Source organism: Eschscholzia californica, unplaced genomic scaffold (genome assembly GCF_041429995.1).
Source record: "Eschscholzia californica isolate CP2 unplaced genomic scaffold, dmEscCali1.0.p SCAF_3, whole genome shotgun sequence".
NCBI lineage: Eukaryota > Viridiplantae > Streptophyta > Magnoliopsida > Ranunculales > Papaveraceae > Eschscholzia > Eschscholzia californica.
This window is the reverse complement of record NW_028238420.1, coordinates 61,501,595-61,607,681: the sequence shown is the minus strand read 5'-3', so window position 1 is coordinate 61,607,681 and position 106,087 is coordinate 61,501,595. Positions and strand designations below refer to the sequence as shown.

Below are 106,087 nucleotides of genomic sequence, written 5' to 3'. Positions count from 1 at the left end.
GACTACATGCACTCTAGAGTCCAACCCTAATAATAATAATAATCTATGAAGTGTAATATAAGGGAACAAGTACTTGCCCACATCACCTGCCAATTCATTTGGGAACAAGTTTGGGGAAATATGTAACCCTAGAATTACAAATTGAGGTGTAAGAAAGGAGGGTGGAGGAGAGTGGGTGGCTTGTGTTATTGTCTTGAGGTGTCTCCAAAGTTAGATACCAATAATTTAGAGAGGTGAAGATAAGCAGGTAAATCAAACAACTGTAAAGTGACCACATTTTAACCTATACATTACACGTGTCATAATTTACTCACAAAAAACACGTGGTTCACTTTCATAAGGTCTTTTCATCAAAAAGTTGATGCTCCCTCCCAGTTGGATACTTCACCTTTCCACCACCACTTCTCCTTACCTTGTTAAATAGCAAGTCAATACTATAGTAGCCAAAAATGGTGTTTGTGCTTATTCTCTTCTCTCCCTTTCTTTTATTAATCTCATTATCTTTTCTACTATCACAACCGCATTGTGCCAAAAATGTCTTTGTTAATCTTAGTTATTCGAGGTAACCTACATCAATCATGAACTGCGTATTACTTGATTTTATCGTAACGGTTGTACGCTACGGATATGTAAAAAGAGTTATATTGTATTATGTTCATAATCGGATGTTTCCTAAATATTTCAAGCAACAACCTAATGTAGACAACATAATTTTATGGGGAAGTATTTAGTTTTGTTAAAATACTTGAATTAGGAGATAAAGATCAGTTAGCTTCTCTTTTAACATTTGGTACGATAATTTTCTTCTTTTTCCTAAACTGTTAAGATAGTGCATTGGTTGGTGTAATGATATCTTTGAGCCAAATGTGAGTTAGTTTTGACCAAGTCAAAAAATCAACAGATTGGTCTAAGTCACATGCGTCACCGCCCACATATTCAACTAACAACCAATCGATAGAGCTACTAAAGGGGGGAGACGAACCCAAGAGAGCTCCACTGCCTTAGCCCGACTCCAACTAGAGAGATTAGTGGAAGGCTGGCACTAGTTTCTTAGGCACTTTAAATCCTGTGTTGGTCCAGAGATAAGCCAAGAGATTGATTTGAGTCAGCTTTGTTCCTGAGTTCTGCTTCAGTCTTGAAACACTGGAGGGAAGTCTGCAAAAGTTAGTTCAGAAACTTGAGTTTTGCTGCCTCGAGACAAATATGAATGTTGAATTTGAGTTAGCTTTGCACCCCAAGTTTTGGTTTGATCGGAGAGATAAAGGCGAGGGTTCGACTAGAGTAAGTTTGACATCTCAAGCTCAACCTGCTTGAAGAGACAACTATGTCGTCGACTCGTCGCGGAAGGCTAGATAGAGCCACAAATCCACTTCTTTTATTAACGAACGGTTGTGGCAGAAAATTTGTTGGTGTCATAAAATACGCATCAAACATGTATTCTTCTAAACGAACATACACACTCAACTGTTATCAGTTCAGGTGCCTAACCACCGCAACATCTTGTCGTGCAACAAAACTTATACAAACATATTAGTTTTGCCCTAGAAGGGATCTTGGGTCATCTTCTTTTCCCTCTCACTCATTAAATTCTTTAACTGCGACAATATCTTACTAACGAGGAAGTTGGAATATCTCCTCCTATTTTTTCAGGTTCTCATTCTACATGAGTTAGGTCGGAAGAGTAAGAAAACAGGTCACCAGTGAAACTAAGATGATCAATTCTAGAATGATATCCAAATGAAAAATATTTTTCAACTTCATTAGAAACAAACGTTGTAGGTTTTTCCTTTTTTTATTTCTTTTAGCATCTAAAATGTTTTCTTCTTTTCACCATTTTTCTCTTTAATTAAGAGGAATAATCACTTTTAGAATTTATGTTGTTGAGAAATCTCTTATAAAAAGTCAACTAAATAGATGTTGTTGCAAAAAATCAATTACTAACTTTTTTAGAGGGAAGAAAACATTTAGAATCAAGGTTTAAATTTGAACTACGAAAAAAAAAACACAAAACTTGTATATGAAAAGATGACAAAAAAATATTCTCTAAGTCGTCTGATTTGAAATTTGGATATAAGCACCATTTCATTTAAAACTTTATAAAATTCTTGAATCATTAAAAGGCGTTGGAAACAGGGTACCAAAATAAGTTGGATCTTGGATGTGAAATTTAGGAGAATATGAAGAACCAAAATACACAAAAAGAGTAAGAAAAAAAGTCATAAGCTTTTTGTCCACATCAATCAAGGTAGAGACGGCTAAGAAAGAGTACCCTGATCTCTTTCACACTTGCTTTGTTTCTTATAATAACTATGTCTATGTACATGCATGTTTACAAAATAAAAAGAATCCAAAAGTGCTCTTGTGGACCTTTCATGTCTCATGCATCATAAGGTAGTTCCAATATAGCTATTACCATATAAAGACAAACAAAAGCACTTTATAATAGAGAGAGAAATCTACTAGTACTAAGGTAGAGAGAGAGAGAGGGAAAGTAAGCACTAGGAGACAATTAGTCAATTACCCAATTCCTCTGTTTAAAAAATGACATCTTCATTCTAGTTTCAACCCCCATAAACCATAATACACCCATGAATCATTATAGAGAGGGATCACTAAAACAAACAAGTCAAAAAGTTTTAAAAGTTCTGCACTTGGAGTGGATCTCATTAATTAAGTAAAATTAATAGCTTAATTTATCTTTTAGAAATTATGTCACAAGCTTTATACAATAAAAATGATACAAAACTTTAGGTTTAAATGTTTTCTATACATTTTAAAAGAAACATTTGTATATATATATTTTATATATAGATATAATATAGAATATTGTGAACATTACATTAATTATGTCAAATTCTTAATGTTGACATGCTGCATTAATTAGACAAATTAATTTAAAATAAATAGGACAATTGACTTTGTGGAGGGAATTTTAGTTGGGTTGAAAAAAATGGTGTTATCTTTTGGACTCTAGAACTGTAGTAGAAATTATGTCAATATCGAAAATAAAAGAATACCCAATATATTTTCATTAGTAACATTTTTAAGAAACCGCTAGGGGTGATCATCTAATTGGTCCTCGGCGATTCTAAGAAGACGTACTCTCTTTTTCTAGTAGAAGAATATGGATGTGATCGGAAAATACCAAATTAATTGAAGAGGTAAAGGGGTCATGTCCGTGACAAAGACCGATAAATTTGATATTTTGGCCTTGGGTGAATTTTGTTTCGGAAAATTATATATATATACACACACCTGTACATACATATGTGTGTCCCGAGCCCAAAACTTAAAAGGTCGGAACTACTTTCTGTGAACTTGAAGGACTGTTGTTTTCACTTAGTTAGCCCATCAATTTGCAAGAGGCCAACATAATAATTTGAGAAACAAAGATGAGAGTTTTCTTAGCTTTTCCACATACCCCAGGCAAGCTTTTTTAATATAAAATTGTTAATAATAAATAACAGGATTTGCAAAAGATTTTTCTCACATAATGAAATGAATATTTATTAATCTTATATAAACGATTTTGTGTTCGGATAGTTTCTTTTTTCTTCACAAGACGTTACTAAGTCCTACCCTTATTTAGTTTTCATGGTTATCAAAGTAAAGTTTTTCTTAAAAAAATTAGTGTATATGAAACAAATAGAGAGTACTTCATGTAAAGAGTACTTCATGTAATTCACGATTCGAATACTCAGATCGCTTGAAACACCGTTATAAATAAATAAAATGAGTACGAGAACCTGCGAACCACGTAAACAAATAAATTGAAATATGATACTTGAGAAAGCTTAAGAGACAACTTGATGGGCTTGTCCATACCTAAATAAGACATTTTTGGTAAAAGCAAAATAGTGAACAATATAGTTAGATGCTTCTCCACTTTGGGCAAGTTGAAATTCTTTAGTATTTACTTTACAACCCACCCCATTTTATTCCAATTGAGTTTTCTTGGTAACTCAAAAGCTAATTGACCTTCAAAATATTAAAATAATGGTAAAAATCTTTCCTTTTTTTTTATCACTAAGTGGATATTACTATTTGGTAACCCTTTTTCCACACTTTGATAGTCTTTCCTTACTTAGTGAAATTGACTTAAATTTGCCTTTATATTTATTATGTACTTATTCTATGCTTTACTTAAGTTTGTCTTTTGAGTTTAAAGAAATGAAATGTGGATCGTATTGTAACCATTTATTTTTCGTTTGAGTGTGCTCTTTATGGGTCCTCTAACCATTTATTTTTATTAGGTATAAAAATGGATCACCAAAACTATTTTTACCGATTTAAAGTGCCATCTTAATCAATATGGCTAACCACATTCAACCAGACTTTGAATTAGTTAGAAGTGTATGAATATAGAATATGGAATCTACCTTTGTCCCTTTTAAGATAATTAAATAATTTCTTTTCTAAAATTTATCCTAAGTTCAATAACTTGGACACACTTATTTGTTGTCCCTTTGTGTGCTCATCAACTCATTTGAAGAAAAATGTAATTTTAGCATAAATTCAGAAAGTTATATTGAGAGTTAATGATAACAAATCTTGATTTTGTGGTTGAAATGGTAAAAAACATGATGTAAATCTTCATTACAAGCACTAACAGAAAGACCATTTCTAATTCTTCTGCGCACTCTGTTGCCACATGAGGGAGTATTACGGCCTTCAAAATGTACCTAACATATAGAAATACAAATAATTTTTGACGATTGGCATATTCGAATCTTCTCTACATATTGTTTGTATATTATATCTCTCTCAAAGACAAGCATTTCTCTAGTTTTTTAAGATCAATGTATTCAAATATTATTCTTTTACTATATTTTTGGGAACCATTATCCCACTTATCTCATACTATTAGTTTCATTCAAGTACTTACAACTCCTTATAAGTATACTCAAATCTCACCCATGGCATCTAGTACTAATCTTAATTATAAATCTCTCTATTTGTAATTGTTCACATTATTTCATGGACCACTCTAAAGAATAGAAAAACACCCCAACAAGTGAGGAATATCCTCTTACCAATAATGTGATGACATTTCTATGTCCTACCATAACTTTGCCTTAATTTGTGTGCCAAAAACACGGTTGAGCCGTACCCCAAGGCACTACAAGGCCGGACCACTGAAGAAGAAAATGCACCAAGTGCTAGTAGACAAAACTTTGTTGTGATTCCTCCACCACTTAATGTTTCTCAACTAATATTGCCACACTTGGCACACTTTCTTCTCCAATACTTGTTAAACAATTGTGAATTTCTCTTGGGAATTTTTATTTATATTTATTTGAATTATTGGGGTTGGAGACGAAAAAGCATCTGAAGCAGAAAATGACCATGATTTCGAGAATAAAATTTTCATATACATTTTACCTTAAATGAGTGAGAGGACGAAAGGAGAGGACAAAAACAAAGTCTTGCAGTAGATAATTGATAGTATTTGTATGTCAAGATATTGACTTAATTGTCATTATGTAACACCTCTGTCAATTTGGAGATTATCATGGAGTTCAATTGATAGTTGTCAAAATAATTAGTTGTTAAAAGCATAAATTTAGAACAACGTTGCGCTGATGAAAAATGATGTGGTGTTCCCTGTCTTCATAATATTCACATACTACACGACCACTATTGATTGTTAGCTTAACTAGGAAAAATATTATGTATTCAAATTTGGATCCTTAGGTGACAAGATTTCGTCTGACGGTTATATTTAAAACAAGAGATAAATAATGATAAAATCTAAAATTATTTAAATGTGAAAATGTTATAGCTTGATTTATAAGATACTATTCGAGAACACATATTATATTAATTTATTACAAAATAATATTATTAGTTATTCACTTTCAAAACAATCTGAAAATCATTTCAAAAACTCAACAATCAAATCACTAACATAAACAATCCCATTGTAATATATTTTGTTTTTATACTTTGAGAATTTCACTTTCAAAGACAATGTCTACATCTATATACATCTATAACCAGACTGTCAAATAAAATAAAACACGTGTCAGATGTATAAATGTCGACTTCGAACTTTCGATGTAAGGATTTTCCACTATAAAATTTTCTAGAGAAAGAGATATTCCACATGACCGACCACACCAGGACAAAAACTAATTACGTTCTCTGTCGTCTCTTATCGTTCACCCTAAGGTACTCAACTTCCTACTTTTATCCGCACCGTCAAAACTCCTCGAGATGTAAACAGAACTCACATTGACGGTAGATAATCCCAACCTAGAAGTGGGACCTAGTCTATTATCAGCTGTAATTTCAATTTAACCCCTAAAGCTGGATGACCAACTCATCGAAATAACCTCCTAAAAATGACAACATTCAGATTGACCCCTTAATTTTATGTACTTAAAATTCTTACCCTTTTTTCTTCCGAAACCACATCCCTGCATATCCTTTTTTGATTTGTTCACAGGAGGCAATCGTTGATAGTCCAACGACGTGATTAGACAAACAAACTCTTAGAGGTGGAGTCGATCTCATGACCTCTCGTATAAAGTGTAGACTCTTGAACCAGTGAGCCATAAATTGATTCATGTAAGATATCCTTATAAAACGTACTGTAATTATTATTCCTAAACTAACATACATAATTCGATATATAAGGCCCTTGACTATGTCGGGGCCCAAAGCGACCGGTTTGGTTGCTTTGAGCCCGGATAGACCTTGATTTTTTGTTCTTGATAACTAAAAATATATTCTCAAAATATTTATGTTTAATTAAGAATATTTAACTAATACAATATTTTGAACTTTTATTGGTACGGATACCAACAAGTATTTTGGAAAATGCCATAATAATAAGAGTTATTTCTCAAATGACCCATAGTTTACGACCAGCTTCTTGCGTAACCCCTTACTTTATTGAAAACATCCAAATGACTCATTTTTTCTCGTTACCTTCTATCGAAAAAGAAGTACGAATTTCTTATACGTGAAAATAGTGAAAAGAAATGGGGAGGGAAGTCATTTTGAAAAGAAAAGTAAGAACAAATGAAATAGATCGAACTCGCTAAAATTATTACTATTTTTTTTTTTTTTGAGAATAACTCGTTAAAGTTGAGTAACAAAAAATATCAAAATGGGTCCAAATAGAAACCGAGTCATCATAGGAGTCCATTTGAGTGAGTTTGTTGAGGCTCCAAAATGTAATTAACCCCTATTATTACCTCATCAATTTGACATTTATATACAAATAAATAAAGCTGATCCTTTTTTTAACTATAAAACGAAAACTAAACCAGGGAAGTAAAGAGGAAGCAGAGGACAAGCAAATTGGAATGTAGAGAGAGAGAGAGAAAGAGATATTCATTTGCTTTTGTCCACTGTACTGAAAACTAAGGTAGAGAGAGAAAGAGAGCTACTTGAAACTTCAAGAAGAGACTGATAAAGAAGAAGAAGAAGAGTTAGAGAGAGAGAAGAAATGTATACAGAGACAGGCCTTCTCTACCCTTATTTTCAAAGTTTCTCTCAAGATGTTCAAAACCTAGAGGATTTTTGTGAAGTGGGAAGAAGTAATTTTCCCATGGTAAAATTTCATCCTTTTAATTTCTCCCCTCCCTCCCACTATTTCTCTCTCTAATTACATTACTTGGTATACAAATTATGGCATGTTTCTGATCTTTTTCATGGAATCTCTAATGTGTTTGACTAGCAATTGTAAGATGCATAAAGCCAGTAACTAGGGTTTTTAGGATTCAATTTTATGCTGGTATTCTCTACTTGGGTTTCTTTCTATAAGTGAAAGTTTTGATTTTTGAGGATTTTTTATGAACATCTAAAATTGGGGAAACAGGAAAAATTGATGTCAAATTTAGTCATTTTTAGGTTATATTTTCATGAGGTTAGAAATTTATGTTCTTTTCTTATCATTTGATTGATCTTGTTTGTTCATAAATGATTGGTCTGAAAGGGATTTAGATCCAAAAGAAAAGAGAAAATTGTTTCTAGATAACAAAAGTTGGTTTCATTCATTTTATTCTTAGTCCTTTTTTTCAATTTGGGTATTCACTGATAAAGGATAAAACTGAAAAAAGAAAGAACCCTAAAAGTTCATCTTTTTATCTTCTCTTTTCATCTCAAATTCTCTAATTTGGTGAGGGTTATTTTGGTCCTTTGGAAATTCCTTCTAGACTTGTGTACTTAACCAAACTTAGATATTTTTTTGTTGGACAAACCAAGCTTAGATATTTGTTCATATCAAAAGTTTAATATGATTTAATACTATAAAGAGTAAGATTTCAAATTGAAGTGATGGTTGCTTAACTTTACTTAAATTATACTCTCCTCGGAATGACTAAATGCTCTTAAGCTTGATATTAGACTGTCTATGTGGTTTTCGGTTTATTTTGTGTAGGTAGTACGGAGTATATCGGCATTTCCGAAGTTATACTATTTTCTTGAATATACGTTGTCTAAGTATGGACCTTGTAAAGAGTGTATCGGTGTTGATATTTTATCGTCTAGAATCACTGCACGTGTGTCCCAGTATCTGACACGACAAAAAAAAGTCTACTATGAAGGAGTGTCCATGTTCGATATGTTTTAGAAGTGGGTTTTTGTATGAGAGTGCAAGGGTTTATTATATTATATATATATATCCTTGAATGTTCTTGGTTTTCTTCATCTCAGGGGAATATGCTATCATCCACTACAACATTGGAATACGACATGGGAGGCGAAGGAGATTTATTCAAAGCCCCAGAACTCATTATCGAAGAACAACTAATGGGACTTGATACCATGTCGGATACGATATCGATGCTTTCTAATGGAAACAATGATATACACTCACAAGCAATAAATATTGTTGACATGGAAGCGATTCAAAATGAAAGCTTATTAAACGAGGTACTCTATGAATGTGAGAAGGACATTCTGGCAAATTCATCCATTGGAAAGCCATTTTCCGAGGACCCCAGTGTCAAAATTACATTTGCGAAGATTGACGAGGATCCGATTGCAGAGCTTGACAGGTTCATCTCTGATCGATCAATCCAGAACTTTGTTGATTCGAGGTCCCTAGAGGATCCTGTTGAAGAGTTAAATAGGTTTGTATGGGAAAAATCTAGCCACAACAGAGTAGGCTATTTGGGTGATCCAAACCGAAAGAAAGATATGTTGCTTGTGGAGGATTTGAAACACAAAAGTGTTATTTCTAGGGGTTTCGAAGATCCAATTGAAGACAAAGATAGGTTAATCATGGAGGATTTGAAGCAGAAAAGTGTTAGTTTCGAGTGTTTGAGTTCAATGGAGTGGGTACACAAGGATGTAATGAGACCGAACTTTTCTGATTTTAATGGTACGGATTTTGAAGCTGCTAATGGAATGAGAAGGGCATTCAGTGAAGGGGACATACAGGTAAGAATTAATATGCGTTCTTTTTCCTTCTGCCGTTCTTATTTTCCTTCAACTTATGCTTAGATGTTCTTAGCTTAAACATTTCGATATTTTTCATACACCCAACTTCACGTTTATATCTCGACGACAATTTAGGTGGTTCGAGTTTTTTTGAGTTAATATTTTTGACATATTGTTGTGTTAGGTTATTGATCTTGTCGATCTTCTTACAGGATCTCAACAATATCAACTATAATGTCATTCATTCTCCCTTTGAGAGGATTGGCAATTATTCTATCGAAGAACGCTTGCAAAGCCTTTCAAGATACAGAATTAAGAAAGCAAAGAGGAACTTCGGCAGAACAATCAAGGTAAAGTAAAATTTCTTTTTTCACAAGTTACCCCTAAGAATTTTATGAGGCTGTGAGATTGAACTTATTCAGTGTTTTTTTTCTTGTGTGTTTTCAGTATGCTTGCAGGAAAGCTTTGGCAGATAATCAACCAAGAGTGAGAGGAAGATTTGCAAAGACAGAAGAATCTGCTATTCCAAAGAAGCCACCGTGTGTTGTGGAAGAAGGTCGAAAATAGAATTACATAAACAAGAACAAGAACGAAAAATTTGTTAAGTTTTCACAACTTAAAATACTAGTTAGTTCAGTATAAGAAGTAATAATAATAATAATAATAATAATAATAATAATATTAATAATAATCACCTCTGTGTAATTGAATTAGCACAGCCTTGTATTTGGTGTAAATAGGCTTTTGTTATCTAAATGAAGACGTTTAATTTGAAATGCTGCTTAACCATTTTTTGCACAATCAATGTTATCCAGAACAAAGATGTTAAAGGTATTGTACAAAACTGGGCCTGGTTATATTAACATATCTGGTTGTATCGACGGAAAATAATATAACAGTAGAAAACAGGAGTAACAACTTAAACTGAACGATCAAGTAACAGTGCAACGCAGTTGGAATAGGGAAAAACTTCTTTACGGGTACTCAAACTGCTGCTTGCTCGTTGATTCAGTAAAACGTATTTACAAATGTTGAACTTAACTTTTAGCTCGTTCGTATTCATAATCACCAGTAAAACAGCAAAGCATTTCTATGACTGGAAAGCATTATATTCCTCCCTCGGCCGATTTCTTCTTTTCAGTATACGCAAGGCAAAATAGAGAGGGAGGCAAAACACCATTCTTCATCCTCGTCTACACCGATATTGAGCTCCTTCTCAGTTACCAAACCAATCTCTTCCTCGACCCCTCTGCTGTTGATGCTGCTGCTGGTGGTGGTTGGGGTGGTGGTGGTGGTGGTGGTGGTGTCCATTCTCGAGTACTACATGTCGTGGGTAGTTCTGCTGGGCCTGCACTCTTGTTCTGTGTTGATTGTTGTTCTGTTGGGACTGCAACATTCTCATCCTCTCTTCTTTCATATTCGCAAATAACGCGTCCATCGTCTGGGGCCTCTGCCTTGGTGTCATCGCCTTTGCTGGCTGCTGCATCTGCATCTGCTGCTGCTGCTGCACCAAATCACCAGAACCATAAGTTGATGACAACTTGACACGAATTTAATCAAATGCACCAATCCCCCTTATTTCCTGCATGAATTCATAAAGATTTATACCTTCCAACGGAAATTTCTTTCAGCAGTTTTCTGAATCGGTGGAGCTCCAATCCTGCACCCAACATGAAAATCATCATTGAAAAATCATCGAAAAACCATCAGTCACTGCCGACATTTCTCCAGGGATTTCAGAAGTAAAGGATACGGGTTACCATGCTCCAAAAATCCAAAGTTATGATAATTAACTACCCGTTCAAGGTTGAACATGCAGCCCATATTATCTATCTATTAATATAATTCTAAGGCTATCAAAACCGAAACTCCAAGTGAAGGCCATCTCCATGTACGGAATTGAACGATGCACACAACTCAGGTAATCTCAAGAGTGGATCAACCACCATCATTCATGAAACGTCGAGTTCAGACATGCTTTCACCACGCAAAACAAGTGACAGAAAGTCGTTTTATACTTCCAACCCTCACTTGATTTGAGAGATCAAATAACCATAGAATCTACCATCTGCACTTGCCTGACTACATCTAGTCTTGCTCCTGACTTCTCCCATCTCGAATTCAAGGTCTCATGTTCCCGAAGTTCGCACATCTTCACTTCTCTCAATAATCATGTCAAACTATATAATCTCAATATTTTTTTTTCTTACGTGACAGGTTTCTGGACCCATGCCAACCAAATCTTAAGGTTACATCATTACCAGGTCAACTACGTCCTCTCGGTAGCAGCCTTAAATTATGACCTCCAATCCAGACACTTCTATATGGCGGTGCACGTGCAACAAATCAAGGACCACAAACGAAGTACTTTATATGTATACAGTAGTATATAGGAACCTGGTAAAGCATAATGAATTGACACAGCACAAACCAAGCAGAACTTGTTTCTGACACTGTCTCTCAAGCCTATATCGAAGAACATGTAAAACCCCCAATTACCAACAACGAGAGTAAGGTGGGGAATATATTGGAGGTCACCATGCAGGAAGTATGGCAATGGCACCAAACAGACGAAGCAATAAGCAAGTTGTTTACCGAAGAAATCTAAGTGTTGAGATAACCAAGAATTATGTGACAGAAAGCTTCAAAAACAAAACAACCAAAGCCGTAGAACTCAATTGAAGATACTCAGTGAAGTTAGCCATGGCACAACAAAAAGTGAATCTAGTGTAACATGCTGATACTAGTTTGCATAATGTTGGCATCCCCTATGCAGGTCACCTATTTATTTGATCAAAAGTGAATTTTGTCAAAGAAAATCAGCGCCCAGAAATTAACACAAATTTTATCTTTCAATCATTGTCAGAGCAACATCGAATTGCTGAACTATCACAATTCACTGCTTCAACAGCCTATTAAAACAATACCCACAATCTTCTGAAAATTGAGAACACCATTCTGTACTCCTGATAAACGTGACCACTTCCCAAGCAACACGAATCAAATCAACAAAAGCAAGCAATATACTCTTTTCGAACACCCATATTCTAGAATCTTATTTTGTCGTTATAACAATTCCATTAAGCTTGCGGTCAAAATCCAACCAATGGGGATCAATTTATAAAGGACCAAGAGTTTCTTACAGCAATTCGCAAATATTAACCAGAAGAACATGATAAGATACAAGACAGTGTTCGTAAACAACCCATGATTACCTGTTAAAATGGAAAGGCAATAAACTTTCACAATAGAACATAACTTTGAAATGCCATAGCAGGACAAATGATGAAACAGGAAGCAATGAATACCTTGGCTTATTCCAATTGGCATTCCTGTTATGATTCAAAGGTCTATTGTGAACAGGAGCAGTCATGGCCTTCCTGGCAACCTCAGTAGCTAACGGGAAATGATTCCCCTCGAAACTTGACCGTCTCTGAGCAAGTGCCCCCTGAGAAAGATAACGGTTTGCAGCACATAAAGAAATGAATCTAAAGCAACTTCACTTTTCTCAATACCAGCTAAAGATACACATAGGAATTAAAGAACAAGTCTTGATTGCAAAAATTAATCAATCAGCATTCAGCAATACCTGTCGAATAGAAGACCTAGAATCCATAAATTTTCGTACATTCAGAGAGTTCCCTCTCATGGCATTGCCTCGGGATCCACCCACAGCCCCGCCATTAGAGAAATTCTGACTTTTATTCTGCAAAATGAGGAACCAACTAAGTAAGTAATCAAACTCATACTATAATCAAATGCTAATCCATACCAACTTTTGGGCGTGGAAAAAACTTACAGGAACTCTGTGATTTTTAATTTTCGGCCCGGGTTCCTTCGACATTTTGATGATATCATCTATAAGACAAAGGTCAATTACTTTTAGCCCACAATTTATAAACATAAACACCTAAATCTCAGATGGGTAATCCTTAAAACATAAAAATTACCATACCTAATGTCATATCCATTTTCTTCTCTGTACGAGCAATCGCTTCAGTATTCAGTGGCTTAGTAACTGTACTTGCCGCCATCTACAACAAAATCATAAACATCATTCCATAAGTACACTCCCAATCATAATTAGAGACCGCCAACTACCAATAAAAGAACCCTAGAAAAAAACTAACCCACACAAATTGCATCAAAAGAAACAAATTAAGGAACAATAAAGAGGGATCAAAGTAGAAACCGCAGAATCATAACATAAACCCCAAAGATTGAATATTTTCAGAAAAATTGTTAGTCTTGATGGATGAATTGAAGAAATAGCTTACCAATTCAACAGGAACTGAAGAAATCGCAATCGAGAAACGAAAATTATGAAAGAAAGTTTAGGGTTACGACAATGAGCTGTTGAATACTCCTTGCTTTAAAAAAAAATCGCGGAGGAAGCGTATAAAGTCGGCGGATTTCAAAATCATTTATGAAAAATGAAATAGACTCTACATAATTGATATAGAATCCGAGGTCAGGAATTCAGTTGGTATTGTGATTTTTAAAATCTGACTCGTCGACACTAGAATCTGACTCAAATATGTTCTGAAATGGGGCACCCCACTTTTTCGCTTGCTATAGGCGCACGGCCAAGACGGAGTCCTTGCTCAAGGTCTCGCAAGTCCTCCTCTTCAACAAAAAAGAAAAAGAAAAAAAGGTCTCGCAAGTCGGACACCCATAGAGGCACCCTTCTGAAATAAGTCTAAATCAACGGTCCCCCATATCAAATAATTAAGACAGAGATAGTATTTTGGAATCAGAGTTGAGTCCATTTAGATTTCAGATCTAACTTATTTTGGAACCTGACTTGAGTCATTCAGATTTCAAGGAAGCTTTCAGATCTAACTTATAGAAAAGCGACACGACCTAGTATATTACCTTCACTCTTTCTAACACGGGAGATGGTATATTTACTGACGATATATAATCCTCTTAACTAAGATGGTTGTAAGCGGGTTACTTATGTGCTTGCCCAACAATCAATCTGCAAATACAACCTCGCAAGGGGTAGGGGTGAAGAACGAGCTAAGCAAAGCAAAGCGTGCATCCGTAAATTGAACTTCCATAGGGCCACTCGGCAAATACAAAATGAGAGCAGGTTGAAAATGTCTTGAATATAGATCATCTAATTCGGTATGCGACCCGCGAAACCGTTTTTCAGGGGCCTCGCCACGAAATTTATGAGTTCCAAGCGGAGTTGATCTAGGAGGGGCATTGACACGTCATGTGTTCTGTGTGATTGTTTATTTGCATCACTGTTTTTCTTGGTACCTTGTTCTTTGTCGCAACAAAACCCACTCAATAAATACAACTCCAAGATCTTAAAGAGTTGATTGTTTGAGGAAACAAACATGAATAGTAGAAGTTAATTGTCTTTGGAAGAACAAAACATGAACCCTAGAAATTTTTCAAAACTATTGTTATTTTTTGGGAGATCTAGAGAAGCATTTCAATTTTAAGGGAACCAGTTATGTGGCTGTACACATAGACATTAGAAAAACCAGATGAATACTAAAACTACACTAAAATTGTCAATAGATAAACAAAAGATTCAGAATTTTGGCACAAGAGGTGTTGTTAATGAAAACCTAACTTTTCAAAAGGTTAAGAAAAATTTACCATTGCTCACTACATCTGTCTAGGAAATATTACAACAATGAAAGAATCTAGCACAACACACTAGAACTCCAAATAATTAATAAAAAAAAAACAATGTAAATTTAACCTATTTACAGACAAATCGAAAACGAGCTATGACTCTGAAGAGTCTTGGAGAACTGATGTATTTTCTGGTACCAATTGACAGTCGTTCCTTAACGCTGTCAACCAAGAATCCACCTGAAAAAAACACCCGCCAATTGAAAATGTTACTCAATCAGAAGAAATATTAACTAAATGACTAGATTTAGACGAACCCATAAAGGAAAGTTGAAACCATAACGATTACTCAAACTTCAAAATAGTCTAAACATAATTATTTCTTAAAATAGTTGGCCGGATTCAAAGAGGAAAAGGAATTATACGAAGTTTGATAGATGAAGGCACCTGTATTTTAGAAAGACTAGAGCATTCGAATCGTAGTCCATGACGAGTTAAGATATAAAATGAGAATCTCATTTGATCATCTTCTCTTTTGAAGTTTGGGAATGGACCCACTTCAACTATTTCAGATAGTAGGGTTGAATCTTGTGGGCTTAAATCTGCAAAACCATTTTTGATTTAGGCTTTTCACTTGTATAATGTGTATATCTCTATACTGGAGAGACCAGGGTTCCCATCTTACTGTTTCGAAACTAAGTATCAAGTAAACAGGCACAAACATAGACGAATTGAGTTCCTCAACTACCAACTTAAAGATAATTCAAGGGTAAACCATCAATATGGTATTTGGGTTTTTTTACTTACCCGTGGACCGTAAATAAAAGAAGATACATGTCCCATGAAGAACAAGGAACCTCGGGAGCCAATCATCAACATCACTATCGTCTATCGGAGGTTCTCCGGGTAATGCAGTCCATCTCTACAAATGCAAAAAGTGAAGAAATATCATCAGGATTCTTTGAGATTTGAACACGATGATTCAAATTTAAACGAGCTAAAGTACAAGGAATGAGAAAAGGTAAATACTTACAGTTCGAATATCCAAATAGCCAGTCAAACGTGCAGATTTCAGAACTTCATCAACTTGTTCTAACCTAAATGTGTAGAAGAATCAATCACGCGCGTTATTGATAAGAAGACCATTAAATAGAATATCGGGTTAATACCAAATATCAGACATAAAAGCGGCCAGAAAGAAAACGTTAGTGTGACCACAAAGTCCTTACTGAGCTTTCAAGTGGGCTTCTCTCTCTTCCAACGCAAGAATTTCAGAACGAAGAGATTCTAATTCGACAGCGCTTACCTCAACCTACACAAATATAAGCAACTACTGGAGTAAAGAAACATTACCACCAAAACCTTCTAGCAGAATAAGATAATTCTATTAACCTTGTCTTGACCATCGGACCAAGGAAGTTTCGGTAGACTAAATAAGTTAAACATTGACGTAGCTTTCATAAGCTTTCTCCGACTCCTAACACGACTGTTAGACCTGTTATATAGAAGTAAAGCTCATCCAATAGTCAACAAAATGCACTTAAATTGATCGTTTCAACTTCTTTTTAAAAGGGATATCTACCTGGTAGAGTAATCTGTCCTAGGTTGTGATACTGGGGATGAAGCTTTCTTGTGAAGAAAATCCGTACTGGGCGAAGCTTCAAAGTGATCTGGAAAAACCTTTATATTCCCGAAACTGTCATCCATTAAGCCAGTTTTCACTTCCTGGAAAAAATGAACTATGTCTATAGGCTTACTTTTACTTAAACTGCATATAAGCGTTTAGTAGTTCATCAATGATTCAGGATGTGAGAGTAGGCCCAGATGGATGAAAGGTACACTATAACCAAGGATATAATAACTAGGTCATCTCCACTAGCTCATCATCAATTGGTTCTGAGTTAGACATTAACAAACTTGACAGGATGAAAGAGCTAGACCCACTAGGTCCAACGACAAGATGTGCTCTACGCAAACATCATGCTATAGTGAGGGGTGTGTGTGGGAATAGTCCCACATGGACAAAGGGTAGGTCCCATAACAAGAAGATAACATCTAGGCGATCTCCACTCATTGCCAATTGGTTAGAAGTTGGATGTTCACAAACTATAAGGAAACGTAGTTCAACTACAAGGAAACACGTTACTTGCTTTCTAGTTGGGGCATGAGGGCATCAGAAAGAAGTTTACACAATGATCATTTGTAGCCAAATCGGGATCTCTTTTTTATAAAGAGCAGCTAGAAAAATATATGAGAAACCAAAATTCTCAATTCTTGTATCAGGCACCTGGAAAACATAGGACTTCTTCATACCTCAAAAGTCAAAATTTAAGCATTAAGCTCAGCTCTAAAGCACCCATATAGCAAATTATAGACCAACTAGAACTCTAAAAACATGTTATCAAATTTATCTATGATCAAACCCCACTTCTCAAACCCCATAAATAGTTACAAAAATAACAGGATTCATATATCACATAAGCTTCAAATACCCATTAGAGATCAGTAATAGGTTAATCTTTTTTCTGGATTAAATAGCTTCTAAACAAGATAATCAACCTCTAAAAAGTAGGCTAAAAATCATAAACCATCTGCATACAAAACCTAACTAACTTAATTATCTCTATACTAAAATTTCACTTTACCAAATACTAGTACAATATTTCAACTAAAACAAAACTAAAATTCAAGCACCCCACAATAGAACCGATTAAGATATAAATATACCAATCGGAGGAAGTAGAGAGAAAGAGAGGTTTTGTTACCTTAGGTTCGTCGGAGGTTTAGTAATCGGAGAAGATGGAAGAGTTCCGGTTGCTTTTTTTTTCCCGGGAAGAATGAATAATGAATGATTGACCCAATTAGCGTTGAGTTGGAGTTGTGACTTTCTTCACGAGTTTATTATTGTTAGTGCGTTGTATTTACTTATTGACAAAATTACCCCCTCTTTGTTCTTTTATTGTCCAAACCATACGATATACTAGTGGGTGAGATTTTGCCCTCGGATTATATACTCGTGGTCGTGGGTGAGATTTTGCCATTCAGACCGACCAGTCTGAAAGCATGTTTACGCTCCAGGGTTCACCAGTTTGAAGCTTTGTACTATATCTGACTGAACCAGTCTGGAACGTTTCAAAAAATTTCATCGGACTCGTTCTATTCTATTACAACTTACAAATCACTTGAAATCTAACTTTAAACATATGCTAAACATCTTTGAAGGATTTAATCACTTTGAAAAAAATTCCAACTCTCCAATTAAAGATAAAATAATTAAAAAAAAAAAGAGGTATTTTGGAGCCCTTGTTTAGTCTCTTTATTGCGAAAATGACATACAATTGGAAGATAGATGAAGATGAGAAAGAGAATAGAGAGGGAAAATCCTTGGGTGGAACTTCATTTGGAAGACAAAGGGAAGAGAAGGGAGAGAAAGGTGAAGGATGAGAAAGAGAGGATAAAGGAAAAAAGGAGAGAAAAAGGGAAAGGATGAGAGACAAAAGTAAAATATGATGGGGATGGCGGGTCACAAGTAGTAGTGGTCGGAGGTGGTGTTCAGTGGCAGTCGTCCGAAGTAGGAGGATAGGAAGAACAAACTCTATCCATGACGGAGGTAAGATGATGACGACCACCATAATCGATCCATGAAAAGAAGAGTTTTTGGGGATTCCCCGTTCCCGCTGAAAATCTTCTATCCATGACGGAGGTAAATGATGACGAAATGGAGTGAACTTACAAACTCTATAAATGTGCGGCAAAAATACAAGAACAAGTTCTATATTTGTTTTACATTTATTCTCTGATTGGAATTCTAAATTCTCCAGTGTTTGTAGAAGTTCGATTGTGCCAACAAATCAAACATCTGCTACATAAAACACACCCACAACTCAATTAAGTATAAAGAGAGAGAAATACTACTTATTGATCAAACCAAACCAAACAATGGCTGAAGAAATCTAATCAAGTAAAAAATTGGTTTAAAATTTCCCTGTTCAAGGATTTCTTTTATAAGGTGAAGTCTATAAAAGCTCATCTCATTTTCTGTTTTCCATATGTGGATTGTGTTACCAAATCTCAAACATTAAACCCCTCCGCACGAAGGCATCGACGATGAGCCTCGATCCACTTTGAGCATGCATCTTCGCCATGTTCAACAATGCATTCGTCCCTCAGCCTCTTTGTGTCTGGGCAAGCACAACATATTTTCTTTTTTGGCTTTGAATCCGTACCCGTTGGTTGTGCTGTTGCTGGGGTCGGTGATGATCCTTCCTTCTGTTGTGATGGCAAAGACATGTTTTGAGTTTCTATATCTGCAAACAGTACAATAATCAATGAGAGAGGTAATTCCGGATACATTGATATGTGAAAGTGAAGACAAAAATGTTTTGATATCATAGGTAGGAAATTACATAACCAGAGCAAGATGAAACAAAACTCGACAGAACAGACCTAAACAACTCAGGAAACCCATTATAACATTAGAGTGGAATATAACATATTTTCTTCTATTTGGCCAATCTTTGTTGGGTTGTTGTGTAATGAGTTGGGCCTGTTGTTGATTTGGGATTGGACCAACTAAAAAGAACAGGAAGTGACACCTCAACCGAGTCAGCTCGAGTAAGAACTTCCCTTAGTCGAGCTAAGTCGCTCGCATAGGCGAGACCCGAGGAAACAAGGGGAGCCGACCTAATGCAAGTGGACTCCCTCGCTTACCAAGCACCTATCTCCCCTAAGCGTGCCTTCGACAAACATAGCTTCAACTCTTTAAGAATTTATAAATTTTGTACAAGGAAAAAAAAAGTTTTAGAAATAAAAATAATTACTACAATATACCCAAAAGAAAACCTACACAACATCCATGTACTATTATATCAATAACTCAAAAAGTTAAATCAAAGAGAACAACTTGTTAATTCAATTACATGGGCTAGGTTTCCTGCGACTAAGTCTCTACTTTATACATAAATCTATTCATAATTAGGATTTAGAAATAAAATAGATCATATGTTTCTTCATATTACTATATTAGAGCTATCCGATAAGAAATCGACAGGATTATGAGGCATTCATCAACTTTTGTTTCAGTTCCGAACTCGAACTTGAACCAAAGAAAATTGTTAAAGCAACTTCAATAAAATAGTTCATCAGACTAGATTGTTTTTATTTCATGCCATCATAAGTTCAATTTTTAGAACATTAAGCAACTAGTTTAGGGTCAAAATTCTCCCATGTATTTCTTTTGACATTTTATCAAACATTTAATGGGTGTTAATTTTCTAAGCACTACTTGATCAAACCATAACTAAAAACATATCAAACAAAACTATAAAAGACATGAATCCAAATATTTACTCGGTTATTATGTTGGAAATAGAATAAGAGATGAGTTCCAATCGAAGTTAATATCAATTTATCAAGACTTATAAGTTTGTAAAAGGGAAAAGCAAAACCTAGAAGTCTAGAAGAGTACTAAGAAATTACAATAATGGAATCTGAAGGAAACCCATGAACAATTAGTATTAAAATGAACAACCCACACAATCAATTCAAAAGAAAACATCAAATTTTTCATAGAGATCGCCTTAATTAGAATAATCAAATTTTGGGTGGTGAGAAATATGAGATTATGAAGAGTTATTGAAGCAAATTTTCATACCTTTACGTCTCTGGTAGGATGAGAAAAATGGGTTGAATTTGTTTGAAATACTTCGTCCTTTTCACTGAGAGAACACACACAAGAAAACCCTAAAATGGTTTGAAGTGTTCAATACTTCAACGCCAAGTCGCCAACCCTCTCTTCGGCTTCCTGGGCCAAAGTCCAAATGACCAGCCCGAAACCAACTAACAAATGATGGACGGTCCAGATGCTTAGTCAACTTCCTCGGAGCCCGACGTGGTGGACGACCAGACTTCTTGATGGCTCCACTAGGGATGTCAACGGGGCGGGTTTGGGACGGGTTACCTCTTTCCCAAGTCCGCCCCGTTAGTAAACGGGTTTTACCATTTCCGTCCCAATAGTTAACCGGGGTGGGTATTTAATTACCATACCCGTTCCGATTAGAAATTACTTAACCATTACCGACCCGCCCCGCCCCGTTTAACATGAAACGGTGCGGGGCGGGTCGGATTTAAATATAAATTTCATATTTTTATTTCAAATAAGTTAGATTAATCAAAATAATATAAATATTATGACCAAAATTTTATAACATTTTGGTTTTATCAACTATAAACACTACAACTTATTACATAATATAAAATATAAAATATAAAATAGTTAAATTGATGATATAAGATAAAAAGTTTTAGAAACCTATTGTATATATAATACATAACATATATAATCGGGGCGGGGCGGGTTTTACTACCTAATCCCAAACCCGCCCCGAACCCGGTAAATGGTTTTATCTTCATACCATTACCGTCCCATTTAATAAACGGGGCGGTAAAACCCGTTCCATTAGGGGCGGGTTCGGGAAAAAACCCACCGGTTCAGACCAAATTGCCACCCCTAGGCTCCACCCCTATTAGGGCATGTTTTCTTGAGGCATCCCATCACCATTTTTTTCTATCCCTAGAAAAAAAATTGAAGTTTCAATTGTTCTTCCAATTTAGGTCATTTTTCGACAAAACTTTCGTATATTTTGGACTTGTTAAACATAATTATTGTTTAAAAGGCACTAAACATAATTACTACGTATACTTTGGACTTGTTAAACATAATTATTGTTTAAAAGGCACTAAACAGTGACGACAAACATTGTTTGAGGTTAACCTTAACTGATCATGATATTCTTTTAACACAAATATTCTTGTTGGGCTATCATCAACATGCTATTTACTATTTTACATTATAGAAGCCAAAACAATGAGGGGATAATAGTCTATCTTTGAGGTTAACATTAATCGAAAATAACATAGTACATACCTAACACACAAGAGTCAAGTTTTTATACAATTCCCTGTTAATTTAATTAAAAAATATCAAAGAAAATCTAGGTTATCACATGTGTTGTTCACATGAAAGCCACTCAACGGACAAGCCCGTTCATTTTAGAAGTCTACACCTAATAAATAGAAAACAAAGGATTGATCTGTAATATAGAAAATCCCAAGGGTCTCCCCACGAATAAACAACTTCAAAACACTTCCCCGGAAAAACACTAGAGTTTCTCTCAGTTACCGCTTCCTTCATCTTCTGTGAGAAAACTTCTCACTCAATTGAAGCAGAAGAGTCTCTCTCTCTCTCTCTAGAGGAAGAAGAAGAAGAAGAAGAAAAAGGGTAGCACCCCAAACAAAAGGTTATCTCTTTCAACATGATCTCTCTCTCTCTCTAGTTTCTCATTGCCAGATCTCTTATGTAGTTTCTCTCTCAGCCGTGCTTATTAGTGATAATAGGTATTCATTTAATTTATTAATCTATGCATATTAATCTTTTCTAAATACAACCCACTTGTTTAAAATTGCTCTTGTTAAATTTTCACTTGTTAAGAAACGAAATTTTCCTTTTCAAATTGAAGATTTGAAGTTAAGTTTGATTTAGTAAGACCTATTTTCCCTCCTTATATGTGTAAAAATCTCTACTTTTTTGGTTCTTAGATTGATTTGGTGGATGTTTTTTTTGGTATAGCAAATCAAAATGGGTTTATATAGTCTTGTGCTATTTAACTTCAATTCAAGTGCTGAAACTGAGATATGAGTGATTTAGTTTTGGATATCTCTGACCGACGGGCAGGTACTATCGGAAACTGCTAGATATATAGATTATGAGTGTGATTCACTACGATATTGGTCTCAATAACCTTTTCTTTCTTAGACCCTTAATAACAGTTTAGGAATTTGATACCCAAATATAGAGAAGACGTAGACATTTTAGAAGAGATTATGGATGGACGCGCTTCACTCTGGATTCGTTCGACCTTTGTTATTGGATTTATACTTATCTTAATCACTCTATTGATCGATTTATTAGGTTGTGACTTTGTTTTTGTTGTCAATAGATATATGGTGTTCCTTAGTTATGTCTTACTTATTGACGGAGAATCTGTTTCCTTATAGATGGCTTATAGGCGTAGCCTTATCACCAGAGTCGGTCTTCTGAAAGAACGGTTTCATCCATCATTCAGCTACATCGCTCACAATGACGATGATAAAAAAACCCAAACTTCTGGTTCGGATATGTTTCGACCTGCATCTAGTAATTTACTGCAACGAGGATATCATAGCAGCAATTTTAACCGTGGTGCTGCAAGACTTAGTTATTTATTTCAAGAAAGAAGTTCTCTACCCCTTTCCCCACCTTTGGCATTTGGGTCCATGTCCCACAGATACTCCTCGAGTGCAATAGGAGAAGCTACAGAGAAGATTGAATACTTGAGCGATGCTGCTGAAATTCTACAGGATAGTAGCATCCAAATTGCGGCATCCGTATCCCAGAGTCCTGTTGTTAGCGAAGTGGCTATTGCCGCTGCCGATTCTTATTTACCTGTTGCAGCTTTGCAGTACTTGATTGACGGTGTTCATCATTTACCACCTGGCATTCCTTGGTAAAGGGCCTTTCTTTGTTATATGGCTTCATCTTTTATACCTTTTTGTTTATATAGAAGCTTAGAAGATCCATGATTTGGTCTTCTTTGAATAAAACAATTAAGAGTCGTGAACTAATTTATACTGGTTATTTGAAAAGAAGATGGAACTCTCTACTTTTTTTATCCGAGGAAGAAAAAAGAACTGTTTTTGGAACCTCAGTGAAATTCAAATAAGAAAAGATTCTTAAGGCTATTCCTTAAAGTTTTCAAAATAAAAAGGATTTTTGGGGTTTTGGTGTAACTTTAGTTTTCATTAAAAACTAAACTAAATTGTCTTATCTTTTAGTATTACGAGTTAGGGTATATATGGTGAAAGAGACCGACCTTAGTTGCCGAAGCTTCTACCACATATCTTTCTCTTGTCACTACGTGTTCCAAAATCTAGCAGCAGCTACTCCTGCTTGTGCTTTCTAACATAACTTAAATGATCCTGGATAGTAACCATTGTTGACCTGCTTTAGCTGAATTGCCTGCCCACCTTTTTTGTTTCTTTTCTCTTACAAGTACTCAGAAAAGTAGAGTTCGCTATTTTTATACCAACACTCTAAGAAGAGGTCTATATTAGAGATAGTGAAAAAAATGAAGAACTCGAAATTCAAACTCTGAAACCCCGTTTAGACGAAATAAAGTTATATAATCTTCTCCAACCTAAATCCAGCAGGATGATTTAATATTATGTGTTCTCAAGTGAATTTAGAATACATATTACAGGAAATCCGAAGGGTCTGTCACTTATAAGATACCTACTCATGCTTGACAATATAGTACCTTCTAATTTTCACTTGTTATTTATTTTCGTTCCAGGTGGCTTGCCATAGCTCTAACCTCTATTATGATTCGTGGAGCCACAGTTCCTCTGCTAGTAAATCAACTCAAAGCAACTACAAAACTTACTGTAAGTGGGTTTTTCATCTTCCCTCATGTTAATTGACTCGCTTCGTTCTTCTTGCTATTTTCATGTACAAAATTTCCAATTGATCATCATTGGAACTTTTATACTATCAAGTATATAGGCCCATGGGCCAGAGCATATTACTATCCGTGATTAGCATCTTCCATAAGTCGGGTTATATATCACATACAACCTACTGATTATTAGACACTATAGTGTATTGTGGACAGCATCTCGTACACTAAAACTGCAATCTCCTGATATTATTGTTGCAACTTTAAATCTTTCAGGGTTGTAATCATCAATGAGTATTTGAGTTCTGTGTCATTTATTGTCTTCAATTTTGTCTTTCTGGTGGGAGGAGTTGTGTTTTCCATGAGTGATCACGGGAAACAAATGACTTCTGTTCTTGTGGCCCGTCTCCTTGCAAGTCATTTTGACAAGCCAAGCTTTGGTTCTCAACAACATGGACCTCAATCAGATTTTTAGAGCACGTGTTCCATTAAAAATGACCTAATTGTGCATTCCTTCTTTAGACTGTCCCACGGAAGTTCAGCATTGAATGGTGGTAAACCAGTTCTAGTAATTTATTGTTACTCAATGCAGTTGATGAGGCCACGCTTGGAGCAGATTAAAGAAGAATTACACAGCACAGTATGTACTCTGTACCTTTCTTTTTATTTTTTTTCCCTGTGCCTATGCCACGGTGAAGATAGACTTTTAAAGTTGTGAATCACATATATGTTAGTTTATGAAGAAGACTTCCTATGCCAATTCAGACCACAACAGCGAAGTCCTTGCTTGCCTGGACTGGAATGTGGTTTTGATACTTGCGTCTGCTCCGAGTCTGGCAGGATTTTATTAGCATACTTTCAGTGGACAACCTTAATCTTGTGCCTAGGTTGCCTCTCCTATAATAACCAAATATAGTAAAAAAAATCTTGTACAGACAATGGATGCTAAGGCTATGGCTGAAGGTCAGAGGCGAATGCAGGCGTTATTCAAAGAGTAAGCAGCTTCTCCGTATTACCAATGAAAATTCATTGTTACAGTAAATTGAGAAGGATATAATCTTTTCCATGTTAAACCAGCAAAACATATTGACAGGGATTGCATAAGTTTTTCTTATCCTTGTTGTCGGTCTTTCTTGATTTAACACACGAGATCTATCATCCGAGAATTCTGTAGTTATTGCTATAACACTTAAAGCCATGGGTCTTTCGTATCCTTAGCTTCCAATTCATTGTTAATTTGTTATGACATATTATTCCAGATATGGTGTCAGCCCATTTACACCGTTGAGGGGAATGCTTATCCAAGGTCCCGTTTTCATCAGTTTTTACTTGGCTGTAAGATATCTTTACATCTCGGCTTCTCTCTCTATCATCTGGTTGTTTCTCTCCATTCCTCTAAACCTTTCATGTTAAAATTTACTTCCTTTTATTTGTAGATTACAAACATGGTAGAGAAAGTTCCATCTTTTAAAGAGGGTGGTGCCTTATGGTTCACCGATCTCACTACTCCAGATAGTTTGTACATCTTGCCCGTTCTAACAGCAATGAGCTTCTTGTTGACAGTCGAGGTATGCAACTCTTGTTTTTACTGTAAGATTTATCATGACATTCTTGAAGAAAACCTCTAGAGTCGTTAGTCGTACATAAATTATGCGAACTGTGTGAGTCGGTACATATTGATTTCATTGACCCATAGCTTCACGTGTCTTTTTGATTCGTTGTAGTCCTGAAACTAGATTATTTCGTCAGTTTCTTATACCTGTTATACTGAAAAATCTTAAACTTTCACATGCCATTTTTTGTACTTAAATTACGTCTATCTGTGTATGTTATGTTACTTCCTGACGTATTTTCATGATTTTGTTTTAGAATACGACCAACTTATTTTTCTTTTGTGTTTCTAGTGCAACATGCAGGAAGGTCTGGAAGGCAATCCTATTGCTAGCAAAATGAAAAACGTATTTAGGGGTGTCGCTGTTCTCACAGTTCCTTTGACAATGGGTTTCCCAAAGGTAGCGATTTGTATAACTTCTGACCTGTGTAAAGGAAAATCTTATTTTGACACCTCGGAAGTCGGAACCCAACAATTTTAATGGAGGATGACAATAGTTTCTCAAGTTTTTGGTTTGGGACATTGTTAGTCATCTCACTTGTCCGTTAATTTAATTTACTGGTGGAAAAAGGGTAGAGTTTTAGTTCCATGTAGTTCTTTTCTTCTATTTCAATGGGTGAAGATTCACACGTTAATCTTTATTTTCTTAGGTAGTGTTGTTTTTTCCAAGTCAGATCTGAAATCTGACTTGAACTCCGAATTAACTTTAGTCAGTTTTCACTTTATTTATTTTTTTATCCGAGTCGTCTAACTGACTATTTTGGGTTGATTTTTGGTTCATTGGAGTAAGACAATACAGATTCAGACAAGTCATAATTTAGAGGGGGAAAAAACACCATCTTAGGTGGTATTTGTGTCTTTCTTTTTTCAAATTCAGTTTTGAAATCTGATTCAAGATCTGAATTGACTCGAGTTAGATTTTAGAATATTTGTTTTTATCTTACTTGTGCGACTTGTTTGAATGGGTAACTTTCCAGTTCAAAATCTTTCTACCGTACCTAACCAAAACTTTATTGTTATGTATTCATGTTTGCAGGGAATATTTTGTTATTGGATTACTTCCAACTTGTTCTCGCTCGTTTATGGCCTAGGTGAGTCATTTTACTCTAAATTTTCATAACAAACTCATAAAGAATATCACCAAAAAATGTACGTGTATTTTAACCTAAGTTACTTGTATGTCTCTTTTATTTCAGTAACTCATCTAACCATAATTTCATTTGTGTACAGTAATTAAACGCCCAGATGTGAAGAAGTTTTTGAACATTCCCGAAATACCCAAGGAACCTAAAGTCGTCGCCGACGCATCATCTTTGTTTTCCTCCTCTGGACCGGCCGACCCACGATCGGAAGAATCTTCTTCTTCATTACTTTCCACACCATCGAAAATTTCTGATCAGAAAATATCATCAGCTTCGGTTCTCAGCCAACAAATACAAACACTAGAAAAACAAGTAAAGGCTAAGAATTCTAGAAAAACAAGTGAAGGGGAGGAAGAGAAATTGTAATTTTTATGTACTTCTTTCATGCATCAAGGGAAAGAGAGAATAAACAATTTTGGAGCTCTGTGAAATTGCAGTGGTTTTTAATAATTTTGACAAAGAGAACTGTATTTTTTGGCTCCTGAGTGAAGGTAGTCGAGACAAAGAAAACAAAAATTACAGTATAGAGTATTAGAGTGGTTTAACTACACTTTTGTGATGTGTTTTTTTTTTTTTGTGTTATTTTGAAGTTTTCCAATGATGGGATGATGTCTGTGTATGGCTGTGAAAGGAGGAGTTCTCTTTGTCAGAACTCTCATCATCCCATACGAAGGAGAAGGGTTTTGGACGAAACCTTCTCTGAGGGGTTTAAGAGTTTCCCGATGACTCTTATGTCTATGAAGAGGCGGTCGTGGGAGGCTTGAGAGAAACCTATATATTTTCACTTAAAATTTTGTACCAGCAAAAATATTTATATTTCTCTAAAGCAGTAACTCATTTAATTCATATTCTACTTCCAAAATTCATGATATATCAATGTCCTTGAATCACTTTCTTTTTCTTTGTTGCAAAATGTGCTTAGAATCTGATTCAATCAAAATGACTTAATTTAAAAATAACACTTAATTCATATTCTACTCAAATAAGTTTGTCCTTCTCTTTTTATCCAATCAAAATGACTTAATTTAAAAATAACACTTCACAATCATAAGGGTATTTGTTTATATATGGGTATCTTAGTATCACTTTTTTTTTTTTATGAAGATATCTTAGTATCACTTAAAAAATGTTATTGTTGATACTAAAATTTGAACCAGTAATAACAAGCCACAATTCCCATCTAAACAATTTAAATTATTAGTTTTGGCTTTCAAATTTTATTTTATGACAGCAACTTTATTTTACAAGGACAAATGTCCTCCTCTTAAGAATTACATTAAAGTCACTTATAATATACCAAAAAAGACTTATCTTTTTGTTGAAACTACCAAAAAAGACTCCGAGCTATTAAAGAAAAATGCAAAAAACCAATGTACATCTAGGTTCTAATCTTTTATTGCTGGGCAGGAGAATGATGTAGTCATTTTATTTAGTTCTCACCTCTAATGCATATTCAAAAAGAAAAAAAAAACAACAACCCTCGTGAAGGTGGGTACCAAAATGATTGTGATTGGGACCTTATTTTTTGTAGATGTTTTTTTTATTAGACTTGACATATATGAAAAGACATGGAATTGTCATTACATACTGATCCAAAATTTTACTGATAAAACCGTGCAAGATTTAAAGTAGTCGGTGCCAAAATGACAATACTTCGCCTTATATAAAGACTACTTCTATATATTGTTTATATATTACAAATACGATTACTCTAGCTGAAAATTAAAGAAAAGACAAATACAATAACTAAGTTCTCACGGTTTTACAGCTGCTTTTTTCTTTTGGAACCATTTCCTAGTGTGAAACAGCAAGCTAGGAAAATCACATATTCCACTATAGTAGCTTGTTGAAATGGGAACAACCATGCCACCAATTATTTTCTTTCATCTCAACAGAAAAAGTTTCTTCATCAAAAAAAGAAAAAGAACAACAAAAGTTTTATCTTTGTACATTTTCCCTGTGGCCCATTAAAAGCTCTTCAATAATCTTTCTTCTTTCTCAACTTATAAGACAATGACATTTTTAGCTCAGCCACACACGTAACCATATAGCCATATGCCATACCTTACCCATCACACATTAATAAAATGTGCCTAAAACCCACCTATCTCTAGCGTGTTCAATGAGAAACGTGTCCAGATATCATAATGTTTCAAAAATATTTTGTCTATAAAAAATGTCTCACAATATCATAAAATGTCCAAATATCCTCCAAATCCCTATCCACCCGGATACTATCTCTGATAGAAACATCTCGAATAAGGGTACGTGAAAGAAAAGAAAACTAGTGAAACCTTTTTTCATAGGAAAATGGCGCCATGTCCGACACGAATCCCAACCGAATCCTGACGGAATGACTTGTCGAGCAATGATCTAGAGAAAGAGTGAAAAAATTTCTCTTTAAATCATGGCCCAACACGTCATCCTGTCGGGATACGTGCCGTGCATAGTATCATTCTCCTTATAGAACGCGAGGTATCGAATTTGAAAAATAATAACGGGAGGTCAATTTAGAACGTGGGTAGATTCAATTGGTTTAGAGGACGAGGCCGGCCATAGTTTGTATATGATAATGGGAAATCAACGGCCCCAATAGTAAACAATTTCGTCTCAGTATCAAAGATCATTCAAGTCCTTCTTGAAAGAAAATAGTATATTTACATATTTACCCTCGCCCGCTTCAAAAGCTCTTCGTTTTCCTTTTTCCCGCTACCCCGAGAAGACTTCCGTAACCATTAAAACCAAGCAATCTCTCTCTCTCTCTCTCTCTCTCTAAAATCTGATCGAACTGGAATCAATTCTGAATTCAAAGAAGATCTTGTTTCTGCCTCTGTGACTGTAATCATCTCTCTTTCTCTCTCTCTCTCTAAGACGAAGATGCCCGAAATTAATAACGATCCTTGTGAATATAGTAAATGAAAGTGAAACTATTCGATCACTGTGATTTTTTCTGATAAATTGCTTTTAACTTTTGATTGGGTTAACAAATTATTAGTACTGAAACGAAATTGTTGTTTCTCTTATTGTTATTGTGATTAGACAGGAAACGTGTTTATCTACTTCCTTCGCTTAGTTAGGTTTAAGTGATAATCGAGGTACTGGTTTGTTAAAAAAAAAAATTGAACCTTTTCTTCTTCTCTGAGGGTTTTTTTGAAACCTCTTCTTTGAGGGTTTTGATGGGATTTAATATGAAAATTTTGTAGTAGTAATTTAGTAAAGTTATGTTTATTAAATTTGGATTTCTTTCCTAGTTAAAATGTGATTTTCTTTCTTTTCCTGACTAAAATCTCTTAAGTCACCAGTTTCTAAAAAAAATTGTTTACAAATTTGAAGATTCTTTCTCTGAAATCTATCTAGAACGATCATAAATCTAATGCTAAAAACCCTAGAGATGAAAATTTGAAGTTTTTTTTCCCTTTAGTTGTATTATTATTATAGATACTACTAGTACTAGTTGATATAAAGTCTTTCTTTTACTTTAGGAAAAGAAAAGAAAGAAAGCGAAGAAGATGGATGTGAATAGAACAAGCAAAAGCTGTACAGAGAAACCAATTCCTTCTTGTTGCATGAAAGCAAGATCTTCAATAGCAGATGCTGATGTAAAGTGCCATGAAACAGTGGTTGCTGGGTGGTTCTCAGAAATTACTGATTCAAGTAATATTCTAAGATTTCTTTCATTTTTTTTAACTTTATTGCTGGTAAAGTTATGTTTGTTTAGGATTTTATATTGTTGGATAATTTCATCTTGTTTACTATTACAGGTGGAGTTCGTAATGTTTATTATAACAACCCTATGTGGCCAGGTAAGCTTCTCTTTGATGAATTTCCACTTCTGTATTTTATTCAGTTATCGTAAGCTGGTACATACACCGAAATCCAAGCGGTGATTGTGTTTTGTTTTTGTATCTTTTGTGAGGATATTGTGTGATTTTAGCTCTATGTCTTAGTCCTTCCTATCCTGTACGGGTTACTATGGGTATGGGAGTGGGTCAAATTACCAAGCCGAACACGCCTTTGTTGTCCTTCGAAGCTTATGAGTTCCGTCTTTAGGAAATTCCCTGACAAATCCCAATTAACGAACATGTGAGCATACCTGTTGTCTTAAAGGCTCTCATTTATGTTTAAGGGAGTTGATATTCACTAACCGACTTACGGATTTACATCGCCAAAAATATAGCTATATATATATATATATATATATGTGGAAGTTTAGCCTTCTTAATAATATGGCGTGGTTCATAGTTCGCTCTTTGGCTCTTGGTGAGAAGAGTATTAACTTGCAGAGTTTGAATGAAACCAGTAAGAAATACCTCCCTTGCTTCTCTTTATGAAACAGGTTAGAGATGTGATAACAATTCTTTTTTTTTTCTCTCTTTTTGGGGCGTTCGATTCATTTTTCATGGTTCCTATTAAATTCAAACTGTTATTTTCGTCTCTGGATAGTTCCATCATTTTAACGTGGATTCCATTTTAAATTACTTGTATTTTCGTGTTTGTAGGGGAAGCCCATTCGATAAAGGTTGAAAAGATCTTATTCAAGGAAAAATCTGAGTACCAAGAGATATTAGTATTTGAGGTCATATTTCTTTCATTCAGTATTTAATATTAATATATAATACCTGCTTTCTTCTCCTACAACTAATATCTCCGGTAATTATTTCAATCTTCTTTAAGTTGTTCTTTGCTTTCTGCCTGCAGTCATTGAAATATGGAAAAGTGCTTGTGCTTGATGGTATTGTTCAGTTGACAGAGAAAGATGAATGTGCCTATCAAGAGATGATAGCTCACCTTCCGCTTTGTTCTATTCCGTCCCCCAAAAACGTAATTTCTTTTCCATTGGTTTTTAGTAATATAACAATTAACGTTAGCTAAATTGTGGTTTCTAAATTTATATCTGAAATGTAGGTTCTGGTGATTGGTGGCGGCGATGGTGGCGTTCTGAGGGAAATCTCTCGCCATAAATCTGTAGAGCTAATTGATATCTGTGAGATAGACAAGATGGTTATAGATGTAATTTTGCTTTATATTCTCTTAATCCACTTTGTAAGTGTTTATGACATTATTTCTTTCTTAGTGATTGTATTTGTTGCTATTGTAGGTGAGCAAGAAGTTCTTTCCAGATTTAGCCATTGGTTTTGAGGATCCTCGTGTCCATCTCCACGTTGGTGATGGTATGATTTAACGCATACAATGTCTATAGTTATTAACATTTTCACGACAGCTTAGATTTACTAGTTGGTTTGTCACTCCTTTAATACTGACTTCACTTGAACAGGTGCAGAGTTTTTACGAATTTCAGCTAAAGGGAAGTACGACGCAGTTATTGTGGATTCATCTGATCCTGTTGGTAGGTTGAAATTCCTCTGTTCTAATTGAATTTCCTTTTATAGCCTATTTGCTCAAGTATAACAACAAAATGACTCATTTTAAACGAGGGGGCTTCCGAAATTTCTTTCTGAGGTAGTTTGGTTATCACGAAAACTACATATATCATAAGTCGAATTTTCATGCTTCGTCAAGTAGCTATTTCATCGAGCTAAAGGTGTGCAGGAAAAAAAACGTGTGTTAAAAGCTTAGCAGCTTTTCTCACCCAGAACCCAAAATCTCTCTCTCTCTCTCTCTTTATATATATATATATATATATATATATAACATTGTATAATTTTGCGTTTTTTAATCCAACCACTATTCATGTAGGACCTGCACAAGAACTAGTAGAGAGACCATTTTTTGAGGCAGCTGCAAGGGCATTAAGACCAGGTGGTGTTCTTTGTAACATGGCCGAAAGTATGTGGCTTCATACTCATCTTATTCAAGATATGATCTCTGTTTGCCGTGAGACATTCAAAGGTTCTGTTCACTATGCTTGGACTAGTGTTCCTACATACCCAAGGTAAATCAACCAATCAACTACTCACACACATTACAAAATGATCATCCATAACTTCTGTTATATCTTCGGTGTTTGTAAATGCACTTTTATGTAAATAGAATTATCAGTAATTGAAAATGTGTTAAATTTTGTTGTTATTTTATGACAACAGTGGCGTGATTGGGTTTCTGGTATGCTCAACTGATGGACCAGCAGTTGATTTCTTACACCCTGTGAATCCAATTGAGAAGGTAGAAGGTGCAGTCAAATTCCAAAGGGAACTCAGGTTCTACAACTCAGAGGTACATCTTTTCTTCTCTATACTAAAACCAAATTAAACGTACTTTCTTTCATATGGGTACAAAACAATAGCCCAAACTGTCCAAACCAAACTAGACTAAACCAAACCAAACCAAACCAAACCTTCCCAGTTCGATTTCTGCTCGAAATCTTGAACAATTTAGAACTGATCAAACCTAACCGACTAACCATATGTGATATTATCACCAAAAAGTATGTATACTGATCGGACTTTCTTTCATCGGGTAGGAAACAATGGGACGAACTGTCCAAGGCAAACCAGACTTAATATACTGGCTCAGTTTGGGTTCGGCTCGAATATTTCAGACCTGTTGGAATGTAGCTGACTAATCCTACGTGATGTTATAATATTATCATCACAAAATAGTGTGAATATACTACAAGCTCGCTATATGGTGGACCCTAAGGGCATCTGTCAAGACCAACCAAACCAAGACACCCAAACCCAACCTAACCCCCAGTTATAGTCTTGCTCGACTTGCTTCTGCTTGAGCCGAAATTGGTCGGCAAGTAAGATGCTCATCCTGACATTTGTCTATTGTCATATCAAGTGGTCGAATATCTTAAACGATGATAATAATAAGAAACTGATAAGTTGTCGCACTATATTTATTGAACAGATGCATACTGCAGCCTTTGCCATCCCATCATTTATGAGAAGGGAGGTGAGCATGCTTGGAAATTTTCAGAAATCATCTCAGAGAATCTGTGTTTCATGATATATTGTAGCTTATTAATCTGCATAATTGAACATCTTATAATAAACTTATAATTTAGCGGAAAATTTAAGACTTGGGTGATGTAAATATTAATACTCTTTACCTTTTTATGCCATATATTGAGGATTTCCTTCCAGTCTTACTCGTTTATATTGAGTTAATCAGAGTAACTAATCTCAAACATAGAAAGAACATCGAAAATGAATAACACAACTAAATTAGGAGAAGAATAGAGAAACATAATTTGGTTTGACAAGTTGTAGAGCTTACAACCTCATCAGTAAAAGCACCAAACCTCTCTTTATGTCACTCTCGACTTCTCAATCTTGTATAGCTGCACAACTTCTAACCTAAACCCGTAGAAAGAGAAAGTTAACGAAATTGGAGTAACTACTTTCTTCTCATATTTGAGGTTGATCTTTTTCGGTTCACGCCAAGTTATAACTAGAGACTGAGACATCAGCTTGAGAACTTGATTGGATGTACACGAACTCGAGGCTTTTACCAGCAGATAAAGAGCTAAGCCATGGTGGAAATGTGTAGGAACTGCCCGATTTTGTGACTCCCCATATAGGACCATAGAGTTTTGTTATGGAAAGTTGAAGATCTTTGAGTGTTTTCCTAGAATTATTAGTCACCATCGTGGAATATCTGTAGTATGTCTTCCCTTTGAAGTCCCATGAATGTGTTGCCTTTTCTGTGACGATTATCGGCGAAGAATTAACTGCACAACAGAAAGTCATTTGTTACTCAATTAACTGATATACAAAATTCAACTAAATAAAGTGTTCTTTGAATTTGGATGTTATTCGTATGTTTTATCGAAGATCCTAAATTCGAAGCTAGAGTAATATGACACTATTTTCTCCTTTATCGTTCGATTAAACTCATCATGAGCCTAGATTATCTTAGTATGATGTATGATAGATTACCTGGGAAAGGAGTCCGTTTTCGTTCTGGGACTGGAGTCGGTTTTTCTGGTGAGGCAGGAGTTTGTTTTCTTGCTGGGGTTGGAGTCGATTTTTCTGGTGAGGGAGTATGTTTCTCATCGATCCTTTGAGGTGCTGAAGCAACTACTTGAACACAAAATCATATTATTAGTACCAAGTAACAAAGAAAACCCCAAAAAAAAGTATAACGAGAAGCCAAGTAAGGTGAGTTTACCTGGTAGAAGTTGTTTATATCCACCATGACCACCATTAAGTCTAGCTAGCACACCAACTAGAGGAGCACTATTGTATGTAGCGGGCTCCGTTTGCTCGTAATTTTCTCGTTCGTCGACAAAATCATCGTAAGCATCAGGTCCACCAACAATTGCCCCAGTAAGAACATTCGGGTCACTTTCCCTACGAGTATACCATGTAGCATAACCTCCTCGACAAGTAACAAATGATTTATCGACTTTATAAGAAACGATTGAAGAACCTCGATGGTGAACTTGTTGTGGGTAATTTACTCCATACCCAACCATATAACTCGTGGCTCTAGGGTTATCTCCAAGTATATAGTCCACCTAAAATGAAAGATTGTCATGAAGGAGATTCACTTGATGGTCTAACAGATCTTTAGTTCAAGTATATTACTAATGAATTACCTGAGACTTGGCGAAATCAAAAAGCTCGGATGGAGAAGCATTGCCCGATGAACACTCGACGCTTTTTTTACCAGTCGCGACAAGATAATCAGAGTATACAGTAAGTAGAAAAGCGGAGCTCGTTACAAATTGTAGATTGTTCCATCGTTGTCTATAGAGAAGGCCTCCTGGCGATCTCTGAACATTTCGACTACCCTTTCCAAGGCAAGCACACATGAAATACTCTGCTTTCTTTTGGAGTTTTTCGAAAACGGGTAAGTTGTTTTTCACTTTACCTTCAAAGAGAAACTGCAGACAAACAAAACAAGTACGTAAGCTAAGTTACAAGTTCAACATTTCGAAAATTCATTTCTGAAACTCAAACAAAATGGAGTCAAATTATCAAAAAAAACCCATTTATGTTTCTTTCTTTTCGCTTGTTTCCTAGCTCTTGGGATGCTTTCTCAGTACTTGCTCGGCATTTTTCCACAATGGGCAATGTCAGCGTAGAAATGGGCTGGCATAGCCCATTTACGTGGCATGGCCCAATCTAAACTAATCCAATTTGAAAGAGACTCAAAAATTTGTACCTTAGTAGCGAGAGTTTGGGTACCAGCATACTTAACATCCCAACCGAACTGAGTCATAGACCAACCGGTTCCACCGAAAGCATCGGCATTATTGCCCAAGTAGTTCAGGTAGTATTCGTCTTCGGTTGCCTGAAACAACCAAGCGGCTGACCATAACAACTCATCCTGCAAAATCGAATCATGATATAAATCAGGTTTACATTTATTCGTTAGTTGAAGAGGGAAAGAAAAAGACTATTTTACTTACTGCATAACCGCTGTAAGACTGATAGTATTTTCTAGCTATCGGAATACTACTGTCATATTTTCCTCTGTATTTGTCAGCAAAGTCGAAGAGCTGAAAAGAAAAGATACCATTATTTAAAATCATCTCTTTGATTGTTATTTTATCCATTCACCTTGCACAAAGTCATAATACTCTAATGGGCCTGCTGATGGGTAAATAACTAAACTGTAACCGGGCCTACTTAAGGCCCAAGCCTCCTTTCATCAGACGCAGTAGGCACAACGATATGGGCCAGGCCCAATAACTAAGCCCACAAAATCGGCACCGTCACGTATCTCCACGTGGGTTACGACAGATATTTCCTACTCTTAACTGAAGTCAAAAGAATAGGTCAGATCTAGAGATAGAATATAAGATCAAGGGTTGAGATTGACCAGTTATGACATATGAGTGAGATCATTAAATGAACCCCCCATTAAAATGTCCCAAGATACCCGCCGTTATAATCTCTCCTCACTGACGTGAAGCCTAATAATTAACGCCGTTACCGCTAGAAGCGCACGTTAGACAACATCTAACATAAACTGTCAGCCTGACACACATTAAAACTAGTAGAAGTGGTAATGTCAAATTTGCTAAATATTATGAAGAGATATTATTTAATAAATATATTCAAATTCAAATATTACTACTATAAGAATTTGATTTGCATTATGATTTTAAAATGTCACTCCAATTTTTTTTTTCTTTTACGATTTTAAAATTATGTAGTTTAAATTCAGATCATCAAATCAATTTTCAGAGCTAAAGTACTACTACTAATTTGCAACATAAATGTATAACTAATAATTAGAACGTAAGTAGTGAAGAGAGTTAAACCTGTTTAGCGTGGGTAACTAGCACGTTAGAGTAAGAAGGATTAGTATGACGAAATACGATAGAAGATGCAGCCATTGCAGCTGCAGTCTCACCAGCAAGGTCTGAACCAGGATTGTTCTTATCTATTTTATAAGCTCTACGATCAGTTGTCATATCTTCTGGTCGTTGCCAACAATAATGATCTGTAGTTCCATCTCCAACCTGCATCAAACAATCAATTACCATCAATATATAACTAATTTTATTGTGTTCAATTTGAATGGATATGTAGACCCCTAATTTTAACTTGTTATTAAAATGATTAGAACAAAATAAACATTATTATTATATTAGAAGTAAACTTTGATGAAGAAGAAGAAGAAGAAGAAAGCAAACCTCTCCATAAAGAACATAGGGTTCAGGGTGAGCTTTAATGAAGTAATCAGTACCCCATTTAACAGCATCTAGGGCATTTTCAAGCTCACCACTTTCAGCCAATTGTTTCCCATACTCAATTATACCCCATGCCTTCATTGTTATTGTGAATGCCATTGGTAGCCCAAATTTCACATTGTCTCCAGCATCATGGTACCCTCCTACTAAATCCACCTAAACAAATTCAATCACCCATTCCATTGGGTTAGAGAGAGAAAATGACATCTATAGAGAAAGAGAAATAATCACATCTAGCTAGAGAGAGAGAGAGAGAAAAAAAAGATTACCCCACTAGCTTTACCATCATTTAAACCAGAATCACCCCTCCATTTAACTCTTTGATTAGAAGGAAGATAACCAGACCTTTGAGCTTCAAAAAATAATAAGCTCTTACTAAGAGCTTCACCATAATTATGACCAGCTGAGGCCAATGGAACCAAAAGAATCAATACATGCATAAACAAAGAGGCCATGAAAATGGGTTTTTGAAGCTTTTCCATTATAACCCAAACAAAAAATCAAAGAACAAATTAGAATTAGTACAAAAAGACCAACTCTTTTTGCAAAATTAATTGATTTTTTTTTTTTTTGTAATGTTGGTGTGGTTTATCAGAGAAACTTCTGAATAAACCCACCAAACAAACAAAAGGATTGCAGTTGTAGAGAGAGAAAGTGTGTGTGTGAGAGATGATGTTAGGAGTTTTAAGGCACTCACTATATATGGACTTATGGGAGTAAGAAGGCAACTCAGAAGAGATCTGATACTTGGCAGCTCTTTCAAACCAAAACAAAATAATAATTAATTAATCATTTGTTTCAATTTCTTTTAGAACCTAAAAACCGTTACAAGTGGAAGCATATGCATGTGGAAGGATGTTTTTTATTTTTGAAAAATAATAGAAGATGCTACAAAAATAGAACTAGATACCTAAATATGAATCAGCTGTTGATCGAGAGTGGAAAAATCAATCACAGTGGAGAGAGTCGATTCGAAAATAAAGTAGACTTTGTTTAAGCCTCTTCTAACATTGATTTCTTTTCTTTACCTAAAGAGACGGATATATAAAGCATACTTAACACGTTTGTTGTTCAGATTTGTACATCTAGTTCTAATTCGTCCCGTTTGCCAAGTGACCTATCCCAAAAGAAAATTTATCCATTTAGATGAAAATTTAGGTGTAAAACCAATAGTTTCACAAAAATGTGAGAATTAACTACGATGTTTCAATTTATGATACAACATGTAACAAACAATTAGCTCTGAATCTACTGCAACCTGATTACCATTGTAGACACATTTGCAACGAAAAAAAAAAACTACAGATACATGGATAATTTGTACCAAGATTATTATTGTTAAGTACAAAACACCACAAACACATATAGACCATCCATTTACCGAAAAAACCTAGGACCTCTAAAAAAAAGTATGAAAGAGATGGAAACCATTCTATACCTTTTGTCACTTTATTATCTTTGTTCTTTGAATTATATTCAGCAATTCGAACAAACACTTACTTAAAATGCAAGATTAGAAACTCATTATCTTATCAAGATATAGTACTGCTTGAGAATATTAGGGGGGGGGGGGGGGGGGGGGGGGGAGGGAAGAATAAAAAGGAGTGGACAAGACATTGACCCATCTGGTATGCATTTGTGCATGATTCCTTCAAGACAATGACATTGAGTGCATCTCCGACCCCACAAAATTGGAAAGCTCTATACTATGATCATCTCTAATTGAATCACAAATTGGAAGGATTATATGATGTATTAACCTTATTTTTTATGGCAAGTGCTTTGGGAAAGCTAAATAGTTTCCGGGATATGAAGACGTGGTAAAAAATTGGTCAATTTTGTTTGACAATTTTATTTAGGGGGAAAGCACAATACTTCTCCACCTCACCTCTCTCTCTCTCCACCTCACCCTTCGCCGGAGTTTCTAGAGAGAGAGAGAGAGTGCAAATTTTTTTTTTTTTGTGTTCTTGGTCGCCGGCCGAAAATTTTTCCGGCCGGCGACCTAATCGGAGAAGAGAAAGAGGTGAGGTGGAGAGAGAGTGAGGTGAGGTGGAGATAGAGTGAGGTGAGGTGGAGTGTTTTTTTTATTTCCCCTTAAAATTTATTTCCCCGGAAAATTTCTAAAATTATACATATTCCCTTTAAAATTTCACACCCCGGAAACTATTTAGCTTTCCCCAGAGCGTTGGCCTTTTTTATTTGGTCCGCAATTTTCATAAAATACCAATTACTTGATGAACCGAACGATAACATTGGTTAACAAGTGCTTTTTATGCAAAAAGTTGAAGGAAACGGACCATATACTCATTTCCCTTTCATCAAATTCCCTTTCATTAAAGAGGCCTAAAGTCCAACAACAAAGAGGCCTACAACCCGATAAATTACTACATTATTTATAGCCTAAATTACATAGGATAAATCTTGATGGAAAACTGCTTCCACCGAGACTCGATCCCACGACTTCATGGACTTAAGAGGAGTGTCCAACCGTTACCCCAAAGAGTGGTGGACCCGAGAACAAAATATTGTAGCTATTACATAAATGTACAATTTGTAGTTTATACTTTCTAACCGTTCGTTCAGGGAAAGCTTCTGAGAAGTGTTAATCACTCTTGACCACCTAAAAGCGTCCATAAACGACACGGCATTTGTATTTGTTTTGCTTTCAAAAATAAAAATAAACTTTAAAAAACAACATAAAGTAATAATAATAATAATAATAATAATAATAATAATAATAATAATAATAATACCAATGTGTCAAGCCTGTTATTTCCTTGTATGCTCATGGGTCTTGATTGTGTTCTTAGATTGTTCTTTTTTATTTGTTTAATTATTGTGGTATGAGTTGTGGGCTTTGATTTGTTAGCTTCAATGCCAATTGAAAGAGAGGGGAAAGAGGGATTAAGTTGACAGCCAAATGTCAGGGAGGAATTTATATCACAAAATATATTTCTTCACATGCATGGATCTATCTATTAATTTTTTGCCCCCAAATATCTACAATTATTTCTTTATTATTCTTCATTTTTCTTTATTATTTTAGAAACTATTTACCATTATTTAAATATTTAATGTGGTGAAAACAATTGAATTAAATCACCACGGTTCAAAATTAATGATCATATTTAGGTCAATTTGATTGATCAACAATGTAAGAATAGCGAATCTTAACCTAAACTCGTTTAATTCTTTTTTTTTTTTACAATTAGTAATAAATTAAAGTTTGTTTTATTGAGCTAAGTTAATAGCAAAATCGTCTTGTAGATCAAAATTATTTTTTGATTAAAAATAGATATATATTATCTAAAGCGTCAAGAAACAATAAATATTAGAATTTCATAAAAATGATATTTCTATTACTCTCATACAACAAGTATCAAGATGGAATATTTTATAGAAAAAATGATTTGACATGACATATATATATTGAGCAGATTTTTAGTATTATGAAATCTAGAGCACAACCAATTTTCGAGGATATATAATAAAATAAATCACTCCCATGTTTTATTTCTGACAGTTATGATTCACATTTTTAGTGAGATCGGGTAACCCGAAAAAACTCACCCGTTAAGCCTAGAAACCCACCGACAAAAACGGGTTTGGAAGTTGGAGTAATAAGTCAAACCGGCAACAGCCCGCCATCACCGTAAACTCTGGTTCCGACTGCGCAGAGATGTTGCAATGCCAGCCATCACGGGTTGCCCGACCCTAGTAAAATTCAAAAATAATTATTTAGAAATTATTTAAGGGATCTTGCACTTTCATCGAATTTATGGGAAGGTCTCAAGTTCTTTGGAATATTCATCGGTTTTTGTGTTAGAGCAAGAGAAGTTTATGACATGATTATTTACTATATAGTATACATTGACATTTGACGATTTTATAATCGTGAAATTTATTAGATCGTTAAGCGTTCAAGGAGAGTTATTTATATTATTAGTAAGTTTGTAGATATCTAACTAAATATCAATTGGTAACGAGGAAAGGTGACCTATATAATGTTTAAACGAGTACGCAACTTTGTTTTGTCAACTTGAGACTACTCTCACTGTCTCACATGTCCAGTCCCCTGTGTCTATTTTTTGAACATAGCATGTGCTTTTTTTTTGTCGGGTTACCTAAACCACGCCTCCGACAATTGAAAATTTGAACCCACTATTGATCAAGCATAGTCGTAGCTCTTATTAAGTTTGTGAGCATCCAAATTGAAAGTAATGATCAGTTGATGTATGGGACTGTCACAATCGGAGTCCTATAAGTACTTCGTTAGAGGTTATAGCTGCCGGGAATTGGGCTGTTCAAACTGGGCCCATTATGGTTTGGGTTATCTGGGCCTCTGGATTCGTCTAGGTTTAGCTAGTGGCTGGGTTTGTAAGCGTTGAGACTGCCATGAACCACACCCAATTTATTACGGGCCTTGGTCTTGGGTTTGCTGGTTGATCTCCCTAGTTTTAATGCTACTGAAACAACAAAGAATGTGCTATGAGCACACACAGAAAGAAGTGAAGTCCACCCAAAATAAGATCAGTATTTACTCGCCCGCAACTAGTGTATCCATTTTGTAAAAAAGAAAAAGAAAAGAGAAGTTTTCAATAGGAAATAAAGGCGAACGGCAAGCGGCATACAAGAACCTGTTGACGTCGCGTTCTTTTCTCCTCTCTTTCTCTCTCTCCCACTCAAATTTTCTTCTTCTCGCTCGATTTGTCTCTCCCCGTCTCCCACCCTCTTTGCATCTGTCTTCCATTTCGGGAGTGTTTGATTTCTTTCCATTTACAAATGATACCACTTAGTGACTGATAATCACTTGCTAATTGAAATATCATATGTTTTTCACCATGTATAAGCAGTATGTAATTTTATAAGCGTTATAAAAAACGGATAATCGTCTATTTTTACGTAGATACAGTAAATTTTATAAAGAGATAGGAGAGAAGACATGGAATATGGGAAAAGAAAGGAAGATGGACTCTCTCTCTCTTTCGATCTACATCTCTTTCTACGTCTTTTATGACTCGTTGGTTTTCTCTTATTCGATCTCACTTTGTCTTTCACTAATGAATAATTGCCGACATATGAAACTGTTTCTCCAGTTCCTTAGACATATTCTTCTTCAATAGTGGGTTTAACAAAGGCTTGGTCGAAATCTTTGGACTAGGGTGTCAACGGGTCGGTTCCGGTTCAGATATTTAACTATCCAGAACCGGAACCTATAAATTGTAGCGGTTTCGGTTCTTGACGGTACCGGTACCTCAATCAAAGGATCCAGAACCGGAACCTTTAAAATTCTCGGGTACCCAACGGGTATCGGGCACCAATTGGGTATTCACAAGAGTATACCAAATATTTCTTAAAGTAGAAGAATTTGCATGAATCTAGTGAAAAGAAATACAATAAACGACATAAATCCTTAAATAAGCAAATCTCCCGGGTATAATAGTTGATGAGTATAGGAGATTAGAGATTAGGGGAATCAAGAAAGAAGAAATTAACCTTTATGTTATATTAACTCACTCACCTTTATATTTTATAAACTAGCTTTCAACCAAGAAAATGGAGATTTGAGAAATTTCACAACTTGGTGAGAAAACCCTGACGTACAAGAATACTATATAATCTAGGGTAGTTTTTCGTATTATCTCGGGTACCCATTATCCGTCGGGTTCCCGACGGATATACCCGATAAAGACCCGTCTCGTAATATGGTCTCATTTAAGACCCGCTTTCTTTAATGGATCTAAATTCTATATCCAAAACCTACCCATTAAGACTCGGGGTCTCGGTTCGATTCTCGAGTAAACGAGTACCCATTGCCACCCCTACTTTGGACCAAGTCAAAGAAGGATGAGGTGTGGATTTGTAAAAACTGCACTGCCCTATATAACTTCCCTAAGCTAGCAATAATAAGTGACAGATTTGCAGCTAAAAACTTTAGTGGAGTAGTCAAACCTGAAATTATAAGTAAATGAAGAGAGGGAGAGTTATGCACCAGAAGACAGGTTGCTTTCCCTAAGCTCTGAGTTCTTTCTTGTGACATCTCTCTCTTCTCTAAGTCCTGTGTGGACTCATTACCCCAATATTTGAAAAACTATAAACTATACACACCAATACAAACACACAATACACCACAATATCCATAGATGCCATAAAACCCCAAAATGATATGAAAACTTATAGAATAAAGTACAAAAGTAGATCTAAGTCTATACTAAATTGATATCAACCGTCGATTGAGAGAGAAAAAAAAAATCGATAGAGAAACTTTGTAAAAAAAACAAGAACTGTTAATTTCGTTTAGATCTATAATAGACTTTCAATTTAACATTTTTAAACCCTATTGATGACACATACACATAAATCTCTAGTACTCCATAATTTTGCATTCTATAAAATTTTATTGTATATTTGAATGTTAGTTTATTACTCCAATTGATGAAGAAACAAAAAGAAAGCCAAAGCATTCCCTATTCCCAAGTATATCAGATAGATAGAGAGAGAAAATCATAAACTATTTGTATTAGTATAAAGCTCAAGTCTTTCCATGGCTAATGACCCTTCTCCTCTTTCAAGACATTGTTTTGCTTTTTTATATACTACTACTTTTTATATAGTAATTCAAATCCTTACAGATCAATACCATGCATTTTAGATTCCCTTTTCCTACAGCTTGTTCTTGGCTGTGTAGAGAGAGAAACAGAGGAGAGAGAAACAGAGGAGAGAGCTAATCTTAATTAGATGGGCCTAAGTGACAATTAGAGTTAACAAGAGGAGTAAGAAAAAGGTTCATAATTGTGGGTCTTTTTTTCTTTCTCTTTCCCCTTTTCAGTTCCCCCCTTTTTACTTGGTCCGATAATAGAACAGATTCTGATTCCTGTTTCCTTTTACCGTTTTCTGTTTGATTTATAATCTCATTTCTATCTCTCTTTAGATAACGAAAAGATTGATCTTTTTTACATTAATGAGAAATGGGTATTTGCTAATAATGAAAATCTAATCAAATTTCATAATGGGTATCTGCTATTTCTTCTTTATGTTTCCTGATCTGATATTACTACTTAAATCCCCAAAATGAAACTAAGATAGATTCTTCTTCTCCAAGCTTTCATTAATGGATTCATCATCAAGTGTATCAGTAGTATCTGAAACTTGTGATGAGAGAGATGGGTATTCTTCAGCAACAACTATTAAGCCTCTAACCATTAAGACATCATCAACTACAACAACTAGTCCAAGTAGTAGTAGTAATAGTAGCAGAAGTGACATTGTTGTTCTTGAAGCTGGTAAGAGATCTGATTCCCCTCTTCTTCCTCCTTCACATTTATTACTTTGCCCAAGTTTCAAGAGCTCTATTGATTCTTCTCCTTATAACTCTCCTTCTCTTGTCTCTCCTCCTTCCTCTGCTTTTGTTTCTGCCCTTCAATCTCCTTACATTTCTCCAAGGTTGGTTCTCCCAAACAACAACAACCACCACCCAAAATCACCACCACCACTACCTCCTCCTTCCTCCACCACCTCTTCCTTCCCACCACCACCACCACAAAAACAGGAACAAAAACAACAATATCTAGTGACCCACAACCTATCTCCTTCCCCACCAGTTTCCTATTGTGGGTCACTTTCAGATGACATACCTAGTACTTCCTATACCCCTCCACCTGAAAGATATGATTTTCTTGAAAACCCAACTACTGATGAAGAAAAACTCAAATTAGTCACTTGTCTTCCTGATTCAAATCTTCCTCCTAGAATCTCATTCTCTTTTCCTAGAATTTCCTTTGCCAAAGGTGGGTCTGTTTCTCCTTCTTCAAATAACACTAAACTTAGAAGTTGTGATGTTTATATTGGATTTCATGGTCAAAACCCTAATCTCCTAAGATTTTGCAAATGGCTTAAATCTGAACTTGAACATTTGGGTATAGCTTGTTTTGTTGCTGATAGAGCTAAGTATTCAGATAATCAAAGTCATGAGATTGCTGATAGAATAATTTGTTCTGCTACTTTTGGTGTTGTAGTTGTTACAAGTTACAGTTTTCTTAATCCATACAGTATTGAAGAGATTAGGTTCTTCTCTCAGAAGAAGAACATTATCCCTATCTTGTTTGACACAGACCAGACTGAGATTACTAGTCTTTTAAATCACAATTCAGATGAAAAGGATTGGAAAGAAGCTATTGATGGGTTAGTGAAGTTCGAGGAATTCAAGTTGGAATGCAATGAAAGTAACTGGAGGAGTTGTGTATCTAGAGCATCTGGGATTTTAAGAGCAAAGTTGGGTAGGAGTAGTGATGCCGAAAGAGAGGTAGAAGGTCTTGATGAATTACCATTTCGGAGGAACCGATTCTTCGTAGGAAGAGATAAGGAGCTAATGGAGATCGAGACTACATTTTTCGGAAGTTGTGGGGATTGTTTTTACCACCAACAACAACAAGATTGTTCGAAGCCAATGGCGGTGGGAAAAGGAGGACTAGATGGTATTTCAGAGGGCTTATTAGCGGACGAAGAGAGTGATAGTGTTGGAAGTAGAGGAGGTGGATATATTAGTATGGAGATGAAGAATCCCAAAGAGCCTACTTTAGAGGCTTGGATTGAACCTGTTATTCGAAGAAGCACATCGAAGAGACCAAAGAACAAGAAGTCAAGGAGTGGGAAGAGTTTTAGTAGTGTGGTGGCTATAAGTGGAGTATCGGGTATGGGGAAGACGGAGTTGGCATTGGAATTTGCGTATAGATATCGTCAAAGATACAAGATGGTTTTGTGGGTAGGTGGAGAAGCTAGGTATTTCAGACAGAACATATTAAACCTATCAATCAATTTGGGATTGGATGTGAGTACTGAGGCGGAGAAGGAAAGAGGAAGAATTAGAAGCTTTGAGGAGCAAGAGTTTGAAGCTTTTCAGAGAGTTAAGAGAGAGATTTTTCGTGATATGCCATACTTGTTAATTATCGATAATCTTGAGACGGAGAAGGAATGGTGGGAAGGTAAAGATTTACATGATTTGATTCCTAGAAACACAGGGGCATCCCATGTGATCATCACCACTAGACTTCCAAACATTATGAATTTAGACTTATTGAATCTCCCACCCTTGTCCTTGTCTGATGCTACTGTTTTGATTAGAGGAAAGATAAAAGATTATCCGACCGAGGAGTTGGAAATTCTCAAAACCATTGAAGAAAGGCTGGGCCGGTCGAGCTTTGGGTTGTGGGTTGTTGGGTCAATGCTCTGTGAGCTTGACATATCCCCCTCTGCGCTATATGAAGCCGTGAACCTAGTCCCCTTTGATGATCAAAATTCCGCGAGTTCTCCACAGGGAGCAGGAGAGGAACAGTTTTTCAAGAACAATCCTTTTCTGGTAAGAGTTCTGAGGTTTTGCTTTACTATCTTGGAACAAAGTAGAGGGAGAAGAAACCTATTAGCTTCTAGGATGCTTCTTGCAGGTGCTTGGTTTGCTCCTGCACCTATTTCAGTGAATGTTTTGTCCGTTACAGCTAAGAAGATACCTGCAAAAAGAAAACAGTTCGGCATATGGACCAAATGCCTGAAACTGGCTCGGTGCTGTTGTTCCACTTGCTGTTCAGCCCAAATCAGAAAGACCCAAGTTGATTCGGCTCTTCTTCTAGTAAAACTAGGCCTAGCGAAAAGAACTACAAAACGACCAGGCTGTTGGATTCAGTTCCACCCCATCACACAATCATTTGCGAAACTAAAAGGAGGTTTCTCGTCCGCCAAGGCCACAGTCGAATGTGTGAGGCAGATGGGCCATCCTGTGGTGAACCTGGACCATCTATGGGCTTCTGCATTTCTAGTATTCGGGTTCAAGTCCGAACCCCCACTAGTCCAATTGAAAGCCAATGATATGGTTATATTTATCAAGAACACGGCTCTCCCTCTCGCTTTACAAGCTTTCATGATGTTTTCAAGGTGTAACTCGGCGTTGGAGCTTCTAAAAGTTTGCACAAACGTACTCGAGGAGGTCGAGAAGTCGTTTGCTTCACAAGTACAAGATTGGTGTCATGGTTCTCTATGTTGGAAGAAGAAGAAGAAATTAGATTGTAATCAGAAGGTGGATGAATATGTATGGCAAGATGTGATGCTATTGAAGGCAATATTGCTTGAAACTAGGTCAAAATTGTTATTGAGAGGAGGTCATTTTGACAGTGGTGAAGAGTTATGTAGAACTTGTATTAGTATTAGGACAGTGATGCTTGGCCATAACCATGCCCAGACATTGGCAGCTCAGGAAACACTAGCTAAGCTTGTGAGGATGAGGAGTAGAATATGAGACTCAAAGCTCCACTCACTCATTTGACTCACTTTGTAGAGAGGAAATCTGATCATTTGAATATCAATGTACTCATATTTGTTTTTGATGACATTTGCCACCATTCTGTTTATTGCTCTTAACTTGGTTGGTGATCTTGAGAAGTCTATCTATTAAGGTTTTGGCTGAAGTGAAATTCTATACTTCTAACTCATTGAGTTCGAGTTACTTACTCAGGTGGTAATCGATACGGCAGGCTACACGATACAAATTACTAACATCCAGTATGAAAAAGTGAACATTGATTTTGTGGTGTAGAAGAGCCAAGAACCCATTCGCTGTTTTCAAGTTCAGAGACGTAACTAGTTAGGGTTTCGAGGCGAGTAATTCAAAACTCAATTTCATTGTTATTCTTCTCAAATGGGAATGAAACTCAATTTAATGGTGCATTTGTTTGCTAAATTTTAGATGCAATATACAATTTTAAGTTCCATTCAAGTAGTGGATTTCTAGATTCAGTACTCACAAAACAAGACAAGAGATAAAAGATCCATATAATTAAACATATTGAAAAAAATAGAAAGGTGAAGTAATCAATGAAAGAACACAGCAAAGTATGACCTCACAAACCCACATACTATACAGATAATTTTAGTACAGATTACAACAAACTCGATCAAACTTAGTTATTTTTTTTTTTTGGATTCTTGAGCTTTCTTGCTTCAATCTTTACATATATTAATGCCAAAACCAGAAATCACTTGGGAGAAGATATGTTGTTATTACTTCACTAATCATCTTCAGCAGTAAAATCAGGTTCAGCTGGCTTCTGAAGCATTAATGGAGGTAATCTATCTGCTACCCTTGCTTTTCGCGCTAACTTGTTTCGACGGAGAGCACGTAAAGCATTAGCGGCGAAACGAGAAGCATAAATGGTTGCACCAAGGCTCGGTGAGCTTCCACTCCCCTTAGCCAATGCATCTTGCAATCTATTCTCTTCTTCTCGAAGATTATCCTCCAGTTTTCTCTTACAGTGCCGACGCCACGCTGCTTGTATAAAACAAGCTGCCCAAGTTCTCCATTGCTGCGAGTAGAACCTAAAAGTGTGTCGGAGTTGCTTACTATGAAGACGCCGAAATTGGGAAGCTACAAACTTTAAGTCGTCTGCTACTAGAGCAAACCCTTCGACTTCTGTCAGAGCTCGAACAGTTCGAGTTGAGATGGGGAGGTTGGAAGAAGTATGAGGATCAAGAGCCCAAGTTAGTAACTCTTCTCCACAGAAATCACCACCTTTAAGATATTCGGAGTTGAAGAAGCCGGTTCTTCCACCATTGGTGGTGACAGTCAATAGATTTCCTCGCATTATGAAGATCATTTCATCGACAGGGTCACCCTCCCGGACGATGTAGCTTTCCTTCGTATATAGAGCTGGCTTTAGACGATCACACATTGCATCCAATAGCTGCTCATCCATTTTCTCAAACATTGGCACCTATGATAGAAAAAAAGAAAATTAAGGGAGTGGAAAAATGGGCAACTTACGGGGTTCCTCTGCTTAGGTTGCATGGGAAGTTCAAAACTTTCATAAGATAAGACCAATTTTAGTTTTGATTTAAACCCAGTAACCTAATTTAAGAAGAATAAAAGACCGGAAAAAGTTTACCACCTGAACCTAAAATGGAAGAAAATCTTTTGAAACAAAAGAACAGTTAATACTCACTCTCATGAGTAGAGCCAAACACAGATGACGCTTAATGTCTCTTCTTAGGTCCTTCGGAAGGTTGCAGAGCAGATTCCCTTCGTCAACCCCTCTCGTCTCTTGCCATTTGTACTGTTCATACCGTCTAATCCGCTCCCTAAGGGTCTCAGGGAGCAAACGATGGGACATCCATTGCTCTGCGTCTCGCCGTTTTACTCTCATTTCTTCTAATCTTACAGTGTTGGACTGGAGATATGTCTGTAAAAGGTCAAACAAACAAAAAAAAACTTTAGCTCAAGAGAAGGAAAAATAGAAACACATGATGGTAATATGATATCATCAATGAACCTAGAAACAAGGACGAGCAACAAGAATTCGTGGAATTCCTTGGGATCTCTTATAGGCATTAAGTTAACAATGGCACAAGGTCGATTCTATTTGGTCAATAAGATTCAAAAAGTTTATTGGGCCCAGAGGATTCAAATTTGCAATATATAAATATATATGTATATACATTTTGGAGTCCGTTGTACATGGAAAGGAATACAGACCCGAGAACTAATAATTGCCCAGATCATTCCAGGCTTAAACTTTTAGGTTTTAGCTATAATAAGGAAGGACCAGTTTGTCGACATTCTGGTGCCATGGATATGGGAGGCAGAATACCTCCAAGTTTAACCTGGTGTCTTAACAGGATCCCAACAACTGACAATCTAAAAAGACTGGGTGGAACTTGGGTGGATCTGTGTAAAAAGGAAAAAGAATCGGTAAAGAAGATACGGAGCTTTTTTGTTAGTGCCACAAATGTAAATTGGGCTCGACCGAGAGATTTTGTCACCTGATATAGTCTCAGGGCCCCTTATAGTCTCAGGGCCCCTACCAACTCCGACACAACGAATAGACTTCGTATATGCTACCTCATACCATTTTGTGAGGCATTCCAAAAGGGAATTGAACCACCTTCAAAGGGGAAAAAAATTAATTTTGACAATTTACGTCTTTATGAGCTAAGAGGAAAAACTGGAATTTCGCTTCTCATTTGAGACTTCACATTTAAGTGAGAGGTACTACATCGACATCTAGTAACTACTCACTCGCAGCTATCCACATATTATATTATCAATACATCGTTCTTGTTCTCGTTGAAAAAAGTAGCTATGACATGAATGTCACTGGAAGACTGTGCAACCCATACAATAAGCATCGAATTATGACACAGAAATCGAGGCTAACCTGCATATTTCCAATAAGGAGGGCAAACAAGACCAAGCCAAAGATGGAAATTGAGACAGCGAAGACAATCTCCCATACGTAAGTACTTGTTTGAAGATTTTGACCAAGGGAGCTGTCAAAAACAATGCAACCACTTCACACATTAGATACAGAAGCAAAATAGTTGATTGTTTTGCAATTAGGTGCAAATTATATGCACAAACCTCAGACTTCGCAGACCCCACCATAAGCAATAAAATAATTTCTCCGGAAAATTTCTTGAATCCACCACACCAGATTGAAGAGCATCAAGGTATATTCCGAAATTAAATAGAGTAGTATTTGGATCTACGATGGGGCAAGAAACATTTAAAAATGAATTTCTGTCTGTTATGGTAGAATCTCCACAATATAGATCCGAGATATCACAACCGCTTGTGTTCTTGCAGGCCTTCCTCCAGCAAGTATCCGCCCTTTCGATCGAGAAGAGGTACCAGAGGGCTCCATATATCTAAACAGTACATTCATGGACCAATTATGAAAACGGGTCAGTAGAAAAAAGGAAAAAATTCCCAATTCTGTTGCTGCTTCTAGATGATGCAAAAGTGAGTTAGCTACATTATTTACAAGTTATGCTACATTATTTACAAGTTATGCAAGAAGATGAAGAGAGAGAGAGAGAGAGAGAGAGAGAGAGAGAGAGAGAGAGAGAGAGAGAGAGAGAGAGAGAGAGAGAGAGAGAGAGAGAGAGAGAGAGAGAGAGAGAGAGAGAGTGAGAGAGAGAGAGAGAGTAGAGAGAGAGAGAGAGAGAGAAGAGAGAGAGAGAGAGAGAGAGAGAGAGAGAGAGAGAGAGAGAGAGAGAGAGAGAGAGAAGAGAGAGAGAGAGAGAGAGAGAGAGAGAGGAGAGAGACGAGAGAGAAAGAGAGAGAGAGAGAGAGAGAGAGAGAGAGAGAGAGAGAGAGATCGATAGAGAGACTACGATCGATCAAGACTACTGACCAGCAGCAGAGAAGAGGTTGAAGCAGCACCAACCCAAGCTGTCTCGGTGATTATACCAGAAGTTCTAGTGACTTCTTTATATAGTGGATATATACGGATACATCTCGGGACATATTGGAGCAGGACAATGAACCGTAACAAGTTTTTCGTATTCAATGGTGCTGAGCCCCTCAGTTCGGGAACGATAACCAAATTGCCAACTGAAAAATTAAAAGTAAATCTTCAACTGCATAGCCAAAATAACCTCATAAAATACATGCTTGTGGTAACCACCAGCCAAATAACATAGTCGAAACTTCAGAGTGAAGGATTATAAACAGAAGAAATTCCATAAACTTCAATATCTAATCTATTGTTGAGAACTATAAAGAACTCGTAAAAGCTTCAAACTTGAAATTCCATAAACTTCAATATCTAATCTCTTGTTGAGAACTACAAAAGAACTCGTAAAAATTTCAAACTTGAGATTTACAGTTAAAAAAAATGTATATACCTGAGGGAGAGGAAGGACTGCAAGAATGTCAATTACGAAGTAGGATGACAAATATCGTTTGGCTATTAAAACAGGGTCTTCGACCAAAACACCCCTTCCAAATACACGAGAAGAAGGAGCAATAAAACCAGTACGAAATTGGAAGATAATATGAAGTAAATAAAAAATGTCAGTGAAAAAACGCAAAACACATGCTGTGGTTTCCAACTTCTTATCCACAGCAAGGCAATGCTTGTTATCGTCAATGACTGGGATATAAAAAAACAATGGATCCAGGGAGACTGCAAGTACACATGACAGTACAAATATCTTATTCCATTTCTGAAGGAATGGTCCTTGAGGATCAAGAACTCTCCTCACACATTTTGACTCTGCCGTTGCCAATTCACTCTGTTGCCCGAAGCTCACTGATTTTCTAAAACTTCTAAACCCTTCAGAGCTCCGTGCAAACGTTTTCCGAATCCTTTCTGAAACAGAATTGGATTTTGACCCAGAATCTCTTGAATAGAGTTCATCACTTTCTCCTAACCGTCTGTCGGTATTTATAGATGCCTCTGAACTCCAATCCTGAAACCTGACCAAAATCAAGACATGCATGAATGGCGTGACGGGTTGAGCATTAAACTATTGGAGTTCAAAGAAACTTCAACCATGAATTCAAGAAAGAAAAAGGATGCAATGAAAGATCAATGTTTACTTCAATCTCACATAGGCGTTAACGGGTTAAAACACCAAGAATAGTAGGGATGCTTAACTAACATAAGACAAATATGCTATTTACACATATAACATGGAAATCCACCTCTCTTAGCAGTTTCCTTCACTACAAATAGGGAGATGGAAACAAAACCCATTTTAGAAAACCTAGGTATATTTACCACTTCCAAGTTCAAAATATGGTTTTCCATATGATTGTTGGAACAGCTTAGCGTCTAATAGATTTCAGAAATTCAATATCCTATATAAATCAGCCATTGGCATAAGCTCGAAAAAAAAAAACTCAAGGATATATATTATCGAAATAGAAACGACTAAACAAGTAAGCATAAAGGTAAATACCTTACAAACTTCTCATCTCTGAAATTCATGATATTAGCTTATCTTTGATATAACACCCTAACTATTCCAAGAATGAACCTTTGGGAACCCTCAAATATGAGTAGGATGATGCCCCTTCATTTTACACTTTTGAACTACTTAACATTAAGAGGCCCTGAAAAAAAACAATTTTAGGTTAAAACTTCATCCTCAAAATAAAAGTAACAAAAACAAAATTGCCTCTATTCAGAATCATCAAATCCTAGAGATAGAAAGAGATTCAATTCTCAAGTTTCAATCTTTTTCGATCAAGTTAAAGAAATTTCCTTAAATCTGAAAAGAAATATCAAACTAAGCATAAAACTCACAAACTAATATCACCAAACTGAAAACTTTTCTTCCCCAAATCTGACCATATTCTAGTTAGTGTTTCTAATGAACTAAAAATCAAGAAATAACTGAAGAAATTCAAGTAGAACTAACAAAAAAGCAAATCAAGTAAGAAGAATCTCATGAAATCAGAAGTCAAATTTTGACAACCTAACTTTACCTGTATAGAGTATTAAAGATCTAACTAAAAAAGAGATCTTTTTTCTTTTCCCTTTTTCCGATTTGAGAGAAGGGTTTCTCGTGAAAGGAAGATGAATTATGTAAAAAAGAGAGTTCTGGGAAAGTTCTTCCGGAGTATCAAATATTTAGAGAGAGAAAGTAGAAAGAGTCACCATGAAAATACTTCACTGTAAACGATTGAGGAGGTTTGAGTTGTCTCGTGGGTGAAAGACTAATTTTAATTCTTGGCCGTAAGATCTAACCCGAGATAAGCATATGAAGATCTCGAAGAGTAAAGAGTCAAACTTGAAACAGTCTCCCTTATTTCCAAGTAAAAAAAAAAACAAGTCTAATTGTTGAAAAAGCTTTGAAAATGAATAGTGGAATTTATTTTATACTTATATATTTTTTGTTTTTGTTGAACTATTTTATACTTATATTATATATATGTTAAATTTGTTTCTTTTGTTGAAATACTCTAAATTTGTTGTATCAATAGAAATGTATGTTTTTTCATCAAAAAAAAAAAAAATAGAAATGTATTGGTATCAGAGCCATGATTGGTATCAGAGCCATGATAGCTTAAATCCGAATTAGAGGAGAATAATTGGTATCAGAGCCATCATAGTTTTTCCTTTTCAAGTTTTTAGTTTCTTCTCTGTCAAGCTCTGTAATAGTAGTTTGTAATTAAAGCTAGAAGATTAATAAAGCCGAAGTATTTTGAAGATTAAGTCTGGTTTCTGCTCTCCCATCTTTGTAAGTTTTCTCTTTATCGGTATTTTGAAGATTAAGTCTGGTTTCTGCTCATCTTTGTAAGTTTTCTCTTTATCTCTTATGTTAAACGATCCTTCTGAATAATTGGTATCAGAGCCATGTTAGCTTAAATCCGAATTAGAGGAGAATATGTAGATATAGACTAAATCCGAATTATGATAGTTAGAAATTTCCTTTTAGAAATTTGTACTTAAAAATAATTTATTATAATCCTTGAATTATGGTACGTCACCCAAGTCGCGTATGGGTTTAGATCCGTTGTTGCCGGGTAGGCGTTGAGGATCGTTTGATACCCTTTAAACCGTTGACAGACGTGTAATTTAATGATTATATATAAATATTTTTAAGAATATAATTTTAAAGGAAATTACTAAAAATCATAATCTGCTATTTATGCTATGTCTATATGATTTCCTCTAATTTAATTCAATGAATCAATTGGATTCTCGAGACTTAACTGAAAGTTCTATAAAGAACTCCGTAATTGAAGAGTTTGACCAAACTAAACAATTAAATCAATGGACCATACCCGCAATAAAATCAAATAAAATCTATAAAAAAGGATTTTTTGATTTCATTAGTCAAAATAATATCAAGACTCTTGAACAGTCAATCGGACTTGACCAAGAAGTCAAAACCCTTAGACTTTTGAGTCTTAAAGATATTGAAAAATATTTAAAATCTAAATACAACTACCTGCACGTTGGATGCATTCAAATAGCATTCAAACCTTTGACTTTGGCCGGATTAAATGCCAGTATCTTATCCTATTTGCGAGATGCTAGGTGTTTGGATTTCTTACCATCTTTAATGGGAATAATCCAAACTAGTTTATGCCATGGACCGGTTTATTTTAATGTTTACCCGAATTTGACCTTATCTTTGACAGATAGAAATCTGTTTGAGGCCGTGTCCCTGCATATTCAAACACAGGGATATAATTATCTCCCTGGATCTGGGACAATATCAGTAATATATAGGATTCATTATAAGGTAATGAATACCTTGACTCCTAACGCAATACTGCGTAGTGAACCAGGCAAGACTATAGTAATAGATAGTAATTGCTTGACTACTAATATTGCAATTCCGAAGTTAATTAAATGGGAAGAAATTGACTTTCCACATGAATGGGTTGTACAGGATGATGTACCACCTGTCAATATTATGAACAGGAATTTAAATCAAATAACCCAAACACCTGAGGGAGATGTTGAAATAACATTTGCCCCTAATAAAATCAGTAACTACCGTCATAAAACAGCACAATCATACCAATCTAAGTCTTCAGACTATTGGTAGTCAATTAATCAGAATTGAAAATACTATTCATAATCAATTGAGTAGTATTGAAGAAAAACTTAAGGATACACCTAAAGTTTTATCTACCAAGGTTGAATCCACTTCAAAAAATAAAGACAAAGAAATTGTTGAAGTAGATGTTAAACCTAGTCCAGAAATCAAAGACTTTAAACTGTCTGATAAACAGGATATAGACTTTGCTAATTTAATCATTGAAAGAATGAAAAATTTAAAGATTAATACTATTAGCCAAGATTCTAGTACTGAAAACTCTGATCTTGAGTCTGGACCAGATATCAGTAAAGTTCAAACCATGTTATATAAACTTGGTAATGAACCTAATACAGGTTTTAAGACCTATTATAAAAGACCTACTCCTCAAGATCTCCTCTTTGAGGAAGACTTTTATCAAAATCAGAATTCTTATAATGGTCGTTCCATTTATGAATGGAATATTGATGGTCTTTCAGAATATCAAATTTATGAAGTTGTTCATAAAATGTTAATGTATGCAAGCATTTGCAAAGCTAGTGGTAATGATGATTCGGCTGTGGCTAAATTCATTGTTACTGGTTTTGTTGGTGCCTTAAAAGGATGGTGGGATAATGTTCTCACTGTTGCCCAGCAGACTGAAATTTTCACAGCTACAAAACCTGAACCAAATACTGCACAAGTTAAACCTGATGCAGTTTATACTTTACTTCAGACTATTCTTTTGCATTTTGTGGGGAGTCATCCTCAAAGGCAAGAGAAAAGTCGAGAACTTTTACAGAACCTTAGATGTCCATCTTTAACCCATTTTAGATGGTATAAAGATGTCTTTATCTGTAAAGTTATGCAACGCAATGATGCTAATTCTGAATATTGGAAGGCTAAGTTCATTGATGGACTTCCTCCTCTTTTTGCTGAAAAAGTTAGACAAAGACTAAGAGATCAAAATAATGAAAACATCATCTCTTATAGTTATCTAACTTATGGACATATAATTACTACTTGTGTTCAAACTGGATTAGAAATTTGTAATGATATGAAATTACAATACCAATTGAAAAAACAGAATTTGCATGGGAAAAAAGAAATTGGTGAATTCTGTAGTCAATTTGCATATGATATGAAAATTGATTATCCAAAATCTCATAAAAGGAATTCTAGAGATTCGAAAGAGTATTCTCGAAAATCTTATTATAAGAAAAGAAGAAAATACAAACAGAATAAAGAAATTTATTATCAGAAGCCTCGACATAAGAAAAGATTTAAAGGAAATTATATTCCTAATAAATCTGAAACAAAATCAGGACAAAAAACAAGTAATAAAACTTGTTTTAAATGCGGAAAAATAGGGCATTATGCTAATAAATGTTCTACAAAAAGAAAACTGAATGAATTAAAAATTGATGACAATCTAAAAGCTGAATTAAGCAAAGTTTTCCTGACCTCTAATACTGAAGAAGAATCTTCATCTTCTAGTGACTCTGAGGATGTCAATGAAATTGACTTTCTATCTTCTAGCCAATCAGAAGATATATCTGAAAAGGAACCTTGTTCAGGACAATGTTCTAAAAACCAAGACTATTGGAAAGCCATTGTAGAAATGAATGGCTTGAGTATTAATGTTTTAACGGATACTCAATCAGAAATAATATCTATGATAGATAAAGTAACAGACCCTCTGCTAAAAAGTAAAATATTACAATTTTGCTTAGAACAGACAAAAAACTCTCCTAGTTCCTTTGAGAAACCGAATATTACTAAACATTACAGTATGAAAGAAGTACTTCAAAGACTTGAAGGAAAACCAGAAACTTCTTTAAAACCTTCTACTTCTCAAGATTTAAGAAGTGAGGTAAATATAGTTAAATCTGAAATAAAACTCATCAGAGAAGAGTTAGATAACCAGAATATCAGACTTATTCAATTAGAAAGTCTAGCTGAAAAACATCAATCAAAAGATAAATCGATTGCTATTCTAAACACAGAACCATCTAGTATTTTAGATAATAATCTTATCTTTTTAAATACTATGCAGAAAATTACCTATCAGAAATGGTATATAAGTATTAATATTGTTATCAACAAAGAATATACCATTACTAATGCAGTAGCATTGGTGGATAGTGGAGCTGACATGAACTGTATTAGAGAAGGTTTAGTTCCGACTAAATACTTCGAAAAAACCGTACAATCTCTACATTCTGCAAGTGGAGATAGAATGCCAATTAAGTATAAGCTACCTGAAGCTTATATTTGTAATAAAGGAATCTGTATTCCACAAACCTTTATTTTAATCCGAAATTTATCTCAAGAAGTTATTCTGGGAACTCCATTTATTAATTTATTTTTCCCTTATGAAAAAATAGATGAAACCGGATTATATGCTAGTTTTCAGAATCATAAAATACATTTTGAATTTATTACTAGCCCTGAAACCAGGACTTTAAATGAGTTAGAATATTTAATTAATTCTAAAACTGCTCATTTAAACTTCTTACAAGAAGAAATACATAATTTGAATATTTCCGAGAAATTGAACTCCCCAGAAATAAAACTAAAAATCAAAGAAATTGAAAATCAATTTCTAACCGAAGTTTGTAGCAATATTCCCAATGCTTTTTGGGAAAGGAAAAAATATATTGTATCTTTACCTTATAAACCTGAATTTGATGAAAAAACTCAGATTCCGACTAAGGCTCGTCCTAGTCAAATGAATGCTGAATATCTTGAACTTTGTAAGAAAGAAATTCAAGATTTATTAGAAAAGAAGCTTATCAGAAAAAGTTATTCACCATGGAGTTGTACCGCTTTCTATGTGAATAAAGCAGCTGAAAAGGAAAGAGGTGTTCCAAGGCTTGTAGCAAATTACAAACCTTTGAATGATGCTCTGAAATGGATTAGATATCCTATTCCAAACAAAAAAGATCTTTTAGATAGATTGCATTCTGCAAAAATATTTTCTAAATTTGATCTTAAATCTGGATACTATCAGATTCAACTAACTGAAGAAGATAGACATAAAACTGCATTTACTGTACCCTTTGGGCATTATGAATGGAATGTTATGCCATTCGGTTTAAAAAATGCCCCTTCAGAATTTCAAAATATTATGAACGATATTTTTATTCCGTATTCAAATTTTACTATTGTCTATATAGATGATATATTAGTATTTTCATCTAATATAGATCAACATTTTAGACATCTTAGAATTACAAAAGATGTTATCAGAAAAAATGGTTTAGTCATATCTGCACCTAAAATGAAACTCTTTCAAACTGAAGTTAGATTTCTAGGACAGAATATTAGTCAAGGGACAATAATCCCTATTGACAGAAGCATTGAATTTGCCTCTAAATTTCCTGATGAAATTAGAGACAAAAATCAATTGCAAAGATTTTTAGGAAGTCTTAATTATATAGCAGACTACTACCAGAATATAGCAATGGATAGTGCTATTTTATATGATAGGCTTAAAAAGAATCCATTACCTTGGGATGATCAGCATACCCAAGCAGTCCGAAAAATCAAACTTAGAGTAAAACAATTACCATGTCTAGGGTTAGCAAACCCTCAATGGTTCAAAATTGTTGAAACGGATGCCTCTGATATTGGTTATGGAGGTATTCTAAAACAGAAAAACCCTTCTACTAATAAAGAAGAATTACTTAGATTCGCATCTGGAATGTGGAAGAATGCTCAGAAAAACTATTCCACCATCAAAAAAGAAATGTTATCAATAGTCAAATGCATTTCTAAATTTCAAGATGATTTATTAAATCAATCTTTTCTACTCCGTATTGACTGTAGTGCTGCAAAAGATATTTTGCAAAAGGATGTTAAAAATTTAGTTTCTAAACAAATTTTTGCAAGATGGCAATCTGAATTATCTGCATTCGATTTTAAAATTGAATATATTAAAGGAAATCAGAACTCTCTTCCTGATTTTTTAACCCGTGAATTTTTGCAGGATAAAGATGGAACCACCTGATAAAGGAGCAGGAGGATCTAGATATCCGAAGAAAGTAAATCAGAAAAAAGGGAAGTTTTCTTCTCTATCAGAATTCCCTGTAGTAGGATCGTCCTCTCAGAATAAACCCAATCCGAAACTAACTGCTAAAGATATCCTAAAAAAGGAAATCATTTATGCTAAAAAGTTAATAACTGAAAAAATTCTATCTGTATCCTTAGAAGATGTCCAGTGGAGACATGATCCATGGCACATCAAAGAACGGTACTTAGGAGTACAAAACTATCCTATCCAAGATGGCAAGCATAGATATATCTATGAAGCCATTCTGAATGAAACAGAATCTGTACAAATGGTACACCACCATTATAATCTGAAAGACAGTAAGTCTCCTATAACACATTCTAAGTGTTATATAGTAAAAGTCTTACATATAACAGAATGGGCTCTTGACCCCTCAAGACCCAGAAGCCTGAAATTGAATGGTCAAAACTATAATTATTGGGATTATGTTTTGGCATGGTCATTCATGTTCTATTATCAGAATCCGATCAGGAAACACTCCTGGTTTATCAGTATTAACCCTGAAATTGTTAAAGGAAAAGGTTTCCCTCTCTGGTTTCTGCATTGGTGGGAGAAATTCGGTCCAGAACTGAGTTTCTTACCAGATACACTGAAAGACCCTTGGCTAAAATGGTATGAGTATCATCCAAAGCTCAAGGGAAAAACTGCAGAAAAAACCCCAAAAGGGTTATCAGCACTCTGTTATATGGCAGAGTTCAAAATACCATGGATATGGAGATGGGATCTAGAATTTCACTTTGATGATCTATTAATTCCATGTATTAGCAGAACTTTTCATTACAAATGGTGGGATGGATTTCCTATTACAGATACCCATAAACTCATTTGTCAAACTGTAATTGAGTATGAAAATGCCTATAAGGCTACTCAAAAATCCGTATCTATTTCACCTTCTGATAATATTTTCCAATTTTTATTGGATGATATTCAGAAAAAATATCCGAACCTTTCATCGGTAGATCAACAGATTAAAACTATGGAAATAATTAAAAATCAATTCCTAGCTCATCATCAGAAGCAAGATATAGAGACTGAAATTCTAGATGACTCGTCATCTCAAGAAAATCAGTATGCTGTATTGGCTGGAGAAAGCCAAGATCCAAATGAGGATTTCGATGACTCAAAATCAGCAAAATCGGATACCTCAATGGCAGATTACTGGGATGCTATCATCGAAGTGCATTCTCAGAAGTTACTAAAATCTGCAAAAGGCAAACAAAAAGATCAGTAGTTTGCTACAGTTACTGTACAATTATACAGTAAATCCGTATTTCAGTATTATTCGACAGTATCAGCATCTAGAAGACACTATTCAAAATATTGATTGTCAGCTTAAATAGTAAAGGTCAAGACTGTTTCGACAGGAAGAGTCAAGAACTATTTTGACAGGAAGAGTCAAGAACTATTTCGACAGGAAGAGTCAAGAACTATTCTCAACAATAGAAGGCGGCTTACTGTGCCAACAGTAGATGGCGGCTTACTGTGACAAATAGTAAAAGGCAAATAGTAAAAAGTCAATTTTACTATTCACTATTCATCAGAAGACGACGAAGTAGACCTGGAAACCGGAACTGTTCCGGTCATCTAAAAATTTTTATAAATTCCGAATGTTGGTTCATTCTGAACCTAAGTCATTTCTTCTAAGTTTTTCCTTTTCAAGTTTTTAGTTTCTTCTCTGTCAAGCTCTGTAATAGTAGTTTGTAATTAAAGCTAGAAGATTAATAAAGCCGAAGTATTTTGAAGATTAAGTCTGGTTTCTGCTCTCCCATCTTTGTAAGTTTTCTCTTTATCGGTATTTTGAAGATTAAGTCTGGTTTCTGCTCATCTTTGTAAGTTTTCTCTTTATCTCTTATGTTAAACGATCCTTCTGAATAATTGGTATCAGAGCCATGATAGCTTAAATCCGAATTAGAGGAGAATATGTAGATATAGAAATGTATGTTTCCTTAACAAAAAAAAAATAGAAATGTATGTTGTTCAACAAAAATAAAAATAAAAATAGAAATGTATGTTATTCTGTCAACTAGTGTGGCTTAAATGGTCGATAATTTTGAAATAAATTCTAAAATTCTGGAAGTCTCAGAATTGATTTTTAAAAGACATAATTTTATGGTTTATTGAATTTGAGTTAACGATATAAATAATATAGTTAGAGTTTTAGGCCATAGTCTAATTGGATTCTTAGACCCGTTCTTGTAAGAGTTTAAATTTGATAGTTATTGTGTTTATGACATCTTTAGTGTATTAACGTCATTGTAATGATTACGGTAGATCATAATCAATTTCTGAAAAAAAAATTAAGAAAATAGAATTGTTATTTTAGAAGGGAGATTAGTACGCTTTATATACGTATATAACTTTATCAGCTTTGTAAGAAAATTATATCTAAAAAAAACATAATATACTTTTGTCATCTATAAATGGATCTCCTCTTAATAGTAGTTGACATGACCTCCCATTAGGAGAAAATGTTTGTGTGCCGAAGTAGTTAAAAGTTTATAAGTGTGTCTTGAACTACTATTCAGCGGGGTCAACAACATTTCTGATTAGGACAAACATCATCAAATGTTGTTTTACTATGTTGATAATGTTTGAAATAGAGTCGTAATTCGGTTTAAAATTATAATTGTATGAGATTAGAAAATAGTTATAAAGATGTAGTCAAATAACACGAAAAAAAATATATTTATTCGATCTTACTCGGTCGACGAGTAACATACATCTGCGTTAAGAGTAAGATTGTCGATGTCACATTTGCAAGTAACAAGCGTGGCCACATTTTTTGTTTTCATATTGTTTTAAAAAGTTTAAGATTTTTTTTTACCAATGCGTATATATATCCCTTTATATAATCATATGTAAGGGCACGTGCATAGGGTTCTGGACAATATCTACTTTAAAATTCATTTCATACTCATATAATCATAAGAAAATTAGGTCTCGTTTAACAAAACAAAAAAAAAAGATTAGGTCAAGTTGATAGATTTATAAAGGACACAAGCATGGTGGAGTAAGGCACAACTTAGTGGGGGGATCGTGTGATCCCTACCCTTTCTCATATCACGTAGTATGATTGCATCATTTTCATATATTACCACATATTGTGGGAAAACAGATAATTTGATCTTGATTATATAATTTAATGAAATTAATGGCCAAGCTGGCTCTCTTATTGGGTTATCATCTTCTTCTTCTAATCTTAAATTAAAACAAAAAATGATCCGATATTTACTTTAGGGGCACCCAATTAATCCATAGAAAATTGAAATTTACTTGTGAGAGTCATAATTTTCTTTTTGGGATGTTTAAGACTAGGAGTTTATCTTTTGTGACGAATCAGTGACATAAAATAATTATCTAACATCGAAAAATAAACTCTCAAGCTCCCAAAAGTAAACAGATAATTATATGTTCAATAATCAACGTAGAAACAATTTAAAAACTAAATTCAGGTTTTGAATTAAAAAAAAAATCATGCCACCTTCAAAATTTCGACTACTTTCAGTTTTTATCTGCAACTTAAACCTACTTCAAAACAGAGATCTTAAAAAAACTTCAGTGAACATATCATCATTACCATGAAACAGAGAGAGGACTAGCAAAACTGAAGTTGCAGAAAACCAGGCAACTAAACTTCTATACTGTTGTTTCTTTTGTTTGCTTCTTTAAGATCTTCCCTTTTGGAATTTGCCTTTCACTGTCTTCTCCCGTTCTCCGCAACTGGTTGAGAGCTCTGCTCGGGGACTACATCAAGAAAGTTTTCCGTACCTGATAGACGAAAGATGAAGCCATTGTTAACGTCATATCGTATGACAAAAAACACAAATAGAAAAACAGAGGAACAATTCAGTTTACCTATATCCTCGAGCGATAAAGAATCCAACATAAACTCTGAAGCGAAAGGGAAACGGGGAGGAGGATAATTGCCCGATGCTCCTGGGAAATCCGAAACCAGCCATAGTTACAATTATAAACAAAAGTACCCCTTAATTTTCCAATCAATGCGAAACGTATGAAGTATAAGCAGTATCCCTTTTTATTCTTAGGTATGCCTTTTTACTGCTAACTTCCTACGGAAACTAGAGTTAATAAGAAGAGAGCCCGTTCTAAGGGTTTGCCAATTTGGTTACTGAAGAACTGAGAACATGATCATTGAAAGAAGTAAACATTCTCGTGAAGTCATTAGCTGAAAGAATGTCGAGGATCAAGAAACTAAACTTCAATTGGTGCCAGTTCAAGACACAAAGTAAGAGAAATTTACCTGGAAAGTTTGATAAATCTGCTGGTAGAACTGGGGTACTGAAATTCAAAGGATTATGGGTAAAATGTTGAAAGGAATCACTACCATTTATGTCCCCATAATCTGATCCCAACTGCATCTCTACTGGATTTGTTACATTGGATGTAAATGCCTTGTCAAATACCGATACACCCATACCCATTTCTGATGTATCTGATCGAGTGATCGGAAGCTGTCCGTTGGGTGCCACTGATGCAGGAGGACCCATGACCATCTCTGACATGAATGGCATGCCACTGCTTGGAGGGATAGTAGGTTCTATGTAAGCTGAAATACTCTCCATTTCCATACTGTGAAGGACACAAAAGAAATTGTAGTTGAGAAATTTCCATTTCCCTAGTGCGAAAAAGGTGAGGGCTTAAGAGATAAGAGCATTCTTACTTGCTCCAAGAATTCATCCTATCTGGATAGAAATTGTCAGGTGTAGGGATTCCATTGACCATATGATAGCTTGAAGGCATGTCATTCATGTAATCAAAATGGCAATTTCTGCTTGTCGGGAATGAAGCCGGCTGCACTACTGGGTACACCATAGGTAAGTTGTTAACTGCATTGAATAAGAGTGGTAGAGCTGATATAGGATAATAAGAACAGAAATAGCTTTACATATATAAAACCTGAACTAAACCAAATGACGAAACAACACTGGCTTTTGATTATAAAAGACAAGAAACTTTGGGTTCAACATAGCTTCTAAGGGACATAGCTCTAATTCAATGAAAACTGCAAGCTAAAGAAAAAAAATTGATTCCCAGATATGGAGCTTTTTGGAAGAATTGAGGGAATTTGGGCGTATTCTAACTATTGTAGCCTAACAATGGCTCGACTATGTGCTTTTTCTCAAATAAAAATTTAAAAACAGTAAAATTTTGGAAGAGAGAGATCACCATGCATAGGTTGAATCCCATTCTGCAATGAAGGTAATGGAAAGTTAGGTAGTTCTGGCTCTGGATACATCATGAGTCGGTGTTGACGCTCAAGCAGACTATTGAACAAGAGGATCTGTTTCTTAAGGTTTAGCCTTGCGTAATACGCCCTGAAAAACTCAGCATTATCCTTTTCCATTCCCTTCCACACTTATGCAAACAAAGACAAAAAGAGGACTGTCAGACAACGATATTGGCACTTTAAACGTTCTTTATGAAGAGTAGAATTGAGCATTATCCTTATCTCCCAATTGGTTAAACTATCAACTATGTGGTCGGAATTTCACTATTACCAATTTCACAATAATAAAGGAACACTACTAACAGATACTATTGTAACAAAATTTATTAGTCATAAATAGATGGAGACTTCCAATTGTTAGTAATCAACAATGGAACTTCATACGCAAGCTACAGACTTAGGTTCTTGAATTCATTCAAAGAGCTCAACGATTACATACATCCTGAGGACCTGAAGTATACAACTGAATAGAGACAGACACATACACTTTCTTTTTTTTGGAGAAAGACAAAAATATTGATTGAAGGAAGTTACAAAAAGATATCATATACAAATAAAGACTACGGGTATCTACACAATGGTAAAAATAGCTTACCGATTACGAGTGAAATCTCTAAAAAGAAAAGTTTCCAATTTTTGCTCTTTGCCCAAAAATAAACTAGCGAAATAATAAAGGCAACGCAAAGGTGTCATAACTCATCAGAAACAGAGTTCGCATACCTTTAAAAGTAATTTTAGGATCTATTTCACTACGATTATATAGTGTCTTTACCGCTTCATCCATGTTCATATATAACTTTAGACAACGTTCTACCAGTGTACGGACCTACAACAACCAAATGAACCGAAACTGGAAGATGAGAACTCGAGAAGGGTCCATTTGAGCTCACATTCAAGAAAAAATTAATAAAAGACTGCCTTACAAGTGTAATATATTTGTCGGAGTCTGCCATGGGTGTGTCGGTTGCAACATTATTGTGTTCCTCACCTTGAGCTGTTTCGGGCATAGTTGATGGTTCTTGCTGAAGCTCTTTTCTCTTTAGATACATGACACAAATGTAAGAAAAATAAGGAAACATTAGGAATAATTACACTATCTCCTAATGATCACAAATTGAAGACTCATTCCAATATAAATTGACTGGGTTTGTGGTCAAATAAACAAGAGAACCAAGACTTCCTTAGACACATTTGCCTAACAATATAACAAGTAAGATAGTTCAGACTTTTTAGTTTAAATGCTCAGATATATCATATTTAAATCTACTATCCTAATACATAAGCGGTGGGCCTTTTGACTCGTTCTAGATCTCTAACAAATGCTACATTTCCAATATGTTCTAATACATACGTCCTCAAAGTTGAGGAGTTCTCTAGCTATTCAATATTTCTAACGCACTCTAATCCATTGGTCCTCGACTTCTGCTAGTTCTCTAGTAAATGAATGTTTCTAGCTTATAGGATATCGACTCATAATAAAATCTATAGAAACGTGAAAACCCTCACCCACTTTTGATGAGAGAGAAAGCAAAAAAAAACAGTACATAAAGATTTGAAAGAAAATCATGATTTTTGAGTAGATAATGATAATGTGCCATAGTTAAGTACCTTTAAGGGTTTCATCTCGATTTAACAATGGTGCACTTATCACTTTCTTTATTTAAACGGCGCACTTATCATCTCTTAGTATAAATGTTTCTTCTCCAATGAAATCACCTGTTAAGACAAAAGCGCTGACACTTTTTTGTCAAAGTCTAGTGAAGTCCAAGTAAAATTCAAGTACTAAAATTAGAATGTTATATTGGGGAAAGAATAGTGAAAGATTCCCTTCCTTATCGCCTTTCCGACTCATATATATCAGAAGGAATTAAAAGAGACAGGCAAAAAAAAAACCCGACATATAATCGACATTGGCGTTGTCTTTGAAGGAGAAACTAGGAAGTGCTAAATATTAATGAAATCTACATTACACTATTACATACAAAATAGTAAACAATAAAAGTAACATGTCAAGTTGCAAATTTAAAATTAAAATAAATAAAACAACATACACCAATCTTCTTTTTGGAAATGGACTACGAGAGTCATTATTACAAGGCATCCTAAGGGGCCTAAAGTCCATTTAAACTAGATCTACTTTATTTATATCCAATTTCAATAAATTGCACTTCGAAGGGATCGAACCTGGGACCTCCGTGTTGTGGAGTGGGTGCCCAACCACTACAGCAAGTGGCTGATGAGGTGGTTGACTAATAACAACAGTCTTAATCACTAACAAGTTTGTAGTTAATTAACCAAACGGACAAGGGAAATAGTTGAGTATTGCATAATTAAATATGCAGATAAACCTAAAGATCAGTAATAAGCTTGAGTATAGCATATAAAGTTAGGGACTAGGGTTTATAATGCCACACATAAACTAACCCTGAATTTATAAAACAATCAAAAGAAAAAGAAGATGTTCTAATTACCTTCATAGAAGACTCTTAACCTCTTTCCAGTCACAACTCAGTGTCAACGAATTCAAAAACCCTAGCTTGTTTCAAGAAAACTCAAATCAGTATAAAATCAAAATTCAAAATCTAATACATAATCAAATAGTACAGTAAAACAAGTAAACTAACGATAAACTAACTGTAAGAACTTCTCTACTTATCCACTTGAAGAACTTGAACTAGTAGCATTATAATTCAAGAACTTTCTCTCACTAAAAATCTAATAAACTTTGGGGTGTCAAGAAATTAAAAGTTGAGGATTTGTTCGGGCTGAATTCTGATTCATGAGTTGAAATCCAGAATATTGCCAAATTGAAGAAGGGAGGGTTTTTAGAAAAACAAAAGGAGAAAGAAAAGGAGGAGAAAAAAGAGAGGGTCCCTTTCTGTTTATAAATTCGTAGCTATTTCTAACCAAAGAGAATTAAGTACTGACCAAAGAGGATTAAGGAGTGACCAAAGAGAATGCTGCTTGGCCCGAGTTGGAGTCCGACCTGGGCCCGAATAGTGACGTGGTCCGCCAACTCGGACCAAGTCCCATTTCCCGCGAGCAGAGAACAGATTTTCCTCTATTCAATTTAGGTCCCTATTTTCGTATACTATTTCTCTTCCCGTCCTTCTCTTCTTTCTCCCATTCTTAGACCAGAGAAACACAAGGAGAAAACTCGATCAAGAGGAGAGAAATCTAGGGTTACTACTGCTCCATCTTCTCCATCTGCTGGTAAAAAGAGAGAGATAACGAAGTGAAGTATCATCTCATTTCCATCTTTCATCAATTTGGAGCAAAAGCTGAAATATTTGGAGAGTTAGGGCCACATTCAACCGACTGACTTCTTGAAAGGGATCGGTTTGTTAGCTTTCGACAAAGCAATACATCTCTGAAGCTAACTTTGAAGGCAAGAACAGTACCAGTTTTAGATTTAAGAAAGCCACGACCTTTATGAACAACTCTTTGTTCAACCCTTTCCCTCTTTAAATTAGGGTTTCCTTTACTATCCCAAGTACTGCCCTAAAGCTCATTATCTTCTTTAGAAGCATCTTCAACAACTTCAGCCAACTTGGATAATTATGAATTCAACCATATTCTCTCTTTCTCTTCTCTTACTTGGAGTAATCGGCTTCCCCTTTTTGTATGTTCCTGACCCTCTTGGCTCTAATTTGTTGTATTTTCCCCACAAATGCCAATTTCTCTTCTTCTTCCTGAATCATCATTATCTTCACTATTCATACTTCTTGCTGCAACAAGAGATGGGTTTTTGTGAGGATTGAAGAGACAGAACGAATTTGGGTTGTGAAGGGATGGGTATTCGGAAAATGAAGGTGAGATTGTTTGATTGGGCGATAGAGTAGAAAAGGAAAACTTATTTCGCACCCATTTGGAATCACTAGAATTGAACCCATTCCATACATCAAAATTGGTTCCAAACCACCTCCCTCTTTGAGTCAAAGACGAATGAAGGGCGTCGATAAAACTTGGTTGGTTGTCATTAGTGATGCGAATTGGGCGAAACCAGGTACAGAACAACGACCATTTAAGGACAGTCAACCAAATCAGACCAGATACAAAACATGAGGCACGAGACGAATATGGGTTGGCTAGGGTGTAGTATCCCAAGGCAACCCTACCCAGGAACAAGCGCATACAACTATACAAGTTTAGTCTGGGCCTCTGTATGCCTAGGATCTTATGACTATCCAACAGAAGATAGGAGTGATCATAGATCAGTTGTGGACTGTTTAGCTCAATGATGACAAACCAATTAGAGCTTTGGTGGATTAAATTTAGTCTAGTTAGGTTTGGCTAAGTTATAATGTTATATCCCGACCAACTGATTCAAAATATTAAATTATTCTTAAAATCGTATAATGCTAGCTTATTTCATGTTCTTATATCCAGAAGATACTATTTTTGCAAAAATAAAATAATAGTCAACTAAACTTTACGATTAAATTTTAAATCTTTCATTAAAAATACCAAAAAGAATAAAATAATAACCTAATAAACATATCATTTTGTACTAATTTATGATGTGGGTTGTTAGGTTCAGTTGGACCGATTTTAACATGCTCAAGCGAAGATCGATGAAGCTCAATTTAGTTATGCTAGAAAGGCTTATAGTTTTAGTCGCTCCAGTTTGGTTCGACCCATTTCTACCTAAAATTTACGCATGAAAACTAAAATTTCAACCTACTTTTTCACTAATTCAGCATCTACCTTTGTTTTCTATTTATCTTTTGATCATAGTATGTTTCAATATGTTCATGAAGAAGAGAAAAGTCAGTAGGACAAGCTAGAAGAAATCTAATGCTTAAACAAAATAAAACCCTAGATAGATGTCAAATCTGACCAAAGATCATAACAAGTTAAACAAGAAGTGCTTCAAATCTAACTATGTATATCAAAAGAGGAAAAGAAACACTGAGCCATGATGGCCCATGTGAGTTATTTTTGTACCCATTGAAATGGGTTTTTAAAAAGAGAGTTTTAAGAGCAATTATATACATGAAGTCAACAATTACTCTATAACACAAAAGAAGTGTTTAACTTGCATAGAAGATATACAAGAAATCACTTAATGAGAAGGTTTTCTGTTTCAGTTGTCACCACCACCACCACCAGTATTGCCATCACCATCACCAGCATTGCCACCACCAACACCACGGCTGCCCCGACCACCAGTGCTGCCACCACCGGCACTGCCACCGCCAACACCACCATTACCTCCTTGGTATGGAAATGAAAGAGGAGGAAAATCCTCATCTTTCAACTGATAATTCATCTGACTTGATGGTCTGATAAACAAACATCCCCAAAAAAAAAAAAATATAACGCGATGGCATGACAAACAAAAAAAGAAGGTTATAATGAAATTACTGTAGTATGTAAAAGATATAGTATCAACTACCAGAGTTAACGAAATCAAACTCTAGAAACTGAAAATTGGAACAAGTATTTTACCTTTGAAGTTGAGGAGAAGAGGGTCGGTGCAAGGAAGAGCGAGTAGGTGAATCTCCTCGGAACCTCTGTGGCTCATAAACATCTCTTGAGTCTACTCCTTCGCCAAGATGTGAAACTTCATTCATCCTTGGGAAATGTGCAGACACAGACCCAAATTCAAGCTGATCAGAAGGTGAACCAGTACCAACATTGTGATCATCATAGGAATACAACATGACATCAGAAGGAACTCCAGATCCTGTTGTGAGGACATTGGAGCTATCCATTGGTAGTTGATTCGTTCCATACAATGTATGGGTAGAACTATTCTGAGCGGGGCTTGAGGAACCAAATGACCCAGCTTGGGCCTGGTATGATTGCACAGATTCATGCGTGTATGAATTCCATGGCTTATCGGATGAATCTGATTTTGAGCTAGGTTTATCCGAGAAGCTGTTGTTGTAGCTTTGACCACCAGGCTGTGGTCTAGGGATGACCTTCCAGTTCCCTTCTTTGTCACCATAGCGGCCACACCAATCATAACCTTGATTCCCTCTACGGTTTCTAGCACCTGAAGATGGACGATCCCGGGACCTCTGAAATATTTAAATTGGTATCAGTCTCTCTCTCTACAATGAGGCCAGCAACATATATGATCGATAAGTGCATCTATCAATAAATATTTGGCAGGTTAAAGAAACTGTGTTCTACTTTTTCCTAATTTCTGAAAAGTCAATTACCATCTAGAGAAGTCGAATTTTCGTGTTTGCATACGTTAGTATACCAAGATGAGCCCTAAATCTTGAAACTAAGAAGTCCCATCAAAATGTCTACTAATTATATTTAAGTGGAAGGCATAAAGCTTCACTGGCGGATGGGGTGTCCGAATCAGTGAAGATCGTCACTGAACAACCCGAAATTATGTCCAACTGCCATGTAGTTGAAAAGTTCTGCTGAAAGATATCCAAACAGGAATACTAGCTATATACCTGTTATACATTCTAGCAACTTAGGGTTTTGGTCTAAACTCTAAATCACAAAACCTATTATGTTCTAATAACTGCAACGGGTAGAACCACAACCAGACAGTTCGTTCAGATATACTTCAATTTCTCAGAAAAATGGATTTCGACGTGCATGACATTAACATAAGCCATGCATTACCATTTGTGAAACTGGGGCACATAAAGTACTAAGACTGCTTCGTGTCCGTCCTAAGATCTAGTTACTAATAGTGACACCAGTAAGGTAAAGGTGTTGTGGTGCTTTCTTCCTAAAGAGCATAACACAGGATTTTTTTTTCATAACGTACATTATATATCCAGACACAATACGTAAAATAAAAAGGAAATGTGGAAACCAGAAAAGAATATTCGAAGTATCAAATTCTAGTGATCTTACAGGACTAGGAAGATAGGTGCCAGTTCCACCATGATGTCTAGGAGCTTCATCGCCATAATGTTGGTACGCAGCAGTAGCCCCACTAATTCCAGGCTGAAGTGGTGGAAGAGGAACCACGGGAGGGGCATAACCCATTAACTGTGTCAATGGATTCACATTTCCTGAAGGAGGTCTACCTGGATCATCCCATGGGAATTGTTCTTGTAAGTACACGGGAGGTACTTCAATAGGTGAAGGATAAGTCAACGACCGCCCACCATGGTATAATTTTTCTTGACAGTATCTCCCATACTGTAGATTCTGCCAATGGCTGACAAAGTCACTGCGGAAGATGTCAGACTTGTTCTCATCTGAAAAATCTAACCAATCAGCAACCTGGATGGCTTGAGAACTACCAAAATTATAAGGTTGATCGAGGATCCCAGCTGAATTAAAGTTCTGATCAGACGGTTTCACACTGTTGCTATCTTGCCTCTCCTCCCCATAGAAAGGGCTTCGGAATCCTTCGGAGTTTCGCCACTCGGTTGGTACATTGTGCACTTGAAGCATCGTTGAGAATGGAACAGGAGGCCCACTGGGATAAAGTGCAGAGGATTCAACTCCGGAGTAACCCACCGTTCTTTGTCGTGAGCCAGAGCCTACATATATAGGATTACTAGATAATATCGAAGCTGAACCACTGATCTGTTCTGTATCATAGCTCGAGACTTTATTAGATGCTGACTGGATGCTTCTTTTATCCGTTTCTATAGTTGAGAGAGTAACCAATTCTTGGCTCTCATCATTTGCCTGGGAAGAACCATGATCAAGCAATGAAACCTCATATTGTGACCCAGTCTTGCCTTTCCCATCGACAGTAGAGTGGACCAAAGACGGAGATGTTTCGTTTCCCTCATTGTTTCCTGATGACTTAGGGAACTTCATAGATGATCCGTCTAATGAACTTTCAGCAAACACTTCGTCTCTTGAAGAAGTCTCATTTTCTGGTTCAATAACTTCGTCTAGGTCCTCCCCCATGCCTCTCAACCCTGCTTCATCATGCAAACTATTTGAAGCATTATTTGAATTGGTAGCATCTTCAAGGATTTGATGAGATGAAGTGAGTCTCCAAGATAATGGATCTTCAGTTGAAGATCTTGTGCTGTCAGAACCTGCAACCTCAGAGCCCGAAATTTCCTCCCTATTCTCATTATGATCTGTCCTTGAAGCAACAATTTCACTTTTTGCCACTTCTGGCATCTTGTCACGGCTTCCTTGAGACAAAATGGCATTAAATGATGTCTCTGAGAGCTCTGGACTAGAACTTGTTCTTGCAAACCGAAACCTTCCCTGACCTTCATTTATCAAATAAGGTCTGGAACTTTGAACCTTCTCAGTAAGTAGAGTTTCATTAGAGAAGCTGCTATGCCCTGCTATTTGATCAGAGATCATTGGGCTGACTTGATTTACATAATTCTTCTCAGTTGGAAGTTCAGATATATTTGAATTCCTAGATATACTTTCCGAAGGGTGTGTACCATTTTCAGAGGAAGTATTAGGATAAGAATGGGTATCCTCAGCTTCAATATCATACTTTGAAGTGTTCCTGTTCATCATTATTCTATCTACATTGCCGAACATATCCTCAGGGTTCATGTGTAATGGTTGCGGGCGCAAAATATCATAACTTGTAGCATCAGGACTACGACCACTTTCATGTCTATCCCATGTATTTATAAAGAACTGATTGAATTCATAAATTAAGTCCTTCCTGGGACACTCAAGTAACCTGACCAGCGTTTTAGCCCCATAGGCGAAGGCACTTTGTATCCTATAGAAGTTACCTGGAAAATATGAAACAACTTCGTAAAGATTCAAGTTATAGAATACCCTAGTAAAAGCACTGGCACATAAAAAAGCTGAGACCAGAAATTGTGAAATATTATAATTTCACTGTAGCATCACACTTCGGAGGCATGTGAGGAATCAGTTATCTTAACAAGAGAAATAATATTATATTGAATATTATGCCTGGTTATTAATGGATAAATACTCAATATGAAGTTTTATCAAATCCTAGCTATATTAAGAGATATTCATTTGAAGACCGAATATGAAAAAGCGTTCATAGAGGAAAATTATATCACAATTGAGTTTAGACTGTCAAACCTTTACAAACACTCCGTCCAAGGTTGTTGTTAGTGCGTAATGGATCAACAATGTTTAAATACTTAGAGAGAAAGGAATGCTTCTGATTATCTTCCCCGTTTTGGTCCACAGCATACACTGAGGTTAAATTACTGAGGAACAGTTTGTCGAGTCGTAATTCTTCAGTGTCGTCTATAGGAGATTCCACTGCAAGTAATTATCTATCAGTGAGAAAATATGACTGGACGGAAAAGCAAATAAAAACTTAATATGTTGAATTGCCTAATATTTCATCAGTAAGTTAAAAGCATTTTATAGTTACAAATACCTGTCATATTCGGAAGTGCATTGATAGGAATTGGACCCCAGAGGCTAATACAAAAGTTATCCCAATCGAACTTACTGAAGAACTCCAGGAAACGATAAAGAACCTACATATATATATATATATATATATATATATATAAGTGAAGCTCTTCACGTGTAAATTACTAAATTTTAAACATATAAGAGACAAAGATGGAAATTTTGGAATTTAAGTTACCTCTAGTGGCCCTGCAAAGGAGTTGTTATGGATATGAAATACGTACAGAACAAGTATCTCAAGAGCATAAGTCGAAATAAGTCCATGATGAGCACCCAGTATACGACTCTCGTAATAACACCATGCTTTTATCAATATAATGCTGCGCTTAAAGAGATGGTTTTGGCTGATTTTATGGTCAATCTACAGATATAAAGATTATTTGATAGTCAGTCTACACAAATCAAAACCAGGCAACGATTTTTCTTTTTTCTTTTTTCGCTTCAAATCAGAGTTTTCTTGACAATGGTCAATATCTTACCTCCTCAAGGAAACAAAGGGTACATAACCCACCTAGCTGGTTAAAAGATATGTCCACCACAATGTTCTCCACGAGACACTTTACTATTTTCACCTAGAAATGGATAAACAAAATTCATACTTCAAATAGAAGTAAATACACAAACAAACAAGATTACTTTTGAATACAAATCCTACAAGATATAAGCATCTGAGTTAAAAATGTAGAAACACTAAGTCAGGTTCATACCTCTGCCTGAATGTACTGAATCTGTTTTACACAGAATTCAGCAGTATCACTTTTTTCTTCATTCTTGAGCATAGAACAAAGTTCTTTGGCCCATTTATCCTTCAAATTATGATCTGTGCTGAAAGTTGTGAGGTCAATGTCCCCATCTGGTAAGTAGGTCTTCAGAGGTACCGATCCAAAAGCGAACACCTAAATCAATCAAATCTGTTAAGCAAAATAATCTGAAGAGGTAAAAAGAGAAGCATATAGACACGACAAACTGTCTACTGGAAAAAAGTCCAACAAATTGAACGAATACCACCTCTTTCCGGCAAAAACCAGGAGTAGAAGGATTAAACCCAAGTTTTGGTTGTTCACTCGCAACTGGAAACACATTAAAAGCTTATCTGGGCCCCTCTGGCAGATTCCAATGACGTGCAAAATTAAATACAATGTTTTTTATGCTTCTTAATGATCCCCTCAAGTGTGCAAAGAAAATCCACAAGCATAAACAGCATTACCATCGTACTGCATAATCTTACAAATAAACTAAACAGCATTACCATCATACTGAATTAAATATAATGTTTTTTATGCTTCTTAGAACCAAGTCACAATCTCAACCATTGTACTCACTTACGTGTGACACAGGTTTACAATGAACATTTTGTTAGAACCCGTCGGGCCTAATCTCCTTGAAAATCGGCTTGCAGGTAAAGGATTGCCCGAGACTTATCTACTAGGCAAATTCTAATGCCTGAGCAATGTGGGATAATATGCTAGCTCTAAACGCCAGGGCTGGAGCCACTAGTCACTCCCTCTCCATGCAGGTCTAAGGTTACTAACTGCAGATCCGTCCCTAAGGCACTAGCCTTCATACTATGTTAGAGCCCATTAGCCTAACTCTCCTTGAAAAGCGGCTTGCAAGGAAAAGATTGCCCAAGGCTAATCTACTTCGCATATTCTAATGCCCAAGCAATGTGAGATCACGATAATACATTTGAGTAGTTCAAACATGCAGGAGTTCTAAACAATCAAAGACCCAATTACATGATAAACAATAATAAAATCTGTAACAACACTTACGGATCAATGATACGCTTCCACTATTTACTAATCTTAAACTGCAGAGTAAAATGGGAACAACTAAAACAGAGCTTGAATATCTGTAGTATGACACTTAAAAGTTGGAAAGAGAAGAAACAACCTCGCAGGGGAAGCACTTCGTGATTAGACGCTGTACATAATCTACCACAGCATTTCTAAGCTTTTCGGATTCCGGGTTGGGCTGGACGCCAGCCATCAACGCTGTAGTTCTTTCCTCAGCTACCATCCATCTCTCTGATTCCGAAAGACTAGTAACCCTAGTCTCTTCACTGGATAAGTACCCATTCTGAAGAACATCACCGGGATGTCCAAAGTCCTCCTGATGACCCATAAAGGATTGATCTTTTCGACAACTGTTTAAATATCTCATCTCCCTCTCCTGAGAAAGGTAGGGAGAGAATCCACAAAGTTAGAACATTTCACTTTCAGATGATAGAAACTTCAAAGATAATCAATAAAGAAACGAAAACACAATGAAAATCCCACACAATGTAAACATTTCATCTTCAAATTACAAACTAAGACCAAATTTTCAAAATCTCCCAAAACCCAATTGATATATCAATCTAAATAAGAACATGCAACATTTCTCTACTCCCTAAGATTACCATGAAAAAAAATACACAAATAAAAGATGACAAAGAACATGAAGAGTAGAACTAGAAAACAATATAGTAAGATCAACTTCCCAACTACAATTACTTCCATATGAAGCAAATAATCAAATCAAACCCTCACCCAAAAAATTCAATGCAAAATAGTGGTGATACTAGAACATTACATGCTTCAACGTCAAAACTACGATTATGTTTAAAACCATGACGAAAACAGAAAAAAAAATCAAAACATCACACGATCAACAATTCAACATAGAAAAACCTAGAAAATACACAAAATTGTAGAATCAAAACAGAATCGGAGTAAAAGGAAGAGCAAACGAAGGGAAAGCGTGAAGAAGAGTTCAAGTTCTTTGTCTTGTCATGATATATCAAGCAATATAGATTCAGATTATTGTCTCACCTTTCAATTGAACCTTGAGCGAAGGGGTTTACGAAGTGAGAAACCAGAGGGCATGAAATTTTCAATTTTTTGAAGGAAAACTAGAGAGAGAGAGAAAGATGGGGGGAGGAAGTGAGGGGGGAAATGGCAGTTCAGTCATGGGCTGAGAGATTTGTGACGGGTGGAATAAAATAACAGAGAAATATTTCTTGAATCACTTGGCACATGTTAAGTGAGAATGGAATAGTGATTGACCAAATTTCCCTTTTATTGTATTTGAGTCAAATAGGAATTTTGCACATAAGTGGTTTCTCAAAACTATGTGCCCAAACTGTGGGCGGGGGTGGGTTTGTGATTTCCTTTTTCTTCTACACGTAAACTCAACGTCCACCAATAATAATTCTGACTAATTTCTAATAATTTCTTGCAACAAAAAGAAAATCTCTAACAATTATCTCTCAACTTTACCAATAGGTAATAATTTTTTCTTTTTCAATCTTGCTTTTATAATTATCTTTTTTTATCTTTTTTTTATTTATTTTTTCTATTATTTGAGTATTGTATTATGTTATATCTTAAAAAATAATCAATTTATATCTTATCATTGAAGAACAAGTATTGATTTTATTGTTATTAATATTAGGTTTTAACAAATAATAATTATTATATGTTTTCTTCATAGGATTTTCTTTACTCTTTTATAAGGTATGTTTTTAAATCTATTCATGTAAATCTTATTTTCTTCGAATCAATAAATAAGCATTCATAGTCATATATCATAATGCAATAGTTAGCTGGTAAATGTTATATTTGATTTTGAACTAAACATTCTTTTGTTACAATTGTAATTTATAGGTTCTAATATTCGATTAGATTATAAGTGTTCGGTTTAAATTTAATTTTCTATTTTATGTCCAAATTCTTGTAATGCACTTCAATTATTCAACTGAAAGTAGTGTGAGAATGAATTATACACATCAATCAAGTTTTTTTTTTTTCTAATTATGTTTTTTCATACAAATTTATTTATTATGGCAAAAAATTGTTTTTTTTTTAAAAGGGTCTCAATTTTTTTTTTCGCTTTAGGCCTCCCAACTACTTGGGCCGGCCCTGATTGCGATTACTAGGAATAACCGAATAATATTATAATGATATTTTGTGCGAGGATGCATCGAATATCTCATTCTCTACGAATAAGGTCTCCCTTGATAGGCTAGAGTGGGCGAATCTTGAAACTCATAGTGGCGGATTTGTAAATTTTTGTCCTTTAGACTTGTCATTCATTTAATCTATTGACAAAATCAATTTTTACTAATCTTATTCGTACCAAACCAAACATAACATATAATATTACGATTATTAAGCACCATATTACGAGATTGCAGTTTTTTATTATAACATTTGTTTCGTAGCACATCATATAGCGAAGTCTTACTATGGGAGAAAGAAACTTGAAAACATCTAATTATTGCCGCTACAATGTCATTTTAACATTTTACCCCGAAAGTTAAGCCATAAATTTTTATATATTTCTAATAGTTAAACCCACCTACTTACATTGATTGTGTTGATCTCAATGTTATTGTAGTTAAAAATAGGAAAAATTATTTCTTAGCCATGTCCTTTAAGACGTATGTTAGGAAAGAGGTGGAGAAATGAGTAATGGTTGAACACCAATAATTGGGTAACATAGTAACATCAAAACTATATTTAACTCGTATGTCTGAAATGAAACTCGTACACAAAGACATTGCTTCATATTAGTAAAAGGTTTTTCAAAATACTTATGAAGAAATGGATGAATAAGAAGAAGACAAGAGATGGAAAGTTGGAGTAGAGAGCCAAGGATCAAATCAGTCGAGAAGGCGAGAGAGAAAAAAGAAAATGATCAGGGTTATTTTTGTCTTTTGTTGCATATGCGAACTACATATGTAAAAAGTGACTGGGGAACTAACGGGCTTTGTGATGTTAGGGGGTTATCCCTAATTAAACATTGAAGAAGGGGATTCTCAATTACACATTTATGAAGGAGGGGGTAACCCTAAAATATTCCCAATGTTCATCTTGAAAAAGAAAGCATAACATAAATTGACTCAGGAAGAAGAGATGGAGAATCGTAGAGAGAGAGAAACTAATTTTCCACGGAAATTCATGTGGAAAATAGTTTCTAAGATTTGGTGAAGTTTATTATTTTTCTAGGGTTTATTTGATGAGTGTGAAGAAAAAGAAACCAAGATGAACGGAAATGGATTTAGTGAGATAGAATCTGAGTATATTTTCAGACATCATAAACACCAGATGAGAGAGAATCAGTGTACTTCTGTTCTTGTTAAACACATCAAAGCTCCTCTTCATCTTGTAAGATCTCAAATCGGTTTCTTCATAGATCTGTCATTTTGTTGATTTTTTTTTTTATTCATTTTTGACCAATTTTAATTAAAATTTCTATAGGTAAGAAATTCATAAGAACCATGATAAGATTGGATTGATTTTTCAGCAAAAAGATTGTTTTTTGAATGAGATAAGCTGAATTAGCTAAAACTAAGAAGGAAATTTCATAATAACTGATGAATTTATTGTTTTTGATGCAATTAGGTTTGGTCTTTGGTGAGGAGATTTGATCAACCACAGAAATACAAGCCCTTTATTAGCAGATGCGTTGTACAAGGTGGTGACCTAGAAATTGGAAGTGTTAGGGAAGTGAATGTTAAGTCTGGACTTCCAGCAACAACCAGTACTGAAAGGTTAGAGCTTCTTGATGACGATGAACACATACTTAGTATCAAGATTGTTGGTGGAGATCACAGATTAAGGGTAAGATTGATTTCCTTGTTCTTTTTTAGTTTAATATTTGTCTTTGTGTGAAATCTATATTTGAATTGAGTTAGATACAGTGATTGTATAGTAATTCCTATTGTGCATTTCTTACCAAAATCGAAATTATTATAGACTTAACATTGTACCAGAGCTAGGGACACGCGTGATAGGCCCAACCATAAGACTTGATCAATGTCACCCAACAAAAAGACGTGTATGTTAGGATAAAAAAACGCCACCCATGAGGCGGAGGCGTGTGAGAATAGTCCCACATGGTACTCTAGTAACCGAGGATATTAATCAAGGTCCTTTCTATTCATTATCAATTAGTTTTGAGATGGATGTCTACAAACTTAACAATCACTTCAATACTTACCCAAAAATTTCAAACGTCTGTTGTTCTTCTGAGTTTATTTGGGGTACCTTTATCTTAGTACATCCATAGAGTTAAGTGGTAAGAGTCACCAAAGATTCCAGGGAGCATTTCATGCTTCTTAGGACCTTAAATTGCTAATTAGCTATCGATCATAATATTTCTATGGAATTAGTGTTTTGATTAAATTTCATGTCTATATGCATTATGTAGACATTCTGCGCGTTGCTCTTTGACATGGGTATGTCCCTAGTCCTAGTTTGAGTGATTGGGTTTATTGCACCAGTATGTGTCTAATAGCAACTATCACAACAAATTGTGGTTCCAACTTCCACCATCCAGGTCATGTTACGTGGGTAATGTAATGACCATGAAAGGCAACCTCTGTTGAGATGCTATTTAGTTGAGTACTAGTACTGGACTTTGTAGTGACCAGAGTTTGCTTTCTATTAGTTTTGGTGGTTGTAGTGAAGAAGGTGATGTCACTCCACGGGTTCGTCTGTTAATCACATTTTCGGCTTAAACTTAGGTTCTAGCTAAGTTGATCCAGTTCTTTTGCATCTTACCATTGCTTCAATGTTTCTTTGATACTGCAATCAACCAAGACTTTTTTTTAACTTAATTTGCAGAACTACTCTTCAATAATCACTCTTCATTCAGAGATCATTGATGGGAGACCAGGGACATTAGTGATCGAGTCCTTTGTGGTAGATGTGCCTGAAGGAAACACCAAGGATGAAACCTGCTACTTTATTGAAGCTTTGATCAAGTGCAACCTCAAATCTCTCTCTGATGTCTCAGAACGGCTTGCAATTCAGGATCGGACTGAACCCATCGACCCAATGTAAGAAGTCATTTCGGGTAATTGGCCAAGCTTTGAACCACCATGGATGAAGCTTCCAAGGCTTTCGAAACTCTGAAGTTTTGGAGACAGACTGGTAGTGGATACTTCATATTGTGGAGCCTCTCTCCCTCAATTTCTCTCATCTTTGCTTTTGTTTGTTTTGTCAAGTTATTTTCCTCATATGGAACCTATCTTATCTTAATCAAAAACCTAAAATTTCTCCCTTAGTCCAGAGTTTTGAATAAAAGTTATATCTCTATTACTTAATGATTGTAAATACTTGTGCTGCAAAAAGTTGGTAAAAATCACATATTCTCCAAATGAAATCTCTCCTACTTTGGATTGGCAATTTCTTGTTTGATCCCCAAAATCCAACTTTAGGGGGAGTGGGGGGTCTGTCTTTTCTCTTTTTGTCTAAGTTTGGATAGTGTGAATCTGAGGTCGTCTAAGATCAAACACAACTAGCTACTCATAAGATAAAACAAAAAAATGTGAAATTTGATAATAGTAGATTTTGAGCTCGAGCATATGCTTAAAGAAAAAAAAAAGGGAAATAATTGTTTCGCTCAAGATCCAATCTGAGAAACTTTTTATTTATGTTTTTAGGGAAGATCAAGTTTTATTAGAGAATTTGAGGATGAGAGCACTTTGCTTTGGCTGCCATGTCCACTGGAAGATCAAGGAAGTATATCTTACAAGAAAAGCTTTACACCGTTCTACTTAAACTACAATAGCCTTAACTTTTTTCTTTGACCCAATGCTAGTTAAGATGACAGATTCATACTCATCATGATAGTTCATTCAGTTGTCCCATCAGTAATTGCGTAACGTAGAAATATCAAAAATCTACAAAAACTGAAAAGCATGACCACTCTTTTCACGTATAGCTCAAACTATTTTTGAATAGTTTAATATATTCAACTTTTATGTGTTTCCCCGTATCCATTAAAATAGTGTAACATAAATGAATACTTCCCCTAAAGAAAATTTCTTGCCTCAAAGCTCTTCATATGCTTTTTTTTTTTTTTTTTTTTGTTGAAAGCTCTTCATATGCTTAGTCTTCAATGAAAGTTTTTTTTTTGTTCACAGTAGTCCTCAATGTGGCCCGACCATTCCCTCTTTGACATTTTTTATTTCTTTGTTCTTTTACAATGTCACTTTTATAGATTTCATTTTCCTTTACTTTTTCCTCTTTCCTTTTTGAAGGATCATCACCTCTTAAAAGATTGGCTTTTGGTTGTTCTCAAAGGCTTATAAAAGTACAAAGAAATTTGATAAACATTTTTGTTTAGTTTTACGACAAATTATATTACGTTCAAATCTCATTTCCAACTTCAACCGGAGCTTCTTCAACAAAAAAAAAAAAAACAAAAAAAAAAAAACTTCAACGAGAGCTTTGACATGGTCAGTAAAGCAAACATAGAACACAAGATAAATATCTTCTCTTTACTTTTCTTCCATTAGTTGCACAAATATAATTGAGGCGACCGTCTGTAACAACAAGAACAATTTGTTTGAGACGTATATGTGAATATCTCCTACTCTAATATGAGCAGAGAACATATATGTAACCCTAATCTGAAGAGACGTGCTTAATAGTCTTGATAGCAGAAGTTTGTCGTCGTCTATGTACCACTACCAATAGAGAAGTCAAAGTTACCTCTGCCAGTGGTAATAGGACTCTTGATTTTGTTTCAAGAATGTCAAGTGGAAGAAACTAGAGGTGTCTTTTTCATTGTCTATTTATAGGCCGGTTGAAAATGCCATCTCTTTTTATCAAATTACCCCCTTTCTTTTTCTTTTGAGGAATAATGTGTTGCCAACTTATATGGTATGAATAATTAAGCATTGGGAAGTTTTATAAGGCCTCCCCAATTTTGTTAAAAGACCTCCCCATGAATTATTTTACTTGTTAAATTATCACTACGGGGAGGCCTTTTAACAAAAATGAGGGGGCCCTATAAAATCTCCCTTAAGCATTTATCAAAAGAAATCTATTTTCAATTCCTTTCCCTTTTCCGTTTTTAAAAAAAATATCACTAATTCAAACTATGATGAAATCAAATGGCTGGGACTTGGTTGATATGATTTTGATTAAGTAAAAGTAGTTGGCAACCAACACATGTCTACCACTACTTTTAACAATGACAGTGTGTCTTTAAAATTTTACATCAGGTATTAGACGTGGTTCGTCTTGGTTCGAAGATTTTATGGGAAGTGTTAGGGACACAACAGATTTTACGATTGACACGCATCACCCCTCGCTGACTGGGTCCAAAGACATCTACCTAGTCCTTAAGGGCACACTGTCAGAAGATGAACACTTGCCGGAAAATGTGGTGCATGATGAAGTCATGCTGAAAGGAAACATATAGTTAGGGAACTTTGGGAAGAATGTTGTGGTGGTGGTCGCCCCACAAAATTGAAGGTTTTTGGTCAAGTTCATAAACTGGTGAAATTTGTGCAAGAAGATGAAGGGTGTATAGCAGTGATATGGGTGTCTTTTTAAAAATTATTTTTGTTTGTTGCGCCCGTGACCGTGTATGCCAACTGTAAAATTAATCGTGCCCTTAACACTTCCTCCATTTCACTGACCAGTCAGTTAAAGAAAAAAATAACTAAAAATAGAAATGAAGTATTAGTAATAAAATATGAATGCAACTTGGGAAACAAAAGGAGATGTGTTCCAAACACATGGTCCAATGATTATTGGGATCATTATATCTTCAGTTTTCGATTGTTGTATTATATTTTTTAAGTACACTATGTATCAATTATAAGAAGACACATGGATTATCCATTATAGATTCATATTGAAATGACCTTGCTACTTATAAAAAATACAAAAAGTATATAAAGGCTTCAATTTTTAATATGCAATTGTTATCCATGATAGATTTGAGTACATACTTAAATATCCCCCAAATTATAGAAGTTTATTTCAACCATTTGTTTACAAGAAATGAAATCAATGAATACTTTTAGAGAGAGAGAGAGAGAGAAACCAAACTTGAAGCAGACCAATGTATGAGAAAAATCTAATAGAGTCATGAAAAGAATCAATAATATATGAGATTCATGCGGGGGGGTTTTTCCTTTAATTGATCTAATTTCAAGGATGTGATTTGAAAATAATCCAAAAGACAAAATTACACCCATTTGTAATTAGCAAAATATTGATCCTCCACAAACAAGTGAAGGAAATAAAACTGAAAAAAAACAATAATACCAAATTGTAAACATTGACCAACCAACACATAGTAAAAAAAAAAAAGAATGAAGTTCAAATCTTTATGATCTTTTGCTGCTGGAAGAACCCTTTTTCCTTCTTCCTGCTCCAAATCCTTCCTGGTGTCTCATTATCCAGAACCTTTCTATTTCTTCTGGTTTTCGACCGGGTACCCGACCCGCTATTAGAGCCCACCTAAAAAAAACCCATCAAAGTTGGTATAAATAAATGTTAAATTTGATAACTTCAACTACTATATAAGATGTATCAGGATAATCTAATTGTAAAATTTCTTATAGAAAAGTGTTATCTAATTATATGTAGTACATACAAAAATATATGTGAAATTATTAGGAGAGTATTGGTATACCTATCACCGACAAGTTTATGCATTCGGTAGATGAGATCTTCTTCTTGCTCACTCATATGTATTTCTTCCCACTCTGTACTACTCACCTCTGAATCACATCCAAGAAACAAAAAAAATATTTCAAATTTAGCCGACAATGTTTGTTGTTTTTGACAACTGCATTTGTTCTTATTCGAAACAAGTTATTTGGTCAGACCTTCAACTAGGTACAATATCCCACAAATTTTACGAAAATAAAACCGAAAGGGTTTAAGTATAAGATCAAGTTATTACCTTCAGATTCATGCTTTTGAGTGATCTTGGATTGTTTTCGACGTCGTCTATCCATGTTAAAAGATGTATATTAGTATTACAGTACTTCTTAAAATATATAATATAGTGAAAAGTGTTAGATAATGAGAGAGAGAGAGAGAGAGAGAAGAGACTGCTAGCAGGCAGGTAATGGTTGGGAGAGAAAGTTGAAGTTGATGGAGATTTTGACAGTTGAGGGGAGGGAAGTAGAAGTAGAAGAAGAAGAAGAAGAGGATGAAAAAAAATTGAAAACTGGAAGGATAGAACGGCAGGTGTGACCAAACAAACAATCACCTAGCTAGTATGAAAAAATGTGAAAATGTTTGACAAGTAGTTGTTGTCTCTCTTCATCTTACTAGTAGTATTTGATTTTAAATCTTAAACTCATTGATTAAAAATCTTTCTTACCCATTTCTTATATTAATTAATATTTTAAACAATCTACCTCGATCAAATCCTTGTTTTCTTGACTTGGAAAAAATTAATGAGTAAGTCAAAAACTTCATGATATTTGTCTGTTCCTTAATCAGTTGTATTTTCTAGCTGTATTCAACTGCATGTCTTTCAAACCCTTTTTTTGTTGGTTTCTTCTCTCTAGCTCTAAAATTGTTCTTTCAGATGGGATTTTCAGCTTCCAATACTTCAACCCACTTTCTTCTTCTTTTTTTAATACGGAGTATTAAAAGAATGGTCTAAAGTGAATCCAAACATATATCCTTTTCAGATACTTTTGGGGCAATTCAAACTGAGCATGTCTGAAGTTGATGGTAAATCTTGTGGGGACCTATGATAGAGTTATCTTTTGACCGTTCATTTATTCATTTTAAATCCTTATTATGTGGAAACCTAAATTTCATGCTAGTGTTGATTTTGTATAAGAAATGTGGGTGGTGTGGGTAATACAGTTGGGGTTGGGCACACATATTTTGGCGGTCAGATCTGACTCTAATTGACTAAGAGAATTTTGAGCCCAACAATTATCACCTTTAGTTTTTTACTTTGTAATCTTCACCTCCAACAACCACCGTTGCCTCCAACCACCACCACCACTTCCACTCCCACGTCAACACAGACCACAACCACCATCACTCTTTGAACTCTCTCCCCTCTCTCTGATCAGACTCTTTTCCTTTCTCTGTTTCGACAAATAGAAGGAGATTACATGAACTTTTGCTCCTACCATTTCTAGGACGGACAAAAAATCAAAAAAAGTTACGGTAGTCAAACGTAGTTATTGTATCTAGAAATCTCATCGAAGATAAAGAGAATTAGATAAAAATAATCATGTTGATTTTTGGAATCTATCGTTAGATTGTTATTTAGTATATGGCCGTCAAACTAAATAGTCCTAAAATCTTTATGCCTCCAACTAAACATGAATTAGATAATGTGACTTTATGATAGATAATGTGGAAAAGGAAAGTGAAAGAGAGGCTCATGGACCATGGAGAAAACAAGTTGTTCATATCTTGTGGTGGAACTGGGCATGCTGGTAGTGTTTCGTTATTCTAGGCAACCTACCTAACCACGTAGTCACCGGCTGCATCTGTACCCTTCTTTTTAAAAAATAATGTAGCATTTGCCCTTGCTAGTGTAAATAATGTAGCATTTGCCCTTGCTAGTGTTTTAATAAAAACTTAGACCAACATTTTTATTTTCGTAGAGTCTAAGTTAAAAAGGATAATGGGAGTTTTAAAGAAAACCCCCGATAGTATTATTAGCGTCCTCTGTATTTTAGAAATTTGTTAAAAGTGTCTTATCTTAAAACAGACATTTCCACTTCTTTCGACTTAAAATCAGTAGACTTGAGCCGATTTGGTTACAAAGTCAGTTCAAGTCCACTGATTCAAAAAGGTCGAGCATTTTTTTTGTTCTCTTTTATTTATTCTTCTTTTTTGGTTCTCTATCTTTCAACAGGAAATCACATGCCTTAATTTTTTTTTTATCTAAGTTCGATTCTTTAAGCAATAAAGCTTCTGAAGTTGAGATAACTTTTGAAGCTTCTCTCTCTCTCTCTCTCTCTCTCTCTCTCTCTCTCTCTCTCAAAACTCGTCGTTAGACGAATCCAAATTGGATAATCTCGATAATTTTGTTTGGGATTTTGATTGAAATCAGTTGAGGATTCTTCAATGAGGTGAAAGAAGATGTTTTCGATGGACCTTTAAGAATTTGATTGATTTTGAGAAAGTGTTCGTAGAATGATCAATTACCTGCTAAATGGTAAGGCCATACTGTTTTTCGATAAAAAAAATTCTGTAAACTCGAACCGATTTTGTAGTTTAACCCTACCACTACTACTGAATACGACTCAAATAGATAGACCTGAGCTGAATTTTATTACAAATTTCGACTTAAGTCTATCGATTTCAACTTCTGAATATTGGAGGCAATTTCAGTAGATCTCGAGACGAATTTTAATACGACATAACCCACTTTTGGAGATCTTCCAACTAAAAGATAATCAAACTAGATTTACCAAGTCAAAAGAGACGGGGACTGTTAGTAACAATGTGAAACACTTTTAAAACTTCCCAAAACAGTTATCAATGAGATAACTAAAGATTTTTTTTTTTGTCGAAAGATAACTAAAGAATTTAGGTGGGAAAAAGATCAGTTTTTTAATTATGAAGGTGAAGGAGCTGTTTAGCAATAATTGGAATTTTGGGAGTGCCTTCAGAACTTTGAAGACAAGTCTTACCATGAAACAAGAATCTGTCAGATGCAAATGATTCTTGTTGGAATATTTGACTACTAGAGCACAAAGGGAAATCCAAACTGCATGAATCAGATCTACAAAATTGAATTTAATCAACAAGTCTACATAACCTACTTCCAGGGACTGCCACTTGAACCGTCTGTGAGAGAAACGAAGATTCTCTCTCCACGTGACTGAACATGTGAGAAGAGATAGAAACCCTTGTTTTTTCACATGGGGTTTAAGTGGGAGTCCCGGGAGGCGATTATCATTTTTATTTAATCATTATGCAGAAAGAAAGATATTCTTGGACTCATTATAAGATTCTCTAATGTGGGGGGGATTTTCTGTCCTCTTTACCATATCTTCAAATATTTTATTAGCAACAAAAAGAGCAAATATCTTAACAAAAAAAAAACAAAAAGAGCAAATAGAAAAGAGCGATCTCATCAAAAAAAAAAAAAAAATAGAAAAGAGGGAAATTTTAAAGGAAGCTCCTAATTGTGTTATAGGTGCTTCCCCAATCTCTCTGACTGACTGTAGTAAATTACTTTATCCAATTTGTCTGATGGTGCCATCCAATCGATGAAGTCGGGCCAAATTTAGTTACAAAAATTGTTTGTGCCCATCAATCTAACTGTATTCAGTAGTGGCAATAAGGATCATTTGTGCACTAAAAATCTATGCAAGTCACCAATTCGTTTTTCTGAATAGCAGTTTGAATCTAATGTTTACTCATGATCAGTTATTCTACAAACACTACCACAACATTAACTTACTTATTAAAGTTCTTCACAGTTAAGATTAATTGCTTTCAACTAAAAACCAAATAAAAATAGTAGAAGAACATCATCTTTGGCCCATTAAAGAATCATTAGCTGATTTCAACCATAAACCTCAAACAAAGACCATTAATACTACCCATTTGGACTCATTTAGTGACGAGTTTAGGAAGACGACTATTTAAGAGATTATCTCAATTTCAACGGCTTCAAAGATCTATTGCATAGAGAATAGTCGTCGAAGAAGAGATTTTTTGAGCAACTGCTCATCACATATCTGTAGAGGGAGAGGGTTAATGTTTGATGATATGGTTCCTTAGTTTCCGCTTTGCGATTAGATAGTGTATTTTGTGAATGTATGGGCTTCAACCCGAAACTGAATTGATCAGTAAGTTTGAATTCGTAAGTTTTCGCTTTGTAAGTAGATAGTGTATTTGTAAATGTATGGTTTGCATAATAGGGTTATACGTAGGACCGACTCGATTTACAAAGAATACTCTGCCTAAATTTTTGTTGTCTCGTTTGTAAGTTGTCGGGACATACTCGTGTCCATTTTGGGACACAAGACGTCAGACTAGCACCACTTCTTCTTTTTTTTACGTCGAGAAGAGTCGCCATCAGACCTCCATCACCGTGACCCTTCAATTTTTTGTCTGTGGATCTTCTTCTTCCTCTCTCTTCCCACAACCACCACCTCCAACCACAACCACTATGTCTCTCATCTCTTTATTCGTCTATGCTCAATCGCTCGCTCACTCACTCACGCGCTCACTCACTCACTCACTAATATTCTCTTTGAAAATTTCACCCTACTCGTTGGTAGAGACTTGTTATCAACTGAGGTTCTATTTCACCCACTCGGTGCTAGAGAGTTGTTATTAATTAGGGTTCTTCCCCTTTGCCAAAAGGAACATCGAGGAAGGGTAAGGATCTGAAACGCTTCGTCAGATTGAAGGGTTTTAGGAAGAAATCTTTCGTAGCCAACGAAGGGTTTTTATCACCAGAAACCCTTTATTAATTTGAAAACAATTTCTCCCCTTCGCCTTTGTTGGGTTCTTATCGGGGAAGGGAAAGAATCCAGTCGACTGTGACGCCCCGTGTTCCGAATCACGGTTTGCCCGACAGTTTATAAAAGAAACTCGGTCTAATACTAACTCAAACCAGTTTCAAATATAAACCCAAGCCAAAACTCTTATCACGGGTTACAAATCAAGAACAAACACAGCGGAAAATCAAATATAGTTTCAACCTTCTGAAAATATGCTCGGAAAATATATGTAACCCAAAAATAGTTTGCATAAAGATAAAAACAATTTGAATTCATTTATATGAACAATTCACAGAAGGGACTGGATTTGGACAAAGTCTCCTCTATAAATTGAACATATCAAATCTGAAAAACCTGTCAAACATTCATACATATCTCACAAACTTCTAACTAACAATAGCATCAAATAAAAAGTGATAATGTGCATACTATTTACATGTGTACAATCGCAAACGAGTGAGAGAACGATCCTAACTATTCTAGATGATACATATATAATATTAACGTTGTGATTATGTTGAAAATATAATAGAAATTATAATCTTACATAATGTGAACCGTCGAAGTAAACTATGTCACTCTGGGTCACCAACACCTGCAACTGAACAACAACAAATAGGAATGAGATAACCCGAAGGTCAGCTCAGTAGGATACCTAGACATCCTACCCGCACCACACACATCAACATTTTAATATATTAATAGCTATAAGTGTTACATATATACAGATATATATACAGAGATATCAATATGCACACGAAGCAAAGCAATATAGCAAGATAATTCTTCTAGCTTACCAAGATCACGACTGAATACGCCCTCAGTCGGGGTCACCTACTATTCGGCTAGGAAGAACCGTTCGGCCTTTGTTAGTGCGTAGGCAGGCGGCGCCTTATCGAACGTTTGACTACTGCAGTGTACACATGGATCCACGTAATACCCCGGTAAGAGCTTCCGTAACTCTCCCTTCGTCATCATCGCCCATCGGGCTGACTTGTGATCTCAATACGCATTGAATAGTAAATCTCACCCAAACAATGATACGCTTAGAATATGTCATGACTTACCCAGACGACTATAAGAGCATCGTCGTGTAGCAGAGCCATATACCCACGGCGATACAATTATCTCATCTTGAGGCGCGTTCTATCTCCGGCCAGATCTGACGCTTCCTCGCAAGGTAACTCATTGACCATTCGAAGAATACCCAAACATATGCATGAACCTATAATAATATTAAATGATCTGATAGGCTCCCAAAGCTACAAGAACAGAGCCCTCCTAAAGGTCCCATCAACCCAAAGGAGAAGAGCGTTCTCATGTCTCAAGGTAGGGTAAACCCTGTTTAAAGCCAAGCTTTTACAAGTGTCCACTTTCAGGGATTAAGTATTTTTTTTATTAAGAAAATTCGGGTAAACACCCTCTTTCATTTCGGTGAAAACATTGTAAGTATCAATCACAACAGAATTCAAACCACACACACCAGTGGTTTAGCAGAATAAATAAACAAGCATGGCATTGGGTCAGTCCCCTAATCACTCCAAGGGTCGGAATACCCCAACTCCCATCCTCTCCGGACCCCATTCCGGGTAAACTAGAATGGTCGTTACCAAACGGCTGGCCACGCACCGAGTGTAACCCTTGATATAATTCATGGCTAATCCATAACATAAAATAAACAAGGGGACCAACCAATGCCCGTGGTAAAACAACCGTTACACGTAACACAGATCAAGCGATTCCGCCTCCATGTTATACACGCAGCTCAAGCGATTCCGCCACCACTTGTTTACAATTCACACAAAACGATCACACAGATCAAGCGGTTTCGCCTCCATGTGATTATTTTTCAGAAAAACCAATTTGTTTTGAAAAGAGAAACATCCATAACATAGAATACACCACATCCATAACACAGAGTACACCACATACATACATATCATACCATATCATATCATAAATTGAACTAGAGAACTATAAAAAGAAGAAAAATGACTATATATATATAATGGTGAAACGGGGAATACCCGTGCTCCACGTAAGATTCGTAGGATCCTACCTCTCCTTGCGCTTCCAATAGTGTCTTTGACTAAGCTCCACCTCTCCTCGAGCTCCCTATTGCAGTTCATTAGTCCTACTGAAATATGAAAGGGCAAAACGGTCATTTGACAGTTACATAACTGTCAATAGTCCTCTTGCAGAGCAAGAATGCATAAAATGAATGAAACTATACTAGAAATGTCCTATCGGCACTAAAGAGATCACTGAGACGTTCCATCGAACAACTGATACACCTTATGAACCAAGCAACAAACCATGAACTCTATTTTATATTTCCGAGTCTTCATGAGCTGACAAACCATATAACAAGCCCAGTAATATGAATCTATAACTCAAACTGTCAATTTATGTGAAATATGACAAAGTTCGGGTAACCATTTCTATTCCAAATTCATTCCCAAAACTAGCTCAAATATGAAATTCGAACCGTAAAATAATTTGGCAGCAACCCGTCTATATATAGACACCCCAAAATAGTCTATAATACCCTAAACATCATCCTGAACATAAATCATTCGACGAAACTAAAGAATAACTGCTCCAAATTATGAACCCAAAAGAAATTAGAACCAACTATACAATTATCGAAATAACTATCATAAATCTACCAAATATGGACGAAATTGAAAATTCGAAACCGCTAAATATGTAGAACGAGTCGAATAGAATTACCTGGAACAAGTTTCATTGAATTCAGACGGTCGAATGCAATTTAATTGACGAATGAAATTTCTATCCCTCGAAGCCCTAATTCCCAATTATTACTACCTTCTCTGAAGTTTGTTAATGGATTTGGGGAAAAGAATGAAAATGAGAAATAGGCAGGTGGGGTTATGGGTGGCAATTGATTGTCACGTGTGAGCATGAAATGGGGATGGCTAGGGGTGTTCATTTAGTATCAAACCGACCTATCCAATCCGATCCAAACAGATTTCAACGGTTTGGATACCGATCCAATAGTATTCCGGATTGGTTCGGATGTTAAGATGGCAAAACCGAGTGGTTTGGATTGGTTTATGGATTTGGTTGACAGATAACCGAACAAACCGAACCAAACCATTTATTGTTATTTTTTATATATATTATATATAAATATAAATGATAGGAATGATGAACGGTTGAGATTTAATAGTTAAGTTAGTTCCATGTTTGTTAATATCGTAGCTTAATGCATGTGTAACAGAAGTAAATGGCGTGGAGAGTTGTAGCTTAATTCAATAGTTAAGTTAGTTCCACGTTTTTAAGTCGAAAGTGCGAAATTTTATATATGGTAAAATATCACAGGTGGTTCGGTTATCCAACCGATTCAAATCGTCCATGCATAGTTCGGATCGGTAACCGAACCAAACCATGAACGGATTGGTTCGGATTTAGATTTGAAAAAACCGAACCCTTCGGTTTGGACTTTGGATTGGCCGAAAAAGTCGGTTATCCAACCGATGTTCACCCCTAGGGATGGCGTTGGAAAGTAAGGAAATTGGGTGGCACATGTCGTTAACTGAAGTGGCCATGATATTTAATCTATTTTAAGTCCTCCATTTATACCTACTTCACAAGAAAGTCCCACTATATTATATCTCTCTAATTCAACCTCCACTAATTACCTTATGAACCTTAATTTAACCTTTTATTTCCTTTTCCTCCCACAACCAACCATGAAGAAATTATATGACCCTACTAACCGGATCACAAAGAAAACTAACGAATACAGAACAATAGCCAAACAACGTCCGATCTTTACATGTGACTAGTCCAAATCTATTATTTCTCGAGATATATCCAATGGGTCGTATGAATCGACTGAAATAAATACTCGAAACCAACTATTGAAAATTGCTAGCTTTGTTCGACGATCCAACTCATCCGATTCTCCGACTCGGAGGTCAGGGCGCTACAGATGACAACTCTCTACCATATACTAGGGTGAAGTTTCAAAAATAGATATAGATGGAGGGAGAGTGAGATAGAATGATGGATGCAGAAAGAGAGATACAAAGAGGAGAGAAAAAAGTCCACTTCATACCGAGAAGGAAAGAGATTTGAATTTTTTAAGTGTCTCAGATCATGACAGCTTGTCAACGACTTTTGCCGGCGTGGAGCAGACGTGGTGGTGGAAGGAGGCTTGGAAGAAACAAAAAAAAAAAAGAAATTCACCCAAAAATTCATTGCTCTAGAAAATTTTGGTGTTTACCTAAAACAACCGCCTCCTGTTACATGCTCTTTTTTTCTTTTGAGAATTCGACTACGATCTACGTTAGTCGTTACAAGGCATAGATGCATCATGAAGATGTAATAAACTCGATAACCGCCTAATTTAAACCACGAATGAAAGAACTCTAAAGCCCGACAACAAAGAGGCCTAAAGCCCTGACATTATATGGTCAACACACAAATGTCTTGACTTTTTTTTTTGTTGAAGCAAATGTCTTGACTTTTTTTTTTTTGATGAAAGCAAATGTCTTGACTTGATCTTCAACAAAAATTACCTTACATGTATGTATTAATGTATATAACCAAAATGGTAAGTGCATTTAAATTTGTTTTCCCAATCAATTTTGGGCATTGGACTGGCTAGGGCCGGCCAATTCTTAATCTTCAAATTAAAACCCTAACCAACTTTCACTTCATATCTCAACGCCCTAGCTAGCTAGTTTCCTTCCGTCGGTTTTCCCCCTTTTCTTAATCCTCACCCATCTATATTTCCAATCCCCCCAACATGAAGGTGACATGTTTTTCTTTTCCTGTTAAATTTAGTATCAATTCCATCACCTTCAACAACAACAACATCAAATTCAAGAAGAGAAAGAAGAAAAACAACAGAGGTATTGTTTTTTCAAACCCTCCTGGTATTGTTATTGATGGAGATTTAGTAGTACATGAGATACTTACCAGATTACCAGTTAAATCACTTTTTCGTTTCAAATCCGTCTGTAAATATTGGAATTCTACGATTGAAAAAGATCGAAACTTTATTGATTTACACTTTACCCGATCAAAATCACGTAACCCTAGTCTATTTATCCTGGTTCGACCACCAAAAGGGCAATCTAAAATATTGACAGGTGATTTGATTGAAAGTTGCACAGGAAAAGAAGTAGAAACGTCAGCAGCTTCCATTCACACTATAAATACCACAATGACATGCCATGCTGATATGATAACAAACTCCATTAATGGTTTGATATGTTTTATTGATGACTTAAATAAATATAGTTCTAAGATTGACCATATTATTCGTTTATACAATATCAGTACTCGAGAAGAATCACCATTGTCTACTCCATCATTATTGATGGAAGAAAGAAAAACACAATGTCTCAATCCCATTTATCGATTTGGACATGATCATGCCACTAATGAATATAAATTAGTATGTACATGGACGAAATGGTTACCCGATGAAGGTGATTTTGAACACTTTTGTGAGGTTTTAACAATAGAAGGCGGCAGAGTCGATGAAAATAAGAATAATATATGGAGAAGGATTGATGACCCGCCACATCAAGTGGATGATCCGTCTGTTTATGTGAATGGTTCTATCTATTGGAGCACTCGTGCACTTAGTCATGGTTGGAGATGGCAAGGTGAAGATCATCGACCTGTGTTTATAGTTGCATTTGACGTCGGAAGTGAGAAATTTAGAACTATTCCAGTCCCTGATTTCATACTTGATGAACCTAAGGAATACAGTCAAAATGGAGTTGCAGATGAACTCGAAGACGCCTCAGACCGGAAAGTTGATTTATTAGAAGTAGGTGGACGTGTAGCTCTACAAATTAAAGTGCATAGTCGCATTGTGAAGCTGTGGATATATGACGATAGAAAGAAAGAGAATACGACAACATCTAGTAACCAAAACTGGTCCGAAATGACTATCAACTTGCCCTTTAATTGGGATATTGATCGGTGTGTCCAGCTTCATGCGATATTTAATCAGATAATCGTAAAAACTTATTTCCCTGAAGATTCCAGAAGAGTATTCAATGTATATAAAGAGATGAAAAAGAAGAAGAAGAAACAGGATGTCTCTCTTTATTCTTTCGATTTGAGGAAAAATACGTTTACCAAGTTTGAAATCAGAGGGATCCCCCCATGCATTCCGACTCAATATCTTTCTTCTGCTTCTTCATTTACAACATTTGTGGAAAGTCTTTTACCTCTTTCAAACATAGAACATGGTTGCTTATTTTAATGACTTGAGTTAAAATTTATTACAAGTTTATTATGTTAAAATCTGAAATTTACGTGGTTGGTTCCAATCTTTTAGTTTAAATTTAGATGTAATGAACGATCCTAAATGATTAGGTTGTAGAAATAGACTGTCATGCTTGTTCACAAGTATAGACATTTTTTATTACTAATAATTATAAGATGGCTCGAGGATCAATCAACAAATGTTGCACTAATATTGCGTTGGTCTGTACTGATAATTTATAGAAGATTAGGCCGAAGATCTAAGTTTATCTATTATCTTGGTTAAAAAGACATCAATATTTTTGTTGGCTTGAGTGTTTTGTGCAAACTTGTGTAAACTTTGCAGATTTGTGCAAATTTAGTTTAGGGAGTTTTCGACAAATCATAGTTAGGTTAATAATGCAATCACTGCTTGTCAAACAATTGGTAGTACATCTACTCTGAAACTTCGAGTTTCATGCTCGATTCATAGAGAAAGTGGAATCCGTAGTTTATAGAACCAGGGTTATTAGGAGTATAAATAATGACTTATAGAGTAGTTTGTATGATTTTAAAAGTGTAACCAAGATAGTTAATGACAACTATTAACATATTATATTCTCAAAAAAAAAACTGTTAACATATTATATTATTTAATGTATCAAAAGCCGATGAAAGCAATCATATTTATTTAAAAAAGAATCCAATTGCTTTAATACTGTCTGGTACTCTGGTTTGGCTGGACCGATGGACCATTTGTCCCTCTATTTTATCCGGAAAGGCGAAATGGTATGAGCCTATATGTTGTTGAGCCACCTGAGTCGGGACCCTTGAATCATATCTCGCTGCATCGAATATGAATTTGTCGACCTTAGATGGTTATTTGAATATCACACTACCATAGTAGAAATCGAAATAGAGACTCCATGAATCATATCTATGAATTCAATTTAATCATCATCATCATGACAGAAACGGTGTAATAATATATGTTTTTTAGACTCGTAATGTTAATGTTATCTTTTATTTCTTTCTTTTTTCCAAAAGAGGGCCATTTTATTGACAAAAGAGAAAAATAAGATAAGCAACCAAGGTGGTTGCAACATGAAAAAACAGAGAAAAGTAAACCGAGGAGAAGAGGAAAAACAAAAACAAAACGATTACATATTGATCTCAACGTCCCGATTTACTTAACAAGTATTCCTCCAAACTTAATTATTATTTCAGTGAAGCTGTGAAGAAGAGTTGTGTTAATTGGGGTCTTCACGGCTAATCTTTTCATATACATCAGATAACTGTTGTCCGTAAGTAGAATCCAAATTGGCTGAATTTGAATTGGGAAAACTGAAATAGCTGAATAATTTTACTTATTGGATGTTTGTTTTCTAAATCTGAATAATTAAGTCTGAAATTAGGATTTTGATATGGTATTCCAAAATTCAAGATGATGAAAGCTTTATCAATTTACACCTTACTCGATCAAAATCATGTGACGGTAGTTTTTTCATGGTCGCTCGACCACCAAACGAAGAAGAGCCTACAGATACTTTTTCGGATGAGAAATTCTTGAAAGTTGATAGTATGTATGATTGAAGTTTGTAGAGAAGAAAAAAAGAATCAGTAGAGATAGCTTCCATTGACATCTTTAAGACCTCATTCAGCCCTTCCATCGTAACAAACACTATTAATGGTTTGATTTGTTTTATCGATTCATCCATGTGTGCCCATAGAGTTCGGGTACATAATATTAGTACCCGAGAAGAATCACCATCGATTGTCTCAAGACTTTTTCAGGAAGAGCGCCCTAAGTATGGTGGCTATTGTTGTATAAGAAAATCATTATATCACTTTGGGTTTGATCCTGCCACTAATGAACACAAATTGGTCCATATCTTGAGCATAATTCAAGAAGATCTCTCCAAATTCTATCAGGTTTTTGAGGTCATAACCCTACTTGGCGGAAAAGTCAACAACAATAAGAGTAATAGATGGAGAAAGATTGATGAACTCCCACCACATCTAATGAACAAACCTTCTGTTTATGTGAACGGTTCTATATATATTGGAGCACTCGTATACTTTTTGATGGTTGGCATCGGACGTCTCAATGTCGTCGTCCTTCATTTACAGTTGCATTTGATGTTGGAAGTCAGAAGTTTAGAACTATTCAAGTCCCCGATTTCATATTCCATCAGCATAGTGAAAATGCAAGCGAATATAAACTCCTATTTGACTCTGACGATCCGGATATAGATTTATTAGAAGTGAGGGGACGTGTAGCCCTTCAGATTAAGATGAGTAGTTATATTGTAAAGTTATGGATATTTGATGATGAAAAGGAAGAAAATTCCACTAGTGACCAAAACTGGACTGAGATAACTATAAACTTACCGTTTTGTTGGAGCACATTCATATATGTTCGTTTTCATACTACGTTTGATCAGATATTCATAAGGACTTCCTCATCTTTATATTCTCACAACTGGAAGACAAATTGTTCAGAAGAGTTCGAAATCAGTCAAAACCTCAATGTCGCCTTTAAATCCTTACAGTATTTATTCATTTGCGATGTTTGTGGAAAGTCTTTTGCCTGTCCCAAATTTTATTAATTTTGTTTCATCTAACCAGGAGGTTGAGGTTGGAATGGATTACACATTAACATGCCTAATTTTTGTTTGAATTTTTGTTTTAAATTTTTTCTTATGGTAAGCAAATCATGCTTCAAACAATAAAATAAAATGCACCAATACTAGTGATGGTTTCCAATCATTTTCGATTCTTGTTTTTTTTTTGTTCAGTAAATGTTACTTACCTGAATGATATAGATAAAATTAACAAGAAATTGAGTCGGAGGCCCAATTTCATGTTATCTTTTTGTCCTTTTAGGCCCCATATATAATTTGGAAATAGGCTTGAAAGACAATTCTAAAAGCACTCTCATTTCTAATGCCGAAATTGCCCTTAGAATCTTAGCTTGCGAAGCTTTGCAATTTGATTTACAGAGTTTTGCAATGCAAACTGGTTTACAGAACTTTGCAAACTGGTGGTTTATGAGGTGGGCTGTCTAGAGTTGTTGTAACCCAAATAAGTGGCTATTGTTGTAACCCAAATAAGTGCCTATTTAGTAGTAAATCTAATTAACCAAGTCTATCTTGATGAACCAGAGATCTATACCAATTAGGGTTTTTTATTTTAAATTCGGTGAAAATCCCGTCCGTCTTAAGTAAACAGTAATAAATATCTCAACCAAACCCTAGCTAGGTTCCTCCTTTACCTAGCTAGATTATCCTATCATAAAGATGAACGATTTTCACTTTCCTCTTAAATATATTCTCAACACCACCACCGCCACCACCACCACCCCCACCAACAATGGCAAATATATTAATGGTATTATTTTTGATGAAGATTTAGTAATTGACGAGATACTAACTAGACTACCATTGAAGTCACTTCTACGTTTTAAATCTGTATGTACACGATGGTATTCCATAATTCAAGATGATGAAAGCTTTATCAATTTACACCTTACTCGATCAAAATCATGTGACAGTAGTTTTTTCATGGTCGCTCGACCACCAAACAAAGAAGAGCCTATAGATAATTTTTCCAATGAGAAATTCTTGACTGCAGGTGATGATCATATGGTTGAAGGTTGTAAAGAAGAAAAAAGATCACTAGAAATAGCTTCTGTTGAAATCTTTAAACCCTCATCAATGGCGCCCTTCATACCTGATATCATAACGAATACTATACATGGTTTGATTTGTTTTATCAATTCATACAATTTTGCCCATAGAGTTCAGGTATATAACATCAGTACAAGAGAAGAATCACCAATTATTGTCTCTAGACTTTTTGAGGAAGAACGCCAAAAGAATGATAGCAAAATATGTAAAAGCAATTCAATATATCACTTTGGATTTGATCCTGCCACTAATGAGCGCAAATTGGTCCATATCTTGAGTATAATTCGATCAGATCGCCCCAAATTCTATCAGGTTTGTGAGGTCATAACCCTAGTAGGCGGCCGAAAAGTCAACAACAATAAGAGTAGTAATAGATGGAGAAGGGTCGTCGATGAAGTCCCACCTCATTTAATGTACAAACCTTCTGTTTATGTGAATGGTTCTATATATTGGAGCACTCGTTCACTTTTTCGTAGTTGGCAACGGACAAATCAAGATTCTCTTCCTGCATTTATTGTTGCATTTGATGTTGGAAGTGAGAAGTTTAGAACTATTCAAGTCCCTAATTTTATATTCAATCAGCCTAGGACACTTAATGAAAATCCAAGCGGATATGAACTCAAAGTTGGCCCTGATCCGAATATAGATTTACTAGAAGTGAGGGGACGTGTGGCTCTTCAAATTAAGATGAGTAGTTATGTTGTAAAGTTATGGATGTTTGATGATAAAAAGAAAGAAAACTCGACTAGTGATGACCAAAATTGGACTGAAACGACTATAAACTTACCATTTTGTTGGGGGACATATCGATACGTACATTTTCATACAATGTTTGATCAGATATTCATAAGGACTTCCTCATCTTTATATTCCTACAATTGGAAGACAAATTGTTCAGAGGAGTTCGATATCCGTCACACCACAATACCGTTTTTAAATTCTTACGAAATTTCATCATTTACAATGTTTGTGGGAAGTCTTTTGCCTGTCCCAAATCTTAGCAATATTCTTTCATCTAACCAGGAGGTTGAGGTCTTCAATGGAGAAGACACTGTCATGCCTTCTTAATTTTTTTTAATCTTATTCTGAGGTTCAGTTTTGAGCTTGTTATTGATTTTTTTTGTTCGACTAGTATTAATTGATAATTGTCAGTATTTCTTCTTGTCTGGCAGTTAGAAAATTATTTGAGAGTACTTTTCTAGTTACTATTTGAAGGATGCATTGTCAATTGTGTTCGATTCAAAACAAAACTTCGCTAAGAAGATCGTATGTACCTAATAAGACTGATATGAGAAATTCTTGAACACCACTTCGACTTATTTTTTCCATTTCACCGTAAAATTTTGAGTCTATGGTCTAAAATTTAGGTTGAGTTCCCCGTTCAACAATAACATGCAACTCCTATTGTTATTAGAACTTGTTCTCATTGAATCACCAGGCCACATATAGTCCAATTCATCGTTTCTTTGTGCCGTACAGATATCAAGGGAAACAATGTTTATTCGAGTACCCTTTGAACCTTTCTATAGAAGGATCTTCCCATTAGACACCTTTAAGATTTAAATTTATTTTGGAATTTATTAAATTGTGAACTTTCTTTTTTTTCTTTTCTCTCCATCCTTTAGCCGGCCAAAACATGAAATAGTTAGCCTGGAAACCACTTTCATTTGAACCAAAATAGAGCAAGTCTGTTCATTCGTCAACTATAATCTTCACTGTATTAAATGGTTACTTTTTTTATAAAACCTTCAATCTGTTCTCTTTTATATCTTTTTCATGTTTAAAGACCCTGTTCATACCGCATTTATGGTTTTATCCGCACTCTTGTGGCTCGCACGCTCCACACAACAGTAATTAAAATCTAACCAATCTTAATCAACTAATGAGAGTTCTATCTGCGACTGTCTCCTGTCAAAGGGCTAACACTCGTGATCCACAAGCTTACACTCGGATTTTTCCGCACATAACCCCAGCTGGGTCTATTCATAACTGTATTGCAGAATCACTGTTGTTCAGCCTCCCTCGATGTTTTCCACATATGCTTCATTGTTATGATAAGAACAAAAATATAATGTAACGTTTACCACCAATAGTTAATTATAATACATGCATCTTCGAAATTAAAATATATAGTCGAGACCAAAAGATTTCGATTAGAAGTTTTGGCTTTTTTTTGAGAAATAAATTTTCATTTCATTAATGATGGAGTAAAATCCGAGCATCGCAGATGAGCCTTTGATTACATCATGAGAATATAAAAGCAAATAACATCATGGTGTTTGGGAGAATATATTTACTGCCACAATTACAGATACTTGGACTTTTAAAGGTTGTAACAAAATCCTAATGGGCTATAGCGGGACTTTTAAAGGTCATTACAAGACCTAGCGAATATCTATACTCTATTTATACCATATAATCAGAGATTTTTTTCTATATGGGTAATGAATACAACCTCTATGAATCGAACCTTATGACCTTTTGGATTTTAGAGTACTACACATATCTAACATAACAATTAGTGGAGAAGTTGGAGATTTGATGAGTCTGTGGATTGAAGTTGTTGATAGAATACGATGTTTTCTTCTTAATATTATCTTTGCCTCATCTTGAGACAGAATTACAATAAAAGAAGTTAATACTGTGTTGCACCATCTTGTAGTCACAAGCAAGCTGCGGTATCTCTTTGTCCTTGATGAAAGTGAAAATGAAAACAGTTTCGCCAAAGGAGAAGAAAAATGGTGAAACCGATCTATAGTTAGCACGCTCTGAATTTTGTAAAAAAACAAACACTAAAGCTACATGTTTCAACATATGTCATTCACTTCTTTACTTTTTCTGCGTAGCGTCTTACTTTAAAAAACGAATGCATTACATGTAGACGTGATTGCTTAAGACATCTCAAATAAACTTCGAGCAAATATAAATTATTGTTACAAATCACCTAACCAACTATATTACTTGCTTCACAAATAACTTGGAAGTGTGCTCCGAGTAAACAGAAATACTTCTTCACAAAAGGAAAACCTTAATAAAAGTTTTAGCGCAGCCATGGAAGATTAAAAAGAACTGTGTGTACCACGAATGCATACTAAAACAAGCAAAATATCATGAATTAATTTAACATAAAAAAACCTCTTCAATCACTTACCCAATATCAGTCGTAGACTCGTAGTCTTCACAAAAAATAGAAAGGATCTCAGGAGGAAATAGGATAGGATTTTTGGTTGTGATGGGAAAAAACTGTTGGAATCGGTACCTAGCTCAAAAGTAGCTGGACCGGTTTTTGGTTAATTTGATGTACCTATATTCGTTAGAATCTCGAGCAAGATGTCTCGTTGGATTCGTCTCGTCGAGCTCTTGAATTTAGACTCAAAATTTGTCCAAATCCGATTCCGTATGAGTGAGTTATTACAAAATTCGTTTGGTATGGGTACCATTAACTCAAAACCGGAATTTTGAGTTAGTACCACATTTATGAAAGAGGAAATGGTTTATTTCCTTTTATAGAACCTTCCATATATTTTTTTTTTTTTGGAAGTCGACTACGATCTACGTATGTCGTTACATTTGGCATTGATACATAAAGATGTGATACGCTCAATAACAGCCACTCAAACTGAAACAAGACGGGGACTATAGCCTAACATGACAATGGCCTAAAGCCCAACTACATTATTTACACCCTAATAATCCCAAATCAAATAATCAGAGATTCCACCTTCTTTGGGATTCAAACCTGAGACCTCCAGGGATTTCTGGAGTTTATGTCAACACCTTGGAACCACTTGGGCTACCAACTGTTGACTAACCAAAGCTCCATATATTTATGGTATGTTCTTTAGAATAGAAAGGTGACTCACGTGGTTTGCACCACGCAAACCACGCACGCGCACGCGCGGTGTGGGCGAATAGGCGTTTAGGGCGCATTGGGCGCTTTTGAGGCGCCCGCACACACTTTGCACTTTGCACTTCGCGAGGAGCGATTGGAGCCTTGGATTTTACGATCATAGATATGATCTGACGGTCAGGATATTTGGCGCTCTTAAGATGGATCCGTTGATGATCTAACGGTGGGCTTTCAATGCGCGAGATCTTAATAGATCCGTTAAGATCTGACGGTCAACATGGAACCCGAAAACCAACAGACAAATATGACTGTTGGGAAGCATCAATTCGTCTATAGGCACCTGTCTGAAGTGTCACCAATACTTCTATAAATACCAAACAGAATCCAGCAAACAAAATACGAAAATTTTTAGCATTCAAAGTTAAGAGCATTTAGAGTTTAAGAAGTCAATTCATCTGTCGTTCTAAGTTCGCACGCTTTCAGAGAAACGAAGTACTCTCGTCGTCATACTGAAAGGTACAGCCGTTGTATCCTGGGAGACAAACATCTTACTGGTTTTAGTACTAATACCAGGGTGTTCACTGTCTTAAGGAAAGAGACAACTCGACTCGGCTTTCTCTCTCTAATCTTTTATTTAATCCTTGTTTTTAAAAATATTGTTTTACTTTTAATCTGTTTAAGATACAATATTAATTTAATTTTTCGAAATAAAATTATCTCTGAATCTATTTCAGAAAGACACTCTAAAGTGTATCCCTGTTTTAGTACGTAAAAAAGACAAGAAGATCAGATTCTTGGTTTTTTCATAATACCAGAAGAACAACAAAAACATCTGATGAAGTGTGATGGGAAAACAAAATGTTGTGTTTTCGTTTTGGGTTTCTAATACTTCTTCACGGTTACCACCTGCCACCCATCTATGATTTATCCACCGGCATTTTTCTCTCCTTCACTACCACCACCACCAGTGACCCTTACCACATCTTTTCTTATGTTGGCGCTAAATAGATTATTCCTTCTCTTATGAGACGAAGGGAAATCCCTTCTTTATTTAGAGAGACGAGAGAATTTTAAAAAAATATTCATCCATGTATCGGAATTTTCCGTATATATAACTCTCATGTCCTCTACAGATATGCGCAGTTTAGTAACATATTCAGTCATCAATTAGTACGAAAAATTGTGATTTGTGTTAGAAATTACGACAACAATTTTATATAATACATCTGAATTTTCTCCATGGCTCTTTCCAAGTAATTTCATGTCAAATTTGTTTCCCCCAAAGAGAACGTTAAGGTGTTAAAGTATGTGATTTCAATTTAGCACTGAAGTTAATTTTAAAACAAAAGTTCAAGAATCAATCATGAGCCAAGAAGTAAGGGTGGGAAATGATCCAGATTTTGGTAACAATAGGTATTTCAAATTGGATCGAGAGCCTTAGCCTCCAGGGCTCCACCCTAGGTTTTGTAGGGATGTTTTCCCCTTTTTTTTTTTTTTTTTTTTTTTTTTTTGTTGAAACACCTTTTTTTATGTTGTAAGATGAATGTTGTACGCCTCTACGTGAGAGTACAAATTAATATGCTTATTTCTTTCAAAAAAAAAAATTAATATGCTCAATTGAAGAAACTATGTAAGAAAAACCCAAATACGAAAAAATTCCACTCGGGAATAATAATGTAAAAAAAACAAAATTTCTATTTCCACCCTCCATTATAGTCCCTCCTCCAGCCCTCCGCTCGATGTGACGACATATCACTGGAGTATATTTTCTCACAATTCTCTCTCCAATTGCTCCACACTCAAGTGACATATTGCCACATCGGTGGAGGGTTGGGGGAGAGACCAAAATGGAGGGATAAATTGGATTTCTAAATAAAAACCCAATTTTTAAACTGTTGGCAACACTTTTGAAAATGTTGACAACACTTTTGAAATTGTGACAACATATATAATTATGTTCTATTGTTTTTTGTTGAAAGATATAATTATGTTCTTAACAAGACAACTATATTTTTCTATAATCTCATTTTTACCCTTCTATGTTGACAGCATATACAATAACGTCATAACTTGTTATAAAATGTTGACAACATATATAATTGTTGTGACTTGTTATAAAATGTTTACGACATATATCATTATGCTCTTAACAACGAATATAATTGTCGTGACTTGTTATAAAATGTTTACGACATATATCATTATATTCTTAAGAACGTATATAATTGTTGTGACTTGTTATAAAATGTAAGTGTCAATCAATGAGTTTGTCAAATGAAAA

General features: G+C 35.4%; 15 protein-coding genes and 1 long non-coding RNA gene across 51 annotated transcripts; 7 read left to right on the top strand and 9 right to left on the bottom strand.

The window, feature by feature from the left end:
* Positions 1–7,286: 7,286 nt before the first annotated feature.
* Positions 7,287–10,169, top strand: LOC147552870 (uncharacterized). The gene is made up of 4 exons (XM_086667344.1): positions 7,287–7,561; positions 8,665–9,393; positions 9,606–9,743; positions 9,841–10,169. Exons 1-4 carry the CDS (start codon positions 7,457–7,459, stop codon positions 9,958–9,960), a joined length of 1,092 nt encoding a protein of 363 aa, XP_086523470.1. The 5' UTR covers positions 7,287–7,456; the 3' UTR covers positions 9,961–10,169.
* Positions 10,170–10,366: 197 nt separating this feature from the next.
* Positions 10,367–13,911, bottom strand: LOC147552869 (uncharacterized). 6 transcript variants are annotated; one of them, XM_086667350.1, is made up of 8 exons: positions 13,671–13,911; positions 13,349–13,427; positions 13,193–13,251; positions 12,983–13,099; positions 12,702–12,841; positions 11,002–11,053; positions 10,782–10,897; positions 10,367–10,741 (listed from the first exon to the last, which is right to left on the bottom strand). In XM_086667350.1, exons 2-8 carry the CDS (start codon positions 13,425–13,427, stop codon positions 10,714–10,716), a joined length of 591 nt encoding a protein of 196 aa, XP_086523476.1. In that variant the 5' UTR covers positions 13,671–13,911; the 3' UTR covers positions 10,367–10,713. The 6 variants fall into 6 exon arrangements, with proteins under 6 accessions (XP_086523476.1, XP_086523477.1, XP_086523471.1 ...); XM_086667351.1 differs by having other exon boundaries at positions 10,782–10,894; XM_086667345.1 differs by having other exon boundaries at positions 10,367–10,897.
* A 1,072-nt stretch (positions 13,912–14,983) lies between these two features.
* On the bottom strand, positions 14,984–18,714 carry LOC147552868 (uncharacterized). Of its 3 annotated transcripts, none has more exons than XM_086669320.1 (8): positions 17,754–18,714; positions 16,571–16,713; positions 16,381–16,483; positions 16,218–16,300; positions 16,022–16,085; positions 15,796–15,910; positions 15,436–15,590; positions 14,984–15,228 (listed from the first exon to the last, which is right to left on the bottom strand). In XM_086669320.1, the coding sequence occupies exons 2-8, from the start codon at positions 16,693–16,695 to the stop codon at positions 15,142–15,144; spliced, it is 732 nt and encodes a 243-aa protein (XP_086525446.1). In that variant the 5' UTR covers positions 16,696–16,713; positions 17,754–18,714; the 3' UTR covers positions 14,984–15,141. The 3 variants fall into 3 exon arrangements, with proteins under 3 accessions (XP_086525446.1, XP_086525448.1, XP_086525447.1); XM_086669322.1 differs by having other exon boundaries at positions 16,571–16,756; positions 17,754–17,860; XM_086669321.1 differs by having other exon boundaries at positions 16,571–16,727; positions 17,754–17,857.
* On the bottom strand, positions 18,708–19,278 carry LOC147552867 (cytochrome c oxidase copper chaperone 1-like). Its single transcript, XM_086669323.1, has one exon. The coding sequence runs from the start codon at positions 19,276–19,278 to the stop codon at positions 19,060–19,062; it is 219 nt and encodes a 72-aa protein (XP_086525449.1). The 3' UTR covers positions 18,708–19,059.
* A 2,740-nt stretch (positions 19,279–22,018) lies between these two features.
* Positions 22,019–27,781, top strand: LOC147552866 (mitochondrial inner membrane protein OXA1-like). Its single transcript, XM_086670924.1, has 10 exons — positions 22,019–22,286; positions 23,044–23,531; positions 24,378–24,468; positions 25,072–25,119; positions 25,415–25,473; positions 25,739–25,814; positions 25,916–26,047; positions 26,384–26,491; positions 27,128–27,182; positions 27,322–27,781. Exons 2-10 carry the CDS (start codon positions 23,044–23,046, stop codon positions 27,597–27,599), a joined length of 1,335 nt encoding a protein of 444 aa, XP_086527050.1. The 5' UTR covers positions 22,019–22,286; the 3' UTR covers positions 27,600–27,781.
* A 1,656-nt stretch (positions 27,782–29,437) lies between these two features.
* Positions 29,438–34,281, top strand: LOC147552865 (spermine synthase-like). 4 transcript variants are annotated; one of them, XM_086667340.1, is made up of 11 exons: positions 29,438–29,497; positions 30,716–30,887; positions 30,995–31,036; positions 31,733–31,809; positions 31,932–32,054; positions 32,139–32,243; positions 32,332–32,404; positions 32,509–32,580; positions 32,931–33,126; positions 33,278–33,407; positions 34,047–34,281. In XM_086667340.1, the coding sequence occupies exons 2-11, from the start codon at positions 30,743–30,745 to the stop codon at positions 34,143–34,145; spliced, it is 1,062 nt and encodes a 353-aa protein (XP_086523466.1). In that variant the 5' UTR covers positions 29,438–29,497; positions 30,716–30,742; the 3' UTR covers positions 34,146–34,281. The 4 variants fall into 4 exon arrangements, with proteins under 4 accessions (XP_086523466.1, XP_086523465.1, XP_086523468.1 ...); XM_086667339.1 differs by lacking the exon at positions 29,438–29,497 and adding an exon at positions 29,727–30,071; XM_086667342.1 differs by lacking the exon at positions 29,438–29,497 and adding an exon at positions 30,282–30,328.
* LOC147552864 (endoglucanase 6-like) lies at positions 34,224–39,132 on the bottom strand. 8 transcript variants are annotated; one of them, XM_086667336.1, is made up of 11 exons: positions 38,756–39,132; positions 38,543–38,601; positions 38,115–38,220; positions 37,789–38,001; positions 37,414–37,614; positions 36,556–36,645; positions 36,309–36,473; positions 35,740–36,027; positions 35,310–35,658; positions 35,078–35,218; positions 34,224–34,869 (listed from the first exon to the last, which is right to left on the bottom strand). In XM_086667336.1, exons 4-11 carry the CDS (start codon positions 37,942–37,944, stop codon positions 34,574–34,576), a joined length of 1,686 nt encoding a protein of 561 aa, XP_086523462.1. In that variant the 5' UTR covers positions 37,945–38,001; positions 38,115–38,220; positions 38,543–38,601; positions 38,756–39,132; the 3' UTR covers positions 34,224–34,573. The 8 variants fall into 8 exon arrangements, with proteins under 8 accessions (XP_086523462.1, XP_086523461.1, XP_086523459.1 ...); XM_086667335.1 differs by having other exon boundaries at positions 35,078–35,221; positions 38,115–38,197; positions 38,756–38,848; XM_086667333.1 differs by lacking the exon at positions 38,756–39,132 and having other exon boundaries at positions 35,078–35,221; positions 38,115–38,318; positions 38,543–38,677.
* Positions 39,133–44,285: 5,153 nt separating this feature from the next.
* On the top strand, positions 44,286–48,218 carry LOC147552863 (P-loop containing nucleoside triphosphate hydrolases superfamily protein). The gene has a single exon (XM_086667330.1). The coding sequence runs from the start codon at positions 44,957–44,959 to the stop codon at positions 48,128–48,130; it is 3,174 nt and encodes a 1,057-aa protein (XP_086523456.1). The 5' UTR covers positions 44,286–44,956; the 3' UTR covers positions 48,131–48,218.
* Positions 48,219–48,726: 508 nt separating this feature from the next.
* Positions 48,727–54,407, bottom strand: LOC147552862 (cyclic nucleotide-gated ion channel 1-like). Its single transcript, XM_086667343.1, has 8 exons — positions 54,101–54,407; positions 53,572–53,725; positions 52,505–53,086; positions 52,010–52,212; positions 51,245–51,533; positions 51,042–51,153; positions 49,830–50,066; positions 48,727–49,601 (listed from the first exon to the last, which is right to left on the bottom strand). Exons 2-8 carry the CDS (start codon positions 53,598–53,600, stop codon positions 48,900–48,902), a joined length of 2,154 nt encoding a protein of 717 aa, XP_086523469.1. The 5' UTR covers positions 53,601–53,725; positions 54,101–54,407; the 3' UTR covers positions 48,727–48,899.
* A 9,247-nt stretch (positions 54,408–63,654) lies between these two features.
* On the bottom strand, positions 63,655–69,464 carry LOC147552861 (uncharacterized). Of its 19 annotated transcripts, none has more exons than XM_086667319.1 (10): positions 68,418–69,464; positions 67,940–68,000; positions 67,077–67,207; positions 66,392–66,505; positions 66,189–66,294; positions 65,408–65,596; positions 64,902–65,067; positions 64,482–64,810; positions 64,076–64,156; positions 63,655–63,988 (listed from the first exon to the last, which is right to left on the bottom strand). In XM_086667319.1, the coding sequence occupies exons 3-10, from the start codon at positions 67,089–67,091 to the stop codon at positions 63,915–63,917; spliced, it is 1,074 nt and encodes a 357-aa protein (XP_086523445.1). In that variant the 5' UTR covers positions 67,092–67,207; positions 67,940–68,000; positions 68,418–69,464; the 3' UTR covers positions 63,655–63,914. The 19 variants fall into 19 exon arrangements, with proteins under 19 accessions (XP_086523445.1, XP_086523453.1, XP_086523435.1 ...); XM_086667327.1 differs by having other exon boundaries at positions 64,902–65,040; XM_086667309.1 differs by having other exon boundaries at positions 67,077–67,184.
* Positions 69,465–70,324: 860 nt separating this feature from the next.
* Positions 70,325–77,824, bottom strand: LOC147552860 (uncharacterized). Its single transcript, XM_086667308.1, has 10 exons — positions 77,606–77,824; positions 76,686–76,964; positions 75,500–75,688; positions 75,272–75,364; positions 74,971–75,153; positions 74,755–74,857; positions 74,448–74,633; positions 72,300–74,122; positions 70,920–71,494; positions 70,325–70,753 (listed from the first exon to the last, which is right to left on the bottom strand). Exons 2-10 carry the CDS (start codon positions 76,953–76,955, stop codon positions 70,555–70,557), a joined length of 3,621 nt encoding a protein of 1,206 aa, XP_086523434.1. The 5' UTR covers positions 76,956–76,964; positions 77,606–77,824; the 3' UTR covers positions 70,325–70,554.
* A 1,771-nt stretch (positions 77,825–79,595) lies between these two features.
* Positions 79,596–81,845, top strand: LOC147552859 (abscisic acid receptor PYL5-like). Its single transcript, XM_086670621.1, has 3 exons — positions 79,596–79,942; positions 80,180–80,398; positions 81,404–81,845. Exons 1-3 carry the CDS (start codon positions 79,820–79,822, stop codon positions 81,620–81,622), a joined length of 561 nt encoding a protein of 186 aa, XP_086526747.1. The 5' UTR covers positions 79,596–79,819; the 3' UTR covers positions 81,623–81,845.
* Positions 81,846–84,707: 2,862 nt separating this feature from the next.
* Positions 84,708–85,894, bottom strand: LOC147552858 (transcription factor TRY-like). The gene is made up of 3 exons (XM_086669613.1): positions 85,491–85,894; positions 85,218–85,305; positions 84,708–85,042 (listed from the first exon to the last, which is right to left on the bottom strand). Exons 1-3 carry the CDS (start codon positions 85,543–85,545, stop codon positions 84,910–84,912), a joined length of 276 nt encoding a protein of 91 aa, XP_086525739.1. The 5' UTR covers positions 85,546–85,894; the 3' UTR covers positions 84,708–84,909.
* A 4,485-nt stretch (positions 85,895–90,379) lies between these two features.
* On the bottom strand, positions 90,380–92,909 carry LOC147552857 (uncharacterized). Its single transcript, XR_015238088.1, has 3 exons — positions 92,767–92,909; positions 92,093–92,170; positions 90,380–90,634 (listed from the first exon to the last, which is right to left on the bottom strand). It is a non-coding gene; the product is annotated as an uncharacterized LOC147552857 (long non-coding RNA).
* Positions 92,910–94,706: 1,797 nt separating this feature from the next.
* LOC147552856 (F-box protein At4g19940-like) lies at positions 94,707–96,409 on the top strand. The gene has a single exon (XM_086669731.1). It carries the CDS (start codon positions 94,811–94,813, stop codon positions 96,284–96,286), a length of 1,476 nt encoding a protein of 491 aa, XP_086525857.1. The 5' UTR covers positions 94,707–94,810; the 3' UTR covers positions 96,287–96,409.
* Positions 96,410–99,566: 3,157 nt separating this feature from the next.
* On the top strand, positions 99,567–101,024 carry LOC147552855 (F-box protein At4g19940-like). Its single transcript, XM_086668661.1, has one exon. It carries the CDS (start codon positions 99,567–99,569, stop codon positions 101,022–101,024), a length of 1,458 nt encoding a protein of 485 aa, XP_086524787.1.
* The last annotated feature ends 5,063 nt before the right edge of the window (positions 101,025–106,087 follow it).

What these genes read in the sequence shown, in the direction of transcription:
- LOC147552870 (XM_086667344.1), top strand. Translation starts at nt 7,457, where the DNA reads ATGTATACAGAGACAGGCCTTCTCTACCCTTATTTTCAAAGTTTCTCT. An exon ending in GAAGAAGTAATTTTCCCATG is followed by an intron (nt 7,562 to 8,664) that starts GTAAAATTTCAT and finishes TCTTCATCTCAG; the next exon opens with GGGAATATGCTATCATCCAC. An exon ending in TCAGTGAAGGGGACATACAG is followed by an intron (nt 9,394 to 9,605) that starts GTAAGAATTAAT and finishes ATCTTCTTACAG; the next exon opens with GATCTCAACAATATCAACTA.
- LOC147552869 (XM_086667345.1), bottom strand. Translation starts at nt 13,427, where the DNA reads ATGGCGGCAAGTACAGTTACTAAGCCACTGAATACTGAAGCGATTGCT. An exon ending in GAAAATGGATATGACATTAG is followed by an intron (nt 13,252 to 13,348) that starts GTATGGTAATTT and finishes TTTGTCTTATAG; the next exon opens with ATGATATCATCAAAATGTCG. An exon ending in AAAGAAATTTCCGTTGGAAG is followed by an intron (nt 10,898 to 11,001) that starts GTATAAATCTTT and finishes GATTTGGTGCAG; the next exon opens with CAGCAGCAGCAGATGCAGAT.
- LOC147552868 (XM_086669320.1), bottom strand. Translation starts at nt 16,695, where the DNA reads ATGGATGACAGTTTCGGGAATATAAAGGTTTTTCCAGATCACTTTGAA. An exon ending in AGGACAGATTACTCTACCAG is followed by an intron (nt 16,484 to 16,570) that starts GTAGATATCCCT and finishes TCTATATAACAG; the next exon opens with GTCTAACAGTCGTGTTAGGA. An exon ending in CTTTTATTTACGGTCCACGG is followed by an intron (nt 15,591 to 15,795) that starts GTAAGTAAAAAA and finishes ATGGTTTTGCAG; the next exon opens with ATTTAAGCCCACAAGATTCA.
- LOC147552867 (XM_086669323.1), bottom strand. Translation starts at nt 19,278, where the DNA reads ATGTCTTTGCCATCACAACAGAAGGAAGGATCATCACCGACCCCAGCA.
- LOC147552866 (XM_086670924.1), top strand. Translation starts at nt 23,044, where the DNA reads ATGGCTTATAGGCGTAGCCTTATCACCAGAGTCGGTCTTCTGAAAGAA. An exon ending in ATGCAGGCGTTATTCAAAGA is followed by an intron (nt 25,474 to 25,738) that starts GTAAGCAGCTTC and finishes ATATTATTCCAG; the next exon opens with ATATGGTGTCAGCCCATTTA. An exon ending in CTCGCTCGTTTATGGCCTAG is followed by an intron (nt 27,183 to 27,321) that starts GTGAGTCATTTT and finishes ATTTGTGTACAG; the next exon opens with TAATTAAACGCCCAGATGTG.
- LOC147552865 (XM_086667340.1), top strand. Translation starts at nt 30,743, where the DNA reads ATGGATGTGAATAGAACAAGCAAAAGCTGTACAGAGAAACCAATTCCT. An exon ending in AAGAGATATTAGTATTTGAG is followed by an intron (nt 31,810 to 31,931) that starts GTCATATTTCTT and finishes TTCTGCCTGCAG; the next exon opens with TCATTGAAATATGGAAAAGT. An exon ending in TCAGGTTCTACAACTCAGAG is followed by an intron (nt 33,408 to 34,046) that starts GTACATCTTTTC and finishes TTTATTGAACAG; the next exon opens with ATGCATACTGCAGCCTTTGC.
- LOC147552864 (XM_086667331.1), bottom strand. Translation starts at nt 38,327, where the DNA reads ATGGAAAAGCTTCAAAAACCCATTTTCATGGCCTCTTTGTTTATGCAT. An exon ending in ATGATGGTAAAGCTAGTGGG is followed by an intron (nt 38,002 to 38,114) that starts GTAATCTTTTTT and finishes GAATTTGTTTAG; the next exon opens with GTGGATTTAGTAGGAGGGTA. An exon ending in TTGATTTCGCCAAGTCTCAG is followed by an intron (nt 35,659 to 35,739) that starts GTAATTCATTAG and finishes CTTTCATTTTAG; the next exon opens with GTGGACTATATACTTGGAGA.
- LOC147552863 (XM_086667330.1), top strand. Translation starts at nt 44,957, where the DNA reads ATGGATTCATCATCAAGTGTATCAGTAGTATCTGAAACTTGTGATGAG.
- LOC147552862 (XM_086667343.1), bottom strand. Translation starts at nt 53,600, where the DNA reads ATGAATTTCAGAGATGAGAAGTTTGTAAG. An exon ending in AGAGATGAGAAGTTTGTAAG is followed by an intron (nt 53,087 to 53,571) that starts GTATTTACCTTT and finishes GATTTTGGTCAG; the next exon opens with GTTTCAGGATTGGAGTTCAG. An exon ending in TCTGCTGCTGGTCAGTAGTC is followed by an intron (nt 51,534 to 52,009) that starts TTGATCGATCGT and finishes AATGTACTGTTT; the next exon opens with AGATATATGGAGCCCTCTGG.
- LOC147552861 (XM_086667319.1), bottom strand. An exon ending in CCGACAAATATATTACACTT is followed by an intron (nt 66,295 to 66,391) that starts GTAAGGCAGTCT and finishes TGGTTGTTGTAG; the next exon opens with GTCCGTACACTGGTAGAACG. An exon ending in TTTATCGCTCGAGGATATAG is followed by an intron (nt 63,989 to 64,075) that starts GTAAACTGAATT and finishes TTCGTCTATCAG; the next exon opens with GTACGGAAAACTTTCTTGAT.
- LOC147552860 (XM_086667308.1), bottom strand. Translation starts at nt 76,955, where the DNA reads ATGAGATATTTAAACAGTTGTCGAAAAGATCAATCCTTTATGGGTCAT. An exon ending in TGCACTTCCGAATATGACAG is followed by an intron (nt 74,634 to 74,754) that starts GTATTTGTAACT and finishes AATTACTTGCAG; the next exon opens with TGGAATCTCCTATAGACGAC. An exon ending in TGGACGGAGTGTTTGTAAAG is followed by an intron (nt 74,123 to 74,447) that starts GTTTGACAGTCT and finishes CATATTTTCCAG; the next exon opens with GTAACTTCTATAGGATACAA.
- LOC147552859 (XM_086670621.1), top strand. Translation starts at nt 79,820, where the DNA reads ATGAACGGAAATGGATTTAGTGAGATAGAATCTGAGTATATTTTCAGA. An exon ending in TCAAAGCTCCTCTTCATCTT is followed by an intron (nt 79,943 to 80,179) that starts GTAAGATCTCAA and finishes TGATGCAATTAG; the next exon opens with GTTTGGTCTTTGGTGAGGAG. An exon ending in GTGGAGATCACAGATTAAGG is followed by an intron (nt 80,399 to 81,403) that starts GTAAGATTGATT and finishes CTTAATTTGCAG; the next exon opens with AACTACTCTTCAATAATCAC.
- LOC147552858 (XM_086669613.1), bottom strand. Translation starts at nt 85,545, where the DNA reads ATGGATAGACGACGTCGAAAACAATCCAAGATCACTCAAAAGCATGAA. An exon ending in TCAAAAGCATGAATCTGAAG is followed by an intron (nt 85,306 to 85,490) that starts GTAATAACTTGA and finishes GATGTGATTCAG; the next exon opens with AGGTGAGTAGTACAGAGTGG. An exon ending in CATAAACTTGTCGGTGATAG is followed by an intron (nt 85,043 to 85,217) that starts GTATACCAATAC and finishes GGTTTTTTTTAG; the next exon opens with GTGGGCTCTAATAGCGGGTC.
- LOC147552856 (XM_086669731.1), top strand. Translation starts at nt 94,811, where the DNA reads ATGAAGGTGACATGTTTTTCTTTTCCTGTTAAATTTAGTATCAATTCC.
- LOC147552855 (XM_086668661.1), top strand. Translation starts at nt 99,567, where the DNA reads ATGAACGATTTTCACTTTCCTCTTAAATATATTCTCAACACCACCACC.